Source organism: Vulpes lagopus, chromosome 18, assembly GCF_018345385.1.
Source record: "Vulpes lagopus strain Blue_001 chromosome 18, ASM1834538v1, whole genome shotgun sequence".
Lineage (NCBI taxonomy): Eukaryota > Metazoa > Chordata > Mammalia > Carnivora > Canidae > Vulpes > Vulpes lagopus.
The window spans coordinates 37,258,903-37,403,081 of NC_054841.1; the positions used below are offsets into that span (position 1 = coordinate 37,258,903).

General features: G+C 40.3%; 1 protein-coding gene across 4 annotated transcripts; it reads left to right on the top strand.

The window, feature by feature from the left end:
• The first annotated feature begins 33,701 nt into the window (after window positions 1-33,701).
• On the top strand, window positions 33,702-67,757 carry BTBD3 (BTB domain containing 3). Of its 4 annotated transcripts, none has more exons than XM_041732695.1 (6): window positions 33,702-33,865; window positions 34,629-34,809; window positions 58,357-58,627; window positions 59,128-59,218; window positions 59,797-59,915; window positions 63,259-67,757. In XM_041732695.1, exons 3-6 carry the CDS (start codon window positions 58,485-58,487, stop codon window positions 64,289-64,291), a joined length of 1,386 nt encoding a protein of 461 aa, XP_041588629.1. In that variant the 5' UTR covers window positions 33,702-33,865; window positions 34,629-34,809; window positions 58,357-58,484; the 3' UTR covers window positions 64,292-67,757. The 4 variants fall into 4 exon arrangements, with proteins under 4 accessions (XP_041588629.1, XP_041588628.1, XP_041588630.1 ...); XM_041732696.1 differs by lacking the exon at window positions 33,702-33,865 and adding an exon at window positions 34,142-34,514; XM_041732694.1 differs by lacking the exon at window positions 34,629-34,809.
• Window positions 67,758-144,179: the final 76,422 nt, after the last annotated feature.

Sequence of the window (144,179 nt, forward strand, 5' to 3'; positions counted from 1 at the left end):
ACTATGGCCATGGTTCAACTCTGGCCCATTTGTCTTTTTGTAAATAAAATTTTACTGGAGCACACCCACACTCATGTCTATAGCTGCTTCCATTTTACAGGGCAGAGATGAGGAATTATAACAGCTCATACAACCCGCAAAGCCGAAAGTTATTTATGATCTGGCCCTTCACAGAAAAAATTTGCTGATCTTAGAAATAATCTCTTTATACCTCAAATTTTTATTGCACATAAGAAGCACTTGGAAATCTTGTTTAAAACACAGATTCTTGGGCAGCCCTGGTGGCTCAGCGGTTGCGCGCCGTCTTCAGCCAAGAGCCTGATCCTGGAGACGCAGGATCGAGTCCCACATCAGCCTCCCTGCATGGAGCCTGCTTCTCCCTTTGCCTGTGTCTCTGCCTCTCTCTCTCTCTTTGTGTGTCTCTCATGAATAAATAAAATCTTTAAAAAAACCCACACACACAGATTCTTGTGTCTCACCTGCCAAGGATGCTACCCATAGATCTGGCTGAGGCCTGAGGAGCTGCATTTCTAACAAGTACCCAAAGGCTGATGCCGCCAGTTTGGGCACCATACTTTAAGTAGCACTGCCCTAACCATCTAAGCTAACATAATTGTACTAAATCCTTACTCTTAAATGGCAAGGTTATTAATAAATTTAAAACATATACACAACAGCTCATTTTGTGGAAAAGCTCAGAAGTGTGCCTTAGGAATTGACCAATTAACAACCACAAGCCATTTTAAGTACAAGTTTCCATACAGATAATTCATGTTTATTCAGGAGGAAGAAGTTAATCTGGGCCAAAGACAGTAACCACCAGCCTAAGTCAGAAATCAAAACACACACACAAAAATAAAGTATACATATGAGGTTTTAATTATTAGCCTGTGTACAAAATGAAAAATCCATCTTGAGGTTTTCCTAAATTAGAAGGTTTCCTCCTCCTAATTGTGCCATTTGTCCAATTCTCTTTAAAATATCTAATAATGGTGTGCTCAGTGACAACCACATACTCCACAGCTCAAAATAATTTATATTTTTCCCCACTAATAATAGATTGCTGATGCTCTTTTGGCAGTCCTCAAGCATTCAGACTGATCACTAATGAAGCAGTTTACTTAAGATATATCAGGTCAGATCTGTTGTGATCCAATGAATGATATTGGAAAATCATCCTATAATGAGCCTTTATAAATTATTATAATTAAGTTGGTTGTTATTACCCTGCCCTTCCTTGATCCCTAATTTAATTTCCTTCAATGATTTCTTTCTTCTACTCATCTTTCTACTTCAGTGCTTAAAATAAAAAGAGCACTTCCTTTTAAAATTGCATAATGTACCTTCATTTTATCTTGATCATTGAGATCATATTCCTTTTATTAGTAGGAAAATGACCTGAATATTATTTTGAATCTGTTTTAAATATGGAGTCAGCCTCAAAGAGCAAGAGATTCTTAAATGGCTATGGGAGAGTTTACAGTCACTTAGGTGTCCGGTTCAAAGGTATAAATTTAAAAGTAAATGCTAGCTTCTGTAATGTGGGACCTTAGAGGAAAGACTGGAACAAAAACCCCACACACTCCATGTGCAGATTCAAAGATCTATGAGCTCTTACAACTAAACATACACCCACAGCCTCCAACAGAATTGTCCTTAGATCTCAAAATGTGTTCCTGAAATAAATCCCTTATGCCAATGAGGGTATTACAATAAAGAAGTGCTTTGGATGGAGAAAAATTTGGTTTACATTCTGGTTTGTTCTTTCTTTCTTTCTTTCTTTCTTTCTTTCTTTCTTTCTTTCTTTTTTCTTCCTTCCTCCCTCTCTTCTTCCTTTCTTTTTGCTACAATTCCTTGAGTTGCTTTCCTAATTTATTAGATTCATAGCTCTTTCCACTTTAAAACAGAGACTGAAAATTCCTACCTTAATAAATAAATTTCATAAGTGCTCCTGGGATCATGGTTTGGACTGAAACAACTGTCCACAATTTTACTTTTTCCTTTCTGCTTTTACATATTTTCCAAATTTTCTACAGTGGACAAACCTTTCTAGAATACATCTGAGAGGCAATATACAGCATAGGATTTAGGAGCATGGACTTCTTGAGAGTATCTGGGTTCAAATTTTGCTTCACTGTTTACTAGTTGTGTGACATTATGCAGCTAAGCAATCTAACCATGCCTTAGTTGGTCACTCTGAAAAATGGGGATAAGATAAGCATCCCACTTCATTGGATTTTTTGAGGATTAACTAAACTTAGTGAAAAGTGTATGGAAAATGCTCAAGAAGTGTTAATCATCATCACCATCATCATTTTTGTTACTTTGGCGATTATAAAACATGGCGCTATTCATTTAATCTTTTGTATTCTTGGCGTATATCTTACTATAATGTGAAACCCAGTGTCTATTCAATTCTCTACCTCCCAGACATTTACATTTACACTCTTTTCATAATGCAAACTGAGTTTAGTTGTATGGATGATCCAGCTTTCTGGGATCACCTCCCAAATAACTGCTTGCCTTTGAATCCATGACTCAGGGTCTGCTTTTGGGAGTTCTCAGACTAAGACATAGACTTAATGCTAAGAATGCTAAACCTGAAATTCACAGCAGACTACCTAGGAAATAGAGGAAAGTCCAGTGGAATGAAATAAATATTACTTCACTCTGAAAGGCAGGACTTGAAGGCAAGAATGGCTTGTTCAGTAAGTCCCAGTGTGCAAAGAAAGGTGGGGGTGGTATCAATTTTTATTTTACCAGTGGTTCTGAGATGTAAACTAGCCACCAGAGATCACAGTAAATGGAAATATCATCAGGACTTTGCTTGGAGCACTCTGTATTACTGTCCAGTTAAAAAAGCAGATGTGAATAGGAAATTCACAAAAGCAGAATGAGATGAGTTATCTATGGAAGTCATGAAAAACACATAAATTTATCATAAATTTAAATTCCTCTAAAAACAAATGCCTGATTCTTCTTCTGGCACTTCTGAAATTTACAAACTCAGACTGACCTTCTTACTGAAAACGATGTAAAATGCTCACTCAAATACAAATAAAATATCTTTAAATGTAAGCGTAAGTGGGAGAGAAAGTGGAATTCTCAGAGGCCAAACACTGATTGAGAGCAGAAATCCAGACACACCAGGAAAGAGTCAAGGCCAGCTTCAAGCTAAAGGCATTCGCAAATCCAACAGAACTTGAGAGTTGGCAGCTTTCACAGCCTATTTCGGGACAGGGTTGGCTGGGACCAGGAGATGCCAAAGCTCACCCATATAAAATAGGGCCTACAAAGGGCTACTCTCAGAGTAAAAATAAGTGAAGAAAAAATTTCCTTGCTGCCTACCCCCTCCAAACCCTCCCATGCTTCACACCACATGAATCAACAAGGAAAGTTGATTATCTCAGACTTTGGCATTGGGTAGAAAAGAAAAGACATCAGCTCAGAGATTATAGTCATAAAACATTCCTCTCAAATGTTTATAATTCAACTCACATTACCTGAATGGTCTGAAAAACCTCAAATTGAGAATTTAAAAGCTTATAGTTTTACTTTTTAAGGTAAGATTAGCTGCTTTAATAAAGAAACCCTGAAGTATCAGTGGCTTACCACAACCACTTTATTTCTTATTTACATCATGTCCAGTTGACAGGGAATAGGGGCTGGAGATGAGGAGCTCTCCAAAAGATGTGACTCTGCCTTCACTACATGACTCATAAGGGCTCCCTGAGTATCTGCTTCTACCTATAACGGAAGACAAAGGATTCTGTGTGCGCAGACATTCAGGGTAAAACATTACAATGGCTCCCAATGAATCATGTCTCCCTTTGCCTTTGCCCCTGCACATTGTGACTTTGTAGCTCCTCCCACAGAGAGTGGGATCTACCTTCTCAACTTTGAATGAGAGTTGATTTAATACATGTGTTAGCCAACAAAATGCGGTGGAAGCAACCTTGTGGGGCTTCTGAGCTCAAGCCTTATGAGGGCTGGCAGTATCCACATTTTCCCTCTTGATAGGCCAACTACCATATTGAAAGGATGTCCAGACAATCCTGTTATAAAGAAAAGCTACATAAAGGCCATGAGATGTGGGATATCACATGGAGAGACAGGCCACAAAGGGTAGAATCATGGCACTCCAGCTTACAATGAGTGACCAGGCCTCTGATGTGCCGGCTTTCTAGCCCAAGCAAGTTTTCAGCTTAATGTTGTCACATAACTGAGCCCAGCCAAGACTAGTAAAATACTGCCTGGTCAACAGATAAGCTCATAAGAAATAATAAAACGGTTTTTTTTTTAAAGATTTGTTTATTTATTTATGATAGACATAGAGAGAGAGGCAGAGACACAGGCAGAGGGAGAAGCAGGCTCCATGCAGGGAGCCCGATGTGGGACTTGATCCCAGGACTCCAGCATCACGCCCTGGGCCAAAGGCAGGCGGTAAACTGCTGAGCCACCCAGGGATCCCCAAAAAACGGTTGTTGTTTTCAAGGCACTAGGTCTTGGGAGTGATTTGTGACATAGCAATAGGTAATTAAAGTGGGTGTTCATTCAGTGGCAAGGTGTTTATCAGCCAAATTTGGAAATGGATGCATCACTCCACTCACAATCCACTGGGAAAAATTCTGGCTCAAGGCAATACCCAATTCCAAGGTCAGTTGAGAAACAGAATCTAACTACATACATAGGATGAGAAAGAACATGTTTTGGTGAAAAACTAGCTATTTCTACCACAGAAATGGTCCCTGAACCATAGTTCCCAAGCACTTAGCCGAGGCAGAAACAAACAGTGTCTGAAGGAATTTATTTTAGACTTCAAAGAATTAGAACAAAGTTCCAAAAAAAAAAAAAGCCTAAAGACAAGAAAGAGACATAGCTCTGGCTATTACAGCTTTCTAATAAGAACATAAGAGAATGTTATGCCCAAAAATTTGAAAATAAAACAATTTCCCAAATAATGATGCATCAACACTGACTCAAGAGTAAGAGAAAATGTGAGTGGCCTATAACCAATAAAGATAAGGAATCAGTACTTAAAAGCTTCGCCACAAAGAGATTCCCAAATCCTGACAGATTAAGTGAGCAAGTTCTAAAAAACATTTGAAGAAATGATAATTTAACTATTATTCATACTCTTCTAAAGAACAGCAAAAGGAAGAATATCCCCTAACATTTCATGAGGTGAGTATAATTATGTTACAAAAACCAAACAAGAAGTTCAGGAAATGGAAATTTACAGCATATCTTCACTCATGCATGTATGTGTAAAAATCTGAACGAAAATTTAAGCATACTACTGAGCAGAGTAAAAAAAAAAAGTAATACATCATAACCAAGTTGGATTTATCCCATGAAAGTGAGGTTGGTTTAAATAAATTTATTGGGGCATCTGGTGGCTTAGTTGGTTAAGCATCTGACTCTTGATTTTGGCTCAGGTCATGAATTCAGGTGGTGAGATAGAGCCCTGCATCAGGCTCTGCACTGGGTGTGGAGTCTGCTTAAGATTATCTCTCCCTCTCTCCCTATGTCCCTGCCTCCCACTCACGCTCTCTCTCTTTTTCTAAAAGAAAAAAAATGTATATAAATATATAATTATATGCTTTATATGTAGATTATATAAATTGAGTTACATAATTTACTACATTGACAGATTAAAAGAGTCTAGTTTCCAGGTTGGCATGAAAGGAGCTTGGAAGTCATCACTTTATCCTAACAATAAGTAAAAGGTTGAACAAACTGAAAATCAACAACTCTTCTTAGATCTATCAGAGAATTGAGGTCACCGCACAAACTGCTGCCATAAATACTGAAAACACAGACAAGGCAGGTGGAAAGAATCACAACATAAAGGAGTAGAAACCTCTTCTAGAACCAGTGCAGGGGAAGGAAAACCTCAACTGTAAGTGGTAAATTATTAGAGGCAGAGTGTGGATAAAACTGAGAGTTAAGAACTTCAGGAGCAAAGGTGTTTTTCAGGGGGGTGGAGTGGGGTATCACACTTTTGTGAGTTTCACCTCCTGGAGTCCTACCAGGTTCTCACAGTGAAGATAAGAGAAAAATCCCCTGGGGCTTCCAGTAAGGGGCGAGGAAATGTAGCCTGTTCTGCTCCCAGGAGAAACTATTCAACCAGAGCCTAATCTTTTGTATTTCATCAGAGCCTAACTGACCTGGAGGAAGGGAAATGTGGATCTCCAATCCACATTAGCCATCCTGTCCCACCTAACTGGGGAAAAAATACTGAGAGGCACTTGTGAAGTTCATAGCTCAGGGCACAGGCTCATTAAAAGACCAGCCTATTGTAAGATTACAGAACATTCTTCTCCCCCACACTTTACCACCACATCACAAAGACCAGTTTACTGCAGTTCCTTTACCTAGTACATCATGTCCAGCTTTCACCAAAAAATGACATGCTAATGGCAAAAAAACAAAAACAAAGAACAAAAAAACAAATAGTTTGAAGAGACAGAAAAAGCATCAGAACCAGAGTCAGATGTGGTAGCATGTTATAATTACCAGAGTAACAATTTAAAATAATTATGATTAATATGTAAATAGTTTTAATGCAAAAAGCTGGTAACATGTAAGAATTGATGCATAATGGAAGGTGGAAATTCTAAGAATCAAAAATAAATGTTAGGGATGAAAACACTATAACAAATAAAGAGTGGCTTTGGTGAGCTCAGAGTGGACCCCGCTGAGATAATCTCTGAGCCTGAGGATATGTAAATAGAAATTGAAAAGTAAAGATAAAAAAAAAAAAAAGAGTGAAAAAAAACCCAGAACATCCAAGAATGGTGGGATCACCACAAAAGTAATAGTAAGCCCATGATGGAAATACCAGAAGAGAGAAAGGAACAGAAGAAATATTTGAAGTAATAATGACTGAGAATTTCCCCCAAATTCATGTCAGACATCAAACCATGGACTCAGGAAGCTCAGAGAACACAGAACAGAAAAAAATGCCAAAAACCAAACAAATAAATAACAACAAAAACCCTATGCTGCGCATTATTATATTCAAATGGCCAAAATTGATTGATTGATTGATTGATTGATTGATTATTCTGCTCCCAGGAGAAATTATTCAACCAGAGCCTAATCTTTTGTATTTCATTAGAGCCTAACTGACCTGGAGGAAGGGAAATATGGATCTCCATCCAGGTTAGCCACCCTGTCTAACTGGGGGGGAAAAAATATATATATATATATATATATATATATATATATATATATATATATATATCTCAAAGACAAAGTCTTGCCAGAAGCCAGAGGAAAAGACATCTCACCTTACCTATAAAGGAGGAAAGAAATGAATAATATCAACTTCTGAGAAACCACATATGCAAGACTGGAGCAAAATATTTAATGTAGTGATAGAAAAGACCCCACCAACCTACAATTCTATATTATGCAAAATTGTCCTACAAAAATAAAGGAGAAACAAAGATTTTCTCAAGTAAACAAACACTGAGGAAATTGGTTGCCAGTAGAATGGCCTTGCAAGAAAGGTTATAAAAAGTTTTTCAGAGAGAAGGAAAACAACATAAATCAGAAACTCAAATCTATATAAAGAAAGGAAGAGCATTAGAGAAAAATAAATAAAGGTTTAAATAAAGGACAAAAAGAAAAATATTAAAGTAATTTCAGTAGATTTAAAAAGGATGGTGCATGAAATTATGTTTAGTTATTGTATTTGTTTTAAATTTTTTTGGATGGGGTACCTGGGTAGCTCAGTCAGTTAATTGTCCAATTCTTGATTTTGGCTCAGGTCATGATGCCCTGCATCAGGCTGCACACTGGATGTGGAGCCTGCTTGACATTCTGTTTCTTCCTCTCCCTCTGCCCCTCCCCTGCTCATTCTCCCTCAATTTTTCTCAAAAAAAAAAAAAAAGGAAAAAGGAAAAAAAAAGTCTGCTATCACCACTTCTGTTGATTATTATCCAGAAAAGAAAAACAAAAAGAGAACTATAAAGCATTAAGAACTGGGAGGAAAGAAATAAAGTTGTCATTCAGAGCTGATGTGATATCTATAGAAATTCCCGCAAATCTAGGCATGTTACTATAATGAAAAAGAGAGTTCAGAAGTTTGCTGGAACAAAATCAATACAGATAGTTAACTATATTTTTATAAACCATCAAGAATAGTTAGTAATTTTGATCAGCCAAAAAAACACTTAAAATAAAATTTATTACTAGCCTGGGACTTTCTGCAAAAGATAACTACAATATTGGTTGGATTTACTTTTAATCTATACATCTATTTAGAAACAATTGACATCTTAACATTATTGAGTCTTCTAATCATTAAAAATCGTGTATCTCCTTCTTCTATTCAGGTCTTTTCTAATTTCCCTCAACAATGTTTGGAGATCTCACCATAGAGATCTATTACATATTATTTTATAAAAGTTACCCTGAAGTTTTTCATGTTTTTATGCTATTTTTTATGGTAACCTTCCCATTTAATTTTCCAATCCATCACTAGAATCCCCAGTCATCACTAAATTCACTTATTTCTAGTAGTTATAGTTCTATGTTTATTTACAGAGATGATATTATATATTAACAGAGAAAGATAAACATTTTAGCAATTATCTATTCTTAAGGAAAAACATAAAATTAGATCCTTTACCACCCAGAGACACACTGACAGACACATGCACTTCTCCATGGATTTTGTTTTGTTTTGTTTTTAAATACTTTATTTATTTATTCATAAGAGACACAGAGAAGGCCAGAGATATAGGCAGAAAAAGAATGAGCTCCCCAAAGGGAGAGACCCATGCGGCACTCGATCCCAGGACCCTGGGATCACAACCCGAGCCAAAGGCAGATGCTCAACCACTGAGCCACCCAGGTGCCCCCTCCATAAATTAAAAACATTAGTGTGAAAAGCAAAACTAAAATGCTGAAGAGATATTTTTAAAAAACATAATATTTATGATATTGAGAAAAGTTCCTAAACAAGATAGAAAAACTTCAATCAATAAAGAAGAAAGGTAGTAAATTTGGATACATTAAAATTACAGTTTTCTGATAGAAAAGCAGCATATAATACAGGTTGGGCTCTCACACTGTAGAGACTAATGCTCAGGGTTTGAATCCTGGCTCTGTTATCGACCACCAGTGTGAACTGGGGCAAGTTATTTATATTCACTGCCTCTCTTTCCTCAAAAGAAGGTTAGGTTGATAACTACCTATATCGAAGAGTTGATAAGAAGATTAAATGACTTACAAGAGAATTGTCATATAACTATGTAAGTGTTCCTAAAATAAATTTTATAAAAAGAAATGGATGAGAGTGAAAACTCAATTTGAAAATTGGGAGAAAGTATTTGCAACAAGTATAACTGACCCAAAGTGTTAAAATAGCTATCCATCCACCCACCTATCCTTTACAAAAATTAAATATAAAGGCAGTATGTAAGGGGCATAACAGGCACTTTATACAAATAAAGTATACAGTATAAAGAAAACAAATAATTTAAGGATGATTTGTCATTGTTGAGGAAAGTTGAAGATGCTCATAACTTATAACTCAGTAAGTTCACTTAGCAATACACCCTGAAGGAACTACAACTATGCCTGCACTTTTCAGATTTATATAATAATGTTTAGAGCACTGCCAAAGAAAACAAAAGACAAATTTCCTTCCGCAGTAGACTGGATAAATTGTGTAATTTAATTTTTAGTAAAATTGAACAGTTAAATATATCAACCTGGATGAATCTCAAAAGTACAATATTGAGCCAAAAAAAGCAAGTCACAGAAAAATACACTTAGTGTGACTCCATTGATACAAAATTAAAAACACACAATATGAAACAGCATGCTGTTTAGACACACAAACATATGTGGTAAAGCAAAAAAGAAAAACAAAATGATACAACATTTAAGCTAGTTACCTCTGATAAAAATGGCAGGGATGGGATTAGAATGGAACAAGAGGCACTTCAATTTTAATAGCAATGTTCAGTCCTATCAGGTGACTAGTACTAGGCTGTCATTGCATTATTGTCTCATTTTGTCCATTTTTTTCTGCATCTCAATGTTTGATTAAAAAAACAGCAAATACTGAAGTCATGACAGTAGAAAAGAATTATGATATATAATTTTTAAGTGGCCATAGGAAGAAATTACATACAAATAAATTTTGATCAACCTAACAAAGGGCAAGAAAGAAAACAGAAATCCAAAAACATCCAGAAGTTGTCAAAATAGAAGGTAGTGTTGCAGGGTTCTTGTCTTAGGGAGTCAAAGAATGAATCTCTCTGAAAAAGGGTGAAGTCAAGTGAAGTGAAAGTTTATAAAGGGAAGGTTAGAACAGAAAACACTCTAGAGTAGAGAGGTCCAGAATGAGTTGCCACTGAGAGCATTTCCTTTGGTCTTTTATAGGAAACTGACCAGGGAAATCGTAAATTTCTTGTCAATATCATAGTGGATTTATGAACCCTATGTCTATATTTAGAACAAACATGATGGACTTGTAACTATCATGAGAAAAAAGAAAACAAGGTGTTCTTGTAAATATCATGTCTATTTCCCACATCTGGTATTTCTGTGAGCCTGATTATGTAACACATTGTCTCAGCCTAGTCACATCACCCCCTACCTGCCTCTCCCTAACTAGCCTTGCCTATCTGTCCCTTACTTAGCAGCACAAATAAAATTAACTAAACTAATAACTATTGTTAAATTTGTTTATCATAAGGAAATGATTTTCAGATTGTTTGAATAAATAAAACAAAATTCAGCTAATTCAGTAGCCAAAATAAAAATTTGAAAGTTTTAATTTGGACAAAGGGGTTAATTATATTTTCCAAAATTATAAAAACTTCACTAATATAGTCATGAGCCAATTAATAATCTCACGATATATAATTATTTCCTATTATTCACAGAATCCATATTTGTGAGTCTGCTTGCTTGTTAAATTTTATTTCTAACCCTAAAATCAGTATGCATGGCAATTGTGCAGTTATTTACAGATATGCACCAAGTGGCAAAAAATCTGAGTTACCCCATGTGCAGTTATCAGTGGAGGTCAAACAAGCAAAGTTCTGCCTTCCTATTTCAGCTCTTGTACTATAAACAAGTATCCTTTTCATGGTCTATTTAGGGGCATATTTTTAATACTTTTTTTGCTTTTTGTTGGTGATTTCACTATATAAAATAACCCCTAAGCACAGTGCTGAAGTGCCACTAGAGTTCCTAAGTACCAGAAGGCTGAATATTCCTTATGGACAAAATATGTGTGCTAGCTAAGTTTCATTTAGGCATGAGTTATTGTGCTGTTGTCCATGAATTCAATGTTCACGAATTCATATGTATTAAAGTATCTTTAAACAGAAACACATATAAAACAAGATTATATGTTGATTGGTTGTTGAAAATGTTGTGACCAGAGGCTTAAAGTAACCTAATATTTCACCAAGGAGCAATGTCTTCAGTATTTGCTTGAAATTTAGTCTTCAAGCTGACTTTTAGAATATAACTACCACAGATAATGAGAATCAAATGTGCAGAGCACAAAATCACAATCACATTTGGAGAACTGAATATATCTCTGAGAATTCAATAGAATTCTGAATTCTCAGAATTCAATTAGACTAACTTTAATTAAAATATACAGAACCTGAATAATGCATACAATACGTTTATTTTGGCCACTAGCTATCTTCTCTGCACAAAATACTACAGCAATTTCCACATCAATGAACTTCCCAACACTCCAGACCCCTAGATCCTCACCCCTTTATCAACAATGCCTTCTTCCCAATCCAATCTAGTCACCTACTGCCCTGGCCACATCTTAGAAACAGTCATCATCAAAAACCGCACTATTTCTAAAATCTTGAGTTTAAGCATCCTACCAGGCAGGTCTACTACCTTTGTTGCATCTCTCTTGGTTATTCACAAACCCTCACTGCTGCAATTCTTTAGTTCTTTGGAGACCTCCAAAATACTAATTCTCTTAACTTTCTCAGTCTATTTATTCCTCCCTTCCTTATCCAAACCAATCTCCATGACTTCTCATTATAATCACTCTTTTGCAAGAATCCCTTGCTCCCTTGTTTCTCTCCCATTCTCTCTCCAGAGAATGCTCCCCTCCAAACCTTTACTTGGCCAGCAGCTTATAACCTGTTAGGATTCTGCCTGAGTATTAGTTCCCCTGGGTGGCCTTTCCTGACGATCCTATCTGATCTAAGTGCCACCTGCTATCTCTATCTCAACTTCTTGCTTCATTCATAGCATTTATGGCAACTTACAAATATTTCTATTTAATACATACTCCCCTCCCAACTTGTGCTCTAAAACATAAGTTCCATCAGGTCAGAGATCCTGACTATCCTATGTTCTCCCTACATTTCCTATACCTAATGTGATCTCTTATACATATTAGAAATTCATTAAGTGCTTGCCATACAAAGGAATGGTTATCAAATTTTCTACCCTATAAACCATATACATTATTTTCAAATGTCTGTCTGTGAAATGATTATAAAAGTTAATCGCATGTAAAGGGGCATGTGGGTGGTGCAGTTGGTTAAGCATCCAACTCTTGTTTTGGGTTTGGGTCCTGATCTCAGGTCATGAGATCAAGCCTCACATCAGGCTCTGCATTCAGCATGGAATCTGCTGAAGTCTCCCTCTCCCTCTCTATCTGCCCCTCCCCCTATCAAATAAATAAATATAATCTTTAGAAATACTTAATCCCATGTAAGGAAATAAATATGACCTTAATTCTATATTGTGGAAATTATACCACTGAGATATGATGAGCACTGGGTGTTATATTGTATGTTGGCAAACTGAATTTAAATTTGAAAAAAAAGGAATTATACCATCCACATTCTTTCACAGAGTAAATAAAACCAAAACTTTAATAAGGAAAAATAACTAAAATGTACCTTAACCAGTTGGAAATCAGAAACCTCTGTTTTCAAGTCTTGGGGGTTAAAAAATGAGAGGATATAATTACAGTTATATAATTCACAATAAATATGGTAGTCCATAAGGCTCTCGCTTGTTCTACCTTAGACTTAAGCCATACATTCAGAATTTTAATGACTAGCTACCAGCAAAAGACTTATAGGCAGCTCACCAGCTCAGGTCATCTCTCTGACCCCCAGACATGAATATGTAAGCAACTTCCTCCCTATTGCGCCTACTCCGATATCTCCAAATCCCCTCAAACTCTAAAGTCTTTGAGAATGTTGCCTTAGCCAAGTTAGTTATAAATCAAATTATATACAGTAAAAGTAGAAGTGCCTAATGCTTCTCAGAGTGCACTGAAATTTGCCCCCAAAACATTTCATACAATGCCAGGCAGATGGCACACCAGCAATCCTAAAGAAAATTGAACTGATATTAGTGAGATTAATAAATTAACATTAGCAGATTGATTGGAAACAAAGCAGATCCCACTGGCATCAAGTTTGGAAAAAAGAGCAGCCTGGGTGACTCAGTGGTTTAGCGCCGCCTTCAGCCCAGGGCATGATCCTGGAGACCTGGGATCGAGTCCCACGTCAGACTCCCTGCATGGAGCCTGTTTCTCCCTCTGCCTGTGTCTCTGCCTCTCTCTCTCTCTCTCTCTCTCTCCCTCTGTCTCTAATAAATAAATAAAATCTTAAAAAGAAAAGATATACATATATATGTATATACATATTTATATATGTATAAGTTTGGAAAAAAATCTCTATAAAGAGCAAGGAAAGTCAATGGGAATCCATGCAACCCTCACTCCCCATGTTTTATCCATCATCAAGTTCTAGAGCTTATTCTTCTTCCATTATAGCTCCTTGCTCCTTAATCTCCAACACAGAAACTCACTTCTTTGAGTAACAAAGTTGAAGGACCCTGAAGCACTCTTTTGAGTTCCTATCTTATCAACAAATCTAGAAGCAAAGGAGCCCACATATCCTGCATTCGTATTAATTATGGATGACCTTTCTCCTGCTCCTGTTCAAGGTAAACACTCTGCTTGTTCACAGAGTGCTCATTATTTTCATTTTATACCATGTATCCTTTTCCCCCTTCTATTGAATCATTCTTTTCAGCATTCAAATGCATTGTTTCTCCCACTTTAAAACCTCGTTCTTAGCCCCTTCTCTCCCTTCAGGTAGCACTTCAGTTTTATTCCCTTTTATAGTAAAATTTTGTGGAAAAATTGTCTACTCTTTTTTTACACTGCCTCTAACTTCTGCTTTGTCCCTTGAATCATCAGAGTTAGATACTCCCCTTTCCATCATGCCAACAACACTGGTATTTTCAAAGTCCCCTTTATTCTAAAATTTAGGAAGCAGAACAATATCTAGCTAGCAAAGGAGAATGAAAAGGACAAGCCAATGAAGTGGGAGGAGAACGAAGCCTGTGGCCAGTCCTAGAAACCAAAGAAAGAAAGTTTCAAAAGGAAGACAATAATGGCTTGATCCAAAAGCTGCTGTGAGGTAAAAAATGACCTCTGGACTGTACAACCAGTGGATCCCACAGGGACACTGGAAGGAAAACCTTAATGGAGAGGGTTCAAAAGAAAATAGGAAGTGAAGATAGTGACAGAGAGTATTCAAGGTCTCCCCGGGTTTGACAATTTGCTGGGAGAACTCACAGAACTCAGCATAGAGTTGTACTCACATCTTTGAGTTACCACAGTGAAGATACAAAACAGAATCGATCAGCAAAGGGAAAAGGTGCAAGGGGTAATGTCTGGGAGAAACCAGGCACAAGCTTCCAAGGGTCCTCTCCCAGTGGAGTTACAAAAAACATGCTTAATACTCTAAGTTGTGACAACATGAGTTAAGCTGTGCTACCCAGAGGAGTTCATGAGAGACACAAAACTCAAGGTTTTTACTGGAAGCTGCATGTAAGCACACTCTGCCTGACATGTAGCAAAATTCCTGACCCCCAGAGTAAAAGCAGCTGTTGAGCATAAGCCACATTGTTTATGCAAACAGTTTAGACACAGTCAGCCACTTTTATATACATATATATAGTAAATTAAATTTGATCATATCACAACACATATTTTTAAATTTTAAAGGAATATCTAATTTTTTTCTTGTTAACTTAAAATATATCTGATATATTACATTTTATCTTTATGATTCCTGAGTCTGCCATTTGTAATTACTGATGCTAGAACTCTCCCAAAATTCAAGTTCCCTTTAAGCAGGCCTTTTAAAAGCAGACCTGCTACATTAATTCTTTTCTGCACAAGGAGAGAGTCAGCAAGTAGAGACTATTCCTTCCATGAATTTTGCTTTAAAGAGGATACAAGAAATCAGATGGTAAATGGGGGGAACATATGATGTCAAAGGGTTTATTTTACCTTATTTTTAATAGATGAAATTACAGGATGTTTGAATGATTAAGGGAATTATCCAGTAAGGAGAGAAAAGTTAATTATGCAGGAGAGAAGAATACTTAAGTGAAAAAGAACAACAGGATTCTGCACATAATTGAAATATAAACCTTATAAATGCAACACTGGAAGTTCACCCATCATATAGCAGATCATGATTGTTGACTGACATAACAAATATATGTCTATCCTACTTCTAAATTTTATTGACGAGAGTTCAATACAATGACAACGTAAATGATTAAAAACACAAAATCAATAGCTATGCTATTTCAAAAATCTAGTGAGAAAAAAAAACTTCCATTCACAGTACATTTGGAAAAATACATCTAAGTACAAATAGACACAATATATGAAGGACCTTTATGAAAAACACTATAAAACATACTAAATGGTAAAAAACAGACAAGTATAAATGGAGAGACATATCAATATCCTTGGAAAGAAATACTAAATATTGTAATAGAGTATTTTCTCAAATTAGTCAAATTTTTAAAAAAGATTTTATTTATTTATTCATGAGATACACAGAGAGAGGCAGAGACATAGTCAGGCTCCTCGCAGGGAGCCCAATGTAGGACTCGATCCCCGGACCAGTATCATGCCCTGAGCTGAAGGCAGACAGTCAGCCACTGAACCACCCAGGTGCCCCTAAATTAATCAAATTTATTCATTCAAATGAAAACCAATTTCAGAGGGAAGAAATTTAAAAGAATAATTTTAAAACTTTTTATTAACTGAACTATCCTCAAGTTATCTAATCAATTTTGATTAACATCAAAACATAATTGGATTCTATAGGAGTAAAAAAATTACATTTTTTCTTAATAAGGTTTACTTTTGTGTTTTACAAATAATATCTATTAATTGCAGGAAAATTTAGAATACACAGGACTTTTTTGAATAAAAAAAAAAAATCTGCAGATAGAAGATCCAGAGACCACTACTCATTCTTAACATTTTGTCACATGCTCTTCCATGCTTTTTTTTTCTTAAGATTTTATTTATTTGACACAGAGAGAGTACAAGCAGGGGAAGCAACAGGCAGTGGGATAGGGAGAAGCAGGCTCCCCCTAGAGCAGGGAGCTCGATACAGGCTCCATCTCAGGACCCCAGGATTAAGACCGGAGTTGAAGGCAGACACTTAACTGACTAAGCCACCAAGGTGCCCCTTTTACATGTTTTTTTTAATGCAGTCCTTGATTTGCAGGTGCTAATAGGTAAAACTCTGTTACCATGGTTCAATTATAACTCAATGGCCAACAAAATGGTTCAAATTTCAGTCTCTAAAGCCATACTAACTGTGAGTAATTGTATAAAGTACAAGCTTTGTTTCTAGTTGTTTGGTCCACCAGTCACTTCACAAATACCAGATACACATCAATCATGATTGGTAACCAACAGCATTATTTCTTTGGAAGTCTGTCAGTGATTGTCCATTGCATATTGTTAGTCTATTGACACAGCAAAACTTGTAGCTATGTTACCTCCTTTTTTCTTAGGAATAAATCAATGTGACATTTTAGAAAAATCAGTAATTGAAAGAGGAAATTGGCCAACATAATTAAAGTTCAGCCAAAAAAATCCCAAAAAGTGTTAACATCAAAGGTGAAATTCAAACAAAATATAAATAGAGTTATAAAAGAAATAGCTGATATTCAGCACAGTGACACTGCTGCTATTGGAGAGGAACTTAGTGAACACAAACGTACAGACATAAATAAGGAGTGTAGTTGTGATGAAAAGATGGAAGATGTGCCAGAGGAAGTGATGTCAGCAAAAATCTTTCCATTAAAAAACCTCTCAGAGATATTTCAGCACTGAACAGTATAAAGAAGAAAGTGCTAGAAGATGACCCAAACTTAAAAAGGAGAATGACAGGAGTAACTGGGTGGCTCAGTCAGTTAAGCAACTGCCTTCTGCTCAGGTCATGATCTTGAGGATTTGGGATCGAGCCTCGCATCAGGTTCCTGTGAAGGAGCCTGCTTCTTCTTCTCCTTCTTCCTCTGTTCCTCCCCACCCCCGTTCACATGTGTGATCTCTTTCTCTCTCTCAAATAAATAAAAAATTCTTTAAAAATTTAGAACAGGAATATGATAATTCACCAAGGCATGGCAAGGTTTGTTAGCTCCATAAGTTATATAATAAGAAGGCAAGCACTATTTAAGCTACTCTTGATAATTTTTTTATTAAGAAATAAAATAAAAAATAAAATAAAATCGAATGCTTCTAATGTTTTATATTGGTGAATTATTAACTTTACTATTTTTTAATTTTTGTAGACACATGTAACAGATAGTAACAGCTTGCACTGTTGGTTGTGCAGTTCCACACCACCATGCAAGGCAAGGACTGCCTGTATCTCCCTCATTTATTCATTCTTTCTCTGTTCTTCTCTATCTCAATTTTATATTATACATGTACTTTTAACAAAAATGGTACCATAGGGACACCTGGGTGGCTCAGTGGTTGAGCGTTTGCCTTCGGCTCAGGGTGTTATCCCAGGATCCAGTCCCACATCAGGCTCCCTGCATGGAGCCTGCTTCTCCCTCTGCCCATGTCTCTGCTTCTTTCTCTGTGTGTCTCTCATGAATAAATAAATAAAATATTTTTTTAAAAATAGTACCATAATGGAAACGTTTTGGATCCTAATTTTTGCTTCACATATATTATTTCCATGTCAACACATAAAAATATACACCATTTCACATTTAGTGAATGTAAAATATTCCACTGAGTGGCTGTTTCAACATTCATACAATTATTTCCTATTAAAAAAACACATAAATTATTGGGGTGCCTGGGTGATTCAGTCTGTTAAGCATCTGCCTTCAGCTCAGATCATGATCCCAGAGTCCTGGGATGGAGCCCCACATTGAGCCCCATTTCTGGCTTCCTGCTCACTGGGGAGTCTGCTTCTCCCTCTCTGTCTGCCCTCCCTGCTTCCCCTGCCCTTGGCTCATGCTTCCCCCACCCCTGCTCATGCTCTTTCTCTCTCTCAAATAAATAAATAAAATCTTTAAAAGAAAAACATAAATTGTTGCCTTTGCTTTACAATTAGGAAGAGTCAATGTGCTTCCTGAGGGTAGAATTTCTAAAACAAAGTAAGGGTAGGTGTTTACATTTTTTAATTTGGTAACATATTACTGAACTGAGTTTCTGAAAATTACAACAATTTACCCTTCCTTGGGGCACCTTGTGGCTCAGTGGTTGAGCCTCTGCCTTTGGCTCAAATAGCGTTCCCTGGAGTCCCACATTGGGCTCCCTGCAGGGAGCTTGCTTTCTCCCTCTGGCTGTGTCTCTACCTCTCTCTCTGTGTCTCTCATGAATAAATAAATAAAATCTGTGAAGAAAAAAATCCTTCCTCTTAGAGCGACAGAGAACCTATAGTCAGACTCCAAATCAAAAGTAGCTATTAATCTTCCTAATCTTTGCTCCAGTAAGTAAAATACTCCTTTGCTTTTTTTTTTTAACTGGATTACTGAACTGAATTAAATCTGTACTGAAGCAAAATAAGAGATTATGGCAAATTTCTATTTTACATTAGGAAGTATAAATTTTTTGTCAGATAATTTAGAGATAGCCATATTCAAATAGGCTTTTTCTGTAGTTCTCCAAAGACTAACTGCTGTATAACAATGTTACTTCTGTCTTCAAAGACCAGAAAACAGGCTGCACAGATAGAATATAAGTTTTATAGTCTGTTTATTGCTCTTATTATTGGCTTTTTGCTAGAGATGTTTAGATGTTGTAGTGGTCTTTGTATGGACATCTTTGCATGTTAGAGATGCTTCTAACATTGAAATTCCCAGAAAACAGAGCAGGGATTAACAAATATTGGTTAAACGATGGGTTGTATATCAGAAATATAAACATAACACTGAGAATGAATACACATGTGGAAAAAATAAGCACAAGTTAAAATAAAGCAAGAAATTAAACTTCCGTCTTTAAAAAAAATATATTCTAAAGTAATCTCCACACCCAATGTGGGCCTTGAACTCAGAACCCTGAGATCAAGAGTCATGTGCTCCATAGACTGAGCCAGCCAGGTGCCCCTCAAACTTATTTCAATATCAAAACATTAAATTATAAACATTAATATAATAACAACTGCAAAATTAAGCAATAAGTTCATAGTTTATTCTGTTGTGAAATGATGTCCTTGCTATCTATGAGGCTTGGTATGAGCACAGTAGTTTTTAAATAATTGACAAAACTTTAATACTGGAAGTGTTCAAATTTCCAATTTTTTTTCTGAATCCTCAGAAGGCTTGATAGCATGAGACCTCTCACTCCCACATGGCAACTATAGAAAGGGGCTGAAAAGTAGCAGGTTCCTTTACAAAGGGGCAAATTTCATAGTCTCTAGCTCACCTTCTTTATTTATATTGCCTGCCTACCTTTTGCTCAAAAAAGTAAATCAATCTTGAATTCCTTATAAATTTATATTACTAGAACAAAGAAATGAAAACTTATTATGGATTCTGATTAGCATATCCATTATACTTGGAAGGGGCAGCAAATAATTTTATCACTCTTTTCAGACATTTTATTTCAGGGAATGACTTTTTTCTTTAATATTGTTCTCTTAAGTTCTTTTGGACTACCTGTCCAAATAGATAACCTAATGCTGAAACACTGTGAGTTAATGCACCATTTAGGGGTTACATAGATTTCCACTGAATTTTCCACAGTCCTAATGGAAATACTTATCTGAGTTGGTGCCAGTGTGATCTGCTTTGTAGCTGAGAAACCTAGTCCTTTCATTTACCATCCCCACTAATTCCAGTCCACTTTACTCTAAGAAAAGTGTATAATCTGTCTGAAGTCACTCTCAGTATTTTGTGGGCAAATTTCAATGTCCTCTGAGAAGGGTTATATTCTACTCTAACTGTAAATGGTTTGCTTCAGAATTGACTTGGCTAACAATAAAATTCTCAAAATATATGTCTTAGATAAGTAAGTAAATTTACTTACTTACATGTCTTTTAAAACAACCATCACCTAGCAAAGATAGGGCTGTGCTAGCTCAGCTGCTTTTGGTAGATTCTAGAAGAACTCAACTTTTGAGTATTACTCATTTTCAAACATTAGAAAGAGAGAATGAAAGGTACTTAGCTGGTTTTCCATTAAAGGAATAGAGTCTATTAAGGCAAAGAATAGAGACATGAACAATTCAAGCTTAGAATGATACCTACCAGCTCCTTAAAAGAAAAGCTGACTAATCAGTGTCATTCATCCCTATCTTGAAATGTTCCTTGATAGAAGTTTTGTTGTTGTTGTTGTTTTTAATTCTGTGACTTACTACAGCTACCTGTTCACTAATTGTCAGAGGTCTGTATCTTCCTCATCTTATAGATGCACCACAGTGACCAGTTCCTGCACCCACCTGAAGTAAGTGCTCAGTAAATGCCAATCATTGACTTTATTCATTCACACAGAGTCTGACTGAATACTCTTCATGCTCCTACTGTGGGTGGGTAAATCCTTTTCATCCATCAAGTCCATCACAATTTCCCATTACCATTCATGACTTTCTATCATATCCTTCCTTTTCTCTTCAACCCTTCCTCTGTGGCCCAGGATCAGGGTTAGGTCATCTCTTACTTGGACTCTTGCAATATCACTCCTATTGTCCTCCCCACCACTGTGATCTTTCTAATACTAAATTCTGAACCTACCACTCTCCTTTAAATTCTTCAAGTGCCCTCCTTTCCCTACAAAATGAGAATGCTTGGGATAACATAAAAGGCCCTTCAGGGATGCTATAACACCTGCCTACCTGTCTAACTTCATTCCCCATTCCACCTATGATCCTGTTACAAATGTCCAAACATGTTATCTCTTTCAGACTTTCTTTACATAGGCTGTTTCCTTGGCCTGGAATGCATACCTTCTGTCTGAGGTAACTCCCACTCATTCCTCTCAGCTCCAAAGAGCCTTCTCTGAAACTGACCCTCATTTCTCTAAAAGACCTCATTTCATCTGGCATGTACCTCCAATAGAGTATTCCTCACATTGTAATAAAACTTGTTTGGAAGTGTTTCTCACCCCAAGACTGTGAACTCCTCCAAGGGGGGTAGCTGTTTCCAGTTTTCTTTGCATCCCTGACACTTGTTACTGACAAGGGAGGTGTGCACAGGGAAGGCACTCAACTCATTTCAACTGAATGTAAAAAAGGACAAAGCTTTTTCAAGACTAGTCATTTCCTTGAAAACATCTTTTGTTCATTCATATATTCATCCACTCATCGGGTGCTTCCTAAAAATGGTCAGACTTTTGTAATGGAAGCCCCCAGAAGGCTTAATAAAAATGAGGCCACTTCTTTTGTAAGGGCCAGAGGCACTGAAAGCCACGTTAACCCACCTTGGAATTCTGCTTAGGGTCAACTTATGCCAATTACTAAAGCCACTATGTAAATATAATAAAGAGAAAAATGTACACAATAATTATGGCATCTCTCATGTATACATCACTGAATAGTTTTTGAAGCATATAAGTGTTTGTAAGCTATTATCATATTTTAAATTAGAAATATCTGAGGGGAGGTTTGTAGGTTATGATCATCTCCAATTTATTGACAACAGAACTGAGGCTTAGAAAGATTAAATGAGGGCACCTGGGTGGCTCAGTGGCTGAGCAGCTGCCTTTGGCTCAGGTCGTGATCCCAGGGAGTTGGGATCATGTCCCACATCAGACTCCCCACAGGGAGCTTTCTTCTCCCTCTGCCTATGTCTCTGCCTCTCTCTCTGTGTGTCTCTCATGAATAAACAAACAATTTTTTTAAAAAAAAGAAAGATTAAGTGATTCGTCTACGTATACTTTGTGTGACAGACTGCAAACATAGCTTAGTTCCTCATTCTTTCCTGTACCCAAGTGTTTGGCTACCAAACTCTGCAATATCTTGCACACAGACGCTAGCTCTTACTACATGATTTGCTTTGGTCAATGGGATGTCAGCAAACATAATACTGGCCAAGGTTTGAAAAGTCCATGCACAATTTGGCTTTCTTGCTCTTTCTGTCTGCCATTTCCATGGAAAGCACCTGCCCAGGCTAGCCTGTTGGTCCCAGAGGAAGGAGGAAAACACCTAGAGCAGAGAACAGTCATATCAGTCATCCAAAACATGGCTATATATTCAGCTAACAACTTAGGCACATGAGTGAACCCAGCCAAGGCTAACCTGCCCAGCTCAGCCCAGACTAAATTGCAATCCTCAGACTCATTAACTAACTACGTGCTTACTGTTTTAAGCCACTGAATTTGGAAGTGGTGTTGTAGAAAGCATTATTGTGATAATTCACCCAGTTAATAAAATAAAAATTAAAACTAGATAAGATAATGAACAAAATATTGTCACTCTTTACAGACATTGGTAACACTATAAGACATTAGGGACCTAGGTATTGAAGGTTGCACATATCTAACTAAAGAGTACAGATTTCTCTTCATTTACTATGTGTCATTCACTCTGAGGAGTTCTGTAACTTATCAGAGTGTAGAGATACTTATGTCATGAATGGCTTGTGATTTTCTGACTCCCAAAGTTTCCTTCTTAGGAGAAAAAAAAATTTTAATGAGAAAAAATAATTTAAGATTTATTGATTTATTTTAGGGAGAAAGAACATAAGTGGGAGGGGCAGAGAGAGAGAGAGAGGGAGATAGAATCTCAAGCAGATTCCACACTGAAAGCAAAGCCTATTGCAAGGCTCAATCTCACAATCCTGAGATCATGACCTGAGCTGAAAGCAAGAATAGGATTCTTAACCGAATGTACCACCCAGGTGCCCCAAGAGAAAATACTTTTTTTGCACATTATCCCAACCTAAGCTAAATTGTTATCTGAAGACCAGTTGTGACTGGTGAACCGTTGTTACATGAGGGCACTCATTAGATGGAAACTATATATGTAAATTTCTGGGTCAGAAATAGGAAGGATGAAGGGATGGGTGGAGGTCAGTGGCGGATGTTTTTTCCAAGCTCTCTCTGGCTATCAAGTATAATGACCCCAGAGAGAGAGAGAGAGAGAGAGAGAGAGAGGCAGGACATGAGACATTGGTTGGAATGTGGAATTTGGATGGGATTTGGCCAGTTGGATCAATGCAAGGGGCTGGAAGCAGAGGCAGAGATAATGCTATGAAGCTCAGATAATAAAGACTTTTATAGTGGAACTATAGTAGTCCCTCCCTCTTGCGGAGGGAAAACAGAATGGAACATAGCATATGCTCTTCAGTTGCCCTGGATTTTGGTAGCATCTAAAGTACTGGGCAAAATCCCTCTTGGGATTTTAATCCCTCTTAAGGGGCTTGGCATCCATGGGACTGATTAAACCACTTGCCACACACCTCATGGGTACCAAACACTAATAAATGGTCAGAAACAAAAATCCAGAAGACAGTCCCTGTGGGCTGAATGGACAATTGAAAATAATTGCGTGGCTCTGAAGTGGATATTAATGCCTTGTATTTATGTAGTTGGGGACAAGTGACAACAAAGCAAATTTCAGGGTTAAAATCAATGTTTAAACCTACAGGCTAGTGATGCCAAGAGGTTCAGGTTTCAACTATTAAAATTAAAATTAAAATTTAGTATCTCCATGATGTGATACTGCACCTAAAAGAATGAATTTGATGAAAAAGATGAATTATGTGAATTTTGGCAAGAATAAAATATGACAAGAATTCTCAAACTACGCTGGGGGGAGTATAATTTGTACAACCACTGTTGGGTGATGTATACTAGAGTTGAGTGTATGCAAATCCTCTGACCCAGCAATTCTACATATAAATGTAAGTCCAACAAAAACATTTATCTATGTTCATCAAAAGACATGTATAAGGAAGTTCATAGCATCACTATTTATAATAGGAAAACAATAGAAATGACCAAATGCTCATCAATGATCATATGGATGACTAAACTTTGAAATATTCACACACAGGATATGATACAATGATGAGAATTAACAACCTATAACCACACTTAATAAACTGGATGGAGCTCACAAACTTAATATTGAGAAAAAGAAGATATAAAAGATACATACCCATGATTCTAGGTCTATAAAGTTCAAAATGGGCAAAATAAATGAATGCTGTCAGAACAAAGGATAGTGTTATTGTGGGGGAAATGGGTAGTAGTGTCTATAAGATGCATGAAATAAGCTTTTGGGATGAGGGTTTGAGTGATGGTTACACAGACGTTTTTAAGTTGGGAAAATTCACTGAGTTTCATACTAGTGATTTGTATGCTTTTTTATGTGTACTGCTTTAATAAAAATTTTAAATCTCAATATTAAACATCAAGTCAAATTAATGATTAAAATTTGGGCCTTTTTAATTTTTTTTGGGGGGGGGTCTTTTTTTTAATAAATAGTGGATACTCTGTCTTCCTAGCTCAGTCAGTAAATTACCATCTCTGAGTTGTAGCGTCCTCATTTACAAATGGGGAAAATGGCATCTGTTCTGTTCATAAGGTTGATTTGAAAATCAAGTGAGTTAGTGGGCATGAAAAGAAACTGTGTAAACTGTAAAAATGTATACACATGGATGGTATTCTTGTTGGAACAAAGCAAAAGGGGATTTTAATTTTAATTTTCAAATGATTTTTCACTGTTAAAAAATAATTCCCTTTGACAAATGATAGTAATTTTAAGTGTTTTGGATCAAGTTTTAAAAAGCAGGTTTCTCAATTATATAATGGTCTTTAATGTACCCAGATTGTTGCTTTTGTTTCAGAAAACAGAAAATTACATGATAGCTTGTAAATGGCACGTTCAGTTTCACACACTGAGGATGTTTGAAAAGCGAAAGGTCCACATATAATGTGGGAACTCAAATTTAATGGCATCAAATGATACATAATTTGATTCGTTCAACTACATTTCCAGAAATTAATCACTGAGTGTCAGTATCTTTCCGTCCTTCATGACTTGGTTTGTCAAAAGAAAACTGCCCTTTTTGCCATAGCACTACTAATCACTAATAGTTGGTTCTCTGGATTTAGCATTTCAATCCTGCACTCAGCATCTGAAAACATTTTAAAAGGTCAGATTGCTACTCCCTTATTCAATTTAGAAAAATTTCATGAAACAAAATGAGCTTCCCTTCAATGCCTCCCAACATGCTTAGCAATACCTTTCGAGATCAATGGAAACTTTGTCAGAGTAAAACCTGGGAGTAAAGATTAAAAGAGGACATTGGAAGCCATGACCTATAGCTTCTTCCTTTCTCACTGATGCTGTCTCTCTAGACCAGAGTGTCTGAACAGTGTCACCACTGAACTTTTAGTATGGCTAATTCCTTGTGCGGTGGAAGGATGTTGTTCTGTACATTGTAAGATGTTTAGCAGCATCCCTCACCTCTACCCGCCTGACGCCAACAGTCCCCTCCCCTCTAAGTGGTAACAACCAAAGATGTTTCCAGCCACTGCCAAATATCTCCAAGGAGGGAAGTGGGGGGTAAATATTCCTCCAGTGTTCTCCAGATAGATATCTGCTAACAGTTTAGTCTTCAGGTTTCTCCTAGATGCCAACACCTTTATACAAGTTCTTCCAAACTTTATATTTTTTTTAAAGATTTTTTTATTTATTCATGATGGAGAGAGAGAGAGAGAGAGAGAGAGAGAGAGAGAGAGAGAGAGAGACAAGCAGGCTCCATGCAGGGAGCCCGATGTGGGACTTGATCCCAGGACTCCAGGATCACACCCTGGGCCAAAGGCAGGCGCTAAACTGCTGAGCCACCCAGGGATCCCCTCTTCCAAACTTTCTAGAAGAAGTCTCGGATATATGGTGCCTGGCATCAAGGGTGTGCAAACAGCCTGGTGGTTTGGCAAACTCATGTTGTCTGTCCTGTGCGCCATAGTGGGTCACTGTCTGATTCGTAGTTCTTTTTTTTAAAAATTTATTGATTTACTTATTTGAGAGGGTGGGAGAGAGAATCTCCCACAGACTCCTTGCTGAGTGTGGAGGCAGGGACAGGGCTCCATCTGATAATTCTGAGACCTGAGCTGAAACCAAGAGTCAGATGCTCAACTGGCACTGAGCCACCCAGGCGCTCCTAGTATGTGTATTTTTAGAACACAACTTTATTGAGAGTATTGAATTCTGAGAGCATCACAGAGAACAAGAAAACATGGAAAAAGAGGCAATCACTGAAGGAAATGAAGATAATATTCAGGTCTGCCTGGGAAGGGACTGCATGATGCCCCTTTGTACCTGGTGCAAACTGGTTCTGCCCTGCTCTCATTTCCTTACACTTACTGGTGCAAGATGCCTGGCTTACAATTGCCAGCAACTGATATTCTTTGACTTTTTTTCTAGCTACAGAAACATCTTCAGTTTATGAGCAAGGGCTAAATCAAAGTTCAGGGAATAGTTTCCCTGGTAGCAGCCCTCAATCTCTGAAAGACTAGATGGATGGGTAATGATTCCAGCTCTCTTGTCCCTTGATGAATGGGAATTAGTGGATAATGAACCCAGTTCCCTGGACCCTTGACTGGAATATCCCTGAGGCATGTGCTCTGTGTTGGCTCCCTGAGTTTTCCCTGCATGACTAAACTCCAGCCTGTAACTTGGCTGCCTCCCCTTCATTGTTTTACTTTCCCACTTCACCACCAGTGCTTCCTTGGATCACCTCCAAATAAACTACTTGCACTTGAATCTTGTTTGGAGGTTTGGTTCTAAGGAAAATCAGAGCAAGTGGGTCTGGTGAGATACAGCTTCACCTGTCACATTAGATTCCAGAATATTCCAAATCCACAAAGCTAACCTTAGGAGAATTAGAATCTGTAAGGCTCCCCTAGTCCAAGTTACTTTATCAGAAAGAATATGTTCTCCAGCTTTATGGGGAGTTACACAGTAATAACCCTTTTAAAAAGGGCAAACAGCATAAGTATGTGGTGTTTCCTTAGTCTATTTTGTGTCATTTACTCATGTAAGCACAAAATGTTGCATGGTAATTCAAAGCTCTATGAACTGTAATTTACTCTTATAAGGTTATAATCTAGTAACAAACAATTTATAATACCTGTTTATAGGGAAAAAGAAAGAAGATTTCCATAAGACTCTGAATCTCCACCAAATGTAACCCCACAGATGGAAATGTACTTGTTCTATTTCTTTTCTTTTTTTTTTTTTTTTAAAGATTTTACTTATTTATTCATGAGAGAGAGAGAGAGAGAGAGAGAGAGAGAGAGAGGCAGAGACACAGGCAGACAGAGAAGCAGGCTTCATGCAGGGAGCCTGATGTGGGACTTGAACCCGGGAATCCGGGATCACACCTCGAGCCAAAGGCAGGCGCTCAACCGCTGAGCCACCCAGGCGTCCCTTGTTCTATTTCTTAAAACATAGCTTAGTCATACACCCAATTGATAAAATACAATGGCTTTTATTTCATGTGTGGGTTTATAAATCTCTCCATATATAACTCATCAGTGTATCTTCCTCAAAATTTAACCAGAAATGGTTTTATACGATGAACTGGGGAATGGTTTTACATGATAAACTGAGCTATCTATTGTAAAGAAATGTAGTGAACAATGCATGTGTGAATTATAATGTTAAGTGGACATTGAAGCAGCAGGAAATATTTATCAATATTATATGCACATGAACATTTATTTACTTGTTTAATCTTTCTGAAATCAGATTTAGAATTTTGACAAAATATATAGCATTTAAAACCTTTTTTAAACCCAAGATAATGCATGAAGTTTTTTAAGCACATTGCATTTGTTTATTGATCATTTAGTTGATCGAAGATCATATTTATTTTCATTGTTTATCCATACAATTAAAATTTTTAAAAAGGCTTTAAGAGTGTAAAAATGGCTAAACCACAAAGAAAGGTTCAAAAGGACAGATACCAATTAAACTTAGAGAAAGAAAGATTTCATTTACAACAGGTAGAAATATTCAGCACTGCAGCCAAGGTAGATTATAAAACCATTATAGTGTAAGAACAAGTGGAAATGAACAGAATAAAACATGATAGGACTAATTAAATAAAACACTAGACATGGCAGACTGAATGCAGTAAGATCTGTATCCACACTCTGGTAGTGCCCTTCTGCACAGACTCTGGGTTTGCCCATGTGGCTTCCTTTGGCCAGTAAAAGTGTCAACTTGATCTGATCAGAGGCTTGAAAATATGTTTGTGTATTTTTACACCATCTCTGAAGGGCCACCACTGCTCTGAGAACAAATCTGCACTACCTAAGATATGATACCCCAAAGAGCAGAACTGAGTTGACCTAGCTGAGACCATCCTAGACCAACCAGCCTCTGGCCACCCACCAGCTAAATGTGGATGCTTGAGAGAGCTCAAACAAGATTACCCAAGCCTGGCCCAGACATAGAACAGCATAGCAGACCCATAGACTTGACGGAAAAAACAAAGGTTGTTGTTTTAAAGCCACTAAGTCTTAGAGTGTGTTGTCACTGAGAAATATTAGATATAGTCAATATATTAGGTACAGATGGTCAGTAATCACTGGAATAGAAAACAACATGGGAAACATTTGTCATGAATGTGGATTAGTTTTATACTTGCAATAGGATATTGGACACAAGAGTTAAACATATCAAATAAATGTAGGCATTATAGAAAGGTTTTATGACCCCACTGTCAGAGGTGATTTCTCTACCAGGACCTTTGCTAAATAAACACAAAGTAAAATATCCAGAACACAAACACAGAAGTGCCACTATCCAAGAAATCTCACCTAGTACTGAGACCAAGGCTGTCCCAGTAAAATAGAATATAAGGTACAGAAATAATTATTTTCATATTCGTATGACTTTACAAAACCTTGCTTAATGAAGTATGTGTTTACATTCTATAAAACTGGATATAATGCTCTGTAAGAGTTCCATTTTCTTTTTTTTTTTTTTTAAGATTTTATTTATTTATTCATGAGAGACACAGAGAGAGAGAGAGAGAGAGGCAGAGACACAGGCAGAGGGAGAAGCAGGCTCCATGCAGGGAGCCCGCCATGGGACTCGATCCAGGGTCTCCAGGATCACACCCTGGGCTGAAGACGGTGCTAAACCTCTGAGCCACCAGGGCTCCCGGTGATTCCATTTTCAAAGGAAAAACCCTCTGTAACCCAACACTGGATTTGTTGCACCAGTTTTATCATTGCTTAATGCAAAATAATTTATATGCATTTAGTTTTTATGATTATACCCAATATTTTAAATGCCATCCTGATAGAAAGTTTAATATTCAAAAATAAAGGTAAATCCTGTAAACAATAACCAATATTGTGCCATGTTATTAAATTTTGATTTTTCATGATCAAATATGCTTATAGGAAGAAACATTTATATTGCCATTCTCTCTACTGGGTGATCAACATTCTACTTACGTTACTGAGCAAACTGAATTCATTTGAATAGCATTACTAAAAAAATCATGGAGAGTGCTACATATGAATAGTGCAGAGCTCATTGTGTTTTAAGTCTAATTTTAAAACATTTAATGCTACACACTGGTTAAATTTTCAAGGCAACATTCCAGGGTCTGTAATTAAAAAAAAAAAAAAAAAATTCTGGCCCAGGATGTATTTTAACTTATTTCACATCTCCTATTATCATCATTATTATTCATCAGATGATAATTAACATTCATGGCTGGAGGCCATTCCTCCCAATTTTTATTAAAACTCTTCCTTTTCTAGTATAGGGTTTTCTTTAATCCCAGATTAATTTACTTCACATTCACCAAGGCAAAGCTCCTGAAATGAATATATTCACAAATTCTCAAAATAAAATATCCTGAGTACTTAATGGTTACTAAAATGCTTGGTATTTTCCCCAAATCACTTGCTTTTGTAAATCCTGGAGTTGGTTTACTCTCACACATGGTGGAATATTTCGTTCTCAGCCAAAAGGAAAAAGGAGGTCACATTATGACAGCACTGGTTACAGGACAAACATGATGGTCATCTTTGTCCTCCTGTGTAATGGTTTCCAACTCAAACATTCCTTGTCTTTTTATAAACCCAAACCCTTACCTTTTGTTATTTTCATTTTAGTTTTTAAGTATTTTCCTCATAAATCTCCATTAGGTCAGGGAAAATTTATCTCTGTTGTTTTGGGTCTTTTTTTAACTCTAAAGTTAAATTCTCCTTTAAACAAAACAACAGCCCTGACAATAAAGAGAAAACAAAGAGAAAAGGAGCTTTTACATCTGAATGAGTGGTAAAGGTCTTTCCTACCCAGCCATCTCTGACTTTATCCTATAAACTCTGAAGCAAGTGAGTCAGTGGAATGTTCTTTTATTTGATGTTTATCAACTTTGCTCCAAACAGTTTTAAAAGATGCTTGCTGCTCTAACCCTTTGTCTCACACCAAACTGTGCAAAGCTGGATGCCACAATGGAGGCAGTTTGAGGAGAGTGAGTCTCCCCCATCAAGTTCCTGAACATCCATATCCCTCCAAAGGAGCTTGTCACACCATACCTTAAATTACAAGTATCATTCTTCTTTTTTTTTTTTTTAGACTCTTTGATAAATTCCCTGAGGGCAAGAATCTTGCCTAGTACATAGTAAGTGGAATATTTGTAGATTTAATGGAACATTTTGTCCATTTTTTGCATGTTCCCAAAAGCTATGGGCCTGCCCCAGAAGGAATTCAATAAATATAGAGTGCTGTATCATGCACTTACTGAGACTGGGAATTATCTCAAACGTCTTACATTTCCCCTTTCAGGTAGCAAGTAAAGTGCATTGCATTGATGCTTAAATTGGAATAAAATATACAAATGTGAATTCGTATCTCTGCTTTGCATGTTTGGTGTTTTAAAATACAGCTAAAGGGGGATCCCTGGGTGGCGCAGCGGTTTGGCACCTGCCTTTGGCCCAGGGCGCGATCCTGGAGGCCTGGGATCGAATCCCACGTCAGGCTCCCGGTGCATGGAGCCTGCTTCTCCCTCTGCCTGTGTCTCTGCCTCTCTCTCTCTCTCTCTCTGTGACTATCGTTAAAAAAAAAAAAAAAAAAAAATACAGCTAAAGGGTACCTGCGTGGCACAGTCAATGAAGCATCTGACTCTTGATTTCAGCTCAGTCATGATCTCAGGGTCATGAGATGGAGCCCCAGTTGGGTTCTAAACTGAGCATGGAGTCTGCTTAAGATTTCTCTACTACTTCCCCTACCCACTTCCGTGTGTGCACAAGCCCAGGCTCTCTCTCTTAAATAACATAAAATAAAAGTAGAGCTAAAGCCTATTTTACTTAATAGCTCATTTGGAATTTATTTGCAAATAATTAAAATATTCATATGTATCGCTTTTATAGTATGTCCAAGTTAGGAAGACCAAAATTTTCTGTTACCACTTAAATTTTTTTATTAAATCTAATATGATTACCCACTGAACTGAGAAAATATTTTTAAAGTACCAGTATTTTACCTTTTCTCCTCTTTTGGTTTTGCCTCTGCTATTCATCCACAAGTAATAGTAATTGCCATTCATTCACACCCTAATGTACGCTGCCTGTTTACCTACTTTTAATTTTTCATAACCTCACAACTTACAAATTAGAATCTGTTTTTCAAATTCAGATGGTAATCAACTTATGTAACCTTCATCAACTTGCAAGGTATATCAATCAGTGTCCTCCAGAAAAAAAGAACCAACATCTGTCAATCTACCCACCTACCTATCAGAAACTTAGAGATTCATTTTAAAGAATTGACTCACATGATTTTGGAAGCTGGAGAGTCCAAAATCTGGAGGGTGGGCCGGCACACTGGAGATCCAAAGAATTGTACCTCAAGTCCAAAGGCAGAATGAATTACTTCTTACTCAGGGGAAATCAGTCTTTTTCTAGTAGGACCTTCAACTGATTATATGAGGCCTACCCACATTATGGAAGGCAATCTGCTTCACTCAAAGTCCACAGATTTAAATGTCAATCTTACCTTGAAAAGATACCTTCATGGAAATATCTAGAATATGTTTGATGAAATATCTTGAGGGCTTTGGCATAGCCAAATTGACACATTAAAATTAACTATCATGAATCCATATTACAGATGAGCACAGTAATACTCAGAGATATTAGTAATTTGCACAGTATCCGACAGTCTGTTATACAACATTTGGGGTTTTTTGTTTTCCAAAGGCCATTTGTCTTTACATATATACATATACATATATATATACATACACATATAGACATATAATGTCTCAAATCTAAGTTTTTCAATTGAGTAGTTCCCCGTAGCTTTGTAGTTTAGAGGTCTAATTTATCCACTAATAAATGCTTACCATAGATGATGATCTAATCCAATGGAGTTGGAATCTGTTACTATAAACAGCTCTGCACACTCAAAAACGCAGTGACAAAAGCTAAAGAATTCTCCTATCCTTCACACTCCTTGAAAACTTTTCCATGCTTTCCATTCCTGATGCCAACACTGGAGTTTAAGACTCTACCACTTGCTGCCAGAAAACAAATATTGTACGTCTCTAGTCTTTATATTTCTAAATTCTACATTTAATCAGAGCCTACCAACACCGCCCAGCCCAACCCCCCACCCGGTCTGCAACGCTTTTTAATTATGAACTGAAAAAAGGTAAAATTTTGAGGTTAAGCATTAAAAATAATTTCCAGATGAGCTTCAACTACCCTTCCAGCCATCGTTTTTGCCCTTCACTATGAACAATATACACTCAAGTTAAACTTGTCCCAGTAGAGTTCGTGTGTGCATCCTTTTTGGTTTTTGCAGCTTATTCCTTCCTGTTGACCTTCCTCTCCAGGTGAACTTCTGACGCCAGGTCTTACTCTTCCAGGGCTCTCAATGAGGTTCTTGGCATCAACCCAACCCCGCAGCAACTCTCCTTCCCCAAACTGCTTAAGAGGGCAGGGCACTCCCCTTATCTGTTCAAGGAGAAGGATGCAATCAGTGCAGGAGAGGAATCTCAAGCCAATGGTTTCCCATTGCTGGAGAACGCCCTGGATGCTGAACAAAGGCTCTGCTGAAGTAGGTGCTCAATAAATGCTGAACACGGTAATTGAAGGGACGAGAGGGAAAACCTGCAGTCTGTGGAACAAGGGTGAAGTTGCCTCTCAGGGACGGGAACCCGAGCGCCCTCTCCCACCTTGCTCGCGTTCCCGGGTCTAGGGTCAGGGACCAGCCCGCAGCCGGACTCTAGGAAGGGACGGGCACTGCGCATGCCCGTATCCTAGGCGGCCTTCGGGCGCGCGGCCCGCTGGCCCCGCCCCCTCCGGCCCCCTCCGGCCCCGCGCGCGCGGCGTGCTGGCCCCGCCCCCTCCGGCCCCCTCCGGCCCCGCCCCCTCCGGCCCCGGGCGCGCGGGCGCGGCCCCGCGGAGCGTGCCCTGCGTGCGGGTGCCCGCCGAGCCCGCCGGGCTGCATCCCCGAGTGCCCGGGCCGGGGCCTGCGGAGTGGGCGCCGGACCCGGGCGGCGGGCGGCGGGCGGCGGGCGGCGCAGGCTGCGGCGACGCCGGAGGTGACGAAGAGCGCGGACGGTGAGTGCGGGCGCCGCCGGGGAGCTGGCGGGCGCCTCCGCGCGTGCGCAGCACCGACCCGCCGGCCAGGGGCGCGCTCCGGACCGCGGGCCGAGGGCGCCGAGCGCGGCGGGGCCGGGCCGCGGCTGCGGGGCCGCCCGGATGCCCTGCCTGGGGCGGGCTTCCCGACGGGGTCCGGGCGCCGGGGCCGGGGGGCAGGGCGGCTGCGGCCGAGGGGCGCCGGGGCGGGGCGGGGCGAGTGCGGCCGCCGCCCGCCCCGAGGTCCGGGAGGGGGCGCGGCCGGGGCCTGGGGCCCGCAGGGGCGGGGGCCGCGCCCGGGAGCCGGGAAGGCGCGTGCAGACGGCAGCGAAGTTGCGGGAGTAACTTTCCTGGGGCGCTGCCAGCGGGCCCGGGCGGGGGCTCGGGGGCCGGTCAAGGAGGACGGGCTTGCCGGGGTGTTTCCTCCGCTCCTGGAGCTCGTGCTTCCTAGTTGAGAGCGCCTTTCCGGGGCCCTTCGCCCTGACCGTGGGTGTGTGAGTTTGGTGTTAGGGCGGGAGGGACGTGTGCCACCTCGGGGAGAAGAAGGTCTTGCAGCCTGGTCTTTTCATCTCGAGGAAAGTATTGTGAGAACGCGCCGGGGGTTCCTGTTTGTCGAGAGACCTATTGTCCTGTGCGTGCTTGCAGAGGGCAGCTAATTCTGTTATTAGCCTTAAAAAGACAAAGGAAGATAATTGTGCTTTGTTTCCTTTCTCTTTTTTTCTTTCTTTCTTTTTTTTTTTTTTAGAAAATACTCTAGCACCTCACCAAATCACGGACTACAGTAGTTCCCAAAACCGGCTGCCGAAGAGAGCCCAACCGGAGAGTCTTAGAACTCTAAGCCTCAGTAGCCCCCAGACCGGTTAAACACACCAAAGACCCCTGGGTGGTTCCCGTTTGCAGCAGAGTTTGGGGACCGGTGATTTAATGTAAGAAAGTCAAGATTTCAGTTTTACCAAGTAGCATTCGGCTTCTGATGGAGATAAAAGTCAGGCTTCATTTTCCATAGACGGGAACTGACAAAGGGTGGTCTGTTTCCCACCCGGGAAGGACGGGAGCGGCTAAAGGTTCAAATTTAAACTTAACTATAATGTGACTCTAGCGTCTAGGTTATTGTTCTCACCCACGTTTTTGGGTTTCCTTTGGGGTTACTCAGCCCTCCCCTAACCCCTGTCCCCGCGGAGCAGTTTTCATGGTCTTTTAGCCTCTCACCCGCCCCCCCTTTCCTTTTCCCTCTCCCCATCCCCTTCTTTTAACCCTCCCCCAACCTCTGGAGGATTCCCCCTCCCCCAGACTGTCCTGGCTCTGGCTCGGAGGGGTGACTGCGGGTTCCCATGGCAACGATTACTCCAGGGGAAGTGGGCGGGTCCTCCTACCTTTGGGATTCGGAGTGGGACCCTTCTGAAGAATTTGAATCACCCTTTTCAGTTCTTGGCCTCAGCTCAGGTAAGGGTGATCTCATACTAGTTCCAGTTTTTCTTTCTAAGTAATTACAGAATTATTAATGCTGTTTGTTGTATGGGGTGATACCGCCAGCAGCTATGAGGACTGTTCATTCTTCCAGTCGTTGCACCGAGAACTTGTCTAACAAAGTTTCAAACTGTGGTGGAAACGATACTTTTTGAAACCGTTTTCCTTTGGGGGGCACACAAACTTAAGAATTGTATATATTCTTCAAAGTCCTAAGACCTCTTCTATTTCAGAAGTTAGAATAGAATGCAATAATCTTGTGGCAGTTTGTGGGCACCCCCCGCCAAAGTCATTATCAGTCTTTAAATTTTTTTTTTTTTTTAAGATTTTATTTATTTATTTGATAGAGAGACAGAGAGGCAGAGACACAGGCAGAGGGAGAAGCAGGCTCCATGCTTGAATCCCGACGTGGGACTGGATCCCGGGTCTCCAGGATCACGCCCTGGGTCAAAGGCAGGCCCTGAACCGCTGAGCCACCCAGGGATCCCTTAAAATTGTTTTGTTCCTAGAAGGTGCTTTGCCTTGATTTGATTCTTTACAAAAAGTTAAACGCTTGTAGTGTTATACTCTAAGGCATAGTTTGTCTACAGATTCACCCACTCTTTCCCTTTCCTGGCACACAAAGATAATTTTTTTAAATGTTCATTGTTATGCTCAGAACAGGAATTCTGTAGCCATCTAAATCCAGTTTGCCTTGCAAGGAACTGTTAAAACAGTTCTGAACAAAGTACAGAAGTATATTGTTTCCATGTCTTAGGCTTTTTTTTTTCCTTTTCGAAACTTTTCAAACTTTATTGTGTAAATAATAATCAGAATTCAGTCCATCAATTCCAAAATGTTTTTAGTAGACCAGGGATTCTAAGCATGCATTGGGAGTTGAAGAGGTTTTTCTCTTGCAGCTATCACCTATCTTGGGTGCTAATTAAGTACACATTAGCTGGACTATCAAGCAAATTCTGAAAGGATTTTTTTCCATTTTACTCTGAGAAAATGATGGAAATCCCTCTCAGTTGATGGATGCTGTAGTTCAACAGCAGTGCTCTGCTGCTAAGATAGTAACCTCTCACCTCATCTTTTTTCCATCATGTTTCAAAACGAAGCCTTTAAACATACATTTGAAAGGATCTGTTGTTTCTATGGTTTCTAAACATTTTAAAATAAAATATCCTCCCTTGTTGTAGATATTTAGGGAATGATCAAAGAAATCACAATCACATCATCAGAAATAAACTATTCATGAGATGGTGTGCTTCCACTTGTCCCTTTTTATTTATCTGAATATTTTTAAACAAAATTGGCAATTTTAGTTTCATTTGTAGTTTTAAATACTGTGCTTTCATTTAATATACCATAGACATTTTCTACACTTTTAAATCTTTGTAAGATTTTTTATTTTTATTTTTATTTTAAGGGGGAGGGGAGAGGCATAGATGTTGCTAGAGAGGGAGAAGCTGACTGACTCCCTGCTGAGCAGAGAGCCTAATGTGGGTCTTGATCCCAGGACCCAGAGATCCTGACCTGAACTAAAGGCAGATGTTTAACCAGCTGAGCCACCCAGGCACCACTGAATGTAAGATTTTTTAATGATTGATATACCAAGGTTTAAGTAGTTTTCTGTTGTTTGATATATTTTCATTTTTAGTGGTTGAAAATTTGGCACTAAATGCTGGCTCCAAATTCTACTAGTTCTTTGATTGTGTTTGCTTTATCCGTGGAATCAGGGTAATAATAATAATAATGGTGTCTGCAACAATAGAGTTTTGGAAGGATGTAATGAACCGAATGAAGACAGCCTTCAACAGAGTCTGGCAAAGGAGGTAGGCTCAAGTAAGAGCCGACTCACAGGCAGTGCTGGAATAAATGCCCATGCCTGAAAGTCGTGGTGTCTTAGACTTGCTTAGGCTAGGTTTATAGCAGAATTCCTGGGGCAGAGGTGAACTCTTTTATGGTTCCTGAGGCACATTGCCAAACTGCTTATGCCAAGACACATTGATTCCCTTATGCACCTAATGATTTCCTCACTGTGTCAGCATTCCAGTGTTTAATCCTTCCTAATTTTCTATAAAAATGTGATCTTATTTTAACTTATAGTCTTTGGTCACTAGTGGAATTCGTGATTTGCTTCTTGTTTTAACTCCTGAAAGGAGTTTGTTTGGGTACTTTGCTCCCTTTATTCTTAATTGATGATTTTTTTAATGATTTTGAATAGTCCTATATAAAGAGTATTAATACCTTTATCATATTTGCAGTGTTCCCCCCCCCCCCACACACACAGCTTGTTACTTTTACTTAATGGTGTTTTCCAAACAGCAAAATAGTTTTACTTTTATGTAGTCAAGCTCTATTTTTTCCTTTATGATTTTTCTTTGTAAACATTTTATGTTTAAAAGTTTTATGTTACATTTACCTCATTATGTTACATTTACCTTAATGTAAGAAATTTTGAAAACAGATTTTTACAATTAAGTATGTACTAATGTTTGGATGTGAATTGTCTTAGACCATCTCTTCTTCACCAGCTAGTCATTTCTACCAACACCATTTGTTAAAGTGTACATCTTTTCCTCATTTGGTTTTGATCTTTTCTTTATTACATGTTAAGATCTTGACTAGTTTTGGGTTTGCTTCTGTTTTAGGTCTAATCTACGTGTTGATCTCTAAACTTAACGCCAGCTCTTTTAAATTGTAGATTTAGATTAGGTAGCAATATCTGGTAGAGCAAGTCACAATTTTCTTTGGAAAATCAGAATTACATTCATCTGTCCTTTCAGATAAACATTATCTTACTATCTTTTTTTTAATCTTGCTATCTTTAAACTAATACAGGTACATACTTTAAGAGTACTAAAAGGCTTACTGTAAAATAAATGGCCCCTTGCCCCTTTCTCCCCTACCACCCCCAATCTCCTGAGTCTCCCTCTCCCCCAGCCTTTTTTCACTGTTTACTGTTTCTGCCCAGTCGTTCATTGGAGCCTTTTGTAGCGTCTTTCCTCTTGGGCTGGTCAGAGAGTATGGACTTCTTCATCCTGAGCTGTCGAAAGGATCTAGCTGCCAGGGTTCCCCGAGGCATCTGGCAGGAGTCTCAGCATCCTCTTTCTATAGAGCCACTTTGGGGGAGGTTCCAGTGCTCTCACAGCCTTAAGACTTAATTGTTTTATCTACTCTCTTATCAATTAGTCTCCAGTCTTGCTGAGCTCTGGGCCTGATGGCCACTTGGAAGGGCATCCAGGGATAGGACTTCCTAAACAGCCTTTACTAACCTTATTTTAACCTGCCACCCTTTCACCTCTTTTTACTCCCTCAGTTTGTGAGTAACCTGGAGCATTTCACTCTTTTAGGTGGGCTACATAGCTGCTTTCCACTTTCCTGCTTTTGTTACAGTTTTCCACTACAGTTATGTGCATTCTTGTTCTTTGGCAAGGACTGTCATTTACATGGAGTAAGTGTCTTTTAAGGGACAATACAGGTTATCCAGATTTCTAACTCTCCTGGAAGAGGTTTTGTTTGTTTTTCATTTTGTTTTTTGTTTAAGCCCTAATATTTCTTGTTAGGGTTCTTCTTTGGTATTTTGTTGTTGCTGTTGCTGTTGTGATGGGTTCTTCAAACTGGTTACTGCTAGTATAAGATAGTTGTTGATTTTTGTGTATTTATTTAATAGCTGGCTTTTACTCTAAGAGCTTTTACTCCAAGAGCAGTTTGTTCTCTTGGGTTTCCCGGTTATATTAAATCAGTTGCCAATAACACTTGTTTCTACTTTTTTCTAATATACCTTTTATTTTGGTTTAATGGCATGCTGCACTAATGTTAACGTTCTAGAACATTACAAAATCTTTCTAGAACGTTATCAAATAGTAATGGTCATAATGTGCAAACTTGTGTTCTTTATTCTAATAGGAAAAACAGTGGTGTGATATGGGTTTTTGGTTTATCATAATTCCTAATCAGGACAAAATCTATATTTTTAATTTCCAATTTACCTTGAGGCTGTTTTGTTAAGGGATGGGAATTAAATATTTAACAAGTTACTGTTAGCATTTATAGTTTATCACTTTCTTAACTGTATTTCTTAACAGATCAGCTGATTCAAATCCCAAATGTTAAATTGGAATAAATACTTTCTTTTGGATAATTCTTTAGGAAAACATTCAGTTCCCATGCACATTGAATACAACATCATATTCAATCCATAATTATCTTCTGGGGTGAGGTGGGATACAGTCACTAGGACTTTTTTTTTTAGAAAAAGAAGATACTCCAAGTTGCTAAATCTGCAGTCATCTTTACGTATTGGCAACATTGATATAATTGGTCGTCATTCCCTCTTTTTTGACATAAGTCACTTGGTTGTGAGAACACCATATGCTGCTTTTCCTCCTGTACTTCTGCATCACTGATTTCACTTTTTCAGTCATTTTTTAAAATTTTGCACTGTTTTTTCTCACCAACCTATTAATTTGGAATGCTTCAGGGCTCAGTTCCTGTAGGACTCTTGTCTTAAACAGTTAAAAGGCTTTAATAAAATACCATGTAGCTCTGTAAGACTCCCAGATGTATATTTCCAGCTGGAGTAGTGAGTGCCCTGAAACTTCTGAAGTACATATTAGCTACTTTTTTGACTTCTTAAAACTTGAATACGTAAAAGATAACTCAATTTTAACAAGATTAAAAGTGATTTATTTTTATATTTTTCTATAAACCTGCTCTTCCTGCATCCTGCCCCATTTTGGTGGGTGGAAGTTCCATTTCTCTCAGGGTATTCAAGCTAAAACCCTTGGAATTATTCCTTACTCTTTTCTCTCCACATCAAAGCTGTCAGCAAATCCTGTTCCTGTAGCTTCAAAATGTATCCAGAATCCTGTTGTCCATATAAATTCAGGAGCTTAACCCTTTCCTTTCCCCACCTCTGTTACTACGCATATCCTGTCCCTAGTTTCCAGCACCTCTTGACTGCATTATTACAGTCACCCCTCCAGTCTCCTTCCCTAGCTTCCTTTTAATATATTGTCAGCATAACAACCAGATAGATCTTTTTAAAACAGAAGTCAGAAAAAAAAAATAAATAAATAATAAAATAAAATAAAACAAGTCAGGTTACATTAAAACCATCCTGTGGCTTTCTATCTTAGAAATAAAAGTCCAGTTCCTCATAATGATTCATGAAGCCCAATACAATCTGGCTACCACTAACTCTGCCCTGTTTCCCACTTCCATTCCTCTCCTGCTCTCCATTGCAGTCATCTTTACCTTCTTGTTGATCCTGAAATAAATTAGGCACATTCCCACTTTCAAGTCTTTGTGTTGGGTTTTCCCTCTGCCTGTAGAATCTTCTCCGCAGATGTAGTCATGGCCAATTTCCTCACCTCCTTCCAGTCTTCACTAAAATATCACTTGGTCAGTGAGGTCTGCCCTATTTTTAACTGCAAGGTATGTCTTGTATCCCTTTTGCAGTGCTCTGCATTTTCTTTTTATGTGACAGATATCTGTTATCTTCTAAAATGCTGACTGATTGATTGATGGTTACTTGTCTTTTTCCCCACCCCTGCTAGGCTGTAAGTTCTGTGTGGGCAAATATATTTTATGTCTCTTCATTAACGTGTCCCAGGTATATCTGTGCCTGGTATGTAGAAAGTGTCCAATAAATATTTTTTGAATGAATGAATGCAGTCAGCCTTCTCTTTTTTTTTTTCTTTTTCAATGAATTTCTTATAAAGTAGCATAGTCTTTGACATCAGTGGGTCCAACATTAATGATAGAGCATTCTACCACAAGGGAGAAGTTCCAGAACATGTATGATTTAGAGTGGATATAATAACTCATAGCCTGGTTATGAGGATTAAGGCGGAGGCTGTGAAGTGCTCAGTTGTGCCAATGTGTAGGGACAAGTCGCTTAACTGTCAGAAAAACCTAGCCAACTGCCTTGATTCACATTTGAATGGTGTGAATTACATTCTAGACCTGCTTTTTGGATTTCGGCTTTAAACCAAGGGGGAATAGTAGCCTCACTTTGGTAACTTTTCAAAATACATGTCTGAGCTCCCTGGTAAGTATCAGTGATACACTGTTACTATATTTGTTTTTTTTTTAACCAGTCCCTTGAAATGGAAGGTAACCATTTGTTTTCTTCTTGTGCTTTCTTGCTTTTCAAGGCATCTCTCCATCTCTTATATCCCCTTTAAACTTTTTTCCTCTGAGGTTGAAATAATTCCTTTACAAAGTGATTTTGAAATCACTGAGAGCCACAGAGAAGCACATCGATTAAACATGGTACTAAATCCACAAAATCAAAGCATTCTCAGTCCTTTACCTTCAGCTTCCCAGACTGAGGTCAGTTGCAGTCACCCTTACAGTAATTCTTACAGCAGTCCTTAGAGCAGTCATTTTAGAGTTTTGCTTACGGTGTTTCTAGAGTCTCCTTTTATGTCATTAAAATTGGAGAGTATTTCAAAAGTATCAGACATCCTCTTTTGATAGAGATCTGTATGGTTTGTCTCATTGTAGTTGCCATGCAAATAAGTGATTTCATGTGCAAGAAAAAAGATGATTTTTTAGAGATCATATAAGCAACTAAAGAATAGACAATAAACCAAAGTATGTATTTCTAGAAATGCATAAATCCAATAGCTGTTACCTAAACACAAAATTTGTGAAACTTTTCTTCAGTTTGTTTTCTTTTCCTCTAGGCACATCTAGTTCCTTATTTTTTACCTACTGAATTTTTCTATAGTAGTATATGAACAAGAGCAATCCCTATAATTCAGTTAGAGGATGTAAATGGTTTAGCCATGATTACCATAGACGTGAGAAATAAAATTTCTGAAGGACCACTGTTTTGAATGCACCTGCCTGATAAGTTTGCTCTGCCTTTGAAATTCAGATTAGCATTACATCTGGGTTTTGTTTTTGTGAAGATTCATTCTTTTCAAATATCATTGGTAATAATTTATTTTATTGAACCCCAAACAGTTTTATTGGCCAAGTCTGAATGGAAAGCCTTGACCTGACTTGCTGTTGCTGAATCACAAAGTAACCCTTAGTTTAAGCTATTAATTGATGGCCGACCTGGAAAATATACCTTATTTTTATGGTTCTACATTTGGTTTGGGACACACATAGTAATTGCTTTATTTGTAAAGTTTTTTTTTTTTTTTTTATTTTAATTCCCATCTTTTTATATCCATCCAGTTTTTTGGAAGTGGTGATATTGCCTACCCAGCACCAGCAAACATACCTACTCTGGTGAGGAACTAATTTTGGTCTTCAGTCATTATACTTTAGGTCTCTGGATAGACAAGGCATTACCAAGGCTCCTACCTATTTTCACATCTCTGTTCATGGAAAATGTAGTAAAAAGACTAGTTGTAATAATCAAACTACACTTAGATGTATTATTGGAGGGCTTTTGGGGAATGATCTACATTCCTAGAAAGTCTGGAAAATGGTATAATTTTTAATTAGCATTATAGCAGGCTTCTCTTCCCCAAATAATCTTATTGTCCTCATTAAAATGGTGAGAAGCTACCCAGAAGCACCTCCTGCTCAAGATGTAAGTTCAGGCTGTTAGCTGTTGCTTCCTCTTGTGTAGCCCTCCCCCCAACCCTCTGCCTCCCCTCCCCTCCACGTAGGACACCCTTTCTGGCAGGGATGCATCCCTGAGCACTCCCTCCTTTGCCAAGGTTTCTTCTTTCTCCGTTTCTTGGGGCCTTAGGAGACAGGGTGGTTTAGTGCTGGAAGCTGGCACGCTTCTGTTGGAGAGACTGGGCAGTCACTGGTCCCTGCTCTCTGCCTGCTCTCCCCCCCCCACACCCACACACCTCTCCCCTAGGGGGTCTCAGCATATCTGTCAAGAAATGTAGAATTTTGTTAAGTTTGTTAAGTTGAATTAGTGGATTTTCTAGCTAACTTAATACTATTCAACAGTATTTTTGTGGGACCTATGGGATCAGCCCATGCTTACCTGCAATTCTGGGTTATTTTATCTACTTTCTCTTGTCAGTGCCATGAAAGACTCCTCAAAATGCACAATTTGATCCTGAATTCTTGTTAGCATAGAGCTGCTGGCAGGTACTCAGAATCATCACCAGGCAGTGATATACTCTATACGAGGTTGGGTGCCAGTTCTGGATGTCATTATATAATGGTGTCTGGCTTGAGTTATAGGAAAACCAGATGCTCAAGTTTGTGACAACTTGTATTTTGATATTACTGTCTTTGTATAATAACATAATTATTGGGTATAAAGTAATTATGAGGATTACAATTCTACCAACATACACAACCTCTGAAATCCTTTTATGAGTGAAGCTAAGAAAGTGTTTGAACACCAAGTCTTTAGTAAAAGGTTTCTGTTTTTTTTTTTTTTTTTTTAAGTAATCTCTACACCCAAAGTGAGGCTCAAACTCACAACCCTAACATCAAGTTCCATGTTCCACGAACTCAGCCAGCCAGACACACCAGTAAAGGCTATTTTTAAATGAAAAATTACTGCTCGTAGATGAAATATTTCCCTTGGACTTCAGCAAAGTCCTAACTTGAACTTTATTTCCAACAAAGTATCTTTTACTACTTAGTATGTTACGAAGATTATTGGCATTATATAAAACCAAACAGTGTACTATATATAAATAATACAGAGGTAGATATTAAATTAGTGTGAGAGAAGCAAGCTTTAACCAGACACATTTAACCAGACAAATGTGTCTGTCTTTAAATGAAAGAAAATGAACAGCAAATTCTCTTTACGTTTTCAGCAATGCTTACCTTGGGGGGACAGCAGAGGCTGCTACTTCTAATTCTCCTAAGGAAACTTGGAAAAGCATACCATCAGGAAGATGTCCTATCAATGTCTTTCTTACTGTTAAAACTTATGTGAAGTTTCTAAGGACATTTTTTTTTTTTTTTACTAAAAATCCATTTAAACTTTTATTTTAAAGTCTTCCAAGAAGATATGAACTGATAAATCTTGCATCTCATGTCCTGTGAATTTTGTGAGGTTGGGGCAAAGATAAGGTGCCAAACAGGGTCATAGAACAAACAATATTAGTTTTTTGCTGTTAATTTTTGTGGCAGAAATGGTCATGTTTTTCTTGTATTCTCTATTTTGTCTACCTAATGTGCAAAAAAATTTTGGGGGGTGAATAGTTGAGAATTTTACTCTCAGAGTTGTTGATTTCTAGAAGAGTAAAACCAAAAGACTGATAGGTATAAACACCTTAAAAGAACTTTTATTAAAACACTCTTAAGGGCTGGCCACCAATCATGCTTACAGTAAAATCCAAATTCCTTATGCTAGTCGAGTGTCAGTGGTTCCCATAGTTTTTGTTCTCAGGATTCTATACTCTTATTTTGAGAAACCCTGAGAACTTTTGTTTATAGAGGTTATATCTATTGTTATTTATTAAGGAGTAGAAATGAAAGCAAAGAAAAACTTTATTTACATGTTTAAAAATAAATAAATGTTTTGGGTCGAATCATATGATGAAAATCTCTTCTCCCAGGTAGGTAGGAAGTATATTTTAATAGCCTTTTCAGATTATTGAGAATATTCTTTAATACCTTGTCAAACTTTGGTAGTTTTTTAAAGTTTAATTGCCATGTGAAACCATCAGTGAACTTGTACTCTTGTCATACTGAAATCCATTGGTCTGTCTTGCACTTAAAATGGACCATTTTTTCTCCTGTGCACGATTTTGTAATGTGAGTGCATTGTTATTAGAAAACATTGGTTCAGTGAGTTATGAAAATCTTTCAAATGTTATGTTTAATTATACAATATTAAAATATTACATTCATTTAATGTCACCAATCTCATCAAGAACAGTCTTTAAATGTTGGGAAGCTATCAAACATAGTGATGTAATCAAAATTTCCAAAAGCATATTTGGCAAATTTTCTCAAGTACAGTTGATATTCCATGAAAAAAGAAAAAAGGTTGTTCACCTCTAAAACAATTGCAGGAGTATTTTTTTCTCAAGGCAATCATTCTATCTGCATTTCACTAGAACTGCTTTGTGCATTTCATCACAAAAATATTAAGAGATGTTTGCTCAAGCATCAAAGTTTAATTAAATCAACAGTTTTTACTGCTGCATCTCCCAGAGATTCCCCCATGAAACAGTACCTTGATTATGGCCAAGGAAGGCACAGGAGCTAATTTGCATTTGTGGAAGCTGTTTTACCACAGTTCCTAAATTCTCCTATTCCCCAAGTGTGGGCTGGGAGGAATGGGGAAAGATAGGTGATTTGACGGGTCCTTCAGTGCTTGTTCCCTTTGGCTGTTCAGGAACCATGGGAGTGATCCTTACTTCAGGTGGCTTAGGAACCAGCAGCATCAATAGTGAAGAGTCACACAGCCAGGCAATGGTACCAGTTCTTTTGGAGCTTCCAAAGAAAACCTTCCCTTTTCAATTTGAGCAGATGGCTCCTCTCATGAGGGCTCTTGGTTGTGCATCACCACTACCAGATGTTACTGAGAGGTTTCAGAGGGCTTCTGTCACTTCTACCTACTTCAGATACTTTCTTAATCAGTGCATTTCAAAACTGCTTAAAATAATACCGTAAAATCATTCATTCTTTAAACAACAGGCACAAAATAATATATTTACCTTATCCCACCTGCTCAAAAAATACATTTTTGATAGCCATTTTATGTTTTGCCCACAATTCAAACCATTTTTTAAATGGTTTTAAACCTGCATTTTAACAGTTTGTTAATAATCATTCCTACTAATGATTTTTAAAATCATTACTGGTGATAAAAATTTTCCTTTATTAACATGCAAGAGACTTGGCAGCTGTGGAGAAGATACTCAGCTATTTATTCCACTATTGATATTACTGTCTCCATTTATTCTTCCTTCAGTCTTATAAGAGAATATATTGATAGAAGTTGAGAATTCTTTATTTTTGGGAAAAAATCAAACACTTTTGTTTCTTAAATCATGACATGGAAATGCACATGTGTAAAAAGTGCACTTTTCTACTTGTGCTCATTTTCTGCGGTAATTTTAATGGGACATTGCCCATCCCTGGCACTGTGGTTTGTTTGCCATGTAGGCGTGAGTTTCCAGACTATTCACATAGGAGCCCTGTACACACAAGCCTGTTTTATTACTTTGTTTGAGGATTGGGTGTGTCTAAATGTAGTGGAAATTTATCCATTCAGTGTTAAGTACAAATGAAACACATTTCAAAGTAAAAGTCTCTTTAATTATCTATTTTTTTAGATTATTCATATGACTGCTTTCTTCCTTGCATGTGAATTGCTGAGAATTTATTATCCTTTCCAGTTCATTAAATTATTAAAATTCTCTACTGGTGCTATAAATAAACATGCCAGACCACGAATTGAGACTAGTTGATAAAGGCAGCTTTGTCCTAGTAACTGGGTCTTGCTTGTGGTTAACCCACACTTTAAATATGTGAATATCTGTACTACAGTGAGTTTTAGACTTCTGGTGAAGCAAAGCCTTGCTTTGAAACACATGTGGGGACTTGCTTTAAGTAGAGCTTTAGCATTGTCATTTGGCCTAGCTGCAAGATGAATGCAGTATTACTAAACTCCATTTGTGCTTGGACATGTTCAGGAGAGCCTCGGGACACAGATATCTAGATTCTTTACCACTGTACCTCACATAAACCTGCACTCAAAAGATAGCTAGAAACATCATAGACCTCAGTTTCGGACCATTTTAAACCCAGGAAGAGTTGCACTCTACAAATGTACTCTAGGGTTCTAAATGGGCTTGGACATGCTGGACTCAGTCCTTCCTGTTACACAATGATTGAAAGCCAGATGTGAGTGTGGTGCTTGTGGTGCTATTAACTCTTATTGGGACATGTAGCCCTCAGAGAATTCAGTCTAATCAGACTACATAAGGCAGGATGGAATGTGAGAAAAGGCTGCATGGAGAGCGAGAGCCTCTAAGCACCAGGAAATCTTCCTTATTGAGTTGTCTTTGGACTGCATTGTGAAGGATGGATAGTCATCTGGTAGGTAGATTTGTAGGGAAGAAAGAGCAGTGAAGATTGCAAGAGGCAACAGGCTCATTTGCAGTGTGGGAACAGTCTTGTTTGCTAGGTGAGCCCATGAAGAAGATAAGATAGAGCTTACAGCCATGTTGTGGTGATTCAGAATGTGTTGTAAAACATGTGACTTTCTCTCTCTGAAAAAGGCGAGACAGAGTTTCTTTTCTTCCTGTGTAGATGCTTGGTCTGCAGTCCTGATGTACTAGTGGAGCAGGGGAGACCCATTCTTGTTTCACATGGTACCTCTTCAGGAAGAACAGCACAGAATAGTTGGTTAAAATTTGGCTATACACCACCTAATAAATACTCCTTTTTGTTTCCTTTTCGATGCTATATTTTAAATTTTATGAGAGCGTATTACCTTAAATACTGACATCAACTAAGTCTCCTATACTGAACTCTTACTGGGTCATGGCATCCCTATAGCTGGCTAGTAAAATGCTTATGGAGAGATCTAACACCTATTAATTTTGATCACCATTTTCAGAGACTGTCTGCTTTTCTTTTCTCTAGTTCCAGTCATGATCATTACCAAGATCTTGTTTGCGTCCACATTAGCTCTGAACTGTGGTGACATGGTTGTTGTGTTAAAAAAACAAAGTAACAGTTGAATTGCCACTTGTTGAGGATATATTTGGATTTGAATGTTCATTAATCTTCAGTCTGCTCATTATAGTTAAGGTACACATGTAAATACTGTCTGCCTGTTGTTTTGTGATGTAGAAATTAGGAAACCCGAATTTAAAAACATTTTTTATGAATACTTTTGACTCTAAATGAAACTCACTTGAGTGTTATTTTATGAGCAATTAAATTATTTTATTCTATACCTCTGGGCAGTTCAAGTACTGACCTACTTATATGGTAGCTCTTAATTAAAAAAAGAAATGCTTGCTGAATATATATTAGAATTGAATTTTCGTTTAAAATATCTTATTTTCTTAGTTCTGGCACATGCAGTGAAACTAAGTACAGAGCCTTCTCAACTTTTATTCCGATTACAACAGCATGAGGGATGGAAACAACAAGGGAGTACTTTATCAGTGCCAAATAATTATTTTCTGCAGCAAATGGAAGCAGTCTCTGAATGTTACTTGGTGTTGATATAGTTAAGATTTTGCCAACCTTAATAGGACAATGTTGCCTTTATATTGTGTCCTTCACAGCAGTCATGGGGAATTGTATACTTTAAAGCTAATTAAAAGTAGCATAGAACCCATTTCTTAAATTTGCTTTTAGAACAGATTTTACTTTGAGATTTTGCCAGAAGTTGCTTTCTATAATAATCCTCTGTTACAGGCTTCTAATTCTACTTGAATTTCTTGTTAGAAAACATTTTTGTGACTTAGTTTAGAAGTTAGGTGCCTTTTTCATTTTCGTTTGGTGGTCTCTACCCCAGAAGAGATAGGTTGGAAATTGGGTGTGAAGATGCCTTGTATAACTTCACATGTATTTGTATTTTCCCAAAGCACAGTTTTTCTCAGTGGAGATTTCTTACTTTTAGATCTTGCACTTTTTGCTTAAAATAACTATCTTTTATTGTAGTCACATACATAGTAAAAGTGAAGGAAGGCATTTCTTTTTTTTTTTTTTTAATAATTTTTTATTTATTTATGATAGTCACACACACACAGAGAGAGAGAGAGAGAGAGAGAGAGAGAGAGAGGCAGAGACACAGGCAGAGGGAGAAGCAGGCTCCATGCACCGGGAGCCCGACGTGGGATTCGATCCCAGGTCTCCAGGATCGCGCCCTGGGCCAAAGGCAGGTGCTAAACCGCTGTGCCACCCAGGGATCCCAAGGAAGGCATTTCATTAGTGGAGACCCTTGTGGATTATGACAATCAATTCCTAAAATCGGTAACTGATTTTTTTCTATGTGATTTTGTTAAAATAAGAAATAAAAACTTCCTCTTACCTTCCCCCAGCCTTGCCTTTACAAAACCTTATCTTGTTCACTTTACAGTGATAGAAATGTTAATCCTGTAGATATTTTTTACTAAGAGTTGTGGATGTTGGGGAAATTGGTCTGTGACATTTACCCCACTAATAACCAGTATCAATACACAATATCTGGTGGTTTGAGCATTGTCCCATTCCCTGTGCTTCTTGGAAAAGAGTGGCTTTCCCAAATAGAGGAAAGCATTCTTTAGTTAACTCTTAATGAAGAACGGCTTTGGCTTTTATTTTAATCTGATTGTGGAAATGTTTTTTGTTATTCCTAATATCAGGGGGAAAAATAGCACCTGCCTAAAGTTAAAAAAAAAAATCTATGAAAAAATGTTTTTCTTTGATTAGCACACAGTTTTCTTCCTGTCAACTGAAGCCAACAGCCAACCTAAAGAAGGCTACAGCAAAGTTGTTCCATTCTAGCATTTCCAGTAGGATTAATGTCCCCTGTTGGATCAGTACAGTCTCCCTTCTGGCCTTCTCAGAAGAGACTTCCTGAAGCCTGATTTTACTTCTGTTTGGATAAATTGTTTTTAAGTACCCAGATCAAAATCATAGATGTTAATGGGATCATTGTATTACAATACTAATGTTTCTTTCTGGATGCAGGGCTCCATCATCCATCCCAGGACTCTGGGATTATGACCTGAGCCAAAGGTAGCCACTTAACCGACTGAGCCACCCAGGTGCCCTGAAAATAATAACTCCTAAGCAGTCATTTAGCTCTAGGTTTAATCTATATATAGTGTTGTTGTAAGTTAATCTTTGATTGACTGATAAAGTATCTTCAGCAGATATTACCCAGAGAATTAATAGGCTTCTGTTAATCAAGTTTATAGAAATGTATAGTTGTACACCATGAGAAAATGTTAGAAATGCATTGTATTAATGCTGGAACTCTTACTAATAGAAGTTCTCATTTTGGAATTTCCATGTAGACTTTCTACCATATCATTGGTTATCATAGTAGCGGTCTCAGTTGAGAATTATGATTATATACTATTTCAAAAATGACTATTTGATGAAAGTTTAATTATTCTAATGTAGTTGAGCCAGAATTCTGAGCTGCCATCTTGCCCGGTTAGGAGAATAATTAACCAACCTAAAGAAGAGCACCTTTTCATTCTTTTGAATTATTTACCTTATTCATCGACTACAAATTGCCATCAGTTGTAAGATATGCTATTATTCTATATACCAAGAAGAAAGGGAAGAAAAAGGCCTAGTGGGTGTACTTATGAGATTCCCATCAATTATAAGATAAACCCAATTTCAGAAATATTAAATATTAGCTGAGTTGATTACTCAAGTAATGTTGAGTAATGATAATATTAAAATGTAAAGGAGATTATATTAAATAAATCAGTAATTCTGCCAAACATAAAATTTCTTTAATCCTAGAAATCTAGAATTGTAAAAAATTAAAATAAGATTATGTAGTCAGCACTTTATACATGAGGAAATTTACTAGGAGAACTAGAGTATATAAAAATTAGCAATTGATTATCATTTACCAAAGTATATTAAACTCTATAAAAGAATTCATAGTAGTAATCCTTTTAAATAGCTATCTTTAAAGTATCTCATGGTAAATTTTATATACTGTTCCTTCTCAAGATCCTTCATTTAAATATGATAGAGAGGGCAACCCTGGTGGCCCAATGGTTTAGCGCTGCCTCCAGCCCAGGGTGTGATCCTGGAGACCCAGGATCGAGTCCTATGTCAGGTTCCCTGCATGGAGCCTGTTTCTCCCTCTGCCTGTGTCTCTACCTCTCTTTCTCTCTCTCTCTCTCTCTCTCTCTCTCATGAATAAATAAATAAAATCTTTATGAATTAAATAAATAAGAAAGAAAAGGAAGGAAGGAAGAAAATAACTTGGGATTTAGACGAAGTTGTTTGGTATCCCAAGTGTGCATATAGACACAGTTATAAGCATGAAATATCATATTAAATACCAAATGGAATTTTTAAAAGAATTATTGTTCCTGCCTTCAAAGAATAGACACATTCTACCTTTCTGCATATTTTCCAAGTTGGTGTAATTTAAGATTAACAGGAGCTTTGTGGTGAAAAGGAAATGACTTAGTGAATCTGTCCATGAGCTTCATTCTTCCAGCCAGCACTGGGGTATGCCATCAGTCTTAGTTATCACCCTTAGTACTACAGTTAAAACTAGTTCATTGTTGAGTGGGGCCAAGTTGAGTTGCTAGTGTAGACATTATTATGTGTTCCATAGATGGACTACTTGTAGTTTTGGGCTCTTTCATAAGGTGGGTACAGCAGAGACCTGCCAACAGGTGGTCTCACAAGTTTGAAGTCCAGTGGACAACTAGCCTAGAGTATGGGTTCCAGGTGCAGCAGATTTGTGCATCGGGTGGGGACTTGATCACAGTGTACAACACAGATGTTAATAGTTGAACCTCACCAAAATCCCAGTAAGATCCTCAGCAACTTAGGACCTTCTTGGCCGGTGAGCAAGGCTTGAGCAAGATTGCAGATGGGATGAAATGTCAGTAGTTGTGAAGCCTGGAAGATTATAAAGGCAGGGAACCAGATTAATCTTTGGGTTTTGGTTGTCCCAGAAGATTGTATCACAAATGTTTCCTGCTTTGGGCACAATTGTTACTAATAATGAAAGCTTGCCTTTTGCAAAATGTTTTCAACACTTATCAAAATGCTTTCACAAACAGGTAATCTTGCCTTCACAGGAAACCTGAGGGTTGAATGGGTATTTGGCAGATGAAAAAAAAAACGAGTCTAATGGATACTAAATAACCTTAAGGTTACTTCTTGTTGGCTCTTGCTTTTTTCACTATATCATGCTGCCAATGCTTGATTCCATATTTATTTTTATATTTAGAAAGCATATAGTCCATTTTCCAGCAGCTGTTGCTATCTTTAGGGACTGCCAACATTTTGTTGCCTTTTTTTTTTTTTTTAACCTCCTAAATTGCAAGCATAACTTTAGCTCAGTATTGAAAAGTAAGCAAAAACAAAACACTATTCCATCACGGCTTATCAGGTTAAGTTAAAATTACTATCCTCTGTGATGGTCTGTCAGTAATTTTTGGAAGTGATACTGATTTCCACAGTCTTCCCTACCTTGTTTAAACCCCAGTTACCCTCACTCTGTAGCTGTTTAGATATTTTGTGGTAAACCAAATACAAGTCCAGACAAGGAGTTCAGAGTTAGAGCAGTTAAACAAGAGTTGCCCCCGTTATTAGTTGTCGACATAGGATTTGTTGGTGTAAACCATAAGTGCCTGGTTTTTCCAACTTTCATTTTACCGGAGAGCCTCTTATGTTTTTGAGCAGATTACTCATTGCTCTTAGGCATTTTTTATGTTCCTTCCTGTTATAGTTCCTTTCCATTTCTTCCCAGAAAGTATCCTAGAACTCTTCCTACAGGGTGCAGAATATATATGTTCATGTTTTTCATATCTGTAAATTTTGCATATTTTAATTTTAAGTAGATGAGAAATATGAAGGTAAAAATGAGGGGTAATTAACTGTGGATGGAAATTAGAATGAGTGGAACAGACAAAATTAGGCGACCAGTCTGGAAATCTGCATTCTAGTCCAGACATTGCACCACTGCTTAACCATTCACAAATCCCTTCTGGATACCTAGTCATCTTACCTATGGAGAGAGTTACATTAAATGATTTCTAGAGCCCCTTTCAAGTTCCAAACCTCATTCACGTCCCCAAACTGAATATATAAGATTCTACCAAATAAAGAGGGATGTCAAGCAGACCTTCCAGTGGTGAAGAAGATGATCTAAGTGAGCCTAATTCTGTTGATAATCTTATTATTGGGAATTGAATGAAAGGAAATAAAGATGATTGAACTTTCTGACAATTGTAAAAATCATCCAAAACCCACAATGACTGGCTAATCTCTTAAAGTTGGTTCCTAATCTTGCTCACTATCATGTGCCAGCCACCTAACACAGTGCATGATCAGCATGTTGTATTTTAAGTACAGGTTTTGCCTCTATCCAAAAGTACAGCATACCTGTGAAACCCTTTGTAAGCCAAAAAGGCATAAAGAAGCAAGTACCATTAATTCGTTTGGAAAAAGTTTTGAGTGTCCCCAGAACCAAAAAAATGACTTCTCTCTGGCTTTTCTGATAGAGTAGAACACATCTTGCTAATAGATGCACAGAATAAATCAAGATAAAGCACAGATGTTCACAGAGTTCAAAGCTCTGATGGCTTGATGCTGAGTGTAGTTCCCAGGGAAGAATTTTGGTGGGGCCACTTTTCTCAGGATGTGTGCTGCCTCTGTAATGGCTCACTGCAAAACATGCTGAATGCTATTTTTGCTTTTTACCTTTTTTCATAAAAGCAAAAATTCTTTGGATTTCCTTTAGCTAGTCAAAATAGATATTAATGTAGGTCTTCCGTAAAAGCAAAGTACAAAATGTGGACTTTCAAAAAGTGAGAGATACATGCATATACTTTCATAAAAGATTGATGGGCTTCTTGACCAATTTACTTCATTAGGACAGATTAACCATGTCTTATAACAGCTTTAAAATTCAGGAGGCAAAAAAAAAAAAATTCAGGAGGCGTAAGAATAAATGATACTGGGACACCTGGGTGGCTCAGCGGTTGAGCATCTGCCTTTGACTCAGGGTGTGGTCCCGGAGTCCCAGGATGGAGTCCCACATAGGGCTCCCCTCGTAGAGCCTGCTTCTCCCTCTGCCTCTGTCTCTCTGTCTCTCTCATGAATAAATAAATAAAATCTTAAAGAATAAATGATACAATGCTAGTTGAAATTTTGGAGGCAGGATATGAAAGTACATTTGGAGCTGGTATCCTTTATTTATCCACCCTTCAGCTTAATGGGTGATGTTTTTGGGTTGCAGATTCAATAGATTGGAGTTTTAACTCCAAATTTAATTTCTCAGGGGGAAAAGAAGCCATAATTTGTGTTTAAAGAAGTGGACTATAGATATGAAAGCAGAGAGGAAAGTGACATATAAATATTTTGTATAATCAAATCAATTAAAAATTTTTATAGCATTTTATTGTGTTCGGTCTGGGTCATGAATTGCTCTGAATGATGGATGATAACTATGGCTCCTTTTTCCAGGAAAATAAATGCACACTCCCAGTTGTTCATTCCATTTGTTGATGCAGCTATTGCTTTCTTCCCCTTAGTCCAAATTCTTGATAGCCTTGGAATATTAAATTCTGAAAGCTATTAGAAATCATCTAGACCAGTATCACTTAAACTGTGGTTATGAAAGCAATAAAATGAATTAAGACCAAAATAAAAGAAAAATAAAAGAGAAAAATCAGATCGAAAATATCTATACTATCCTAATAAGCTAAGTGTTTTTGTTCTGTGAACTGTCTTTCCATTTGTGCGTGAATATGTGCTAATACTGAGTCCAAATATATAATGCATTTCTGACTGAGGATTGAAGGTAAAGATTGAGAAACAATCATCTAGAGAACCTCTTCATATTATTGCTGAGAACTTGAGGCCCTTAAAAGCTAAATGATTTATCAGACTCCCCTCCCCTCCAACACAAACACACACACACACACACACACACACACACACACACACACACGCTTCAGTTTTTTGTGGCCGAATGGGTACTGAACCACATTATGTGATTGCTAGTTTTGCTGTACCAGAATATATATTTTTTGAAAGAAAATTGAGAAGTAGATTATTTGAAAATATTAAATGGTTAATTTATTTCAACTTGGCATTCCTTAATCCTTTATTTTTTCCCACAAACGTGATCTCTGTTGTCTTATAAAATAATCTGAGCATGAGCTTCTTTTCCAGAGTCGAAAAATATTTTGAGGCCTCTTAGTTGGCTGTCCACACACGTGAATCCTAGAATTTTGACATTTAGGGCCTAATCAGAAGGCCCTAATTTTATAATAAGATATGAAGATTAAGTTTTATGATCAAACCAAGTTAAATCATTTTAAATTTTTTCAACATTCACTTGATAATTGAATGTGAAACATGGCTCCAGATGTTGATACTGGATTATTGGGAGACCCCGTAATCTTCCTTATTTTAATCTCATATGAGGTTTTCTCAAACTTGAATGTCCTACAGATTACCTAGAGGGTCCTATTAAAATGCATTTCTGATCCAGAATCTGGATGAGATTCTGGATTTCCGACAGGCTCCCAGGAGGTTCTGCTGCTGCTGTTGAGGCTGCTCCATGGACCACACTTTGATGAGCAAGGACTTTTTAAACTGTGGTAGGAATACGAAGCTCTTAAGAAGCTTTCTATGTCATGATTTTACTAACATTTTCATGCTTTTCAATTTGATTATAAAAGTTAAAATACCATTTAATTTTTGTATTTAAGAACATTTTTTTGTATTAACATTTCTTTAAAACAGCCATACTCCTCAGTCCCACATTTCTTGAGTGACAATGACCCTCTTTGCAGTATTATTCTAGGGGATTCAGATTGAGCAGTGCTTCATGTAAGTAGTATATTCAAGCTTTTCCACAAAACTTAATTTTCCAAATACCTAAAACCTTTAATATCAGAAAGAACATTTTCTAAAATATTATAAAATTTTCTTAAGCTATTGCGCACACTTTTTATTTTAGTGGTGTAAGAGCAGTGTTCAAGCCTTTCTTGGTAAAAGGTGTTGAACTGCATATGAAATGAATAAAAACCACAAAGCCTTCTAAGGAGCTTATATGTACTTTTATCTTTTATCTGCTTTTTATGCTTGTTCTATTTTGTCTGTCCAGTTGACAATTATTAGTATGTCTGTCTCAAAGCAGCTTATTCTTTCCATTCTAATTGGCCACTATCTTCACCTGAAAGCCAGGTCTAATCCTGGTTAGAAGGACCTCCCGGACCTCCCTATTGTGGGGGCTTTCCAAGGAGTTGGTGTCAGGAAGCTCAGTAGCAGTTAAACAAAAGAAAAATCTTTTGGTTTTAACCATATCCTGGGTAGTTAGGTCAAATGGGAACAGATTTGTTTCTTCATATCTTTCACCACATGCTTTTAAAAACTAGTCTCTAGATCTCTCTTTGTGATGTGTGACTTGAAAGGGTGTGTGTGTGTAGGGGGGTGGGTAGCCCTGTGATTGGGAACACAGTAATTATAATAAGTAAGAGCACTCAGGGTCCATCTAAAATGGGGATGAATAGCCTTGTGGTTCTCTTCTATACACAGTCTATCTTGTACTGGCTTTGCAGATTTAAGAGTAATAATGATGACAATAAAGAGGATATTCCTTGGTTCAGTCTCATGATTTAGGGCCTCGGGGATCAAAAGTTTGGTTTCGGTTTGTTCTCTTGAGTAGATTATTAGTTACAATGACCATCATAGTGCATTCGTTCAGCCCTTACTCTGTCAGGGACTCATTATTCAGATGAATGCTGTGCAACAAGCAGGGCCGTGGCCGAGAAGATTGAGCCAGGAGTGGGGGGTTAGCAAATGGCTGCTGCACCTGGAACAGATGAGAGTAATCCAGATAGATGGGGTGGGATTAAATTTCCTCATTAGTCCCTCTTTAGAAATAAATATATGTGGAACCTGTAGCAGGGTTTGTTTTTTCTTGCTCAACAAAGCCAGAGATTGTTGTGGGATTCACATCCATGAAAACCACATACGTGGTAGTTTATATTCTTCTGATTCAAAGCAGAGAGAACCTGTTTGCATTTTAATTAGGCAGCATCAGAACATTTATCATTTTGAATAGCCTTTTTACTAGGTTTGTGTTAGAAGTTGTGGATTATATTCTTTAAAATTATTACAAGTTAAATAAAGCCATAACATTGAGGCTGGATTTTGAGATCCTGCGCAGGGCCCATCTGATGTATTTTTAGTGAATTATAACCTTTAAATACTGATTAAAGGTTACAGATTTGTTTCATTTGAATCTTATTTTCATATCTAAAATTTGTCTGTTTCAGTGCAGCTAAACCTAGTGGTATAATCTTAGTCAAATTTAAAAGTATTTTCTGTTCTGGGACTCCTGTCAAAGACCAACATAGGAACTAGAAAATGTTAGGAGGTAAAATGAACACATGACCTCATCTCTCATTTTACACTAGACTATAACTTGCATTCAAAGAGACTGGAAAAAAGAAAAACAACATTCCTTTCCATTAAGCTGTCATAAATGTGTTGTTGAGTATGGTTTTGCTATTAATAATCCCTTTTAGCTGGAAGAATGGAGGATTTTGTTTGAAGTATCTGAAACTAAATGCTGCTGGGATAAAGATTTTACTAGAAACACAGTAGTTACCAGTCCCTACCCTTTGTTAATTGATCCTGCCTGTTTAACTGGGGAAATAAAAATGTACATCTACTGCAGAGAAATCTGTGGGGACAAACTATTCCTTTCCTGTTTGCAGATGTATTTCATAAGTTGTTTTTCTTACCTAAATGTACAATAATACAGGAGACAACAGAATGCAACTACTGTTCCTTTAATATCAGAGCTATGCACGTTACAATAGGTGTCACTGTTTTGCTTGGTCCAATCATGATTGGTGACTTCAGCTATTGGCTCCCAGCACTGGCTGTCTGACTCCATCTGCAGGGCTGTAATACCTACTCTCCTCCGATCCATTCACCATACAACTTCAGCCGGCTGAACAGACTCGCACGGCTCCAGCACATCTTGCTAACCTAATTCAGAAAACAAGTGCTACGTCTCTCTCTGCCTGTCATCTGTGCTCAGCGTAGCAATTTCAGGTGATCTAGGAAACTGGGTTATTTTTATGAGCACATAAGAGCAATAGGAATCATGATGGAGATGTATTTAGCAGACCCAGTACTGGATAAAACTTAAAGCCAGTTTCTATTGAACATAGTGAAAAGGTCACCTTGTCCGGCTGAGAGAAGAAGCAAAATAGCAGCTTGTTGGTTTCTGTTAACATCTTGGCTCATGCTAGCCTCTTTTCTTTGATGTTTGCACCAATTTGGGATATCTAGCTATAAAGAAAGACATACTGTACTCATGGTAGATGACAAGGAAAAGAACATGAAATGTCTCACCTTCTTCTTGATGCTTCCAGAGACGGTAAAGAATAGGTCCAAGAAAAGCTCGAAGACAAATACCAGCAGCAGCAACAGCGGCAGCAGCAGCAAGTTGCCCCCAGTTTGTTATGAAATAATTACCTTGAAGACTAAAAAGAAGAAGAAGATGGCTGCTGATATATTCCCTCGTAAAAAACCAGCCAACTCCAGCAGCACCACTGTCCAGCAGTACCACCAGCAGAATCTCAGTAATAACAACCTTATTCCGGCCCCAAACTGGCAGGGTCTTTATCCTACCATTCGAGAAAGGTAAGTGCCAGACCAACATATTTACTTTAAAAGTTTTCCTGTGTTGAAGTTTCTGCTTTTGCACAACCTGTAATGTATTTTAACATAAATCTGTGTTTCCTCTTTTCCCAGAAGCTTTATTGGTAATGGAAAACTGCCTTGTATCTTTTCCAAAACAGTACAGCTGTTTTCCTCTTAGATAAAAATGTTTCTGCAAGCTGTAACATTTAAGTGACAGGCTTGTGTCTACGGACCATGGAAGGTTTGAAGATAGAAACCTATTATTTGTCCTTAGTCTTATGAAAAGTTTGGATAACTTTTTGCTTTTTTTTTTTTTTTTTAACTTACTTCCCATGTGTTTGCAATGATCACAAACAGTTGTTTAGTGGAATCTATATTTGTAGTTCTGCCCTGAAGTTACTAAACTTTGCTAAGCTTGTGAGTCTTGTGGGATTTGCATGTTGGGAGGGGGTATTAAAAATGCTGGCTGCTGTGAATTAATAAATTGCCTCTGTTTATAGAAATGCAGTGATGTTCAATAATGATTTGATGGCAGATGTACATTTTGTGGTTGGGCCACCAGGTGGGACTCAGCGGTTGCCAGGACACAAAGTAAGCAACAGCTGCATTACCGGTTTAGTCCTGAGATTTACAAAGAGGGACCCTCTCCTCTCCATAAGCCTGAAACTTGGTTGGGGTGGGCAGCTTGCCGATGGCAGGCAGTGCGTGTTTCGCCCATCACAGAGAAGGCATAGCCTCTCCAAAGGGTCTTAGCCACGCTTAATTTTTTTTCTTTGTTTCTTTCTACCCTGCTTTACATCCCACACAAAAATACGCCGTCTTAACTCTCCAGTCATGGGAAGTTGTTGTGACAGGTTAGGAAAGTCATGTTTACTCTTCCCCTAGAAATTTGGTTAGATAAGCTTTTATTTTATTTATTTTGTAATGAGGGAACTTACACATTAATCCCTTAAAGCTTTGAGGTAATTAGCAGCATAAAGACTGGCTTGCATGAACATCTATCTTCTGCTTTCACAGCAGGATACACATTAGACCTTGGCTTTGAAGAAAGAGCAGGTGTAGTTGCTTCATGTCCACTAAACCTGATTGCTTGGAGTTGTTTTTCTGGACTGATTTACTGAAAATGCTTTCAGTTTAGTGCATGAAATAAGATTTCCCTTTCTCCACAGTATGTTTTAGCTGTTGGGAGCTCTGTGTTCCATGCAATGTTTTACGGAGAACTTGCTGAGGACAAAGATGAAATCCGTATACCAGATGTCGAACCTGCTGCTTTTCTCGCTATGCTGAAGTAAGCATCGTTCATTTGCTTAGAAAGAGTTTGTTTATGCTGTGTTTGTACTCTGCTGGCTTCACAGTTAAATATAAGTTCTGTGTAACTGAAAGGGAGACTGATGAAAAAAGAGGGTGCTGCTTACCTTGTAAATGTTTTTGGAGAAAACTACTGTGCATCTTTTGGGACAAAAGCATGTGGAATGGTGCAGGCATTTGCAATGACACCTTGGCATGGGATTTGAGAGCAAGTGGCACAGATAGTGATTTGATTTTTAACGACTTAAAATTAAAAATCACTTTGTCATGGAGGATTGTCTATTACAGTGTGTTCTCTCTGACAGCATTGTGTATGAAGAAGTCTTTAAAGATATAAATTATATTTTGTTTCACAATTCCAGAAATTCTATACTCCATTTAAGTACCATTAGTTAAGAGATTCCTGAATTTTCTAGGAATTATTGTTTCTTGTCAGCAGATATAAAACTTACCGTGTTAGGGATGCCTGGGCGGCTCAGAGGTTGAGTGTCTGCCTTTGGCCCAGGGCATGATCCTGGAGTCCTAGGATCGAGTCCCACATTGGGTTCCCTGCATGGAGCCTGCTTCTCCCTCTGCCTCTCTCTCTCTCTCTGTCTCTCATGAATAGATAAATAAAAAAATCTTAAAAAAAAATTATTCAAAGCTTACTGTGTTAAAATATCTGATCTTTGTATGTACATACATACCATACATACAGGTACTCTTACATAAAACCAGATACCATTTCTCAAAGATAAAGAAGTATTTGATAGTAGAAGAAACATTTTTGAGAGATATGAATAGTTTTCTATAATTTTATATGTATTTTTACAAGAAAATTTTAATTGGTAATATAAAAATATAAACATGTAAGATATATACTTAAAAAATATAATCAGCTTCTTTGATGTGCACTGGTGTTAGACAGTGTGATAAGTAAGGTTTTATGATTTTTGTTAAATCCTTATTCTAGCACACCAAGTATATCAAGAGTTCAAGATTATCTGCTGCTGTGGGCATTTTGGTTCCCTGGAATAAATGTGTTTGTTAAATTTTTCTGTGTCACCAAGTTGGACGATAATCCCACAAATGGTTAAAATGTTGCAAGATATTTATTGTCTACTTCTACTGAGAAATAAGTACTGTAGTCAATTGTAGAACTTAAAAGTATTCAATTCTTTATGTTGTAGTTTTGAAATCAGATTGCTTCTGACTGAAACTTCACAATGGGAAATAGGGAAATGAAAGATAAGTGAGCATCTTAGGTAAACTAATCCACCACTTTTAAACAACCAACACTTAGTGACCTTTATAATTTTCTAGAGGTACATGTACAGAAACCAGTTTTACCTGAGGGTTTTGGTTTTTTTCCAGTCAAGTCAGCTTTGTATATTTGACATTGTCTCTTGCTGAGGAGAACGCTAACACTAGTTCAGCATTTTGACTGCACTGCAGTCCAGTAGAGTGTCCTGTTGTTTCAGCCAGAATAGATACATAATTAAGAAACACAAGTAAGAATTATAAAGTTACATTTCACTCAAGTCATTCTGTAGGCATTTTTTCTTACAAATACATTACCTAGAATATATCTCAATACAGCTTTTTAAAATGATACATACAGTGGTAAGAATCAGAAATGAAGTAAGGTGCCGTTTGCTGTTGGGCCATAGTTAGTACTGCACTGTTGCCATGGACAGTGGGGACCAGGTTTTCCAGACCATGCATTGTATGGCTGAGTAGCCAGTATTCCTAGAAAGGGAGTTGTCAAGAAAAGGGGGAAGACTGCTCACTTGACAATCCAGGGTAAGAGGCACAATGTGCTGACCTTGTTTAGATTCTTCCCCAACATCCTGGTTCTCAGGTCAGAACATCACTGAGCTGCCGGTATGTTGTGAGTTAGTCTTGCCAGGTATATTATGGCTTAGCATATCAGAAGAGAAGAGCTTCTAGGGAGCAAAAATGGAAGTTTCATTTGTGATTGTGGATGTTTTTCTTATTGTCATCACTGTGGGATTTTTTACTTGTGCAGAAGCCATTGCTAATCTTTTGTCATATATGTTTTACTGATTTAAAATGTAGAGATTAAAGGAAAACTTCACAGCAAGTAGCTAAACATCTTAGCATTAGCTAGAAAAATATAAAAATTAAGTATTAACAGGATGTATTTTTTACCCGTATGTAGTTCTCACTGACTCTCGTACTCAACCATACCAGTCTAAAAGAAGCAGATGATTTTTGTCTTTACGTACCATTTTGGGAGGCTGCCACCATTCCCCCAAATCACAAGAAATGTTCTCTCATCCTGACATAGGGATACCTTACAGAATCATAAAAATAAGTGCATATTTGGGCTTTCTTGCTTTTTTGTCTTTTAATTAAATATATCCAGAATTAATAGTCTTTAATTCTGAAGATAGAAGAAATGTGTGGAGAAGAAAGAGTTTAGAGTTTGAAGGAAAAAAAAAAGCCAGATACAAAGCCTATGTCGGATTGTTGAAATTCATATTTGGTAATCTGTTGAACTTTAAAACTACTTGAAAAATATCTTGCTTAATTTCAGGTTTTATTTTGTGTTAAGGAAAAATTCAAGTCCTGCCTAGTTAAAAGAATTAAGATGTAATCATTGCCAACATTATAGTATTAAAGGCATTTGTTTCTTTCTGAATGTACAGAAAATTTAAAAATAAAACTATGTATGTCTGTGTATATATATATATCGAGAGAGCGCACTATTCTAAAACATAAGATTATTCTTTAAAAAAAAAAAGATTTTATGTATTTGTTTGAAAGAGAGAGAGAGCATGAGGAAGGAGAGGGGTGGCAGTGGGAAGAAGCAGACTCTCCATAGAGCAAGGAGCCCAACAGGACATAGGCTCCAGGACACAGGGCTCAATCCCAGGCAGGACCTCTGAATCATGACCTAAGCCGAAGGCAGACACTTAACCAACTGAGCCACCAAGTGCTCTGGAGATTATTTTTTGATTAAATATAAGATAGTGTATTTAACAGAAATTTTGCTATTTTTTGCTAATACTAACTTTGGTATATAGTTTTTTTTTTCAAACAGCTCTAGTATCTTTTTTTGAGAAGACATTGAATGCAGGTTATAAAATAGAGGCTAGAATGGTAACAGAAAGTTAATGTCTTTAGTTGTACAAATTTACTGCTGCGTTGAAATATTAACAATTAATGAACATATTTCAGATGTTCCCTTAATCCCAATCATTTTTATAATAACTGTCACATAAGATGATTTTCTTGGAACTAACTTGAAAGTAGTTGCATCTTGCTGGACACATTCATTTTGTGAAAATTCCATTTACATGCTGTGTGCTCTCTTTCAGATATATCTATTGTGATGAAATTGACTTGGCTGCTGACACAGTGCTGGCCACTCTTTATGCTGCCAAAAAGTACATTGTCCCTCACCTCGCCCGAGCCTGCGTTAATTTCCTGGAGACCAGCCTGAGCGCCAAGAACGCCTGTGTACTCCTCTCCCAGAGCTGCTTGTTTGAGGAGCCAGACCTGACCCAGCGTTGCTGGGAGGTGATCGATGCCCAGGCTGAGTTAGCTCTCAAGTCTGAGGGATTCTGCGATATCGACTTCCAGACTCTAGAAAGTATCCTCCGCAGGGAAACTCTGAATGCCAAAGAAATTGTGGTTTTTGAGGCAGCTCTCAACTGGGCTGAAGTGGAATGCCAGCGACAAGATCTAGCTTTGAGCATTGAAAATAAACGCAAGGTCCTTGGAAAGGCACTTTACTTAATCCGCATACCCACAATGGCCCTGGATGATTTTGCAAATGGTGCTGCCCAGTCAGGAGTTTTAACTCTCAATGAGACCAATGACATTTTCCTCTGGTACACTGCAGCCAAAAAGCCCGAGTTGCAGTTTGTAAGTAAAGCCCGCAAGGGCCTCGTCCCCCAGCGCTGTCACCGTTTCCAATCATGTGCCTATCGTAGCAACCAGTGGCGTTACCGGGGCCGCTGTGACAGCATCCAGTTCGCAGTTGATAAGAGAGTGTTCATTGCTGGCTTTGGGCTGTATGGCTCCAGCTGTGGTTCTGCAGAGTATAGCGCCAAGATTGAACTCAAGCGGCAGGGCGTTGTTCTGGGGCAGAACTTGAGCAAGTACTTCTCAGATGGCTCCAGCAATACTTTCCCTGTGTGGTTTGAGTACCCAGTGCAGATTGAACCAGACACCTTCTACACAGCCAGCGTGATACTGGATGGAAATGAACTCAGCTACTTTGGACAAGAAGGCATGACGGAAGTTCAGTGTGGCAAGGTGACTGTCCAGTTTCAGTGCTCCTCAGATAGTACCAATGGCACTGGGGTGCAAGGAGGGCAGATCCCTGAACTCATATTCTATGCTTGAAAACACCTCCCAAAGCAGTGTGAGCTCTGAGGTGCGCATCTGGTTCCTACTTGCTTATACTTAGCTCATCTGCAGATCAGCGCAGGTAATTCGTAATGAATGAAGCTGTAGGCAGTTTCTTAATTTCTTTCAAACTTTTAATTATGTATAGGCAAAAATGCAGCATTCAGCTTTTAACTATATGCTTAAAAGAGCCAAGTTCTTATTAAGGCATTGTGGTTTTTAGAATTGCATCTATACACCCGAGGAGAATTTGTGCTCTTTTCCAACTGCTCCATTGACCTCCCAGTTTTGTCTCTCTCAGAATTTCTGGGTCACCTTGAATTTCCTTTAGGGCTTTATTTTGACAATAGAAATAAATATTCTAAAATAATAATGAGTTATTTTTAAAGAGAACTTCCCCCCTCTCCCCAAATTACATGTAAACCTCAGTGTACAATTTTGAAAGAAGCTTTGCTTCATAATAAATAATAATTTAGAAAGTAGGTGATAGTTTTCTTTAGCTCTTGTTTCATTTTAAGTATTTTACTCTGGGCATTATTTTTTCTTAAATCCAAAATTCATAAGATAGTTAAATGTTAAACACTGCAAAATATCAATGTAAAATAGGAAAATAGGGAATTGGATGTTTGCTTAGGCCAGGACTTCTACTACAAGCAGGTTTTTATCCTTTTAGTTTAGAAGACAAACTATTGCAGTACAGACACTTCTTTTGGAACTAAATTACACATTTTTATTGTCATTGGGGAAAATCACAAGCTTATTAATTTAAACTAAAACAGCTTAGAAAGGAAACCTAAAGAAGTCCCATTCTACAAATAGTCTATTTGATGGCATGATAGAACACACCATTTGAAAAAGCCAATCTTCTCCCCACTTTGCTTCTGATCCCCACTATTTGCTTGTTTTTATAAGTCATACTGTATAGAATTCTTATGCCCTTTTTCCCATGAAAAGAGGACCAAACAATTCTTCAGATGTGTGGAGTAACAATTAGTTTTGTAGCACTACATGTTAATGTAATAAGATACTTTTATTCTTTGATTTTTCTTTTTTCTTTTTAATCCAAAATACACTTCACCTGATCTACTTTGACCACATACTACTTCTTAGTTATAATTATGTCCTGTTCCTAGACTGCTAGAATTTGGTTTTTGGCTATCTTAAAGTGCCAATATATGCCTGCAGGGTTTTTTGAAAAAAGTCTGGAGCGATACATTTGATTGTACCTGATACTCACTGCATCAGCATCACATCCGGCCCTCTTATTTTTACGTGGCTAATGTAAACAAAGGAGGGAAAAGCTCATCCAAAAATTCTCCTTCAGTGATGGCTTGTGATGGTTTAGTGCCTGTGACCCTGGTAGTGTCCAATGTGTTCACTGCCAGTTGAAGTATCCATGTCTTACTGGGCAGCTTTTCTGCTCAGTGTGATCCTGAGATGGCTTCCCCCACCACCCAGAGTGTGGTCCCTGGCCGCCTCCTTCTCCTGCTCTGCGAGTCCCAAGCTGGCTTGTCTGGAGCCAGGGGTTAGTCCTGGGGTGGGTGGGTGGGTGTGTGCACGTTGTGGGCGTCCATGCACGTCCATGTGCATGCAAGTGTGTTTGCCGACTCAGGCATTGTCTCCTCCCTGCCTGGCCAGTAAGAGGTCAGACAGAAATGGTCCCCATGCTGGCCCTAGCAAGGCCCCAGTAAGTGACTACCCTTATCTTATTCACTGTGCTTCTGGGCCACTTCCCCCTCCCCCACCCCCACCCCCAGTCGTGGGCTTGTTGCTTTTGGCCAGCTTCCCTGGTGGAGGAGAACACTGGATTATGGGAAATGTTTTAATCATGTTTGCCATTACCTATGCCTGTTAGCATAGGTGATCAAAAGCTGTTACTGGTGATTTTAGATGAGTACTCCCAGGACAACTTTCCAAAATTATCTAACAACTATTTCTTATTAGGAAGATGACAGATAGTAGTTTTGACAAAGTATTTATGAAATAAAGGTGTGTTTTCAATTTAAAGATAGTTCTGTAAAGAATTTTGCTTTTAAATTATGATTAAACATTTCAGTAACTCATAGCTACCATGCAAATTGGTAGACTATATACCTGATTAGAAGGCACTCATTTTTAAGCCAGAGAAGAAGAAACCTGATTTAACACTAATGTCATCAGATCAGATTGTTGAGGTGGGTGTGATAACCTTAGATTAAAGATTGTTCATTTAGTAACGTTCACTGTCAGCACTCCTGTTAGCCAGATGCCCTCCATGTGGCTAGGGAACTGCTAGGGGAAAGCCGAGGGAGATCTTGTACACTGGGGGTATAAGAGCTTGATTTTATGTTAATTATTATTACCTAAAAAACAAAAGACAGATTCATCACCTAATTGGCTGGTGTTGAGAGCCAGGAGTTAAATTTGAAAATTGTATTTAGAATAAGAAATTTTGTATTTTGAATCCTATTCTCCCTGTTGCATTTTCAACAACATGGAATGAAAGCTAATGTGCTTGCTTCATTTTCTTTGGTAATCTCGAATTTTGTAGCTTTTAAAACTAGAAAACCATTGTTCTGACAAGACAGGCAACTCTAGTGTAAAAACACATCTTTATTAAACAGAATACTCTGTAGATGCTTTTCCCAATGTATCTGGCAGTCTTTGTCGTTGTTCATACTGGGGATAAAGGGGAACTAGGCTAGCAGTTCTAATGTAACATTCTTTAAGCATATCTTAATATAGTATTTAAGTAAATGGTCTAATTTCTACATAATTATTGCACTGAACTGTCTTTTTTGTTTTTAAGGTGTTTAAATAAGCTCGGCTAATTCAAGACACTAGCCATTTGTGCAGAGTGCTTGAATTTAGTAGCTTACAGCATTATTTATGAAGGAAAAATATATAAATATGAAGTACCTCATGTTGAATGTTATTGTACTGTATTTTTAATGTAACAGTGCAGATCTTGTTAGACACATGAATGTGTATAATCATGTTAAATGCAAATAAAAATAAAATTGGTTCATAGATTTGTTTTCCTTAGCATTTTTGTAGGTCCCTTGAAACAGTAAAAAATCCATTCTAGCACTTTTGGTGCCACTACGTTTTGCAGAGATGGTTTTGCAGGAACATTTGTTTGCTAAGTATTCAGATATCTTTGATCCCTAAAGATGTAAAAATTTGAGGTAAAAGCATAAGAGAACAATGAATATGTTAATCAATCGCATTGTTCAAAGCCTGACTGTGAAGTTAATGAGAGGAAGTGAATGGATGCATTTATATTCCCTATATGAAACTCGTGCTTTGCTGGCAGTCTGATGCTATAGTTGCTCACATGTCTGTGGATCTGACTGTATAAAGGGGTGTGGATACTGAATCACATCTAGCTTTAGATGTAACCAGTGCTGCTTGTTCCTGCTGTGTTATAATAGCTGGAGTGTCTGAATGAAAAAAATAAATGTCATGAGAATTTTGAATATAATTTTTATGTGCTCAACTAGTTTTCCATTTTATTTGCCCATATAAGTAATATATATACACACGTGTATACATTCATACATAATTATATAATACACATACATATATTTTTTCTCTGCAGCTTTCTGTTGCTTTTATACTAGAGTTTATCATGAAACCCTATATATTTGTTTAATCCTTCATCTACTCAGGGTTCAGCTTCTACAGCAGCATACCTGCTCAAAGGATTTTTGGAATTATTCCAGAGAAGAAAGAAAACTGAAAATATTCATTCTACTCAGCTTAATTACAGATACAACCTGAATTGCAAAGGTCTTTAATCCAGGAAGGTCAGCCGTTTTCTCTGTTGCTGTTTAAACTTAATCCACATATGGTTGTTTTCAGTATCCCAAAACAATTGGAAATGATCCTCCCCCTTTGTTGGCATCCAGGAGCAACATGTCACTGAAATTATACTTTCTTCCTTGTGGACTCTGTGGCTTGTCTACAAAAGCAATGAACTTAAACTTGGCAAAAAATTGAAAGGAGGAAAGTATTCCTGAGGAACTATGTCATAAAACGTAGAGGCCAAAAGAAGTAAGTGGCCCTGAAAAATCTGTGGTTCCCCTAAGTGTTCGTTAGAGTCGGACTCTGGGTGCCTTTGAGATGTGTCAGTGCAAGTTGAATACACTTTTGATTTCTAATTAATACATTTCAACATCTTTTTTATTTTTTTTATTATTTTTTAATAAATAAATTTTTATTGGTGTTCAATTTACCAACATCTTTTTTAATGAGCTTTTTATGTTTAGTGACCAACTGCTCCCTTTGCTCAACTCGTTAACTCATGTTATTCTCCACTTCTTAAAATATATCGTCTAACAAAACTAAAACGGGAAATTTTTCAAAAATAGAATTTCCTCACTTGTTTCTATAACCACTGTAAGTGCTGGTGAAAAGAGCTTCTCAGTTAAGATACTGTCCTGTTGGCAGGATGGAAGTATTTGTGAGGAAGAGTTGGAGGTGGTGGTTGACCCTGTCACACACCAAGCATAAGACACTAGCAGCATGGATGAGTCGCTGAAGAACCTTTGGGTACATTTCTAGCTTGGGCATCTCCCCTCTGCTGCCTCTTTTAAGCCTTTTTTGAAAAAGAGTGGCAGGGGAGTTGACTGTGCCAACCCTAACTACCCTTATGACCCTTGTTTTCTGTTTGCCTGTTCACTTAAATGTCCATTGGAGAGCAGTTTTACTAGCAGATGCTATTTTGTACTCTACCATCTCTATCAAGTCCTTAACCTCAAGATAAAGAGTTAAAACACCTGCTCTTTACTTTGTCAAATCTGTACTTTAAACAGTTCTGTGTACTGGATGTGATTAAAGTTAACTATTCAGCTACCAGCACTTAATACAAGTTTACCACAACTGATTTCTCTTTAAGCTGGTTTTGGTAGTAACCAGTCTAACTGCTATGAAAGCTGTGTGTTTGACCTCAAGAATGGTGTCCTTTTCCCTTCATGGAACAACAGTACAGAAAATTATTTAAAAATTAAGGCACACACAAAAAAATTAAGGCACATTTTTGTTTATGGCGTTGGTGAGCAGTTTGTATTTAACAGACTATGTCTTAAATCGGTTTGTTTTAGAGGAGTGGAATTATACCTGAAAAAAAGTCAAAAAAGTCCTACTAGTAGCCTTCTTAATTTTAGCATGAAGTGCTGCAAGAAAGCTTTACAAGCAGCAGATAGCACAGAGACTGTTGTGAGAAACCAAAGAAGCCATGAGATATTTTGATATGTAGCAGTCTTTACCATAGCTGTACAATTTGCATTTTCCTTCCTAAACTACTATATTCAAAAAATAGTCAAAAGAAAGAAGACAATTTAAGGAAAGCTGCAAATAGTCTTTCAGGGCTTGAAGCAGAGGGTAGCACCTTCTGCTGTACAGTAGAAGCATAAAAATGTACTTTTGAGGGATACTCGATTTCTGTGCTTAATCAGCTCTAAACTTGAAATTATTTCAGTGCCTCTTATAATAGTGCCAGAACAAACAGTACACCTGAGCCTTAACCAATTCAAAATTAAAGACGTATTCCAATTCTAAGAATATTTGGAGGCATTGATGGACTACTCCCTGTTTCCTAGGTAAAAAAGGTTTAATGGAGCAGCCCCAGTGGCTCAGCGGTTTAGCGCCGCCTACAGCCCGGGGCGTGATCCTGGAGACCCGGGATCGAGTCCCATGTGGGGCTCCCTGCATGGAGCCTGCTTCTCCCTCTGCCTGTGTCTCTGTGTCTCTGCCTCTCTCTGTGTATTCTCATGAATAAATAAATAAAATCTTAAAAAAAAAAAGGTTTAATGAATTCAAGGATTAACCCAGTGTTCACTCACTGATCATTCATTGATCCTTTGCTTTATCCCAGTCAGTATGAGAAACCGTGGGAAGTCAGGGATCCAATAAGACATGGTATGTGCTCTCAAGATGTCCAGGCCAGTGCTGCTCTGCCCTCAGCATACAGAAGAATAATGAATTGCCAGGGTCCATGCCCAGAAATTCTGATTTAGTAGGTCTTAAGTGGGGCAGGAGAAACTGCACATCCCACGGGCTTCTATATGCTGCTGCTGCTGTCTACAGTTCACATTTTCAGGGGCCTGTACAGAATAGGAGAGAAATGTGTGGCTACTCCAGGAGCACTGCAAAGGGCAACCAGATCAGTGGAAGAAGTGATGATTGAGCTGGGTTTTGAAGGATGCATTAGAATTATCTAGTGAAGGTTGGAGGGAGCAGGGAAGAGTGAAGGGAATTCTAGATGAGAAACAGCAGACAGGCAAACAGCTGAATGTGGCTCAAGCAACGGGACATGGGGAGGAATGAGGCCACCTACTGTGTGCCAAGTATGGAGCCAGCTAATGAACTGGACCTGAACATGAAGCACATCCATCATCTGCTAGGCTAAATTATCTGGCTTTTATCACAGAACAAAGCAGTGACATTAAAGAGATTTGAAATAGACCAGAAAACTGTTTTGTATTTTAGAAACATCTTTCTTGAGCTCTGAGAAGTTATAAACTGGGTCAGACAGAAAACAGAAGTACTTAGGGCGGGGCTGTGAGTAATGCAAATGAAGACCAAAGGGGGGCTATGGAAGGGAAAGAAAGATGAAGATTCTAGAAACATGGAAGGGTGATTCCCCAGCATGCAGTGGTTGTAATATCCAGTTAAAAGAGGACTTGGTGGAGAAGGAATGAATGCTTTGCTTTATTACACTTATCCTAAAGGTAAGAAAAATTTGCTCTGTTTTGTTTTTTTTTCACTCTACCATCCTCTGTAGATAATTGGTTTATAGATACCCATCCTTGATTCTAGAATTCTTTTGGGAAGAAGGGAATAAACAGTCAACATGGTACTGGTTAATAACAGGGCTCTAGCCACATGTGACTCCAGGTAAGTCACTTAACCTCTCTGAACCTCAGTTTGCTCAAGAAAGATGGCAATAATAACAGTGTCTTTCTCAGAGGGTTATGATGATGATGAAAGAACTGAAGATTTCTAAAATACAACAGTACCTGGCAAACGGGAAATGCCGTGTAAGTTAAGTAAGACAACATGGAAAAGAAAAAAAAAAGAAAAAAAAAAAAAAAAAAAAAAAAAAATAAAAAAAAAAAAAAAAAAAAAAAAAAAAGACAACATGGAAAAGGCCACAAATTAGACATACACGTTTTCCTCCTCTATGCCCTTATGAGAACGAGCTTGCTTATAGTTTACACATGCTTAACCAGTTGTCCATGCAGACAATTAAAAAACATCGTTTTGTGGCTGTTCTCAGTCACTGGTCAATAGTTAAGGAGTTTATAGAGCCATGAAGAGCTGTATTGAGGACTTCTATTTTAACCAATTTTTCTTAGAAGTATTTCAATTTTGTCATGTGAGAGACAAATGATGTGGATGGATTCTAGCCACCTCTGGTAGGATTCCTCATTAAACTACTCTGTAAGCAACAAACGTGTGAGACCCTTTGAAGACACTTTCCAAGAGGAGTCTTTTTGCAGGTTCTTCTAGAGTCAAAAATAAACTCTTTATTCTTGGCTTAGAATCTTAGACAATTTTGGATATCACCCCTTCTCCAGATTTGGGGGGGATTAAAATCAGTTTTAGCATTGAAATTATCTGTTGTATGTCCAAAGCAGGTTTGACCTTTATTATGAGCACCTTTATTATGTGAACATCACAGGGGGGCAATCGAATGGCTAATTGTCTTTATTCAAGTAACACAGGTGTGCCAGAAGTACTGACAAGTATGAGTTTGTGAGCTCTGCTCTTAGCTAGCATTTTATCTCCCTTCCATTGCCTTCCTTGCAGATGTCCTCCCATCCGCAGACTCACCTCCTGAGCCAGTGCTAGGGCCTCATTTGACCAGGGCCCTGGCCTCAGCTAATTCCCCGATCCCTTGCTTAGGGCTGGATGCTCTGTTTTGCAAAATAAGCCTTTAGGAGCCTCACTATCCACAGAGTTTCTTATTCAGAGGCCAGTCACTTTTGTCTGAAGCTCAGGACAGGAGTGTGGGGACCCTGATGCACATGAAAGGTGGGGAATTCCTGGTATAGACAAGCCTCCTAGAACCTTTCCACACACCCACATGGACATCTTGTTTCAGCACCTTGCTCATTGCCAGGGTTCCTGGAATCTAAACTCTCAAAAATCAGCCTTGTGCTTATGCCCTGAACCCATGAAGCTTGGAATGGCCCCAAGCAAAACCACAGGTCAGCATTAGTGGATGAAATAAACCAGGGGAATCGGAAGGCATACCTTCTGACTCCCTAATTCTTGACCTTGACCTCTACTTGTTATCCTTGCTCTGGTCAGTCTTCCTATACCCCCAAACCCTCCATCTGTACCTCAAGAGCCCAGAGATTCAGTTTTTTCAGCAGTGTCCTGGCCTCAACTCTAATCCAGTTGACCATGTCACCTGCCAAAGTTCTGAACATCATTATTAACTGATCTTGGTGCCTGCCCATGTTTGGGATCCAAGTTCTGAGCCCCATCTCTGTAACCATTCCACCTCCAGATATGTGCTGGCCTGTGCATTCAGCCAGCAGGGTCTCCTCTCCCAGGCTAATACTCTTGGCCACTGGTCCTGACTGAGCCCCCTGCCCAGCCTCTTCTATAGCCCCCACTCTCTGTTCTGTTGTTCTTACCTTTGACCCAACCCCCACAACGGCATACTTAACATACATTTGTGGCAGCTTTCCATTGCTCAAGTAATCCATAACAAACACAAAACCTCAGGAACACACAGCAATACATTTATACTCTGGTGCCTAAGAACAGCTGTGGGTTGTCTTGGCAGCTCTGCATACTTGATTGGGTTCTCTCACATATGGGTGTTGGCTGCCTTTGACTTTACTCTGATTGTCTCTCATCCACCAGCATGCTAGGCTGGCCATGATTTCATGGCAGTGGCCAAGCACAAGAAAATCACTGCAACAGGAAGAACCATGCCTGGTCTCTTGAGGCTTGGGCTCAGAATTTCTGCACCGTCACTTCTGTATTCTATTGGCCAGAAGCAGTCCTAAGGCCACCCAGAAGCAAGGGGTGGTGAATTAGATTCAACATCTTTACTGAGAAGAGCTGCAAAGTCACATAGCAAAGGCTATGGATAAAAAGAAGAGTATCGTATTAGGCCATTTATGCCATCAGTGTAGGAAGTGCCTACATGTAGACCTTGTGCCCCTTTCTAACCTGGACCCAGAGTCAATGCCACTTGAAGTTACCCACAGAGAATCTATAAGCCTCAAAAGCATTAGTGTACATGAAGGTTTCATAGGGGAGACGAAGAGGACACTTTCTCATACTCCTAGCATAAACTTCCCAAATATCCACTTGGCAAATGTCCTCACCATGTCGTAGTTGGTTGGTTCTGCTAACCAGTTGCTTCTTGGCCCCAGTCCTCCAAACACAACTACATCTCATCAGATCATATCTCACCCCCTAAGTTTAACTCCTCAAATTGGAGCCTTCATTTGGAGTAGTAAACACTTCATTCGTTGTAATACTGTCACTTAAATCACTTGTATTTTCATATACTTCCCCGCTAGCGTTGCTATACAGTTTGACTCAGAAAGCCAGGCCCTAGCAAAGCAAGAAAAGATGGTGGAGGTGGATAGGAAGGAGTATTTCCCTTGTGTGTTTCTTCATTATCATTAACAGCAACAGGAAATTTTAGATGGTCCATGGGCTTCTTAGGAAAATGAGGTGAGTCTGTGTTAGCCCTCAGAGGGTCAGAAAGGAAAGAAGAAGTTGTAGGTTGATATAACAGCTCAGCCATCCCATGTGGCCAGGAGGGACTGGAGAGAGATGTTGGGCTGGAGCAGGGCGAAGGATGAGGTCTCAGGTAAGCAGGAAGACTCAAACAGCTTTTCTACCTGGAGCATCTATCCCACTTCTCATCTCTTTGAGAATTCCTGACCTGAGACTTACCCACAGTGTTTGATCTGTGGAAGTTCAGCAAGTAGCACAGTTTAGGGCAAGTCCACCAGCTGGACGGTTGGGCATATCACCTAGGTACTAAGGTCTGTTTACCGAGGGCTTGCTTAATTTGTTCTGCACATTGTGACCATATCATCAATGGAACAGGTGGTTCATATGACCTTTCCAACAATGCTTTGTCACCTCACACGCACATTTGTAAGTCAGCTGTTTACTTTTACTGATCTTTGGGGTAATATGACCAATGCCCCTGAACCTGCTTCCATTCCTTTCTTCTCTAAAGAACGGTTCCCTCACTAGTGCTCCTGAAGGAAAGCCTTGGCCACTTTTGTCTACTTTTGTTTCATAGTACAGAAAACTTTAATGATTGGAGTGTCCCAGATCCCGCATTCCATACTGAGACAACATACTTGCTTACCACTAGTAACCAGTCAGAATCTTGATTGCTGAAAGATTTACTAAATTGGTCCACTCCTTCCCCAAATTTCAGATTTACTTGCCAAATAGGTTTATCAGAAAGCAAGAGAGAAGCAGCTCATGCTATTCCATTTGTTTAGACTCCCAATATTTTTACCTTAAATGAAGAATTGCCAAAATAGAACAACTGTAATAGACTTTAAATATTTTCATATTCACCCATTAAGAGTGTTGTTACCCCCTATAAAAATTCCATGCCTATAGGCATAAATGGGGCTATAGGCAACATTCAGTGTGAATGGGAGTCATGTCACCTGGTGCCTTCCCAGAGATTGACTCTGTCATCCACCCCAGTCACAGAACTGTGGCTGAATTTGAACACCTCTTGGGACAAACGCCTTCATGTAAAGTCTTCTCATCTCCCTTTCCTCCCTCCTCGACTGCATTTAGGGCAAGTATACCTCCCAAGAGAGTACAATCAAGCAGTGTGAACTACATCTATTTGTTTCTTTGTTTTTTAAGATTTTATTTATTTATGAGAGACACAAAGAGAGAGAGGCAGAGACACAGGCAGAGGGAGAAGCAGGCTCCATGCAGGGAGCCCGATGCGGGACTCGATCCTGGGTCTCCAGGATCACACCCTGGGCTGAAGGCGGCGCTAAACCGCTGAGCCACCAGGGCTGCCCACTAAATCCATTTCTAGTGAGATTCCAGTGCACAGACTGACTTGATGTATAAGAACACTCTGTTTGGGGGTGTTTTGTGGATGTTAACCATGGATATTATTGCAATTATTTCATGTTTTGTTTATTCAGAGTTCAGAAGGCAAGTGGGCAATGAATTAAGCTCTTCCTTGTTAACTACCTTTTTAGGTGAACAGTTATTGGATTGATTACACCAGATCCTCCATATATGCAAGTCATCTTGGTCTCCAAGAAAGCTTCAGAAATGAGCATAAATTTGACTAGAAACAGGATAGTGCAGGACCCAGAGTGCGGGGTGAAGGTATGAGAAGGTACAACTGGTGCCTCCCTATTTCCTCTGAGATGCAAAGTCTTTGGATGAAGAGTGAAAGGAGTCCTTTGGGTGGAGTGAGGGAGTGATGTCCAGGAGTGACTGGTGGCCAGAGGAAGGGGATGTGCCTCTGTTAGATCTCCCTAGTTTGCCAACCACAGTCTGTAAGAGGCCTTTGTAGGTTTGCCAAGGCTTCTGTGAGAACCCCATGAATGACTTTCTTAGAGGCTTCTCAGCTTCTGGACCTCCAGATAGAGCCCAGAGTGCAGGCCACACCCACCAGCCATTCAGAGTTGAGGAGACCAGAAACCAGGCCATACCTGACTCCTTTCCATCAAATATTGCCCTTGGGCTTTGCCACAGATGAAAAGATACACAAGCTCTGTCCTTAACCAGGAAGAACCAAGTCTAAGTCTGGCTCATGGCAGCTTCAGACATATCTGGAGTCCAGAGGATGGTGTTGAAGTTTCCTTACTGCTCTTCTATGCCCAGTTCTCAGGCTGGGTGAAGTATGCCCCACACAGGGAGGCAGAGGTCCTCTTGGCCTGCATGCATTCCTCCTTCCTTTCCAACCTTTCTCGCCTCAATGGTCTCATTCCTCTGCTGCTCACTGACTCCAGCTATAGCTTTGAAATTTGAACAATCCATCCCATTTCCTGCCCACCATCCCTATATTCATCAGTGAAGATTTTAAGAGACAAGGGAGCTTTTCTTTCCCAGAACTACATTCACCTCTCACAGCTAAAGGACCACTTCTTAAGATGTGGGAGAATAGGTAGGGACAAAGCAGGTGGAAGAGCCCAGAGGGGCCATGTTGTCACGGTAATGAAGATGGGTGGGAACAAAGAGGTGAATGTCACCAGACACCTGATCCCCGACCCGTGGACAAGAAAAGACAAGTGGCTTCTCACAGTCTAAATAAATAAAATATGCCAGTGGTCGGGCTTTGCCATGTGACTGCCATTTACACAAGGGCTGTGTGGTCTTCCCAAACTCCCACTAAGATGTCCTGGTTAGAAAAACAAATTACAGCACGCATCCAGAATGCAGTCTTTCATAGGTCATTATCAGAGCGGGTCTCTTGTCAATACCATGCCTGATTGGGAGCAGCTCTCAGAATCATTTTGTTTCTCTTGTCAGGGGAGGCTTTTTAACTGCTTCCTGCTGTCCTGTCATTTTGTGCTAACCCCAAAAGGCAGTGTTAAATTGATGTCATCTTTCCAATTTCTTCTCAGATCCATTTTCCTTTCTGGTTAACAATGGAAACATTTGTGCAATAATCAAGGGAGAAAAGTGGCCAAACATGTATGCCGTGAAAACCCCTAAATGGGATGAATGCATTTATTTATCTGCGCATCCCATCGTTCTGGATGACACAAAGAAGGATGAATCTCATGCAGGTAGTAAGATAAGTAAAGAAAAATAAAGAAGTAAAATAAAAACGAGTCCAAACCAATAAGAAACCCATTGCCTTCAGTCAAGAAAAGGATCCGATTTGAAGCTCTTGTAGATTACCACCAAACAAAAAATTGAAGAGAATGTTGATAATCATTGAACTGGGTGAGGAATACATGGCTTTTGTTGCACAGTCTATGTTTGTGTATGTTTGAAAAGTCCCACAATCCAGAATTATTTTAATTTTGGTAGGAATTGAATTAATGAGCTCATACATGTCAGGCAGGTCCTAGGCAAAAGCTTTTCCCCCTATATTTAAATTTGCAATTCTAGTGGGACCCATTCCAATAACTTAGAGCTGAAAGCCTGCTTGAAAGTAAACTGTGTTTTAGACATACATGTGGACAAAGGGTTCTCTGTGATTGACCCACCTCTAGATGCGTATAAACATAGACTTAGGTTTTCACAAATGCTGGACGTCTGAATTTTAGAACTTAAATTATGCATCTTTTTAAATGCAGGGACTGACAGTTATGCTTAGTTGCTTAAATGAAGACTCCTACTTCATAAGATTCCTAATTAAATGGGAAAGGCATTCTAAATTCTTGATCTTTGTTAATCATATCTGGGAGAAGCCTGGAAGTTTAGATCATGATTTAATTAGGGCATTCTTACAGTTCCCCTGGTGGCAACATAATCTAATTTTAGTAAATTTTAATTGCAATTGCAGAAAGGGTTTATGTGGATAGGAGTTGAGTCTGAGATACTCTAGCTTCTGGAAGTAGCAGTACCATCCCCTACACCTTAGACCTTCCATTTAGACATGCCTGACCCTAACAGTTATAGGGCCCAGGGCAAAGGTACAAATGGTGAACTATATATTTATATGTCTAAATATTAAAAGTTATGTATCAAGCTAACAAACACTAAATGTGTTCTAGCTCTTTCTTTCTTTCTTTCTTTCTTTCTTTCTTTCTTTCTTCTTTTTCTTTCTTTTTTTTTTTTTCCTTTTTTATTTTTTGAGAGAGAGAGAGAAAGTAGAGGGAAGGGACAGAGGGAGAAAGAGAAAGAGAATCTTAAGCAGGTTCAATGCCCAGTGCGGAGCCTGCCATGGGACTCAATCTTACAATCCTGAGATCATGATCTGAACCAAAATCAAGAGTTGGACACTTAAACAACTGAGCCACCCAGGTGCCCATTTAGCATTCTATCTTGACAGATATGACTCTATAGGAATCTGGAAGGCCAGGTTCAGATTTCAGACTCTCGGCTCCTCAGAGTTCTATACTGGGGAATGTTGATGATTGAGAGGACTCTAGCTTGTGGGTCCCTATACACCCTATACACCCTTTCCTTGGCTTTATGTGTCCTCAGTCCATACACTCAACTTTGTTCATCCTAATCCAACAACAAAGAGCTACCCCTTGGCCACATGGGGCCTGTGAGTACACATTGGGTGGTGTGTCTGTCCTCATGAAGAAAGTGGCCTTGAGGCCATGATAACAGAATTCCAGGGTCCCAGATACTGCCTGATGCAGATTGAGTCATGGGTTCTAGCTCAGCATGTCCCTTGACTGATTTGCAAGGAGTTAATGAAATTCATGGGAGAGTACTTTGCCTTTTCCTCCATCAGGCCCCCTAAATGTTGGCTTGGCAATCTTTCCTCTCACAGCCAGGGCTCAGTAATCTTTCCTCTCATACTTTCTTCCTGAGTGATTTCATCTGGTTTCATGCCTTTATATCCCTCAATTATCCAATAAATTCTCATATTTCTAGGTATGAGGGATAAAGTAGTATACAAAAACAGAAGACAAAAATCTGTGTCACAGAGCCTACTTTCTAATCAGTGATGATAAGTGATATCACTGAAGATAAGGATGATCATGATCCTAAGTTCTTTGATACTCCATCTAATGCAAGGTAGAGTCAAAGTCTACTCTCTTGAACTTGGGTAGTCCATAGAGACTAGTGAAAGTGTTGCTGTGTGACTTTCAAGGCCATGACCTCATTCACTTGAAATGCTCACTCCTAGAACTCTGCATGGTTACAGAAGGAATAGACCACCACCATGCTGGAGAGGTCACATGTTAGTATTCTGGTCGACATTCCCAGTTGAGTTAGTCCTTGAGACCAGGCATTAGATAAGAATGAGAAGCTACCTTGGAAGTGGATCTTCCAGGCCCAGCTGTTCCAGTCTTAGCCATTTACATCACTCCCAACTAAGGCCCCAGACATTAGAGAACAGGAAGTTCTGTCCTCACTGTTCATTTTCCAATATGGAGCCACAATATCTATGGACAGAATAAAGTGGTTATTGTTCACTCCACTAAGATGTGGGTCAAGATTTACAGTGACTTCTAAATGTATGCCTGCAGCCCAGACATGACTTCCAGGTTTGTATGTTCAGCTGCCATCTCACAACTCCACTGGATTTCTAAGTGGACATCTGAAAATGTCCATTTCCAAAATGAAAGTCTTGATTATAGCCACTGCCTCCCAACAACACACAAATAAAAACAACTTGTTCATCTTCCCAATCTTAGTAAAGTTATGACCCCCGATCTAAATGCTTAAGATATGGTCATCCTGCATTCTTTCTCCATCATTTCCCACATCTAATCTGTTAGCAAATACTGCTGCTTTGACATTGAAAATAGATCTCTTGGGGTACCTGGGTGGCTCAGTCCATTAAGTGTCTGCTTTCAGCTCAGATCATGATCCTGGATTCCCCAGATCAAGCCCTGAGTCAGGCTCCCTGCTAAGTGGAGAGTCTGCTTCCTCCTCTCCCTCTGCTCCTCCTCCCACTCTGTCTCTCTTGTTTGCTTACTCTCTCAAATAAATAAATAAAATCTTTTTTTAAAAGAGGAAAATATATCCCTCATCTATTTCTCCTCAACTTCATTGCCTTCTGCTAGCCCTAATCACCAGCCCTCTCACCTGAAACAGCCTCCTACCATATTCATGGCATCCAAACCTAGCCACTCTAGTCTGTTTTCCAAACAGCAGCCAGGGAGATCTGTCAAAAACATAAATCATGATATCCAGGCCAAGATGGGACACTGAGTGAAGACTTCAGTGCTTCCTCACCACTGCCTCTCACCCCCCACCACCCTATTCTCTAAACAAATAACATTGAGAATATTATATATTACAACTGAAAAACTGAAGTAACAAAACTGAGGTTGAATACAGAATAAAGTCCAGGAAAAGGAAACAGAATGACACACACACTCACACACATGCTTACTTATAGTGAATGGGACTACAGGCCTAGGCTTGCAGTCCTCAGATCTGAAAGCAGGCAGTGGGTCCTGGAAAGGCAAGGTGCTCCAAGAGATATTTCTTCTGAGGAGACCCCTGCATGAAGCATAGGCTGGGAGTGGCCTTCCAAAGTCATAAAATGAGGTGGAAAAGGGCCTCCTCACTACTGCCTCTGACCATAGCTCCTGGCAAGTAAAGGCATAGGGAAGTGGATGAAACAGAAACATCCTTGAGATCAAGCCACCACTGGCTCTGCACTACCATCTGAGATCTAGTTCTGACTTGTGGGAGTGGAGGTTCAAGTGGAGGCAACTGTAATAGCACTAGACAGTGAGAGATATACCCAAAAGGATAGAATAAAGTGTATTTTGGGGGGAGGATCTCCCATTTGAAATAAGCCTGTAAACTAAAAGTCCCATACACACGAAATAATCCAATGCTAAGAAGGACAATAAAGTAAGACATTGGAATATAAATTCATTCTTAGAAGGTTTGCGTGTCAGTTTAGTTATTTTTATGTAAAAAAATCACCCCAGTATTCAGTTGCTTTAAACAATTTTATAAAATATTCCAACAAAAACTTTCAGTATTAAGTTCTATCTATTAAGCAAATAGATCTGCTTGCACTAGAGAGAGAATAAGAATTTTTGAACCAAGGTACACCTGGGTGGCTCAGTAGTTGAGAGTCTGTCTTCGGCTCAGGTCATGATCCCAGGGTTCTAGGATTGAGTCCTGCATCAGGTTCCCTCTGCCTCTGCCTATGTCTCTGCCTCTCTCTATGTGTCTCTCATGAATAAATAAATAAAATCTTTAAAAAAAAGAATTTATGAACCACAATCAAGTTTCAAACATATAGACCTAAAGGGTGGGACACTTGAAGTCAGATTGCAGGAGTGGCATTGGGGTCAAAAGGGAAAACAAAATCACCATGAATAAGGAAGGGTACTGTTCGTTCTCAGTAATGGCAGTGGGCTGGGAAAGGGGACCAGAAGTGTTAGGTTAGTATGAAAGCTCCAACTGATGAGGACTCCTCTGTACCATGGTAAGGAGGGAGATGTAGCCTACAATGGGGAAAGACATTTGACTAAGGGACTGTGCATCTTCTTCCACATGCAAGCATGGACACATGCCATGCATTCATGTGAAGAGAAGGAGAGTTCCTTCTAACCAGCTGGAGAGGTGAACACCCAAGTTCATGGAGTGGCTGGTACCCTGAGACGATGACCCACCGGGAGACTCCTCAACACCACGGCATCTGCAAGCATGTGGGGGTGGAGTTTCAGGTGCAGGGAGAGCAACAGCAGTAGCATCAGAGCGAAAAGGTGCCCAGGAGAGGCCCCTGCAGAAACAGCTGCATGAACTAGTGAAGTAGGAGAGGCAACTGTAGGTAACAGAAGTAGAGGTTACAACAAATTAAATATGAGACAAATAAAGCCATCCTCTTCCAACTCTGATGACCGCTAGAGAAATACAGGGAAAAGAGTGAGCTGAGATTCTGCCATTTAGCGGTGGTAGCCAATGAAGCTGTGGACATTAGGAGAAACCATTGAAGTAGCATTCCCTGGGAGCAGTGAGCTGGGGACAAGAGGAAATTCAGGTAATGTAGGAGATTGATCTGTAAAATATATATACAGTTCTTGGAGCACTGACTTGTAGATCTAAGTCTGCAAAACTATTTGTGGCAGTCAGCTTCCAAGATGGCCTCCACTGATCCCGATGTCCTGGTATTCACACCACTGTGGGGGGTCCACGCACACTGAATAGGCTGCCCTGTAAAACCAATGGGCTGTCACAAAGATAATGGTGTGTGATCTTAGCTGCTAGGTCATAAAATACAACATAGCTTCTGAGCTACCTTTTTGGATCATTGTCGCTATGCGCAGCCAGTGGTCGTGTGGTAAGGATGCTCAAGCCATTCTATGAAGAGTTCCAAGTAGTATGGAATTGAAGTATCTTGACAATAGCCTTGTGAGTATGCCATCTTGGAAGCAGATCCTCCAGCCTAAGTCAAGCTTTTAGCTGATATCGGTCTCAGTCCACGTCTTCACTTTAACTTCTTTAGAGACCCCAAACCAGAACTACCCTGTTTAGCTGCACTGAGATTTCTGACCCACGAAAACTGCACAGGATAGTAGAGGCTTATTTTTTCAAGCCTTTACATTTTAGGGTAATTTGTTTTGCCCCCAAAGATAGCTAATACAGATTTAGCACCAGAAATGAGTCAGACGACAGATACTTTAAAGATTTTTAAGAATGTGTCTTCTCATGTGGTCTATGTATACAATGGAATATTACTCAGCAATTAGAAACGACAAATACCCACCATTTGCTTCAACGTGGATGGAACTGGGGGGTATTATGCTGAGTGAAATAAGTCAATCGGAGAAGGACAAACAGTGTATGTTCTCATTCATTTGGGGAATATAAATAATAGTGAAAGGGAATATAAAGGAAGGGAGAAGATATGTTGGGAAATATCAGGAAGGGAGACAGAACATAAAGACTCCTAACTCGGGGAAACCAACTAGGGGTGGTGGAAGGGGAGGAGGGCGGGTGTTGGAGGGGAATGGGTGACGGGCACTGCGGTGGACACTTGACGGGATGAGCACTGGGTGTTTTTCTGTATGTTGGTAAATTGAACACCAATAAAAATTAATTAAAAAAAAAAGAATGTGTCTTCTCATAGATTCTATGGATATAGTATTCTCATGGGTGCAAACCCCTCTAGACTGCATTGACTCAGCCAGTTTCACGTGGCTGCGACAGGCTGGCCTGGGCTTGTAAATATAAGGGGGACAGGAATCCAAGACAGAAAGAGAAAACACACAAGCATTTTTCAAGCCTGGACTTGAGTCAAATTTGCTACTGTCCCGTTGGCCAAAGAGAATCACGTGTCTAAGCATAGAGGGCATGGATGAGGCAGTTGTGATAAACTGGGGCTATTAATACAGTTAATGTACCACAGCAATCTGCTAAGATTGCTTTAAATATGTCAAGTTATAGGAATGTTTTGAAGATTACAACCCCCTTATTCACATGTCCCTGTTTTCCACAGCTCTTTAATCAAACTCAATTTTCCTTAAATTTTAATAAATGGTTTCTTAAGTGTACATTAAAGTTTTAATGTTAAACCCTCTCCAATATATTTGTTCAGTTTTCACACCAAAATTTCTTGGAGTTACCTTCTTTCATTGGTTGCCAGAGGCCTTCCCTAAGCTTTGATGTGCTATCTAGTAATAAAAACCACACTGCTTACAAATACTATTTGTTAAAAAAAAAAAAAAAGATTATTTATTTGTTTGAAAGAGAGAGAGAAAGAATAGAAGCGGGGGGACAGGTGGGAGAGGGAAAAGCAGGCTCTCTGCTGAGCAGGGAGCCTGACATGGGGCTCTATTCCAGGACCTTGGAATTATGACCTGAGCTGAAGACAGACACTTAACCAACTGAATCCACCCAGATGCCCCACATATACTATTTTTAAAATGTCATTAAAAAAATCTTTTTTAAAGAACTATAGATCACTTCTCTTAGCACATACATTCCTTGGCTCTTTTTCTTACAAAAGCAGAAGGGAGGTTCAAAAATGAAAATGCAGAGCATGGAGGACACCTGGGTGGCTCAGTCAGTTAAGCATCTGCCTTCAGCTCAGGTCAAGGTCTCAGGCTCCTAGGATAGAGCCAGGAGTCTTGCTCTCTGCTCAGCGGGGAGCCTGCTTCTCCCTCTCCCTCTGCTCTTCTTCACCCCCCTGTGTTTTCACTCCTCTCAAATAAATAAATAAAATCTAAAAGAAAAAGAGAAAGAAAGAAAATGCAGAGCATGAGTTGTGTGTTAGCAGAAACCCATGATTATCTTTACCCCTGATTGAAAGGAAACACTATTCCCTTTCCCTTAATAGTAGCTCTTTGCTCTTTGAAGTCCCACTGCCATTACTAACTTTATATTTGATGGTTCTTTTGCAACATTTCTACCTGTTGGTTAGTACACTTCTATTGCATATGGTTTTTCTTTTTCATTTTTTTTTATTTTACAATGATTTTCATCCCTTTCCAGTTCCATTTCAAAAAAGACTTTAGAACATAAAATTTTAAAATCATGTTTAAGCAAAACTTGATGTACTAACTTACCTACAAATAGAGTTACAAAATGGTTCCATTACACTGTATGTGTTGCAGGAGGAATCCTTTGCTGCAGAAAGCACCTGGAGAAAGAGATGTATGAGTTTTGGGCCTACAGTAGATGCTCCTGGGAAAATGTGCCCTACTTAGTGCTGTCAGCTCTCTTCTTTGAAGGCTTGCTGAGCTAAAAGCATGGGATTTGATCTATTAATATACTTTATATAGAGTGTGAGAGACCATTAGTACTTAAAACACTGACTTGGTGGATTTGACATTGTGATTTTAAGAATTTTTCAAGACATTTCAGGGAAGTTAGGAATTTGCAATTTTGCTGAGGCAGGACATTTAATCTGAATGTGCTGTGGCGGTAAGAGGCTCAACCCAGAGGCCATCACATCATCCTCATTTCATTCCATCATCACCTACCTGAGAATTCTTTTGCAGAGATGGTAGCAGATATTTTGTTGGCTCGTAATGCATTCATCCCCACCTTTCTTCTCTCCACTTCCTAATAATTCGTATATCTTTTAGGTCCCCACTTCTGTTTCTCCATTACAGCTCAATGTGGGCCTTGATTGAATTAGATCCAAGCATTGTCATTGGAGTGACTATGTAGCTTAAAACAATGTAATCAATGCAACTTTAGAAAATCTGGGTACCATTTAGCTATTGCTATGTAACAACCACCCTCCTGCCTCCAAAACTCAGAGTTGCTTTAAACAATAAGCATTTGTCATAGCTCTACAAGCCAGCTCTGTGTTTTTTCTGTTCTCAGCTGGGCTTACCTATGTGTCTGTAGTCACCTTCAGGTCAGCACATGGCTCTGGTGATCCAGGTTGGGCTCTCTCATGTGTATGGAGTTAGGCTGGCTGGAGATTAGTCTAGGATGGGCTCAACTGAGATAGCTTGTTTCTGCTCCATGTGGTTTTTCACTGTCCATCGGGGTAGCCAAGTTTTGTTCTTATAATGGAGGCAGGATTCCAAATGAGAGTGAAAATGTGTTATTCTTTCCAGGCCCAGGCTCAGAACTGGCACCTTGTCTACCTTATTCTATTGGCAAAAGAGCCATGAGGCCAGCCCACATTCAGGGAGTGGGAAAACAGACTCCACTTCATGATGAGAGGAACTACAATTTCACATTGCCAAAGGCATGGTTTCTGGGAGTCTGAGGTGGAGAATTGGGGCCCTTTTTACAACCAATCTACAGGGTCAGAGTAAAATGTCAAGATCAAGACTCTCTTTGTCTTTCTTCTGGATATGAACAAGGAAGTGGATGGAAGCCCCCAGAGCTGCATGCAGCCTTCTTGCTATCACAAGGGAAGCCAGCATGAGGACAAGGACAGCATACATGGGAAGACAGAACCAAAAGAATTGCAGAAGAAATGTGCCACAGCCCTCAAGATCCTGTGTACATCTGGATCAAGCCACAATCCCCTGTACTTTAGAGATGCATAAGCCAGTAAATTCTGATGTCATCCCAGCCTGTGTGATTGGAATTTTCTCTTTGGAGAAATTCAATTGCAATTCAACAGAACAATACTTTGCTTCTCCTTTAAAATTGTACCTCCTCCCAAAAATTCAGCTGCTAGCGCTTCTATGAAAAGAATGCATAGATATGTAGGAGGTAGTTCTTAGAAAGTTAAAGTTTCCTATAAATTAAAGAGTGAGATATCTTACTCAACAGAAGTTCACATCTGTAACTTCAATCCTATATTTATGGAATATTAAGGAGTCTGAATGGGTCACTTAAAATTTTCAGTTATAATTTACTGTCTCTTATGGAAAAAAATTACATGTTTTAGTAGACAGTTACTCAGGCTGTTTTTATTTTAAATTATGTCTTTTGAAATGCTCAGTTTATTTTCTATTTCTGCCACAGTTTTATTGACTTTTGCATTCTATGGCTTATGTTAAAAATACTATTGGTATGTTGAATATGCTTGTCTTAAACTAAATATAATCCTTCATGATTCCAACAAAAATTTTTAGGGGGCATTGAACTCACATCCTCCTTAGCCACTTTGAGAATTGTAGCTTTAATAGTATTTCTGATTTATATATTCATGACAGGCCTTGGGACATAATCCTCTCCAAGTATTGAACGTCTACTCTATTTACCATTCATTTAACCAGTAAGTGGATTTATAAAGCTTAGTGTAGTCACCATTGGCTAGATGATGTATTAATTTTAAATTCTTCTAGCCTCAGTTGTGCTCCTGAATGGCTATGAAGCTTTAGGCAAGTCACTTAAGGACTTCGTAGCACAGATCCCTTGTTGATTAAATCAGAAGCACTCTTCACCTTCATATACAGACTTCAGCAAGTTCAAGTGAAGAATAAGAAGGGGCATATTTGATTGACTTTAACTCAAGATGCAAGAAGCTTAGAATATGGCATTAATATCAACAAAAGCAGTCAAATCATGTGATCCAAGTCGGAAGGTGCAGGGTCTCATTTTCAATCCACTGTGATGGGAAATCAAACAGGGATGGAAATACTCTCAAAGAGCATGGGAAATCATACAAAATCTCAGATTGGCCCCAATATTCAGGAAGAAAAATTAGTTTGATAGAAAAACTATCGCAAATGTTGCATCAAGTTTGTGTTAAGCCTAGTTAAGAGAAAGTTGCCAATGTTTCAAAGATAAAGGCCTAAGAACAAAGGATGTCTGATAATTTCCACATTAGCTTAATAATTTACAAGTTTCCACCTAAGCAGGGTCACCATATACAGCTGTGTAGCTTGTACACTACACAACATCAAAGATCACTGTTCACATAGTCTGTGGTATGAATGGCTCCCTCTATCCTTATGCAGGCACAATATACATCTTTATATGTGGCATCCCTGCATTCAAATCCCTGTGCCACTTGTTTATTGGGCTGATACAAGTCCTATCCAATTTCAGAAGCTGTGTATCTACTTTCTCAGGCTGTTTAGTCTTCCAGTGTAAGTTTTTCCCTATTAGGGAAAAAGTGGTCCTGGAATATCATTACCCTTTAGTTGCCTTAAGCCTAAGGACCCAATCTCTGAGGTCTTTTTCCATTAAGCCTCTCCTGGAGGCATAAAAAAAGGGGGGGGGGGCAGCATATGTCTCAGATCAACCAGTCAGCTTTTCCTTCCATAGGCTGTCATCAACCAAATGCATGTGATTCTTCTCCTTCCTCAAAGTGTCTCTTCATCCCAATAAAGACTCTTGGCTTAAGTAGTCATCAAGTCCTTCCTACTATCAATGATTCAGCTCCATTTATACCTGTCATTGCTAATGAGGTCTCCTCACCCCATTCTTTTACTCCATCCACTTTTTTCTTAAATATTTTATTTATTTATTTGACAGAGACAGCGAGAGCACAAGCAGGCAGAGCGGCAGGCAGAGGGAGAGGGAAGAGCAGAGAAGCAGACTCCCCATTGAGCAGGGAGCCTGATGTGGGGCTCAGTCCCAGGATCCTGGGATCATGACTGGAGCTCAAGGCAGATATTTAACTGATTGAGCCATCCAGATGCCCCTCATTCCATCTACTCTTAAGGAATGCTTGTGTTGCCTTTTCAGATAATAATAATAAGGGGTAACATAATCATGTACTGACTACCTGCCATTGTGCTTTTGTTCCCTTCTTAAATATGAGGGACTTGAACTTGAAAGACACTAAGTAGGTCAGGTCAGAGCTGGCGATTGGCAGCCAAGGGCTGCCTCCCAACTCAACAAAATGAAAGCACTGTGGTTAGAAAGTCCTACTGCCTTGGAGGGCAGGTCAGTGGCAGGAGTATCTTGATTACATGGCTCTGCACTCACCCATGTGCTCTGCTTTGGCCAAGGGGATAGGAGCAAATGGGACACAAGCTGGAACTTGAAAAGCATGTGTATATTTCTACTTTTGTCCTTAATTCCTGCTACTGCTGAGACAAGTCCAGACTAATCTGCTGGAGGCATCTGAGAAACAAGTGGAACAGAGGCAAGTCATTCCAGTTGAAGCCATCCTAGAGCAGTCAGCCACCAGCTGACAAGTTGGTAGACGGTGGACACATGCATAAGCCATTCTGCGATAAGCTCTACCGAGCCCAGATCAGCAGATCCACTCATAAACTTGCGAAAAATAATAAACAGCAGGGCGTCTGGGTGGCTCTGTCCATTAAGTATCTGCCTTCAATCTCAGGTCATGATCCCAGGGTCCTGGGACTGAGTCCCTGCCTGGGGCTCTCTGCTTAATGGGGAGTCTGCTTCTCTGCTCCTCCTTCTCCCTCTGCCTGTGGCTCCCCCTGCTTGTGTTCTCTCTCTCTGTCAAATAAATAATTTTTTAAAAAAGATTTTATCTAAAAAAATAAATAAATAAATAAATAAATAAACAAACAAACAAATAAATAAATAATGTTTCATTTATTTATTCATGAGAGACACAGGGAGAGAGAGAGGCAGACACATAGGCAGAGGGAGAAGCAGGCTCCATGTGGGGAGCCCGATGTAGCACTCAATCCTGGGACCCCAGGATCATACCCTGAGCCAAAGGCAGATGCTCAACCACTGAGCCACCCAGGCATCGCTAAAAAAAAAAAATCTTTAAAAAATAAGTAAATAGCTATTTTAATGCATATGTTTTCATATTGGCTAGGTAGCAACAGATAACTGATACAGTGACTGGATTGCTACTGGACCATGGACATCAAAGTATCTTCCCCAAGGGGGCCCTTAGATGTTCTTCTGGAACAAGGTATGTATAACTTTCAGTATTCACCTAAGGCCACCCATGCATCCCTACCAGCCCTACCTTTGTTGCGGCTTTTCCTTGCTCAGTCCATGTTAGTATTTACTTTTTAGGCCTCTGCCAGTTGACTGGTCCTTGCTGTGCACACTTGGCATATGATTAAGGTTGTATCTTGGAGCAAAGGACCACATCCTTGGTGAGGCACTCACGTTTGCTCACTGCCTTGCCTCCAAGAATACATCTTTTCACCTACGGACACAGCATCTTCTAGGGCGAAGTCTTGGGAGGCTGGCACTTTCAGCTTAAAGCCACCTGCCTGGATCATAGCACTTAAGGCCCAATCACAGAAGAGTAAAACTAAGCCCCAGGAACAACATAAGCATCTGTAGTCTGCTGTGTTCACAATCCCATGCCTGCGTTGAAGACACATCCTAAGTGTCTCCATTTGTTACTGTGACCCACCAATTACACTCTCGACATGCTTCCAGGTTGCTGTACCAATTCTCCAGTTGCTGCAGTTTTGTTTTGTGTGTGTGGGGGTGGGGGGGAGTGGTGGGGGAGGGCAATAAAGAGAAGCTCCCCTTTCCACCTACTTCTGAACCAACTGAGAAGTAAGAGTTAATAAATGGCAGATGGAGGTAGATGTTCTAAAATAAATTTGGTGATGGAGACTGTGGTTTCTAGCTGTGGGAAAGTGAGTTTATGAACACCAAGCCTCAAATTTAAGCAGAGTTGGTGCCCCTGATGTAGTAAAGTGCGCTGGGTGGGCTCCCTTCTCAGTGGGGTGGACAAAACACTTGTGTTTCCTCTACTGGTGTGTCTGGAAGGCATTTCCCCATACTCTCTGTCCTCTGAATGGCTTTTTGGCCATTTATATCTTAGGCCTAAAACTGGCCTTCTCTGACTCCTTGGTCACTTTCTATCATGTGTGGCAATTTTATGACATATCTATAAATTCTTTGACATTCCTCTCATCTGAGATGGGGCTTAAGTCCCCCCTGCTGCTACCACTGCCTTGAATCTGGGCCAACCTTCAAGGAGAACAGAAGATAGCAGAAATAACACTGCATAACTCACATCACTTCTGGGGTCAAGTTATTAAAGGCGATAGAATTTTCGGCATGTCTCCTGGAACACTTGCTTTTGGAGCTCTGAGCCAGCAGGAATGAAGGCCAGCTACCCTGAGGCTTCCATACTGGGAGGAAGCCCACATCACACAGAAAGGCCATGGGCCAGTGCTCTAGCTGGCACTCATAGCCCATGTCCTAGGTGAAAACCAGCATCAGCCACCAGACATTCACATGAGATGCCTTCAGAGGATTTTAGCCTGCAGCAGCCAAGCACCCCAGTCTTAGAAACTTCTCAGATGAGGTCCTAGATATGAGGTCCTAGATATTGTGACAGAAACAATCTGTCTGTACTGTGTCCTGTTAAATTCCTGAACTACCGAATCCATGAGCATAATCAACTGGCTCGTCTATTGCCATTTGCTTTTGGGGTGGTTTGTTATGATGCGGTGTTAATTGGAACACCCTGTTTAATACCTTTTTCATAGCAGTACTTACCATGGTCAGAAATCACATTGTTTATTTATTGATTTATTTACTGATAGCCTATCATTCCTACGGAGATGTGGGTTAGCTCTGCTAGTGCAGGGGCTTGTCTATCTTAGGCCTAGAACAGTGTTGGCCCATAGCAGGCAGTCAACAAATATTTGTTAGATGAATGAATGAATGAATAAATATCTTTCCCCTTATAGAATAGAAATAAGAGTTTCTGGGAGACTATTTCAATCCTTTTATTCTTCATCTCCAGGCCCTAGGCAACGAAACCAAGGCAGTTTGTGTAAAATACAAAGTAGACTGTTCTTTTTTATAATACCCAGGAAAACTGTCCTGTTAAACATTCAATTATGCATTCAATGCCACAAGCTGAGCACCTGCCCTCACCCAACAAGCCAGCCACTATAATTCTCACTAGGGACAGTGAGGTAGATAAAACCTGGTCAGTCTTCAAGGAGTCATTGCCTAGGAGGGTCATGGACAAATTAAAAGCTGGAGAAGTATCCTTACAGAACAGAGTCTCAGTGGCAAGCTTCTTAAAAGTCGGGGGCAGTGACTGCCATTTACACACCACCATGTCCCCAGAGCCCCACTCAGAGCCTGGCACAAAACACGTGCTCAGAAATATTTGTTGACTGTTGAATGGAGGAAACAGAGTTTGTTTGGAGCCAGGCCAAAAGTACAGGCATGCATCAGAAGGGAAGGATAAGTCACTGAGAAAAGGAACTCTCGCTAAATGTCGAAGGAACATTTGGTTTTCAACTGACATACTCTACCGTCATAAAGTGTCATTACAGAAGCCAATTTAAAATACCAAGGACCCTGGCACAAACATGCCAATGTTTTCTTAAAGCAAGTCTATTAAGATGACATGAAGAAATAATGGCATCTGCCTCGAGTTTCAGCTTGGAGATGGTTTTATGCAGTTTCAGCATTGTATCCTGAGCAGTTCCCCTGAGAAGATGCACTGGGGAAGCAATTTGTATCTCTTTTAACTAAGACAGGAAGCATTGAAGTCTGTGGGTTGTCCACTTCTGTAAGACTCCAATCCAATCGTAGGGAAAGGTGTCAGATCTGAAGATCTTGTGTGCTGTTAACTGCATGTGATTCTTTTCCCCCTGGTATTTACATCTAAGGCAATGCAAAGCCTTCGATTTTACAGCCAAGTTAGGATGCTGAGAACATTCCTGAGTAGAATGTGCCTGAAATTAATTAAGATATGCAGAAAATTTGGGCACATCACCAGGTGCAGAGAATATATTGAATTATTATTTATTGAATGAATGAATGAGGATAACTCATAAGATTGCTTTATGTTACCTATGGTTTTACACACCATGAAATGCAGTGTCATCTGGCCAAGCTTTCCTAGGGCAATTTCATAGAGGAATAAGGGGAGTTTTAAAAAAACAACAGCAAGAGCAGTCACTCAGGATTGTTGTTGTTTTCTGCCACATTGCACTTCGGTGGCTACATGGACCATACTTGACCTCTGTCCCCCTAAGTATTACCATCAGAGAAGTCAAGGATGGGACCCAGCCACAATGCAGACAGGAGTAGATGAATCAGTGCGCAGTCTCACCAGGAGAAAGTGTGTATATCAAAATAATTAATGATCACTGAATATGGTCAGCATTTCAGCATTGCTCTCTTGTGCCATTTAATCCTCAAACACTTGCCTAAAAGTTTTTGTGTGCACACCTTATGTCCCTTTTTGGAAGTGCTATAATGTCTTGGGAAAAAACACAGGTGTTGAAGTCAGAAAGTTCTATGTTCCTAGACTTTGTAAGCCTTACGTAACTCATTTATAAGTCAGGGAATATCACACCCATATTGTAGTTAAGTGTGAAAATCACATGTTAGAATGTCTGTAATGTAACTTATACATGGTCTACCACACAGTAAGGCAAACAAACGTCAGTAGCCTGTCCTTATTTTTAAGCTAGCATATAAAATCCTTGAAGGCAGAAAGCTGGCAAAGTGCCTTGCATATGAGAAGATTTTATGAATATTTATTGAATGACTGAATGCATGAATAACCATGGGATGAAATAGTGTATTAATCAGGATAACTCTAAGAGCAGAAATAAATATATTTCAGTGGCTTATCAGAATAGAATATTATTGCTTACCCACCTAAGACTCCAATTTGAGTGTTCCAATCAGCAAATGGCTTTTTACCATATGTTGATTCATGGACCAGGCTCTGTCCAACTGACATGCCTTGGGCCTTCCAGTTTTTGTAGATCAGCTCTAACTGCTTCCTAACCCAGGTCTGGAAGGGAAGGGACACTCACCTACTTCTATTCACATTCAACTGGACAGATCTGGTCATATGGCCACACTTGAACCCAAAAGAGGCCAGGAAGTAGATCCTTCATTAGGCATGGTGTGCCTTTCAATTACATATTGCGTGAGGGGGCTAGTTGTTACTGTCAAAATAGTAAAAAAGAAGAAGAAGAAGAAGAAGAAGAAGAAGAAGAAGAAGAAGAAGAAGCCAGAAACTTAGAGATGACTGGACACATAATAATAATTTGATTAAAACATATCCCTATAACATGCTTTATAAAAGATAATAATTTAATAATTATTAAGTAATATTAATCATAATTGGCCACATTGGCAGGCACCTATAGGAAACAGGTGACTGATAGTCAAGTGTAGGACAAAGGATGAAGAGGGAAATGTCGCTAATAGGGGAGTACGTAACTTTTTGAGGCTTCTAAAGCAGGGAGTTAAATTCATTGCCTCCTGATGTTCATGTCATAGGCCTTGACTTAACAATAGCCCTATTTTACCTTATTTCACTTTCTTTTGACTTCTTTTAAAAAAGATACTATTTACTTATTTAAGAGAGAGATTGAGAACCTGAGCAGGGTAAGGGCAGAGGGAGAGTGTGAGGATCTCAAGCAGACTCTGCACTAAGTGTAGAGCCCAATTCTAGGCTCAATCTCACAACCCTGAGATCATGACCTGAGCTGAAACCAAGACTTGGACACTTAACCAACTGAGCCACCCAAGTGTCCCTTTATTTTGACTTTTAATTAAAGTATAACATTATCTACAGAAAAAACTAATATCTAAGTGTACAGCTTGATATGTTCTTATAAACTAAACATCCGTGGTGCAACCAGCACCCAGATCAAGAAATGGAACATTCTCAGCATTTCAGAAGGCCTCTTCATGCTCCCTTCCAGTCTGCTCTTCTAATATTTCAAAATAAGTCAGCAGTCTGAAATTTAAAGTGAAACTTCTTCTGATTTTTTAATGTATTGTGTGATGGCCACGTGAAGGATACTTGCAGACTGGACCTGGTTGAAAGTAACCAGGCCACCAAGCACCCTCTCTTCCTTTCAGGCTGGGTGTCTATGATCCACTGAGTCTGACAAGCCACCTCAAAATGTACTGCCTTAACACAACAGACATTTACTATTTCTCAAAAGTCTGGCTGGGCTCCCACAAGCATTTGCAGACATCTGGAATGTCATCTGGAGGCTAACTGGTCCTGGATGACGTCGGATGGGATAGCTCATCTCTACTCCATATGTTCCATCTTCCGGCAGGCTAGCCCAGGATTGTTCACATGGTGGCTGGCCAGAGTTTGAAGAAAAAAAAGTGAGGCAGGAGGAGGCAGCAGGGTCAGACTCAGAGAAGATGGGATGATAGACACAGAGGTTGGATTGATATGGCCACGAACCAAGGAATAAGGGCAGCTTGTAGAATCAGAAAAAGGCAAGGAGTGGATTCTCCCCCTAGAACCTCTGGAAAGGACACAGCCTTTGACTTCAGCCCTATAAGACCCATTTCAGACTTGGAACCTCTAGAACTGTAATATAAATTTGTGTTGTATTCAGCTGCTAAGTTTGTGGTAATTTGTTACAGCAGCAATAGCAAATTGATATGCCAAGCTTTTGCCATCCTGTAGACTCTGCCGTTAGCGTAAGTCCCTGGATGACTAAGGATGTTCTTTCATGGCCAAGAACATTATCACTCAAGAGCCAGAGAGCCAGGCCCTACTTTGTTCCCTGCACTTCGGAGACAGCCCCTCTCTGGCCCCCCTCCATCTGTGCCCATCCCCATGGAGCCAGGCATCTTGTAGGCCCATGCTAGCTTCTCCAGTTGGGTCTGCAAAACAGCAGTGGCAGCCTCACCTAGGCATTTGATATGTGTGTCAATTCATGAGTCTCACCCCAGACCTACTGGATCAGAACCCCTGGGAGTGAGGTCCAGCAATTTGTGTTTTAACAAGCCCTCCAGGGATTCTGAAGTAGGTTTAAGATTAAGAGCCATTGCTACCCAGGATGTGGGGCGGAGGGGCGGGGTGCGGGGTGTCATTTCCCAGGGTCTGTCCTTCTCAGAGTGGACCATACTAAAATGTATGCATCCTGGTAATGTAGTTTTGGAATGTAGGTGAAGTTTAGTGGGGTGAGGTCCAGAGCTGAGAGGCAGGAAAGAATTCGTGAGATGTTTTTTGGTACAAAAAGGTGGTTTTATTAAAGCATGGGGACAGGACCCGTGGGCAGAAAGAGCTGCACTGGGATGGTGAGGGGTGACTGGTTATATACTTGGGAGCTGGGGGAGGTAAGGACAAAGGGAGGTGTGCAGAAGGATACCAGAGGCCTTGTTATTGTCAAGCTAAACTTGTTTTTCCCTCTAGCAAAACATTAACATGATGATAGTTGGGAGTTTCTTGGAGGAATGTTGTGCTCTGCCTGCCTGAAGTATTTGTCAATGGGCTACAGGTTATAAGGAAATTGTATTTTATTTACATTCCCTTCTACCTTTGTTTCCCACATTACTATGGAGGGGACGGTGATATTAGGGCTCCAAGAAACTGAGTTAGGGGTCTCTGAAAGTTAGGCTATTGATAAGAATGTTTTTCTTGGTAAATCACGAAGACATTGGTGAGCTGATGGAGACTGTCTTGCAGGTTAACCATTTGCTTTTCCCTTCCCTTAGTTTTAGGGCAGCCAGGAGTTCCTGAGGAATGTCACACATATCTCAGGGCAGGGGTGGGGGGTGGTGGGAGCGTGTCAGCTTGTGCTTTCTCCTCAGCTTGCTTTCTGCTCCCTCAGCAAAGAAGAAGAAGAAGAATAGTTACTATATTAGGTCTGATTCTCTAGAAGCAGAGCCTGAAAGGATTTCTGTGTGAGTGATTTACTGGGGAAGGGCTCTCAGGAGGAACCTAGGAGTAGGGAAAGCCAGACAGAAAAGTGGAAGAAGCCAAGCAAGGCAAAGCCCCAGGCTCAACCTGATCCTGAGGGCGGCTCTGGAGTGTGAGTTATGACTCATCATCTGTCTGCCTGAAGGTGAGGGAAAGGGCTCTCTCACTGTGGCTCCCTTGTACCTGTGGCTCCCGTGTACCTGTCTTCTTGGGATAACACCTGGCAGGCAGGCTCCCTGCTGTTGCAGGTAAGGTGGCTCCAGTAGCCCAGGGGCAGGCCTCTGAAGAAGGTCTCAGGTGCCAGCTGTCCCGGCAAAGCAAACAGGAGCTAGTGGGTGGACACAGCACCAGCAGCCTGGGTCTCTGAGAACCTGGACAGGACACTGGCACGTCAACTTTAGTTACTCTGAGCTCTTGCTCCGTGCCAGGCACTGTTCTCAGGGCCTCTCTTGTATTCAGTCATCAAACCCTTCCCAGGTAATAACAGTTGCCATCCTCATTTTACGACCCTGTAACCTGAGGCTCAGGAAGATTAAGTAATTAGACCAAGGATCCACTAGAGGTAGGAGGTGGCTGAACTGGGATTCCAACCCAGGCAGCCCAGTCCCCAAACATCTCTACTAATGGCCCCCTCTTGCCTCTGCTGTCTCACGGGTCCCACCTGCCTGCCCTGCCTCTGGCTTCTTATAGGGACAGTACTTCATTGAAGGGCAGCAGGAGGGTGGTTTTCCAGGAAATCAGAATGAGGCTGGGGAAGAAAAGGGAATTTTTTATCAACCACGAGAGAAAATCTTAATCTATATGCTTAATTAGGTCAGATACCCATTTTCCTCTGAGTCTTTTCTAGTTCTTTGAAGTCAGAGGAAGCCCTGGGCATTGGAGAGGGAAAAAAGTAGAAAGAGAATTGGGAGGAAACCTCCCACATACACACAGAGGGGAAAAAAAAAATCAATCATCAATCTTCTTTAAGGATTGAATGCAGATAAAGTCAGCTATCAACCCTATCAACATGGAAAAAAATGCTTAAAATAAAAACTAGGGCAATCCCCTGAAGGAGGAAAAGCTTGGCATCTGTCTAAAGACTTTTCTACCTTGTTAAGAGCCCCACTCCCCTTCTCTTACTACAATACTGGAATTGCTTGCAGTCAATCCAAGGACTTCTTCTTCTTCTTCTTTCTTTCTTTTTCTTTTTTTTAAGATTTTATTTATTTATTCACGAGAGACACAGAGAGAGAGGCAGAGACACAGGAAGAGGGAGAAGGAGGCTCCCTGCAAGGAGCCCAGTGTGGGGCTCGAACCCAGGACTCCAGAATCATGCCCTGGGCCAAAGGCGGACGCCAACCACTGAGGTTTAGATATTTCAGGTAAAACAGAAGACTCAAAACATAGATCTGAAATTTTCAGAGGGTGTGTGAAGGGTATTTGTTGTGGAGCAGCAAGTGTTGGGGGAGTGAGTATAGATTCGGTGGGTCAGAAGGGTCTGTCTTTCCTTGTATGTTCAGCTCTGACACTTGCTACCATGGAGGCTCCAGGATGGCACCGTTTTTTACATTCTTCTGTGATTAGGGCAATGTTCTGTACCTATGCTGTCCTGCACAGTGGCCACTACTCACACGTGACTGTCAAGCATTTGAAATGTGGCTCGGGCAACTAAAGAACCGACTTTTTACTTTTATTTCATTTCAACTAATTGTTTAAGTTTAAATAGCCATATGTGGCTAGTGGCCCCCCTAATGGACAGCTTGGCTCTAGGCCTCAACCTTTTACACGTTTGGTATTTCAAAAAGCACCTAAAAAAAGAGATCTTTATGTTCTAACTTTTTTGTGCATTTGTGCAGATGAAGAAACCGAGTATGTCAGTTAATTTCTGCTGCATAAAATAACAATTGTTTATTTATTTCATGATAAATAAATGATTGGTCACAAATTTGAGATGGCCATAGCTGGACAGGTTTTATTGTCTCCCAGGGCTAGATTTGTGGAGTTGTGGACAGCTCCGGCGCAGCCGAGAACTGGCTGGTGTAGGCTGGCCTCAGCTCCATGGGGGTCTCTGATCCCCTCAAAGGCTAGCCCGGGATTTTGCACATGCTGGTGGGGCAGGCTTCCAAGAAAGGGAGCCATAGTGTGCAAGACCCCTGAGGCTTAGTCTCAGAACTTCTGCTCCCTTCTGTTGGCCAAAGCCAATCACATGGCCAGCCCAGGGTAAGGGGCCAGGGAACAGACTCCTCCTCTTGCTGGGAGATACGGGGGAGTCACACGCAAAGAGTGTGGATATGAGGAAGCAGGAATAATTGTGGCCATTTAAAAAAGTCAGCCACACTGAGGCCTCAAGGGCACAGTGGCTGGCCTGAGGTCAAAAGGAAACGTTTAGTGGGGCTCGGACCCAGGCCCCGGATCTTGACTCGCAGACCAGGGCCAGCCCTAGTTTGGTTCTTGGAACCTCTGTGCAGCCCTCGCCTTTACGGGCTCCAGCTTCCGTGTCTACACAGAGATGGAGAGACCAGTGATTTCTCTGACTTCCCCTAGCTGTCTCGGTTCCTGTGCTGGGCTTGGTGGTTGCCCGAGGTGGGGGGCCAGGCAGAGGCCCGGGTGTGGGCAGATCTGGGGGGCCGTGGGGAAGTCCCGAAGGCTGCCTCTTTTGCAAAAGGAGCCAGACACTGTCACACATGACAAACGTAAGGTACTTACCAATGGGCTCAGCCTTTTGGAAAGAAGTTGGTGAAAGACTGACTTTGGAAAGGGGAGCATTTTTTTTCTTCCAGGTTTTTCTCATTTCTAATCCACCCACTTCCTTTTCCTTTCATAAATATGATGTACGTGAGCGGAGTGATCTAAATATCTTCCTAGCTCCAGAAGCTTGACAATATTTTCACATCGATGTCGCATTCCATAAATCACGCCCTGCGGCATCGGGAGGGGCCCTGACACCCCCCCCCCCTTCCCGCAGTGCTGCCCGTGCAGGCTCCTGGGCTGGGCCCGCTCACCTGGCTCACAAGTCCTCACTTGTGAAATCAGAAATCAGTAGAAGGGAAGTTCTTCAGAGAGAAAGGGATCGTGGAGAAGCTAGCGGTACTTGCGGTGAGCTGGAGAGAGAGGGAGAGAAGGGGGAGGCAGAGGAGGAGGGGGGAGGCAGGGCAGGGGGGAGAGGAAGAAGGTGGGGGGAAGGGTGGGGGGGAAGAGGAAGGGGAGAAGGCAGGTAAAGAGAAAGAAAAAAGGCGGAGGAGGCAGAGGAAGCCAGGATGCAGCTTGGGGGAGGCAGAGATGGAGGGGAGGAGGCAGAGATGGAAGGGAGGAGATGTGGGAGAGAGGATCACAAGGCCACGGCCAGTTCTGAAGCCCCGGTTTCCCAGGATGCAGACCCCATGGCTCTTTCCTTCCTTCTTTCTCTCTCTCTCTTTTTAGTTTTAAAAATCTAATGGCTTTACTAAAGGATTGCTGAACCAGGCAGCACCCCATCTCCGTAAGCCCCCCCATCCCTCTGCACAGTTATCTTCCCTCTCAGTGACCTGCCTCTTGGGGGAATTCAGTCCCCAGTTTAGTGACACAAGTGAATGTGACTCAGGTCCAAGGACCCCTGAATTTGTTCTGTCCTCCCAGACTGTGTGCCTTCACTTCTTTGTATGTTTGTCTCTTCACTGACATAAAAATGCTGGGCTGTTTGAGGTGGTTTTTATTTTAAACTCTCTTTGGCTAGGAAACTCTGTCTTCAGGTAGATGTTCCTGAAGAAACCACATACAAATCCCACAGACCAGCAGGACCTCTCTGCTCAAAGACAGTTGGATTAGACCAGATTTCTTAGGTTGGGATCTCTGGAAACAGACCCTGAGATAAGCCAATGTTCTCCTAAGAAAGTGCTCCCAGGAGAGGGTTGAGGGTCAAGACAGGTAGGGAAGAGGGTGAGCAAACATGCATTCAAGCAAATTCCCTGCCTCTGCCTGATCCTGTGGGGGTGTTCTAGAACAGCAGTTAGGCCTCAGAGTTTATCTCCACTGAGTAAAGGAGCTGGGTTTTCATCCTGGGCTGGAGGCCATCAGGAGGATATAACTCTCAGCAACTCCCAGCTGTCTGTGCTGGTGAGGAAGCTGCAGTTACCCAAGAACACCCTCTGAGAGGGGTCATAGGGGCCACTCCTTAGCAGCAAAGCACCACCCAGTCGGGAACAGGCACAAGGAATCAGCAGAAGGGATCCTAGGGAGTTTGGGCAGGACACCAACAGTGTCTATCATGCCATCTTTATGAGTTTCCTCAAAAGCTAGCAGTCCACAGAAACTGAGGCTGTCTTAGACCACTAAGCCCTTAGAAACCGTCCAGCTGACCACTTGATGAAGTCACATGGTGGTTCCCAGCCAAATCAACAGAACTGCGGGGTAGGCCCACAGAATTCTCAGCTAAATAAGTGATTGTTGTTTTAAGCCATTAAGTATTGGCATGCCTTGTATGCACCAATAACTATCTGATACAGGGGGAAGGAAATGATCTGAACCCAGAGTCTAATTTCTATCCCCCAAAACATCTGTCAATATTGGAGTCAGAATTGGCCTGTATCCAGTTTTTTATTTTACTTCCCTTTACAATGGCATTGAACTTCAGAGACATCAGATAGTTCTGCCTGGAAGGAGGCAATAAGAATAATGTCTCTCCAGTTATTACTGAATTAATACTAGACAATTGACCCTTTCTTTCAAATCATCCCCAGCATTTCAAGCTACTACTGGGTTTTAATCTACTGTCTTATCGTCCTTGAGGTCACTGCTACAATGGAATTTGTTCTTGAAAGATAAGTCAGCTTCTTTAAAAAGAAGGCAGAAAATAATACAAAGAAGGAAAGAATAAAATAAGATTACATGGCTAAGCAAAAAAAAAAAAAAATTAAGGAGAATAAAAGAAGGAAGGAGAAATTAATTGAACTGTGCGTTGAATGATTGGCTTGGTGGCCAGCTTCTTAAACAGTTAAGATTACAGTAGGGAAGTTAGGTAACTATATATTTTTTCAGACATTTCCCATGACTTTAATTGAAGTTATTTTTGAGCATCAGAAGAGCCCAAATATATAAGTTTGGTTCAACATGACCTTTCTGGAGATTTTGCTTATTGCACCTTAAGGATATATTTTATTCTGGCTCCAGTGAGGTACCTATCATTCTGCTCAACATCATTCCTCCCTAAAATCACTGCATTTGCATAAAAAATTAATATGAGAAGTGTGGTGAGCCACTAGGCAGATGGAAGCCTTTGACTAATTAGTTGAGAATGGTGACAACTTTAGAGACATGCTTCAGAACAGATTTAGCACTGACACTGCTCTGCAGATATGGGAACACAGTGTCACTTTTCCGGGAGTTGAGAGAGGAGGAGGTACCAGCCTCAGAGAGCCTGATATCCTGGCTTTGGAGGAGGAGCAACCAAGAGTCTCTCCATAGGTGACAGTCATGTTTGCAGAGCTCCCAGAATGCCTTCTCTGGTCTTGTCACACCTTTCCCTTTCCTTTTCCTCTTCCTGACCCAGAGGGCCAGATACGCCTCCATCAGCCTCAGACCCCGTCCTTGACTCCTTGCACATACTTGCACATCTAGTACTTCTGCTTCTGGACCATTCATACCCTGATTTAGAAAAGAATCACCTGAAAGGCTCATTAAACCCAAATACCTGGGTCATACTCCCAGAGATTTCATTTAGGTATCTGGGATGAGGCCAGAGAGCTTGCATTTTCAACCAGTTCCCAGGTGATGTTGATGTCGCTGGTGCAGGGACAACATTTGGAATAGTTCTTCCTTAAGGAAATGATATATTGGTCTAAGCACAGTGTCCCAAACTAGCCTCCTGCAGACCTATATCAGCCCATGAATCAGTTTTCCCTGATGATAGTTTAAAGGGAAATTACCTCAAAATATCTAGATGTTTTGTCTTTTTTGTGTGTGTGTGTGAACTAAAAATATCTGTCATTGTCAATGGCAAAAATTGCCTTGATGTTAGTACCAGCGTCTCCATTTAGAGGGTACATCGACTCCTCGATTTGATACAGTCCTCACCATCCCCGTTTACATGACACCAGGCTGGTCCCATCATTTCCTTCATGTGGCTGGTCTCTATTGGTCCCTATATTTGTCCTTAACTTAAATTTGCACAATGCAAATTAATTCGTATTAACCTTTACAGGTAATATATCTGCATTTTTGCAAGGCCTTTCTGGCAATGGTGCCTTAATTCAGAGGTGTGATGCTGATAGTGGAAAACTCAGGCTGCAGGGGTGGTGAACTGCACCACCCTTCACCCTTATGGTGAACTGAGGGGCTTCTCCAAGGGCCTGTGAGAACAGTCCCCTTGCAGGCCTCCAGGAAAAGATGAACCTGATTTCCCAAAAGTTGCTGTGTAATAATTTGGCAATAGATGTGAAAAGACCACGCATGCTCGCTTAGAAAGAATAGCATTTATAAAACGGGATTTTTACTATAATGAAGCTGAGGTAATACAGGTTTAACTTCAGAGATACAAAACCTTTACTAGTGTTCTGCTTCTGAGAAACACCATCCCCTCCTTCCAATTCTCCTTAATCAGTTCCTTGAAAGGTGCCAAGTATAGTTGACCACAGTTTCTGGAGCATCGCCTGGATTTAAATTCTGGCCTGGCCATTTACTTTCTGTATTATCTTGGTTAAATTAGTGAGTGCTGGAGTGCCTTGGCTTCCCCACACATAAATCACACCAGCTTTGCAAAGCTATATGTGATGTCTAAATGGGATAAGGCACATAAAGGTTTTAAGACATGATGCCTAGTGAAATGGTTGATAAATGTGATTAACACCTGCTTTCTGTTGTAGAAAGTGTCTAGGCAGAAGAATCAGTCCAATCCACTCTCAAATTCCTCTCCCACTAGGTATTGGTCATGTGACCTTGAGAAATGTTGCCTTCTCATTTATTCATTGTTCTGACAAATCTCTCTCTATGTCCTCATTGGTAAAATGGAGATAGTAGTATCTACTTCATGGAATTGTAGAGATTAAACAAGATAATTCATATAAAATGTGCTTGATATTGAGAAGTACATAATAATATTAGGTTGGCTCACATGATATTGCCATTTTTGTAAGTTAAAAATGGTTGAATTCTAACAATTTTCTGTAGTTCAAACTATACAAGTAGTACTATTCTTGCTTTTAATATGGTGGTTGTTGCAGTTTTATTCCTACCAACTCTATAGTGGGTATATGAATTAGCTCTTGGTGTGGAAAAAAAACAGCTCAAAGCCCAGAGGGATGAAACAGGAAACCCTATTTCTCATGAGTCTCATGAGCTCCTGGATCAGCTGGGTGGTTCTGCTGCTCTGGACCAGACCTGACTGATCTGGACTGAGCTTGCTCATGAGTCTGTAATCACTCAATAGTAGGGATGTGGCTGGCTGGTCTTGGGTGGCCTCACTCACTTGTCTGGGACAATGAGGATGACTGGACCATGTGTCTCATTCTCCAGCAGGCTAGCCTGGGCTTATTCATGATGTGATGGCAAAGTTCTAATAAGAGTGCTGAGCCTCTTGGGCCCAGGTTTGGTACTCATATAGCATCCCTTCTGCTGCATCCTTATGGCCAAAACAAGTCCTATGGCCAAGCCCAGAGTCAAGAATTGAGGAAACAGACTCCACCTTTTGGTGGGAAGGACTGAAAAGTCATATTGCCAAGGGCAAGCATTCAAGGAAGGGAGGGGAATTCAGGATTTTTTTTTTTTTTTAATCAATCAGTCTAGGACATGAGGCATAAATAATACCCATGTTCCTTTGCCTCATCATTTGTATTATTTCTTTAACTTATAGAATGATTTTTTCCAAGCACTAAAAAATCCCCCTGTCTTTGATGATTAAATATTTCTATCTATCTTCCCATCCTTTGGCTTTCCTGGATGTCTGGAAGGCTCTGGCTGGGACGTGCATGGGTGGTCCTCTTTAACACCATGAAGACTCCATTTTTCTACCTTAAAATGCAAGAAGCAGAATCACTTCTGCAAAAAACGGAGTAACTACATAGCAACTTGATTGGCTTAACTCAGGTTTCTTGTTGATGAAATGCACAGCTGCCCTTGATATTCTTTTTATCCAGAACCTCTAATCAGCAGCGAAGACTTCAAAGACACTGCTAAATGTACTGTAGTCATATCATGAAGAGGGGAAAAAAAGAAAAACAAACATCTGACCTCTCCAATTTTTTTTAAATTAATTTTTATTGGTGTTCAAGTTACCAACATACAGAGAAACACCCAGTGCTCATCCCGTCAAGTGTCCGCCTCAGTGCCCGTCACCCATTCCCCTCCACCCCCCGCCCTCCTCCCCTTCCACCACCCCTAGTTCGTTTCCCAGAGTTAGGAGTCTTTATGTTCTGTCTCCCTTCCTGATATTTCCCAACATTTCTTTTCCCTTCCTTTATATTCCCTTTCACTATTTTTTATATTCCCCAAATGAATGAGAACATACACTGTTTGTCCTTCTCCGATTGACTTACTTCACTCAGCATAATACCCTCCAGTTCCATCCACGTTGAAGCAAATGGTGGGTATTTGTCGTTTCTAATGGCTGAGTAATATTCCATTGTATACATAGACCACATCTTCTTTATCCATTCATCTTTCGATGGACACCGAGGCTCCTTCCACAGTTTGGCTATTGTGGACATTGCTGCTAGAAACATCGGGGTGCAGGTGTCCCGGCGTTTAATTGCATCTGAATCTTTGGGGTAAATCCCTAACAGTGCAATTGCTGGGTCCTAGGGCAGGTTTATTTTTAACTCTTTGAGGAACCTCCACACAGTTTTCCAGAGTGGCTGCACCAGTTCACATTCCCACCAACACTGCAAGAGGGTTCCCTTTTCTCCGCATCCTCTCCAACATTTGTGGTTTCCTGCCTTGTTAATTTTCCCCATTCTCACTGGTGTGAGGTGGTATCTCATTGTGGTTTTGATTTGTATTTCCCTGATGGCAAGTGATGCAGAGCATTTTCTCATGTGCATGTTGGCCATGTCCATGTCTTCCTCTGTGAGATTTCTCTTCATGTCTTTTGCCCATTTCATGATTGGATTGTTTGTTTCTTTGGTGTTGAGTTTAATAAGTTCTTTATAGATTTTGGAAACTAGCCCTTTATCTGATACGTCATATGCAAATATCTTCTCCCATTCTGTAGGTTGTCTTTTAGTTTTGTTGACTGTATCCTTTGCTGTGCAAAAGCTTCTTATCTTGATGAAGTCCCAATAGTTCATTTTTGCTTTTGTTTCTTTTGCCTTCGTGGGTGTATCTTGCAAGAAGTTACTGTGGCCGAGTTCAAAAAGGGTGTTGCCTGTGTTCTCTTCTAGGATTTTGATGGACTCTTGTCTCACATTTGGATCTCTCATCCATTTTGAGTTTATCTTTGTGTATGGTGAAAGAGAGTGGTCCAGTTTCATTCTTCTGCATGTGGATGTCCAATTTTCCCAGCACCATTTATTGAAGAGACTGTCTTTCTTCCAATGGATAGTCTTTCCTCCTTTATCGAATATTAGTTGACCATACATTTCAGGGTCCGCTTCTGGGTTCTCTATTCTGTTCCATTGATCTATGTGACCTCTCCAATTTTTAAGACCTCAGTCACAAAGGACTTTATGAAGACTTTACAAAGTCTTTATGGATTGAAATAATAAAGGCTAAAATTGCCGTGTCACTCTGTACATTCATTAAACTGTTTTCTTCACTCACTATTCTGATGAAGGTAATAATAGTATTCCATGTTATAGATTTAAGAAAATGACAGCACAGATCCATTAGAACCTTGACCAGAGCCACCCAGATAAGGAGTAAGACAGTTAGGATTTGAACATAGAAACCCTTTGTTAGGACCTACACACTTAATTATGATTAAATGAGCACTAAAGGTAATGATTGTCCTTTCTATACCCAAATAATATGAAGAATAAATCCTTTTCAATTCTACTGAAGACCCAGAAACCATGACTAGGACCAGTGAATCGACAGAGGCAGGCTGTAGCTCAGTGTGAAAACGAAAAGATAGTGTAACTTTTAAGAGCTGCCCATCAATGAAGTGCAGTGTAAGGTAGAGGTTGGCAGATACAACTGAATGTCACTAACACAAGAACTTAGGAACTGGCCTCAAATTCCGGATCTTTGATTTTTTTTCTGTGAAAGTGCCTAAGGCATTTTAGCCTTAGCTTCATCATCTTAAAAAACAAATGAAACAAAACAAAACCGTAAGTACCTCCATAAGTTATTGTGAGGATAAAGTAATATATTTAAAGCTCATGATTTATTACTGATCACCCACAAGGATTCATTTCCTTTCTTCTACCATTGTAGGAGTTGCCCAACAGAGCTTCCAAGAGATCTTACAGGAATTGGAGACGTGGGACTACATTTTGAGTCAGAAAAAGCGTTAGTCTAGCTACTTGGTACTAAAAGCATCACCTGGGGGCTTGTTAGATATGCAAATGTATGGGCTCTACCCGGACCTACTGACCTACCGAGTCTAGTCATCTTGGGGTGGAGCCCAGCAATCTGTGCTCCGAGGTGATTCTCATGCTCCATAAAGCGTGCAATGCCCTGGCCCAAGTGACGTCTCTTCCTGCTTTAATTCTATGGTTCCAGTTTATCCCTCCTCACCACCACCCTTGTAGTAATTGCTACCATGTGTTGAATACCTTGTCTGCTCAAACATGTGAGTAAATACTTGGCATGCATTTATTTAATCCTTGTACCAGTGGGTTTGGTGCTATTATCATCCACACCATACAGATGAGGAAACAGAAGCTAAGGAACTGGCATACTAGGATTCCCATCTGAATGTGTTTGGAGCTCTGGCCACTAAGCACTCTGCTAACCTAATCACCACACAAGGTCTGTCATAACTCCAAAAAGGACTTAGAGGGGAGCTATTTGTCTTTCAGATCCATTCGTCTGATAATGCAATAGAATAAAGAAATTAATCTATGAATCCCAGACAAGTCAGAGAGAGGGCCCATGTGGAAGGTCACTGGCTGATAACCTGACTCTCCACAAGGCTAGAAAATGCTGGGATGTCACAGGGCTGTGGAAAAGGGGGTCAGGTGGTTCCTCCCAGGGGTGTGCTCAGCAAGCAGGGACCCAGTGGGTGGAAGTGCTGCCTGAAGTGACCTGCAACTGAGAAACACAGCTGTAGGTATTTTTTTCCTAGCTATAAATAAAAGAATCCTAAAAAGAACAAGGTAGGGGAATAGCAATTGGGAGAGTTTCACTTATGATTTTCCTCCATCAGCTGCTCTGGATAATAAAGCAATGAGTTGGTTTTAACCATTTCCTGCCCCCTGCTACATTTTTTGCTGGTGATGTCTGGACAGGGAACAGGGCTTAAAGCAGAATTTATGGTCAGCTGAGGCTGCAGAAGAGGTGACCATGGCTATCTTTCTGCTCTGTGGTCCTGCATGATGCAGAAGAAACCACAGGCAGAGATCCAGGTAGATTATTGTGTGAAGGAAGAGAGACCTTGTGTCCTGTCATGCCAGGGCCTTTACTTCCCCTTTGCATCTGTTTCCATGCAGTTGCCACTGGCCTCATGACTAAGCACTGCTCATTACAAATGGGGCCTCAGGATACAGGCAATAATCAGGATTTCTGATGATTTGAGAAGGATGTTCCAGGCTTAACTGAAAGCACCCTAGTTGGGATGCCTGGGTGGCTCAGTGGTTGAGTGTCTGCCTTTGGCTCAGGGTGTGATCCTAGGGTCCTGGGATTGAGTCCTGCATCGGTTCCCCACAGGGAGTCTGCTTTTCCCTCTGCCTATGTCTCTACCTTTCTCTGTGTCTCTCATGAATAAATAAATAAAATCTTTAAAAACAAACAAACAGGGCAGCCCCGGTGGCGCAGTGGTTTAGTGCTGCCTGCTGCCCAGGGTGTGATCCTGGAGATCCGGGATCAAGTCCCACGTCAGGTTCCCTGCATGGAGCCTGCTTCTCCCTCTACCTTGTGTCTCTGCCTCTCTCTCTGTGTCTCAATAAATAAATAAAATCTTTAAAAAATAAAAACAAACAAACAAGCCATCACAGCTCCAGAATTCCACAATAACACCGTCATTCCCTTGGCAAAGTATTCTTAGTTTTCTAAAATGGCAAATACTCCTGAGGATGGAAACACACCAAGCCTCCCCTCTCATTTCAACCTTCATGATCCAAAGTCACTTTCAATGATTAGATTTTGATGTATTTGAGGAGGGACAATAAAGAAGCTCTAGATAGTTGTTTCTCTAGAATGTGTCGTTCTGGGTCAGTAGTGTTGTACTCTCGGTGCCTGTTGGAAATGCAGAGTCTCAGGCACTGTCTCAGACCTCCTGAATCAGAATCTGCATTTTAAAACATGTATAGGTGATCTGTGAGCATATTAACATTTAGGGAGCACTCCTCTAGATGTCTGAGACTCAAATGGGACCACATAACAGCTGTGGGGAGGGAGAGGAGAGGATCAGAAGGAAATAGTTTAGCCTAGTGAGCAGAGCATACCTATTCTGGAAATGTAGCAAATTCCTTAAAATATACATGAAGTAGAAAGCAGCTGAATGATGTTGATCTGATCCCTGACCAGGAGTCAAATGTTAGATCAAAAACAACGTCTCTTGGTGACCCTGTGGGGACCAAACCATGGACCCCAGTGGGCAATAATGAAGGTAAGGATGATATTGCCTGGCTGACATCTGCTAGGCAATCTAGAACAAAATGCAGGTTAACAGAAAACTTCAAACTGTGATGCTCTGACAAATTATCAGCCATATACCTAGAGTACATTTTGGTTTGGTTCCCTGAGGAATGTTGTTCACTAGGAGCTTGCCTTAGGTGGAGTCAACCTGTGAACTTCCCAGAGCCTTGCTTTGATATGTGAGGGTCTGGAAGTTCTTCAACTTGAAGGTGAGGAAGGATCACTGTTCCAGGTACCACAGGTGAAGGAGGTATAGGACACCAGGGCCTATACTGTGGCCTGGGGACACTCTGTGAAGTTTCTTCTGATTAGTCCAGTCAAGACTGCCATGAACCCTTGAGAAGGCAGACCACTGACCTTGGGAAGTCCGTATGGGCCATGCTGTTTCTTGTGCTGATGAAATGGAGAGAAAAGTTCAAATTAAATTACACATTTTTCCCCAAACATTACTGTAAATCATATTTTAGTAATTTCCATGACCTCTCAGAGACTCAGACACTCTGGAGCCTTTGTTATACCCAGTGGACCTTTAGCTGACTTCAGTTCTTAGCCTTCCCAGGAAGCGACTTTGCAGCTAGGATCTGAAACATGCAGGGATAGGAACATGAATCTGTGGGGATTCACACTGCATTTACACATGCATCCGTACCAGGAAGTGACTCTAATCCACATTGACCTCAGGATGGCTTAGGGTTCCAGGTTAGGATGTCTCAGCTTCCATGAAATGGAACACATCTGTAGGATGATTAGCCTAAACCAAAATGCTGAATCCTAATGAGATGCATCGAGATGGCCTCTGTATCCATGAAGTCTTATTGCTAATCTGCACCATGCTATCTATAGAAGATATAAATATCTTCCCCACCTTTGATATGATCCTCATGTATTTCATTCTGTTTAAAATTCTCAGAGGTTAATCTCTCATACCCACAGAGTGAGTGATTACTGGGGACCCTGGTTGGAGGGGAGCAATTTATAAAATGAAAATAGACAAGCTTTAGACTAAATAAAATAGATATGAACTATTTACTGAAATGAAATGAGAGAATTCAAATGAGGTAATTATCTGGAGTGCAATTTCATCAGCTCTAGATTTTCAGGGAGAGGCCACTTTGCTTGTTTACAGGCAAGGTTCTTATTGCACAAGGTTTAATTGCAGATGCTAGTGTGTGTACCTCTTTCCAGCTGTGGAGTCTCACCCACAACAAACCCAAAGATTGTATTTGAACCATGGGCATTTTGGAGCCTCTGGAAGGGTCTCTGTCAAAAGACCTGGACATCTTTCCTTTAATGTCTGCTCTTCACATTACTAGTGAGTTAGACCCAACCCAGTGTCCACATTCTTTCATGGACCCATTTCCTCAGGCATTCTTCTAGAGATTGGGCAGATCCTGCTCTTGCTGAGTTTATATTCTAGTGGGGGAGACAACCAAAATATATTCAATAAATATATACCTAAGTGTGTACATGAGAATAAAAAAAAGGCACTAAGATTATAACCAAGGCAGATGGGCCTAGTTTTGGCCATGAAGGTCAGGAATGGTGAACTCCAGACAGAACACCAAGAGCAAAGGCCCTGAGGTGGAAATGAGCTCATGTGTGTTATTCTTTTCGACAGACTTGTATAGTTCTTAGTATATATGAGGAATTGACTTAAGCATTTTACAAATAATAGATCATTTAATCCTCATAGAAACCCTGTGAGGTTATGCTAATCTTATTTGTAAAATACTACATTTTATAAATGACAACATGGAAACACAGTTTAAGTAGCTCACTAGCTTTAACTCACATAGCTGGTAAGTTGTGGAACAAGGATTCAAACCCAGATCTGACTCCAGGGTCTGTGCTCATAACCATTCTGCTGGTAGTTCCCAAATTACTGCACATGGGAGCATTTAGGGGATCTTTAAAAACTACTGATGCCTGGATCCCTCCCTTAGCCATTTGGATATAATTGGGATGGGCTGAGAGTTGGACACTGGGATTCTTGAAAGCTCCCAGATGATTGGGATTTGCAGCAGATCTGGAGACCAAGGGTGTTGTGCCATGACATTTAGTATTAGAGTGTTTGACAGCCTGAAAGAACACCAGCATGTTTAGGCTTGAACAAGGGAAGGAGTGGAAATCCTTCCCCTCTGGCCCCTATTGGTTGACATTTGCCTATTTATGCATTTGCCAAAATGCACCCATACACAGAAGAAATGGTTTACTCTTGAAATAAGAGTACCCTGGTCACACTAGTGATACCATTCCCATTAGCAGTCTTCCTTCCTACAAGGTGTGCAGCCAATTTTTGCCTGACCTCAGAAGAGCACCCCTCAAAGGCCGTCAGAGGCCAGCTCTTCTGGGGTAGGAGCAGGTCAGGCTGAACTAATCCCTGAACCCAGTAATACTGGCCCATTACCTTTGAGAGAGCACATTTTATATTTTTTGCATAAGTTGATGCTTAGAGTGGACCCTGGTGGTTTCTCCCCATACTAATGCCTTCGTTCACTCTTGTGCTCTTCCATTTATCAGAAAGTTAGGTGAAACCAGCTAGTAATAGACTCTAAGCTGTGGGGGAAAGTCTACATTGTGTCTTGCATTGGGGGCAAAGGCAGTGTGGAAACTTAGGGAGGCACTAGATAATTTATTTTGTCAATAGGCACCATGGAACTGGGAAGGGACAAGAATTGTGTCATTGATTCCAATATTTGGCTCAGACATATTCCTAATATCTCACCAAGATAGGAATTAGGACTATTTTTTTGGTGCCAAGATTCTGCTTGGAAGAACTCAGAGCAGGTTAAGTGGTTGCCATGTGACTTTGGCTTGAGTTTTGATTGGTGTGTGGGTAAGTTGTTTTGAACATTTACAACAGGCCTTCCAGAGTATCCCATTCCTGAAAGAGGGAAATGACTGCTCTGGAGACTGAGAGGAAATGCCAATTCAATAAAAGAACAGGGAAGTTAAGAGAACTTCCCGACACAACCTTTGGTGAGTTGTTAAACTGGAATTGGAACTGGAATTGGAAATGAGGGTGTCTTTGCCAGGCATGACTGATTAAACTCCACACCCCTATTCATATGAAAGGAAGCCTTCCAAAGACTCCTAAACAGGCAGTGAAGTGATGAGAAGAGATGATTATGGCACAGATGCCAAGAGCAGGCTCCATATTACTTACAATCCTACAGCACATTTTACGTGATTAAAATGTTTCACAAGGGTAGCAAAGGCTGTGCTGTAAAATGCCCCATCAAAGCCCCAGCTGGTAAGCCAGAGATTATGAAACAAAGCAGCAGGTTAGGAAGCCAGTGTCATCCACATTCTCCATTAATGTTGTATACAATTAGCATTCACAAGTATTGGCTCAGAGCTCACTCCCAGTGTAAGGATTTATGCGGCTTTATATAGAGCCAAAAAGTCAGATATGTGTCAAAGACACTTGATTAGAATCTATCTCTCCAAGAGTCCTAAAAATACGACATACTTAGGACTACAATGAGTCGTATTTGCTCCTAACATCAGACACTTTGGACATTTCCTGAAAAGCAATATGTTTAGGTAAAGTTTAAAAATGGGTCATATGTGATAAGTATTATCTAAGTTAATTACGTGACAGGTATCTGTGGATTCCAGCATGTGGGTTGTGGAGAAAGGATTATGGTGAAGGGACATGAGAGGACTTATTTTCTTGGCAGGACTGGAGAAGGGAGGCATCTAGTACATGTGCGTGTATGTGTATATGTATGAAGATTTGCATACAGACTGTATATATATACAGATATTTTTTAATTGAATGCAGATGCTAGTCAGTTAAATATAAAGTTTACTGATTTCACACTAGCTTTTTGCCACTTTCTATTTTCTTAATCAGCAAAGACTAGAATGTTAATAATAACTGCCCTGATCCTTTTCCTTGAAGTAATAGAAATTAATTCCTTTGGTTAATGAAGTGGCAGTGACAAAACCAAGCACAGACAATATGAGAGAATGTACATCTGCCCTCTCTTCCTCCTGGGTGGGAGATTCCAAGGGGAAGAATTCTAGATCTGCCTCAAGATCCTGTACTGAGTCAGGCCATTGGGCAAAGCAACAGAGCTGACAGGGCTGACATAGCCAGATCATGCTAGGCTGACAGTGGAGAGAGGGAGAGAGAGAGAGAGAGAGAGAGAGAGAGAGAGAGAGAGACTATTGTCATAAGACTCTGGGAGAATAAATCCCACAACGGAAAGGCTGGCAATGAAGGGTCAATGCTCAGTGGGTCTGGTTGGATGGGGAGTTAGCAGAGCTTTAAGAGAGGCAGGAGAGAGAAGATATTTGGGCAGTTACTTTAGATATGAACCATTAAACAGGACAAATAATAGAAAATGGGATTAAGTTTTCCTTAGAGTTAAAATGAACTAATGGAATCCACTTTTATTTTATTTTATTTATTATTTTATTTTATTTTATTATTTTTAAAAAAGGTTTTATTTATTTATTCATGAGAGACACAGAGAGTGAGGCAGAGACACAGGGAAAGGGAGAAGCAGGCTCTCTGTGGGGAGTCAACTTCCATTGTAGATCCAGTCTGGCTGATGGATCATATTTCTTTGAATATGAAACCATATAGGAATGAATTTTACAACTGAAACCATGGAAGGCCTTATCTTACATAGATTATAACAGTTCTGCAATATCCATACTTTTTATTTTTTTATTTTTTTTGCCTGATACCCCATGAGACTGGAAAGGATAAGTATTGCAGCTAGATAAGCTTTCTGAGCCTAAGGAGTCCAGAATCTCTCATATGGCAAGTAGATTTGGACCTTGTCATCCTTAATGAACACATATTAAAAGCCTTGGTGTTAATCAGTGTAATTTGCTGGCAGTAACCGAGTCATAGTTCTAGGTAGTAGATCAACAAAAGAGGTCATGAGGGGAAGAAATTAGGTATTATATTTGCTGTCATTTTTGAGCAAGGGGAAGTATTGACTAGAATTTGGAGGGAACAGCTTGCCATTGCAGACGGCCAGCACCATTGTCAAGGGGAGATGAGGGGGCAAGAATTACATGAGGCCATCCAATATTAATTTGGAGTTATGGAAGTCCAAGACACACATGCCAACCATAAGCTCCATGCCATGCTCATCTCTCTGTCAAAGGTGAGTGTGGCCATGGAATAGCAAGTGCACACTAGTGACCATGGTCAAGAGGAAGGTAAAGGGCTATGAAGGAAATTTATAATGCTCTGCCTCACCATACACAAAGCTGAGTTTATATCATACCAGAGGAAGTCATGCCAAGTGGAAACCCCAAGGGCCCAAGAGACTTGATTAGATTTTCCTTCATTATTTGCTCTCAGAGCATCCTGTAATTTCCATTCCTAGCACTCCTTGCAATTACAAGTAGTTATTAAGTAGTTACTTGTTAATGTTTTTCTCTTTAGATTGTAAGTTCCATGTGAGCAGGGTTAATCTTGTTTATGGATGTATCCCTAGTGCACAGCATGGTGTCTAGCTCATGGTAGGTGCTTAATGATTACTGGTTCATTGAATGAATAAAACTAGTGTGATTAAGGGTAGAGCAGGAATGAACACCAATATCTTAGGATTGATGGTGAAGAAATGTGATCCAAAGGATAGCGGTAAGAAGAAATGGTACACAAGTAGAGTTCTAGGAAAAAATAGTAAGTTCCTCCCATTGAGGGTGAGACTGGGTTAAGAAGAACATTGCAGGGGATCCCTGCAATGGATGGAAAGGCGCAGCGGTTTAGTGCCTGCCTTTGGCCCAGGGCGCGATCCTGGAGACCCAGGATCGAAGGTGCATGGAGCCTGCTTCTCCCTCTGCCTGTGTCTCTGCCTCTCTCTCTCTCTCTGTGTGACTATAAAAAATAATAATAATAAAAAAGACCATTTAAAAAAAAAGAACATTGCATTATGCTGAGTGAAATGAGTCAAGCGGAGAAGGACAAACCTTATATGTTCTCATTCATTTGGGGAATATAAATAATAGTGAAAGGGAATGGAAGGGAAGGGAGAAGAAATGGGCAGGAAATATCAGAAAGGGAGACAGAACATGAAGACTCCTAATTCTGGGAAATGAACTAGGGGTGGTGGAAGGGGAGGAGGGCAGGGGGTGGGGGTGAATGGGGGACGGGCACTGAGGGGGGCACTTGACGGGATGAGCACTGGGTGTTATTCTGTATGTTGGCAAATTGAACACCAATAAAAAATAAATTTATTATTAAAAAAAAATAAGAAGAACATTGCTAGGTAAGGTGTAGCAAGGACCAAGACCTTCAGCATCACTTCGGAGCTTGATGGGAATGTAAGATCTTGGCCCCTCCTGCCAAAATAGAATCTGCATTTTAAACAGATGCCCAGGTGATTTGTGTGCATACTAAAATGAAAGAAGCGTTGCTTATGGCATGACTGCTGAGGGCACTCAGAGCAACAGTGGTTAATGAAAATGGAGGCAAGGGGGGATCTGCCCCACTGAAACCACAATATCATAGGTGTGATGTTCAATCTTCAGATGGGGGAGGTCTCTTGCTGTTAGCACAGGATGAAGATGAAGCAATTTAGTGTAGACTTGTCATTGTCCGTCCTGAAGTTGGCCTCTGCGAAGTGACTAAAGACAGCAAATCATGCTAAGTTCTAGTGCTATTAACATTATTGACTCATGGGGAAAAATCACACCATCCAGACAGGGAAATGGAATGGTTAAAGTGTAGGGACTTTTGATCCACAATTTATTCTTACTGTTTGGCTGAATTTGAATGATAGGAAAGAGAAAATGAGCATGAATGAAGGAGCCCTGGAGATAAACAGTTGGTTTTACCAATTGTATAGGTTAGAGATATTCCAGCTGCATCTAGTGGAATTTGCAGTTCTTGAGGGATCCCTCAGGGGATGACAAAAGTGTAAAAGGTTGAGGAGGAGACAGAACAAGAGGCCATATTTAACTAGAAATGCTGTTTTACATGTCTGGGTTCTACCAAATACTTGAGGGATACAATGGGGATATTGGCTTGCATGCTATTTCAGATAGATGACTAAAAAGGGTTTGGTCAATGGGAACAGGTTTAATCCTAACAATTGGAAAAGATCATGGAGTATTTTCAGACCCCCCCTTGAAGGAAAGCAGAGAAAATACAGAGGTTGGGCATTTCTTTTTGTAGGTACCTATTATTTAACCCAAATATGTAGTACACATGGCATCATTACAACTTGATCCAAGATTTCTTACCACTTGAGCCTAGAATTCCTCTTAGTACATAGCCATAGGTAGTCATTAACAATTGCTTGGGAATAGTACTAGAGTTGAAATTCTTTTACCAGTTTGGGTTCTAGGAAGTAGGAAGACATGTCAGTAATTTCTCTAATTGTCTATATTTTAGTAATATAATGATGATTTTATATGGCACGAGAAGTGAGCATTTGTCAATTTTTCTAGCTACTCAGCACTTTTTGGACACCCTTTCTATCACTGGGGTATTTCCTATCTTATAACTCACACCTCCCCAAGAATGGAGCCCGCAACTATTTTCTTCCCATCCACCCTTGCAGATACACAATAATTATTGCACCTGTATCAGACCTCTGATTAGAAGAGAGCAGAAAGAATAAACTGGCACATCACAGATTCCATTTTTGGGTAAAGGGAGGCATGAAGGCATCCAGCTTTCTAGAATATTAATGGTGAAGATTCTGGCACTTAGCTACCAACTTTAATGTTGCAAGCCGAAATATCTTAATCCAATTTCAGCAGGAATGGAATCCTGACTGAAACAGAGATATCCTGTGCTTTGAGCATTGTTGTTTCCTTTATAGCCTCTAGACCTGATACTCTGGCCCTCCTGCAGATTCTTTAGTACCCATTAATATGTTTCCTTTCTACTTAAACTAGCTAGAGTGGATCCTGTTGTTTGCACCCAGAATCCTGAACTATGGTTAAAAATAAAAGCTCTAATTCTTAATCTTTCCTTGTGTTAGTTATTGATTTCTGCATAATGAATTATACCACAACTTAGTGGCTTACAACAGCAATAAAAGTGTATTATCTATCACGGTTCCTGGGGTCAGAAATATTCAGGAGTAACTTAGTTTTGCATTTGAGATATGGGCTGGGGCAGCAGTCATCTGAAAACTTGACTGGGACTGGAAGATCCACTGCCAACATGGTGGCAAGTTGGTTCTGGTAGTTGGTAGTTCTTTTCCTTGTAGACTTGTCTACAGATCTTCTTGAGTCTTCATTACAAGTAGTTGATTTTTGCCAGAACAAGAAATCCAGGAAAGGAAGTAGGGAGTGGTAAGGAGAGAGAAAGAGTGGGAGAGAGAAAGAGATGGAGAGAGAACCAGGAAGAAGCTGTCCTTTTTATGACCCAGTTGGGGCAATCACACACCATCACACTTCTACCACATTTTGTTCATTTAGAAGTGAGTCAAAGTCCGGCCCACATTAAGGGAAGGGGAAATAGGCCCTTCAGTTTGAATAGGTCAATGCCAAAAAACTGGGGGACATCTTTTAAAACCACCAATCAGAAGCACCTGGTGGCTCACTTGGTTAAGGATCTGCCTTCAGCTCAGGTCATGATCCTAGGGTCCTGGGGTGGAGCCCTGCCTCCTGCTTCCTGCTCAGTGGGGAGTCTGCTTCTCTCTCTTCCTCTCTTTCTCCCTCACCCTCTCTCTCAAATAAATAAAATCTTTAAAAAATATAAAACCACCAACCATGCTCTTTGTCATATAAATTTGTAGTGCCTTCCTTTGGTAGGTGAGCTAACCTGCCCGGCCCTACCACTCTGAGCTGAGTCATTAGACTTAATTTGTCCAAAGAGATCTTTGGAGACATGATGATGCAAACAGAGATTTGAAAAATGCTTGCATGTCTTCACTTGCTCTCTTACATCTCTGCTGTCATCATGATGAATCCAGGGTGCCCTATTGAATGATCAGAGCTACATGATATTGAGTCAAGTATATTAGTTATCTATGACTGCATATCAAATTATCCCAAAACTTAGCAACTCAAGACAATAAGCATTTATTTTTTTCAGAGTTTCTATGGTTTAGGAATTCAGGACTGGCTCAGCTGGTTGGTTCTGGTTCAGGGTTCTGGCTCAAAGGTTATGGTTATTGGAAGGCTTGGCTGGGACTGATGAGTCCATATCTAACATGGTTCATGCATGTGTGTGGCAAGTTGGTGCTGGATGTTGAGGCCTTGAAGGTTCCTCACCATGTGAATCTCTCCATAGGGCTGACTATGTTTCTTCACATCATGGTCTGGCTTCTACTTAGCTGAGTGGTCCAAAGGAATAATAAAGCAGAAGCTATAATGTCTTCAGGAAGCAAACCTTAGAATGACTGTCATCTTTGGAGTCTCCTATTAGTTCCACAGGACAGCTCTATTTTATGTGGGAGGTGATTGCACAAGGGCAAGGATATAGTGGAAGGCAAAAATCACTGGTCACCATCTTGGAAGATCATAACTTTAAGTTGCCACAGTCATTCCAGTTGAGGACAACTTATATCAACCAGTAGCTAGCCAAAGCCCAGGCATGGAAGCAAGCTATGGAAGATAAGCAGAGCTGCCCAGGCATCCCCCAGCTGACTCCAGATGCCTGAGCAATAAATGAAGTTTTGTGGTTGTTTGGCAGCATTATTGTGCATAGCCACGATAATGTGCTGATACAAGCACATTAGTGACACTGGGAGACATTTAGAGGATTATGAATTAGAATTGCAATGAAAATCCCTAGGCTCAATTTTCCAATTGGCTAGTACTGAGATTCATATATAAACAGGATCTCTGCCTTTGAGGACTTATATTCTAATATAATTCACACACATTGAAGCATTTGAGCTATTGATTTATTTGTTTTTCCTGCAAAATAAAGCACAGGAATAAATGCATGCGGTTACTTTTATTCTGAATTTGTTCTCAAGCCGCTTTTGTGTGCAGAGAGTAAATTTTTTTCCCCTTAAACTCTTTAATCTTTTAAAAATTGGCTTCATTAGGTATAGTTTACATATAATAAAACTCACCAACTTTAAGTCTACAGTTTGGTGAGTTTTAATAAATATATATGGTCACATAATCACCATCACAATTAAAATATAGTGCACTTCCATCACTCCCCAAAGTTTGCTCATATCATATTTGCTTTTAAGTAAACTTTTTATTGCAGTAAAATATAGGCAAGTGCAAGCTCGATGAATTTTCACGAGGTGTATCCATCATTCAAATCAGGAAAGAAAACATGACAAACACTCCAGGGGTTCCCACATGTTCCCTTTTTCCAATGGTAACTAGTAATCTGGCTTTCATCATCATAAATTAGTTGCCTGCTTTTGAATGTTAATGTCAATGGAATCATATAATAAGTATTCCATTGCATCTGGTTTCTTTTGTTAAACACTATGCTTGTGAGATTTTCTCCTATTGCTGCATCTAGTTGTAGTTTGTTTATTCTCATTGCTAGTTTTCCATTGTATGAATATGCCACAATTTATTTATCCATTCAATTCCTGACGATTGCTTGGGTTGTCTCCAGTTTTGGGCTACTATGAATAGACCTGCTATGAACATTCAGTACATATTTGCTGGCATTTTTTTTTGATGGCTTTGCCTATTTTTAGGGGATAGTAGGAATACAATAGAATCAAAAACTGCCCATTCATTTTGATTATATTAACTGATTTGGGACACTCACCAAAAAAACCAACAGACTTTTCAGAGGACATTTTCCCTGATGAAAGATTAGGCCCCAGGTTTGTATTTGCTTCATTTTATGAGAAAAAGAAAATAAAAGAGTGTGTTTTGAAATTTGAGAGGCAGGTACTTAGATGGTCAAATGGCTCTTCACATTCCAGGCTCTTCACATTCCTTGTCTACCTCTCCCCCCTCTTTCTTTCCCTCTTCTCTCCATTTCTCCCTTCTTTCTCTCCAGGCATTTTTAAGTACATAGGAATTTCAAAGACAGAGGTGAATGTTCCTCAGAATGGAGACTTCTTTTTTTTTTCCCATGAAAATGAAGATGAAGTCAAGTGATTTTCAATTTGCTCCAAATGCCTTCTTTTTCTGGGAAATAGTTTTGGACTTTCATAAACATTGAAACATTTTTGTTGTCTCAAATTTTGTTCTGCTTATTACATCCTGCCAGACAGGTCTCAATAAGCCATAATGAAAGCCACGACAGCCATCATAACCCGCATCCTCTCACATCACTGAGGCTCTGGTAGCCCTGCCATTAGAGGAAACCTAACATTTCATCTGCCATTGCTGGTGGGCAAGTTTCAATTTGGGCTGGCCAGGCCCTGAAATGATCTACAAATGGCAGGTTGCAGGGTGTTATTTTATAGACTATAGGCTAGTGAGAAAGTCCTGTTCCTTTTAAGGAAGCTCATCTATTCAAAATTGAAATCACTTTTGTACAAGGACTGTTGGAGGACAGTCCTTCCACGTCCCACATGCCACATGTGTTTTAAGGGAAAAAAATTGCAAATTCTAGTTGCTTCTAGTTCTTCGACAAGCCACCAGTTAGCTCATTTTGCGAAACCCTTTCTACTCATGTGGGTATGTAGTAGACATGTGGTCTCAGTGTCCACTCCCCACTGATCCTTTCTCAAGAAGGCTTAATGATCCCATCTGGTTGATCCCTACCTATGACTTTACCCCCTCAGAGTGAGCTTCTATGGGTTAAGTCAACTGCACCTGAAACCTCTGATCTGGTTATCACTGGCCATTCATCATAAGTCAGGCCTTTGGTTTGAGCTATTAGGACAGCATACTGTCCTATTTTGTAGGATTTGAAACTGGAGGTTGGGGCTTAGGGGCTGCTGGCATGGGGTCTTCTCTGAAAGGCTAGTTAGGGCTCCTTTGTGAATAGAAATGACACCAAAGAAGCAGTATTTGCCATGTTTAGAGTCTATCATTTTTTCACTCTTCTAAGTAAGCTGGAGAAGAGACTTTTTTTCTCCTTTCCTCCCAGTTGTGATCATTTCAGTAAACACAGACCTATTTCTGTCAACTGCACTAAGGACCTGTGAGTGGCCATGATGTGCTGACCATGCTTTCATTTAATATAACCTCAAACTGAGTTTGCAAAGGAAGCCTCCAAGTAGCCACATGGGTTGGGGTATGTATTTCTCCCCCTTCATGCAGATTGGACTCCGAAGTACACATGTGAGAAGGCATTCTTTTTGAGGCCCAAAACTCATTCAATAGAATTCGTTTGCATTTCTATTTGAGCAGCCTGGAGACAAATATAGTGAAATGAATAGCCTTTTAATTTAATTGGCTTCCCAGTGTGAATCCAAAAATAGAAGGCACAATCCATCTTGGAATTACTGGAGAAATCACTGAGATCCAAAGCTCAGCACATAACCCTCCCAGAGTGTAAGCGTCTTTCCCACTGATGTCAGACCTCCCACAGAAACAGGCAAAGCAGGGGTTTAGTAAAGAGGGGGATCTAGTCCCAAACAGGCAATTGTGTCTATTTATTGGTTTTTAGCTGCAATTGCCTTCTCTTCTTCAAATATAAACTATACATAAAAAGGAATAAGAAAAGAAGTGCTATTACATATCTGTGTACTTTTCAAAATCAAAATAGAGTCAATGAAGAGAGAAAAATCAATACATTCGACTTTTAAAAATGAAACTAGAGGAGAGTATCATAGCATGGCTGTGAAAGCCTGATTTAAAGCTGTCAGAAAGTCCTGACATTTCAATCTTCTGCCTCTTAGAGCTAAGATTCTATTGGAAACTCCTGGGTTAATCTTGCTTTTGGGTTGGAAATGTGGAAAAAAGGAGAGGTATATGCTATCTGGGTTACAGGCCAACAACACTCTCAATTCTTTATACATTTGAAACACAACTGAATAGAAGAATTTTGGAATCTTGTGGTCCCCGTAGAACAGGATTTGGGTGAGGAGGCACATAGGAGGAGGTAGTGCCTGATGCAGAGGGAAGAAGCTGATGGAAAACATTAACCACTGAGGAGAGCAGTGTTTTCTCCAAAAGACTTATCCCATGCTAACTAGAAGAGCCACTTGTGTCGAACTTCTCTGAAATTTCTATTTTCTCCACTCTCATATAAAAACACATGCCTTGGGGTGAATAACTTGTTCTTTGCTAAAACTTTGGTGGAATTCAAATGCCAATGGGAAAAAAATGATAGAAACATCATCAAAGTAAGTCCTTTTGTTAAAATAAGAGAATAAATTGCATGATTTGTGAGCCAGAGGTCCCCGAGAGGAGAATACTAGTGTCCTCCATGTAGCAGAGAGCTCCCCACTTGATTTCAACAATTTTCCTTGTAGTAGCAGAGCTCAGCTCCACCTCAGAAGTGGGACTTGTCCTCACCTGGAGTGGAAGGGGAGAATTCCTATCAGGGAAGGATTGTTTTTTAACCCAGGTTTCCCCCCCCCCCCATCTTGGTCCTGAGCAAAACTGTATAGGAGGTTGTAGCAACTTTTGGTTTAGTTGTGTACCTCCTGCCCTCCCCAAGATTCTTGGGTGTGTCTCCTTCCTTTTAGTCTCTCTCTCTCTCTCTCTTTAAAGATTTTATTTATTTATTAGAGACAGAGAGAGAGACAGATAGGCAGAGGGAGAAGCAGGATCCATGCAGGGAGCCTGACGTGGGGCTCCTGGATCCAGCCCTGGGCTGAAGGCAGCTGCTGGGCCACCGAGGCTGCCCCCCTTCAGTCTCTCATCTGGTTCCTTGCCATCCTTACCTAACCCTCTACCTGTGTTCACATCTTCAGTGCATCATCTCGCTCAATTCTCAGAACAACCTGATGAGGTAGGTTATATCATGAGCCCCATTTTGCAGATGGAGAAAGTGAACCTCAGAGAGGTAATTGTCCCAAGTTCCTGCAGTGTTTACATTCTAGTTGGGATTTTCTGAAGACAGAGCAACCTTTACACCCCTAAGGATTATATCTCTGCAGAGAAATTCCAGGGGCTAGGAGAGCCTGTTGACATTGATGTTCTTGAGGTAAATCACTTAGATCGCTCTACCTGCACGTGCAGTGTCTGCACTTGGCATCTCTAGCTGGGGAGGGGATGATTCTATTTGCATTGAAGAGGTGGCAATGAGCTTTGGAACATTAAAATAAGGACTGATTCTTGGGCTTTGCAAACGAGTCCCTTTATTTTGGAAAACACTTGTCCTCCCTAATGTCAAGGGTGGCATTGAAAGAGGCAGAGCTAGAGGACAGGATAACAATAGAAAGAAGCACGTTTTGCTGCCGTATTCTAATTCAAAGCAAGCCGTGCTTTGGGCTTCAGGTTTTTTCCATCTGTGGCATGAGGGCTTTTCATTGCCAAGGCCCCTGTTTTAGCTAAACTTCTGCTTGCTCTTTGAGAAAAGAAATTAATTTTCCATTTAATATGCAACATTTTTTTTCCACTAGTGCCTTTATCTCTCTCACCTTTGGGATCATTCCTGGCTTCCTTCTTGGGCTGTTAATAATTAATAGCACTAGCGTTTATAAGCCAGTGGTAATATGTTTTGATTTTATCATTTCTTTTCATGAATTATGGATATTATTAAAAAGCAATTTTTTTAAAGTCCAAGAAGGGAATGGAAGTTGAAGGGAGGTCAGAGGTGTTGAGAGGGCATGTGATCCTGCTCCTCCATCATCTGTCAGGTTTAATAAGTAGCTTTTAGCTTGAAGGAGCTCCTGCTCTTTCTCCACATCTGCCTTCGTGGGTGGGAAGGCACAGCCATAGCTGGAATATAAATTCATACTAGAGCATTGAAATCCTCCACCTGCTAGGAGGTCACTGTATAAAGCAGATTTCTCTTAGATGTCATTCAAGAGGGTAAACCCCTGAATTGCTCCTGAGTGAGCACACTCAAATTCTGCATAGATTTAGAATCAGGAAACTCAAGGTTTCATATTGACATTGTCTTTGATTGACCAGCTGTGTGACTTTGAACCCAGCAATGAACCTATTGGGGCTCCTTATCTCTAAAATGTTAAAACGATATCACACTCATTTAGGTAACAAGAATCTTTTGAGAGTAAGTGTAAATGTTAAAAATAAAACAAAGCAAAATGTCTGATCTTTGAAATACACCATAAAGAGAAGGAAAAACAAGCCATAAACTGAGGGAAAATATTTGCTAAACATATCTAACAAAAGACTTATATCTAGAGTATATAAAGAGCTCTTATATACACCATATGTAATTTTTAAATGGGTAAAAGATTTGAATATATACCTTACAAAAGAATATGTATGAAGGCCAATAAGCACATGAAAATGTGTTTAACATTGTTAATTATCACAAAAGTGCAAATTAAATCCATGAGATAATACTACATAATAATTAGAATGTTTCAAATTTCAAAAATAGGAAAGAAAGATAGAGAGAGAGAGAGAGAGAGAGAAAGTAAGAAAGAAAGGGTGACAATACCAAGTGCTGGCAAGGGTGTGAAATGATTGAAACTCTTCATACATCCTGGTAAGAATATAAAATGGAATACTCACTTTGGAAAACAACTTAACAGTTTTCTTATAAATATATACTTACCCTATGACCCAACCATTGCATTCCTAGGTATTTACAAAAAAAAAAAAAATTCTGAAACTTTGACACAAGACCCATATATGAAGCTTTATTCAAAATTACTCAATACTGGCAACAACCGGAATGTTCATCAACTGGTGAATGGATAAACTAATAATAGCACATCCATACAGTTGAATAAAAAAAATAACAAGGAGTACACTTAAAAGGAATTGGACTCAGAGTACTTATTGTATGATTTCATTTATATAAACCATAAGAAAAGACAAACCTAATACAATACTGGCAGAAAGCAAATTAGGAATTACCTAGAACGAGAAATTGTTGGGTGGGGTTGGTGATTGCAAAGGGACATGTGGGAAGTTTTGGGGATGATGGAAGTGTTTTATATCTTGACTATAGTAGTGATTACACAGGTGTATACATTTGCCAAAATGCATCAAAATATGCACATAAAATGAGCGTGTTTTTTCTTTGGGTTTCATTTGAATAATTTTTACTACTAAGTCTTCAAGTTTACTTATCTTTTCTTCTACTGTATTTTGTGTTGTTGCAAACATTGTATTGCATTATGTTTTTCATCTCTGGAAGCTAATTTGAGTCTTCTATTACCTCTGTGTCTTTCCTTATGCTCATTCTTTTCTCTACATTCTTGAGTACAAAACGTGTATTTTCCTTGTATATTCTATCATTTGTGTCATTTCTCTATTTCTATGATTGATTTTCTTCTTTGTATTTTCCTATCTCTTTGCATATCTGGTAATTTTTGACTGGATATCAGACATTGTAAAGTTTACATTGTTGAGTACTGGACTTTTTTAAAATTCTTTTAAATATATATGAATTTTATACTTAGAAATTATTTGATTCATTTGAGACTTGCTTTTAAGCTTTGTTAGACAGGGCCAGGGGCTTAACTCTGTGGCTAATTTGGTCACACTGCAGAGGCAATGTCTTTCTGGGTACTCAACCAGATCTCAAATAAGCATATGCAAACAAATGAGTAATCAGTACTCAACCAAATGTGTATCATGAGGTTTCTCCATTCTACTGTTGGAAATGGTGATTATTTTTAATTCTGAATAAGCTGAGTAATTTTCACCTGCTCTTTTACAGTGGTTCTTTCCCTGGCCTTGAGTAGTTTCCTCCCATGCTGAGTCTTATCAGTATTCAGCTAAGGACTTGATGGGAACCCCATGCAGAACTCTGAAGCTCCCTCCCCCCTTCTCTCTCTCACCGTGCTTCTACCTATTTTCTGGTATACGGCCGTGCAAACTCTAGCTTCCTTGACTATTCCCACCCCCCTTGACTCTGTGAGGGTTCCTCCTCTCTGTGCTAAAACCTGAAAACTCTCCCCAGTTGGTAACCTGTGACAATCACAGATTCATGTTGTTTATTTCTTCTCTCTTATGAACCACTGTCTTGCCCTGCTTTTTTGTCTAGTCTTTGAAAACCATTGTTTCATGTATCTTGTCCAGGTTTTTAAAAGTAGTCTCTACACCCAACATGGGGTTTGAACTCACAACCCCCATAAAAAGAGTTACGTGTTCTATTGACTGTCAATTTTAGTGCCCCTGTTTTGTCGAGGGTTTTTTTAGTTGTTGGGAGAGTTTTTAGTTGTTGGGCATTATCTTGTTTTTGTTACTTCATCACAGTTGGAATAAAAAATTTCAAATAAGTCGCATTTTACTTCATGTGATTTATACTTCAATAGATGTCATGATGCATTCTCATTCACTAGGGCTGCACCATAACCTGGATGCTCAGGATAGCTTTGTAAAGCTTTGCCATGTTGTATAAGGGCTAGAATGTGACAGGAGGTTCTGACTAGAAACTGAAGAGCAGTGTATCATTGACCCACTTGGTCCCACCATGCATACGTCACCCATAATGTTGCTGCAGCCCTTATGGCTCTTACCTTTTCAGAGTTTACTGGCTCTGCATCATTTGCTTGGCAATGCCAGCAGGCTGGGAGTGCTGGAGAATCAAATCCTCCCGGAGCAGCCTTCAACTCATGTCTAGGGGGAGTTGCTATAGACACTGCAGCTCTCTTGCTCTTCAGGAAGGCAGCTCTGGGGAGCATCTTCTAGAAGTTTGCAGAGTTATCCAGCAAGATCAATCTTCAGCTGCTCATAGTGGTAACTTGCTTGATATCATACTTTTTATTCATACCTTTCCTACCCTGTCTGACTTCTTCCTTCTTTCTCCTTAGACCCTTTAATTAGTGTTTCCTGTTGTCACCTTCCAAATAACCCATTTGTAAATGAATCTTTGTCTCAGGGTCAGCTTCTGGAGGGGCCGTAACTGTGACAGTACCCAACTGTACCTTAAACAGAATCAGGCTGCCCAGTGGCCAGCCATTCCCCACTGGAGAAGGAACAGGGACCCCAAGCCTAGTCAGTCTTCAATTCTCTGCTTATCCTTGCCTGTGATCTTACACATGAATGATGTAGCACATGCCTTTGGTGGTAGAAGTATCAAACAATGATCCAGTTCTAGAGGACAATTTTGGCAGTAAATACAGTTTTAAAGATGCCTATTATTTTTGGTTTAGTGGTTGTATTTCTAGAAATGTACTTAAAGAAAATAAATGAGGGTCTGTGCATTATTTGGCTCTCCGACTTTGCACTGAAGCTCTGTCTGTAATATCAGAGAAATGGAAGAAACCTTTTTTTTTTTTTTTTTTTTTTTCTGTGAGGCAGCAGCCCTGGGAAGGCCCCAGCATAGCAGAGCCCTCTTACCTGGGCTGCACCTGATTAAGCATTCCCTGCCCTCCGCAGCAGTTCCAGTACATAGAAGTCCCAGGCAACCACTACGTGCACCTGAACCAACCTCAGAATGTGGCTGACATCATCAGTGCCTTTCTGCAGAGCAAGGAGATGATTCCACACTAGCTGTAGCCTGGACATCGGGCTTTGGAGGCCTCGTGCCCACCACTCATCACCTGGATTCCTGGTTCCCAGGCCCTCCAGCCAGGAGATCAGCAGTAGGGTACATGACTGTGATAGCACATTCATACAATGGAATACTTTGTAGTCATTACAAACGCTGTTAAAGGTTAATATATTTTGGTAGGAGATGTTCTAGTGTATTGTGTGATACAAAAGGCAGGTTATAAAGCAATAAATATAGTATGATCTTATTTACTTCTGTTTTGTAGTAAAGGAAATTTCTTTTTGAACTTTGCCAATTCACAGAAAAGCATGGCTCCCAAGTAACCTGAAGCCAGCTTGAGCCTCCAACAGCCATACTGGACTCCGTTGAGAACTGTACACCAGTATTAAGCTGGAGAAGCAGATGGCCTCATGCAGATGACATCATACTGTGATCATGGTCAATCCCAATGGCAACTTCTCAGTCCCCTTTGTAATAACTGCAAAGTACCATGTGGAGCCTTCCTAATTTAGAAAAGACTGTCTCCCTCTTGCCTTCTATTTGGTCCTCACTACTCATTAGGGGAGGCCTGATGAGCTTCTCCTCCTAGCTTTCCTTGTCTAACATACTAAGTTCATCCTCAATAGAGACCATTTTGGGTCTTTGGTTATTCTCGGACATATTTGAACGAAGTTGGTCAAAAGTTGTAGTCAAACAAATGTCACCCACAAGTCTTTTCTGAATGCCTTTTATGTGCCTTGTACCTATGCAATGTCTAACAAAATAACTGAGTGACTGACCCATAGGGACAGAGGACCATGAGGAAATCATCTGAATTGGAAACAAAAATTCTTCTACCTTCTACATGCTCTCCTCTCTCTCTCCTCTTTTAGTTTTCTTCTGCCCACATGAGGCACCAGTTGAGCCATAGAGATGAGAGTAGAAGAGATGGCTCATCCATCTTCAAGGAGAGTATTTTGGGTAAGAGCTTGGATATAAATGAAAATAAATAGTCCAGAGCTTATTCCCTGACTGGGTGTATAAGAGAGAGAATAGAGAATTTTTGAGCTACCTAAGCCAATTAACAGCTGAGGGATAAAACCCAGTGAGATTAAATGATTTTCTAAAGTCTAACAGTTAACAAGTCATGAATAAAGACAATTGAATATTTACATTAGATAGAACCGCATATCGTTTCTATTTATTTGTTCAAAGGAGAACCTGCCTCTCATTGCATGAGTTTCTATTTAGAGGCGACAAGAGCAGGTGGGTTTGGATTAAAGTCATTCATGGGCTTGAGGGAATCATTTTGAGAAGACAGATTCTATAGCCAGGCCAGGGCGTAGGACAGCCTGAAGGACGTTTGCAAAATACAAAGCCTCACATTTCATCCTTTGCAAACTCTGAGTCAGCGGGTATGGGATGGGGTTTAGGAAAACAGAGTTTTCAACTGCTACCCAGCTAATTCTCAAGCCAGTCAAATGTTAGACTCCTGGCTTGACCAAGCCTCAGGCAGTGTGGGATCCAGAGGGAATAAAAAATGGGAAGAGAAAAGAGGAGATTGGCTCACAGGATTCGGACCAATTTTTTTTTTTTTTCCGGAGTGAATTTTTTTCTACCCTGATTGATGTCTGCCCTCAAATGAAAAAATGGAAACCGCATGTTTATGGGAATTTGCCAGCTTGGGTAGAGATGGACTGGTAAACAGTGTTCCAGCTTCTCCAGGGCACAGATGAAAATAGAACTGAAGGCTGCCCCTGTTTCTGTCTCAGTGAGCAGTGCACGTGACTTTGCTCTGTCTCGCTGCAGAACTGGGCTGTCGCACATTTAAATAAAATGTTCACCATTTTATTCAAAAGCGGTTTCCCTTCCCTTCGCTCCAACAGAAGCTCAAATCACAATATTTTGTCTCCTTTTCTAATAAAAGATGGAGCTTAGCTATTTGGGAGAACTGACAGGTTTTTCTCATCCTTTGTTTGATTAAAGACTCTGAAAACTTTTAGGAGCCTGCTGATGGTTTCTTCCCACGTTTGAATGAAAGGCAAAAAGGAAGGGCTGGGAGCCCAGGAACTGGCAGGTGCTCTCTGGGCTGCTGCTAGTTGGCTGCTAGGGAATGGGCTTCTTTACGCTGCCAACTTTAGTATTATGGAACTCTAGGCTAATGTTAGGTCAAAATGCTCTTTTAGATCTTCTCATCTTTCCAGCTTTGTCAGCTTCAGACCTTGAGCGGGTCACGTTCCCGGAGTTGTGGTGAGCCTGAATGAGAGGTTCCACCAATGACACACAGGAGACTCTGCCTCTCCTGGAGACCTTGTGGTTCTAGCAGGAGAAGGAAGCCTTCAGGCTGGGGATATGGCAAACTTTTTCCACAAAAGGCCAGGTAGTAAATATTTTCAGCTTTGTTGGCCTCTGTCACAATTATTCAACTCTGCCATTGTGATGTCAAAGCAGCCATAGAAAAATGAGTGGGTCTGTGTTCCAATAAAACTTTATTTGCAAAAACAGGTGGCTGGGTTGGATTTGGCCTTTGGGCCATAGCTTGCTGACCTCTGGTCTAGGACATTAGGAACCTACAAGCAGAGACAGGGCCGAGTTTGAATCCTAGATGGTCTACTAACTAGCAATGTGACCTTGGAGTAGTTACTGAAACTGTGAGCCTCATCGACTTCAGCAATAAAATGGTAATAAAATCACTACCTCAAAAAAAAAAAAAAAAAAAAAAAAAAAAGAAAAGAAAAGAAAAGAAAAGAAAAGAAAAGAAAAATAAAATAAAATAAAATAAAATAAAATAAAATAAAATAAAATCACTACCTCATAGATATGCTGGTAAGAGGCCTGGAATAAGTCCTGGATTGATCTTCAACCACATGTAGGAACCCAGCCAACACTATTACATCACTTCATTTAGAGACCAAACTAGAGGGATCCCTGGGTGGCGCAGCGGTTTGGCGCCTGCCTTTGGCCCAGGGTGCAATCCTGGAGACCCGGGATCGAATCCCACGTCGGGCTCCCAGTGCATGGAGCCTGCTTCTCCCTCTGCCTATGTCTCTGCCTCTCTCTCTCTGTGACTATCATAAAAAAAAAAAAAAATTGGAGACCAAACTAGAAATCAGGCTTCAGATGCTGGGGCCCCATGGGCTGTATTTAGTTAACTGAGGGGTTTTATTTGGATCACATGGCATTTTAAAGACTTTTGCTATATGAATACTTTTAGATCATATTGTATGCTTTCGATTTGTCTGTTGTCTTATGGGTGGATAGCCTCACTTTTTAATTACTTTTATTTTTTTTTTGGATAGCTTTACTTTTATTTTTTTATTTTTTTATTTTTTTATTATTTTTTTTTTTATTTTTTATTTTTTTTTATTTATTTATGATAGTCACAGAGAGAGAGAGAGAGAGAGAGGCAGAGACACAGGCTGAGAGGGAGAAGCAGGCTCCATGCACCGGGAGCCCGATGTGGGATTCGATCCCGGGTCTCCAGGATCGCGCCCTGGGCCAAAGGCAGGCGCCAAACCGCTGCGCCACCCAGGGATCCCTAGCTTTACTTTTAAAATGTCCTTCCTTATGTCTATAGGTATTTAAGTTTATAAATCCTTGATCGGAAGGGGTCTGAAGACTTTCCAACTCCAAAAGAATATGACTCTGCCATTCTCCAAGGATGATGCCAAACATTTCACATTTCACATTTAGGAAGAAGTCACCCAAAAACAGTGGTTTAAAAACAGCAACAACAACCATGCCTTACTTCTCCTGAGTCTAGGAGTTGGCCAGGCTATTCTGTTGTCACAGGCTGGGTGCCAACTGACCTCAATGGCCTCTCTCATGCATTTGTTGTCAGCTGGTGGCTCAGCTGGAGAATGGCTGGGGTAGGTCTGCCTAAACTTAGACAATGCCACTCTCTTCCATGTGTCTCTCCTAAGCCTCCAACAGGTTAGCTAGCACAGGTCCTCAGAGAAACAAGAGGGGAGGCAGATAACATGCTCGTACAAGCTTCTACTTGGATCAAATTTGCTACTCTCCCATTGGTCAAAACAAGCATTCAGCCAAGTCCAGAGTCAGCATGGGAGGTCACTACCAAAGCCATAGAGAAGAGTGGAGAACTGGAGATACCAATGCAATAAATCTATCACAAAAACTTAAGTGATGGTTTGTGTGAGGGTAAAGGGAGTGCCATTATTCTCTTTGTTATTACTGAAAAATGTGGTAACTTTCTGAAAACAAAGAATAGGATCATGTTCAGGCAATGGTGAGTGCAAGTGACTTTGAGTATGTGTGTCTGTGTGTAGAAGGGGTGATGTTTCTCCTTCTTTTCTCCTTGTCCCAAACCAAGAGCAAAAAGAGAGTTTTGGAGACCTTTGAAAACTCTTCTATCAGCCCTCGGGGGAACTCTAAGAGGATGATTTTAAGGACACTGTTAAGTGGGTGATCTTACCAAACAAACACTGCTCTCGTTTTTGACATCATAAGTTGCTTGCATTCTTAGCTTGGGATTCATCATTGGAGAGGTAGTTATTTATTTCAGACACACACCAAGAAGTATTCATTATAAAAGTGAGAGTGAATAGAAGTAACAATAACAGAAAAACCCCACCACACTACCATCACCAACAAAACATGAAAAGGTTATTTTTGCAAAGTATTGTGAGTTTTCCACATGGTAGTGAAGATAATAAAATATATGACTCAATATTGATTTTGTAAATCTTTTCCTTTGCACACAGGTGTTGCCGATACGGTCCCAAGATAAGCATGTGAGATGAAATAATGAAAGCTGAAATGTCAAGACTACTCATTACTTACATTTGTTTTTTATAATCTAGGACTTAGGGTACGATAGGTAAAGAACCCATGTTTTTCCAAAGCACTGTTTTCAATTTTTTAATGGAGATAAATGAACTGTCAGCCCATCTGACACTCACTACATTTGCTAAGTGCTTAGTAACACATGAAAATGATGAGAAGAATGCCAGAGCTGAGCAAGCGGAATCCACAGAGATGAGATTGAGTTCCTTGACGCCTGAAGTGTGGTCCGTGGAGACACGTCACCACATCACCCAGGAGCTTGTCTCTACCCAAACCTGAGGAATCAGTCTGGATTTTATCAAGACTCCAAGGATTTGTATGCACATTAGCATTTGAGAAGCACTGGTTTCTAATTAATAATGTTCTAAATTAGAGCCTATATCTGGACTTATTAGAAACATTAGTATTGTAAAACATTTATTCGTAGACTACTTTAATAAAGACCCCAGATCTATTACCATTTTTGGGCCTCAGTGTTTATAACCATCAAATGGGGACACATAACTCCCTTTCCTGATTTGCAAAGGAAATGAAGCAATCAAGCCATAGCTATAATAAAGTGCTCTGGAACAAATAAAGAGATAGTGGGTCTTATTTTATTAACAAAGTGCTTCAATCTCAATATTTTAGCTAAGTACAAGTCCTAAACGCTGAGGAAACTAAAGAGGTCAAGAAAACACTATTTTGTCTTCATGCTTTTATGGATATCCAACCATCTATCCTGGGTAGCTGGCCTTCTGCCACACTGAATCTGCTCTATGAGTCTGCTCCGTTATGTCAATGATGACCCATCACTTCAAAGGAAGGTCTTAACACCTTGCACTTGATTCTAGGATTTTGTTGCTGAAAATGTCCTCTCCCCAGCACTATTAGCCTCGCCTGGAGGCTTATTGAAAACACAAAACCTCCAGCCTGAACTCCCAGTGTCCAGAACCAGAACCTACTTTTTGAAGCGATCCTCCTTGATTCTTGTCCAAATTAATCTTTGAGAAGCACTGATCTAAATGAGTATTTCTCAACTGTCAAAAAGGAAGAGCTTCCTCTGCTCTATGGTCCTTCTAGCTGGACTTAGAAGCAAATCGACAGATTTGCAGATGAGACAGATTAACAGGAGAAATATTTAATAGGTGTACATGCAGGGAATCCACACAGACATGGAAATTTCAAAGGCAATGAGGCACATGAAGCTTATGTGAGCTAAGCAGAGGGGAAGGAATCTGAGGATACAAAGGGGAGGAAGGCCATTAGCAGAGAGGTGAGAGGAGACGTTTTGAAAAACAAGGTTGCCTTATTATGCAGATAAATGTCTTAGGTAAAGGGGACACTCTGTTTTTTGTTTTGTTTTGTTTTGTTTTTTGTTTTTGAGACTCTGTTGATAGCTTTCTTCCAGGTACAGGCTCTCCTTTTCAAGGTAAATTTAGGCAGCTGAGGGGGAGACAAACAGCTTTTCCTGCTGGGTATGGATTACTTTTAATTAGAAGTAATCTTTATGCCAAAGTGGCCCATCTTGGGGCAGCCTACCCTAGGTCCCTACAGAACTGTGGCTATACATGAGAATTCCATGGGGGCCTTTATTTTAATTATTTTAAAAAAGATTTTATTTATTTATTTGGGGGAGTGAGAGTGAGAGAGAAAGAGAGCATGAAGGGAGGGGAGGGACAGAAGGAGAGGGAGAAGCAGACTTCCCACTGAGTAGGGAGCCCGAGCAGTACTGGATCCCAGGACCCTGGAATCATCATCTGAGCTGAAGGCAGATGCTTAACCGACTGAGCCACCCAGGTGCCCCCATGGGGGCCTTTAAAGATACCAATGCCCAGTCCCACCCTAAACAATGAAATTAGAATCTTTAGGCATAAGTCCAGGCATCTGTATATTTTTAAAGCTCCTAGATGATACTGTGATATACCATTTGAGGGGTGCAAAGTGAGATCTGGAGAAAGGCTAGGAAGAGTCAAGGGACGGAGATCCTTGAGGATCTTAGAGATCCTCGGGATGGGAGGAGAACTGGAGTTTGGGTGTCAGAGGAGTAAGAAATGAGTTAAGGCAGAGGAAGAGGCCAATGCAAGCAGAACCTCAACTGTGAAATGGCTGAGGGGCTTCGGAGGAAAGCTAGTCCCCACACTGAATGTTAAATTATATGTGCTTCTGTGATATTAGAGACTTCTGTCTTCCCAGAACTGTAGTAAAGACTCCACGTGGTTGGCTCCTCTTATGGAAAATAAGGAATAAGGGCAGAGCTCAGGGCCTGAGTTTATATAGAAAAGGTAGATTCAGAGTGGGGTGATGATATAGGTTGCCAGATAAAATACAGGACACCTGGTTAAATTCTAATTTCAGATAAACAATGAAACCCTTTTTAGTGTTAGTATGCACTATATGATGTTTGAAATACCTGAAATTTACATTTAACTGGATACCCTGTGTTTTTATTTGCTCAATCCAGCAACTTTATGATGAACCCTCAATTGGTTCCTGAAAGGCAGGAGCTGAGGTTCTGAGGCCTCATAAAAAGACTTAGTGTTGAGCTGTCAGAAGTCTTGGCAAGGATGTTGTGCTTAAAACGAACGGAGGCATCTTACCTACATTTGGTTTAAATCAGAACTACTTTCTCTTTTATGTTTTTCATACTTTTTCTTTGCTCCACGTGTTCCAATTTTCTTGGGTCTCCCCCTGGGCCTCCCCCATTCGCCTTCATCTTCCCTTGGTTTCTTTTTTAAAGTGAACTTTCCTTTGACTGGGTTGTTTATTGTTTTTCCACTGCCCTTCACTTCTGGTAAAAGAGAAGCTCTTATTCCTAACGCCAATTCAAATTTGTTGGTATTTTTGGAACAGCTCTTATTTATTTACCATATTCTAGCCACACCACAGCCTTGCAGACTTGTCCATAAATTTACATTTCTCAAGTGCTCCATTCTTCTCTACTTCGAGAAGAACAGTTTCCTGAGGCAAGAAAGGGAGTCAGCTCAGGGTGTGGGAGAAACAGATGAGGGTGGAGATGAAGAAGAATAGCAGAAGGAAAACAAGAACTCCGTCTGACACCAGCACCCACCGACAACCTTCTCTCCCTGTGCTGGGTACAAAGAGCTTTTTCAGATGGGGTGCTGAACGGGCCGGGACCTCTTTCAAAACCACGGAGTCTGTTAACATAGATACTATTTTCTTTTGAAAACTGCCCAAAGTGGAGTCTTGTGAAGCATTTTCTCAAGGCTTCCCCAAACCCTTCCCAAGCTGGGGTAGTATTGGAGGTGCAGAAAGAACGAGGGCCAGACATTAGAATGTTCTTTTCTAGCTCACCTGACAGAAAGGAATGGGATAGAGCAGTGGTTCTTCAAGTGTGGTCTTTAGGCCAACAGCCTGGGCATCACCTAGGAACTCATTAGAAAAACAGAATCTCAGGCCTTATCCCAGACTTGCTAACCCAGAAACTCCACGGGTGGGTCCAGCAATCTATGTTGTAATAAGCCTTCCAGGAGATTCCAACGTATGCTAAAGCTTGAGGTCTGCTGAGACTGACAATTTCGGGCAGCCCAGGTAGCTCAGCGGTTTAGCGCCGTCTTCAGCCCAGGGTGTGATCCTGGAGACCTGGGATTGAGTCCCACGTCGGGCTCCCTGCATGGAGCCTGCTTCTCTCTCCGTCTGTGTCTCTGCCTCTCTGTCTCTTGTGAAAAAATAAATAAAATCTTAAAAAAGACTGACAATTTTACCTTTTCACCCTCAGTAAGAAAACCTCATCTTTGTTGCCAAGGACCACTGTCTAGAGAGATGTGGATTGCCCAGGTATGCTGGGCTGTGCTGTCCAGACAATGTATATGTGTGGGAGGGGTTTTTTTCACATAAGGAAACTTTTTCTTTAGTTGGATGACAAAAATGGGACCAGGATGGCTAAGGACAGAAGGAATCACACATGGGACTCCTGGGTGCTCAGTGGTCAAGTGTCTGCCTTCGGCTCAGTCATTATCTTGGGGTCTTGGGATTGAGTCTGTATCAGGCTCTATAGGAAGCCTGCTTCTCCCTCTGCCTATGTCTCTGCCTCTCTCTGTGTGTCTCATGAATAAATAAAATCTTTAAAAAAAGAAGGAATAACAGACAGAAATGACACTTACAAAGCCAACAGAGTCATGCAGAAGGGAGAGTAAACTATACCCAGAGCAAAAATTTGTTGAAACAGAGTTTAACATTTTTATTTAAATATTACATGTACGCATAATAATACTGGTCACTATTTCTGTTTAACATATGACATGCATCGCACTAAATGTGATTCAAACTGGTGCTACAGCTAGCCGCATATAAATGATGGGTGAGGTCCTTGCCAGTGAGACCATAGCTCCAGAACTCGGCTTTGAATTGGCTGCTCTGCAGAGGGGAGCTCTCATCTTAGTGGTTTTGGGCTTCAGCTGCATCCTGGACACACTCAGGAAGATTTAAGAAATTTATACTTGATTCCAGCCCCAGAGATCCTTATATATTAGGTCTAGGGTATACCCTGAGCATCAGGATTTTTAAGCCCTCCTGGGATTCTAATGTGAAGCCAGGACTGAGGGCTGGTGTCTTATCAAGTCTGTAGCTAAGTGTTTCTCAACTGATGCAAATGAGAAGCACCAGTTTCCTCTTTAAATCATACTGGTAGTGAAGGCCCGTCTTCCAAGTTTCAGATTTAGTTGATCTGGGGTGGGGCCCAAGCATCAGGTTGTTCCGGTATGTAGTCAGGGTGGGGGTCATTGCTCTAACTCTTTTTTTTTTTTTTAATTAACTTTTATTGGTGTTCAATTTACCAACATACAGAAAAACACCCAGTGCTCATCCCATCAAGTGTCCACCTCAGTGCCCATCACCCATTCCCCTCCAACACCCGCCCTCCTCCCCTTCCACCACCCCTAGTTCGTTTCCCCGAGTTAGGAGTCTTTATGTTCTGTCTCCCTTCCTGATATTTCCCAACATTTCTTTTCCCTTCCTTTATATTCCCTTTCACTATTATTCATATTCCCCAAATGAATGAGAACATACACTGTTCGTCCTTCTCCGATTGACTTATTTCACTCAGCATAATACCCTCCAGTTCCATCCACGTTGAAGCAAATGGTGGGTATTTGTCATTTCTAATGGCTGAGGAATATTCCATTGTATACATAGACCACATCTTCTTTATCCATCATCTTTCGATGGACACCGAGGCTCCTTCCACAGTTTAGCTATTGTGGCCATTGCTGATAGAAACATCGGGGTGCAGGTGTCCCGATGTTTCATTGCATCTGAATCTTTGGGGTAAATCCCCAACAGTGCAATTGCTGGGTCGTAGGGCAGGTCTATTTTTAACTCTTTGAGGAACCTCCACACAGCTCTAACTCTTAATGCTGCTGAGCGCCTAGGGGATAGATGAGCTGGGTTTGCAATATGGCCTTGACCCTGACATCGCTGCTCATAAAGTCCTCACCCAGAATGACTTCGAGTTGTCTCAGAACAGCAGGAGTCAGACAGTTCAGTTCAGGATTATTATGGATGATTCAAATAAGGGCTGTGTGTGCGTGCATGGTAAGTACAGTGTAAGGACAAATTCGAATTAAGAATAAGAGGCTTAATTCCCCCTGTTGAAAATAAAGGAAGAGATTCCTCTTCTCTTCCTGTCAGAACATTTACCTTCAGAAATCAAATAAGCCTTTTGTCAGCTTTATGACTCAGGAGTGTTTCTTAAGGACCTGGGGGCCATCTCCTTGAAATGTGGACAGCACCCCTATCCCCCAGTCTCTGTGGGAGGCAGGAGCCTAACTTTGTGGGCACCTCCTTTCAAGTTGTAAAATTATCCCCCGTCATTGAGACAGGAGTTGGTATTTTGTTCCTCTGGATAAAGTCAATTAGCTAACATGAAGAGTCGCCCCAATTAGCAAGCAAAGTTAGCATGAACTCTGCGTGACGGATCATGCTGTCCAGTCCTCTCACCTGAGGACTCGTTATTGCTAATCTTGAAAGCGTGCCCGTGACCTGGTGGTCTCTGCTTGGCTTCCCAAACGCAAACGGGTGGTGCGATTTCTTTGTCTTTGAGTCTCTTAGCGGATTGCCTGTGACGCGTATCACATTCTGGTTTCAATCTTATCCAATAGTAGAACTCTTTCCTTTTTCTACTGACTTTGTGGAGACGATTTCCGGATTGGGAGAGGATTTATTTTTTAAATTATATTTCCCGGACTGTGTGTGTGTGCGTGTGTGTGTGCATGCACGAGCATACATTGAGGCTGAGGGACTTAACGTGTTAAGATTCCCACCTCCACTCCTGTGCCTCATTTCTTTAGGGTTTTGTCATTTTTCCATTTTGGATTTCCTTGCAAGGTTTACTTGAGAAGAAGCTTTGCTCTACTTAGTAGAAAGGTTTGAATACCTGTGGACTCACTTTCCTTGGGGTCCCCTCTGGCCCTGCCATTCCAGGAACCTGCGGCTCATGCTAGGACCACAGCCTCCACCATCCTGGAGTTCCCTGATGCATCGGAGTCCACGTAGATGCAGAGGGGGCTGGGTGTGAGGGCCCAGGGGAGAGGGGTGTGCCTGGACTTGCTCCTGGCAGTGGGGTGGCGATAGACAAAGTAGAGATAAGAGAGTGAGGGGATTCAGCAGAAGAGTGATGGTAAAAATGGGGAACTGAGGAATGTTCTTGCACTAGGAAACAGCTCTGTGACTTCCAAAGCCCTAGACACTTGATTCTAGCTTCATTTATAATCGTGTTTTGAATAGTCCTCAGGTAAACAGACTAGAACAATATTTGAATTGACAAGAAATGGGTGGAAGTGTCTGAATTTGACTTGTAGCGAAGGCTAAGAATCTGGCCTGGTACAGTGACCTGCAGAACTGCTTCCGACGGACCCCATAGAGGTTGGAGATTACTAGAGTTGGTGGGGGTTCTCTCTTCTCCTTTTACTCTCACCATTACTGCCACAATTTTAGTGACTCATTGGGGATCTGTGGTGGAGAGAGTGAACACCAGACCTCCCAGATTCTCTCTCTCCCCTTCCACCCACCCCCCAACAAAAAGCCTCATTGTGTTCACTGAACCCTAGTGCCATGAATGGAGCCTTTATTCCAGCCACATTTCTAAGTGTGCTGCAAGTTTCCCTAAGTGCAATGGTTTTGACGTCAACTTCCAAAATCATAAAATAGAAGACTTGGAAAGAATTTCTGAAATGGTCTGATCCAACCTCATTCTCTTCCTTTCTTTTTCTTTTTCTTTTTGGTAACACAAAAGAAGAAAAGGAAGATAGGAAAGTCAAGAGATATGTCCAAGATAAAGCAGTTGGTTGGCCAGAGTTAGTTGATCTGTTGCCCCAAAATCTAGAAACATTTGACCAAAACTCAGAAGATTATTTTTTCCCCAATTTTGTCCTGTTTACATTCCTATGGGAGAGATAATGGATGTACAATTCCATTAGTGATAAATGATTTTCTCCTGTCAAAGAAAAGCTTAAAGGTGAAATTCAGAACCCCTGCCCAGTCCCTTGCCCCTCTGCACATCCTCAGTCCAGGCTGAAGTTTGATGTAGAATGTGTTTTTTCAGTGGTATTTCCAGCTTGAAAGATCTCTACCTCTTCATCATTGTTGGAGCAAATGGAGACACATATGTGGGGATGAAGTTGAAATCCTTGCTAGTTAGAAGCAGGCATATTACTTGAGTCTTGGAGCTGCATATCTCTGTACGCCTTGGTCTCTAGACCAAAGTATAGGGCCCTTTGTAATTAGCAGCAATTCTTTTTAGGAAGGAAGCGTATTCTAATGTATCATCTTTTTTTTGTGTGTGTGTTTTTTAATTTTTTTTATTCATTAGAGAGAGAGAGAGAGAGAGAGAGCATGAGTAGGGGAAAGAGAGTGAGCAAAGGGAGAGGGAGAAGCAGACCCCCCACTAAGCAGGGAGCCTTATGTGGGGCTCGATCCCAGGACCTTGAGATCATTACTGGAGTTGAAGGCAGACACTTAACCAACTAAGCCACCCACGTTCCCCATGTCTCCTCATCTTTGCGCCTTGGTTCCTCTGTCAGGTTCTTTCCTTACCTTAGCAGTTGATGCTTGCCACCCACCTTCTCTTTTTCTTCCTCCTCTTTCTTCTTCTTCTTCTTCTTCTTCTTCTTCTTCTTCTTCTTCTTCTTCTTCTTCTTCTCTCCTTCTCCTCCTCCTCCTCCTCCTTCTCCTCCTCCTCCTCCTCCCCCTCCTCCCCCTTCTTCTTCTTCTTCTTCTTCTTCTTCTTCTTCTTCACAGTTTTTATTGAGAAATAGCTGACATACATCATTCTGTAAGCTTAAGGTGTACAATCATGGTTTGATTTACGTATATTGTGAACTGATTACCTCCATAGGTTCAGTTAATATCCATCTTCTCATAAGGATACAATGAAAAGAAAGAAGAGAAGAGGGGGGAAATCCTCCAAGTGATGAAAACCCTTAAGATTCACTCCTTGCAAATTAATTACGTATCTGACAGTGGTGTTAGCTATAATCATCCTGTTGTATGTTATAACCCCAGTGCTTATTTATAACTGAACATTTGTACCCCTGGACCACCTTCCTCCTACTCCCCCTGCCCTCCCCCTTCTGGCTTCTTTTTTGACCTCAGTCCAATATTTCTTTATCTGAGAAGACTTCTGTGAGCTCTTGGCAATGTTGGTGTCTCTGTTGCTTTCTGGATGCACCTTAGTACAGCACTTGTCACAGGGCCCTACAGCTGATAGCTAGATTGTGAAAAAGTGAAGTAGAAGATTCAGCTGTTGAATGCATCATTCTAGGTGAAAGACGTGAGACCAAAAAAGCTAGCTACTGTCTGATTCCATTTATATGGCGTTCTGGGAAAGGCAGAACCATAAGGATGGAAAACACATCAGTGGTTCCTTGGGGGTAGATGGAGGGATCGACTACAAGGGACATGGAGGAATTTTTTGTTGTGATGGAACTGTTCTATATTTTGATTGTGGTGGTAGTTACAGGATTGTATGTGTTTGTCAATAGTCATAGAATTGTATGCCAAAAAGGTTTATTTTATTGTGTGTAATTTATACCTTTGTAAATGTGACTACAGAGAAAAAAACAAGAACTGGAAAATACCAGCTCTTAAAAAAAGTTCCAAACCAATCAAAATTGTAAACTCTCATTTAATAACCAAAGTAAAAATAAATATAGGCTTTGTTATTCTGGGATCCCAGCTATTATGCCTTATTAGAAATAAAGCTCTGGTATCCCTGGATGGCTCTGTTGGTTGAGCCCCTGATCTTGGTTTTGGCTCAGGTCATGATCTTGGGGTCATGAGATCGAGCCCCACATTCGGCTCAGTACTCAGCATGGAGTCTGCTTGGGATTCTTTCACCCATCCTCTCTTTTCCCCCTCCTTTTGCTCTCTCTTTCTAAAATAAAATAAATCTTTAAAAAAGGAAGTGAGAAATAAAACTCCATTTAGCTTCAAAAACTGTCTGAGTTATTTTGGAAATTAGCATGAAAGTCCCCCCAAAATAAGTAGAGGATTCTCTCTCTGGAGGCAATTCTGTCACATTGGCCAAGGAGGCATCTCAGGGGGCTTCAGAAGGATGACTCAAAGTTTAATTTGACCTTGAGAAAATGGGCTTACTAAACATAAATAGTATTTGGGTGGCCTGAGAACCTAAGGAGTTTGGTCTGGTGAGGGGGCCATACATGCTGTTGCAGTTCTCCAGGGGGTCATGTTTGTAGAGTTTGATAGAGGACATTATTGCGGCCATAAAGTACAGGCCGTGTACTTTATGGCTCAAACCCGCAGAGATGTGAAGACAAGGGTAACACTTGGCCCCACAGTGAGTGCAAATATGGCAGGGATCAGATGGAGGCCACAGCTCAGTAAGTACTGGAGGACTCTGTGATTTGATAAGTCTGAGGATGGGATTTTCTGCCTGCCTTGGTCAAGATGGACTCAGAATGGGTGATGAGAGTAGAGACAAGAGCCAGCAGAGATGAGTTCGCCCCAGTGCCTGGCCATTTCCTGGGATGCTGATTGAGGTGGCATGCTTATGTGGATGAGACTGGATTTTTCAGAAGTCTGACAGAAATTTAGTATTCAAAGTGGACCCTTTGGGAATCCATAATCATGGATGTGTAGTGAATGAGCCGAATATAATAAGCTTAGCCACACCAAGAAACTACACTTTGTTCTGTTAATTAGCATCTGAACTTTATTACTTACATTCACCCCGATTGAATGCAGTTTCCAAGCTTCAAAGCACTTAGAGCTGCATTGTCCAATACAATAGCCACTAGCCACACATGGTCATGTAAATGTAAATTTATATAGTAATTGAAATTAAGCACAATTTAGAATTCGGGACCTGAGTTATATTGGTCAAATTTCAAGTACTCAACAGCCTATGAGGTGGCTGCTGTACGGGGCCATGTGGATGGTTAGAATGTTTTCATCTTCACAGAAAGATCTAGCTGCACAAGGAACTAACTGTTCCCTTGAAGACCTAAAACCTAAAGTGGTTCCTCATTGTCAACTGAATAAAAACTCGGAATCCTAAAAGTTCTAGTTCACCTCATGCTCAGCAGCACCCACCTCACCTTTCTGAGTTCTCACAGTGGTTCTCCTATCCCTGAGATGACAGAGATTTTGCTCTTCCTGATTCTGTGTCCGGATTATTTCTGGTTCATGGACAGTCTGGTTTATTTCTGTCTCAGCAATCATCAGGACTTCTTTACAGGTAGCAAGTATTGAGGGGCTGCTGCCAGCCTGTTCTGGGTTGTACGTTGTTGGAAATCTGGGACACCTCCAGGGACTGAGTCCCTCCCTCTTAGAGGGGACCAGAGGCCAGCCTGGGCAGCATGGTTGAGAAGGTTGCCCTTCGCCCTTTGTAGGGTACAGAGTTATACCCTATGCTACTGGCATTATTGTCACCCTCACCTTGTCTTGTCTGCATCTGTCTTCCCTGCTGCCTTTTTTTCACAGCTGTGTCTGTGCCTGTGTTTGCTTTGGGCATGTGGTTAAAGTTATACTGCTTGCAAAGGCAGTTCTCAGGGAGAAAACCCTCTTCCCCAATGCTGTGCTGGTAAATGTTTAAAAACTGACTCTCTGGGTTAAAAAGGCCTGATTTGTAGTGTTTCCTGAATATCATGGCATAAATTCTCTCACCGTGGTCAATTTCAAATTACCAACCTGAAGTCAAGGAGCACCGAACTGGGAAGTATTCCCACCATTTGGATATAATGGCTGCAAATAACCTCAAGCACATGATGACAGTAAAAGAATTAGACAGTGATAAGCTTTAAGTATTTGTTATTTTTGTATTTGTTGTTATTATTTATTTAACTTTGAGTTTATATAATTAAATTTTTTATAATGGCTGTGTTTAACAACAGGCTCACAGATTTACTGAAAATTTCACAGTCGGCTCTCCCGGGCTGCCCTGAGCTGGCTCCAGCACACCACTGCCCCCCTCTTGTTCCTGAGGAAGAAATATAATTAGCTTTTACAATGAGTGGTCTGTTCCTAATTTAACCCCTTTATGTGTCTGGCCGACACTAGGGGAATACTTGAAGATTCATAGATTGCAGGAATTTGCCATCTGTGAGCACCATGGGGCTACCTAATTCAATCAGATCTTCCATCAAGAGAAGTAAATGTGCACAAAGATTTAGAGAATTAAAAATGACCAAGAGCAGAAGTTGCTGCCTTCTCAGAGGGCTTTGTATGCATGACTCTTGAAAGGGTGAGCCAGAAAGTGTGCTGGTTGGGAATGCAGGTGAGCTGAGATGACTCCTGCTGGCTTGCCCAGAGCTTCCTGACCACCTGTTACTATTACTTGAGAAATTGGAGGGTTCATAGTGTGTGCCACTTTCTGTTTTTATATGGGCAGCCCAGTTGTTCTGAAAGCCAGACTCTTCTGTTGTACTTTATTGTACTTAAAAATGGCATTCGGTGCTTATCATTTGCCTATGATTATTTCTCTGATAATTGGGAATTCCTGAAAGTGGGAAATGAGTATTTGGTGTAGTGGTTTCTGCAGTTTCTGGTATGGTGTCTGGTTCAAAAAAGGTACTTGATATATGTGGGTTGAATAAAGGCTGAGATGCTCGGATACACAGGTTCCGTTTAAGGAAGGGACAACTTGCTCCACGCTGTTGACTTACTTTGCTGTTAATTATAGGCATGTCATTAAAACTGTTAAGCACCGGGGTCACCTGGGTGGCTCAGTCGGTTAAGTGTCTGCCTGCCTTTGGCTCAGGTCATGATCCTGGGATCCTGGAATGGAGTTCTGCGTTGGGCTCTCTGCTCAGCAGAGACTCTGCTTCTCCTTCTCCCTCTGCCTTCCCTGACTTTCCCCTACTCTTCCTCTGTCCCCCTCCACCTTCTCCTTCTGCCCTCCTCCCTCTACCTTTCCCCTCTTCCCTGCTCGTGCTCTCTCATGCTCTCTCTGTCTCAGATAAATAAAATCTTAAACTCCAAACTGTTAAGTACCAAAGGACATACCTGAA

Coding starts and splice junctions, on each gene's coding strand:
- BTBD3 (XM_041732693.1), top strand. CDS start 58,299: ATGGTAGATGACAAGGAAAAGAACATGAAATGTCTCACCTTCTTCTTG. Junction 58,628..59,127: donor TATCCTACCATTCGAGAAAG/GTAAGTGCCAGA, acceptor CTCTGTTTATAG/AAATGCAGTGATGTTCAATA. Junction 59,916..63,258: donor GCTTTTCTCGCTATGCTGAA/GTAAGCATCGTT, acceptor GCTCTCTTTCAG/ATATATCTATTGTGATGAAA.